This window comes from Leptidea sinapis, chromosome 21, assembly GCF_905404315.1.
Source record: "Leptidea sinapis chromosome 21, ilLepSina1.1, whole genome shotgun sequence".
In the NCBI taxonomy this organism is placed as follows: Eukaryota; Metazoa; Arthropoda; class Insecta; order Lepidoptera; family Pieridae; genus Leptidea; species Leptidea sinapis.
In genome coordinates this window covers 11931562-12075740 of record NC_066285.1, presented here as the reverse complement: position 1 = coordinate 12075740, position 144179 = coordinate 11931562, and the positions used below count along the sequence as shown (strand labels likewise).

The following is a 144179-nucleotide window of genomic DNA, read 5'->3' as shown; positions in this document are numbered from 1 at the left end:
TAGGTACCGAGTGACGGGAACTGATGTCTATCATTGGGTGATATGGGGTCCAATTCAGTAGTGTGCTTAATATGTAGAAATTTTTTAATATTAGCTATTGGTTAACAGACATGGAAAGCACTTATTAATTCATAACTACGTGTGGCATTAATGATGTTCAATGTTTGAGGTTAGAGATAAATATTCCAAATGAAATCTTCAACACCCACTTGCTTGTTAAAGTAAGTATAGAAGCATTTTTTTTTTCAATCAAATCCATCGTGCAGACTGTTACAAAGAGAGCGTAAAACGATAAGTATATACGTACACTATAAATTTGTACCTATTTGACCTCTTGAAATAATTTTGGAGAATATTTTATTATTTACAAGAATGCATTCAAATAGGTAATCCTTATCTATTATCCGGTTCTTATTTTGAATTGCTGCGATATAAAGAAGAAGTAGGTACACTGGTTTTTTGAAGTCCGAATAATTTTATATTCAACTAAGATACATCAACATTACAAGTTCATCACAAACTTTGTCAATATCTACAAGACAGATTGCTTGAAAATCATTTACAAGTGAAAAATACTACGAAGTAGTGGCATAGTCTTCAGTATGATTCGACAACTTTTTGTAAAGAAAACACTTATCGACATCAAAGTCGAAGGGTTTAAGAATCACAACCCTGGTGTCGATATTTGTGTCGCAGGGGAAAGACTGCGGTGTTCCCGCTATTATTTCTATACGACATAACAAAATTGATTGTTTTTCATCGCTGTCTACGGTTTCAATACGGGCACTGTAATCTGAATGCCTGTTATATAACTAATGGGTTTATCTTTACAATCTTTCCTTTTCTTTTATAATAATATATACGTTCTTCTTTGATAATATGAATATGAATTCTATGTAAGTAAAACAATTTTTGTTTAGAGCAGGTATTGACTTGGGTTTAGAGTTTTAAAGGAATATGGATATATATGTGGGTACTTTATTTAACAAATTTCCAGGTTTATTCTTTGAAGATTTCTGGTGTTTACGTAAAGTATACATACTGAAACATGGTCGAAAGAAGTTTGTTTCAGAATTATTAAATAATAACATTAAAACTAATAAAATGTAACGCCGATATGTGTTGCGAAACACTAAACTCAAACACAAGCCAAAAATAAGCATTCTGATAGAAATTAGCTGACTTCATGCCATTGACAAAAAATATCTGTAGACAGAGTTATTTTTTGTTTTGGGTAAGTTCGCTTCGGCTTCGGTAGCAGTTAGAGTCCAGGGCAGAAAAGAAGACTTACCCCATTATTCATAATAGTCTGCTAACTTAAAGCGTTGCTAATTCTCACTCTGTCTTCTTCTATTGACCTAAGTCAGAATGAGAAAAAACACTCCTTAGCGGCTGTTTTAAGTTAGCGGACCATTATGAATAAGGGGGTTAGTATTCTTAGTACTAAAATAAAAGGAGTATTCACTAACAAAAGTTAAGAGCTCGATAGCTTGATGCATCTTACACATAGAAAACGTGCTTCTTTGCCCTTTTAAAATTGTATGGTAATGTATTCCTCCTATCTATTCACGATAACACTTTTGACTTTGACATGTGATTGACATAACATTAGTGTTGACACAAAACTGACAAATTCAATGTTCGGATACCGTTGACACCAAATTTAAAATTACGAATATAATAGCGATGGTTATTTGAAACGAAATTTAGTTTGTTCACATTAAAAAAGTATTACAGAAAAAATATATATAAAGTCACCCACAAGAAACCATGTAAGGATTATCCGTGGGGACGAGATCGCTCTTAATTACTTACAATATGTATTGATTTCTTATACTAATTATATTAACACGAATAATTCCATTGAAAATTGTTTCATATATACTTTGCCTTTTTTGGTTTTTTCGCAATCCTTTCTAAGACGTTTGCTGGCAAGCTATTTAGTGTGTCTGGCAATAAATATTCCCATTTTCTGCCTACCATATGCATTGTTACATGTAGGTAATATGTATGTTTTTAGGTAGGACAGACTACGGAGGTGTCTTTGCAGTGACCATTTTATTAAAGCCTTAACGTTTAAGATCTCTTCCATTATCACAGAGATCTTTACCTTATCGTACACATTTACAATTCTGCAAATTTTGAACAAACCCATTTCATTATTATTATATATCTTTCTAATATGTTGCGGTACTACACTATATACTGTAGGATCGCAAACCACTAAATATGAGCCACACATACAGGAAGCCATATACAGAATTTTCTGGAATCGAAACTAGCGATGTGTGAAAAATGACATCGGAGTAGACGCGCGTGTCTTTTAATGACGTCGTCGATATCTCAGTGTTGCCTGGTGGGGGCGCCTCAACACCCCACTTTTTATTATTTCAACTTCACCTTTTATGTCAGAATGCGAGTTTTATAGCTCTTATGAATTTTTTCATACAATTAACTCTCACCCTCCCCTCGACCTGACAAGTACCGTTAAGTTTTTGTCACTCAATGACGTAATTTGTAGCACGCATAGCGTTTGAGCAATTCTTTGAATATTCAAATGGACTAATTGAGTCAATGACTGTTTAGTTATTAAAATGGATCTTTTAAATTATTAAAACAGCTTCAAGTGTTACTGGAGTGAAATTTCAAGTGGATATTATTTGAATACGTATTTTGGGAAGTGATGTTGCAGATACAATTGGACGTATTTCCAGAAAAACGTTCCAGACCACAATCATGTCGAAATTGAGTTCAGAACACAAAACTTGTGACGTGATTCTTAATAACGGACTGACAAAAAATGGCAGCCCTACTGTCACTCTTTAAATGACATCATGACTTAGTAGCCCAACCCACATGTATGGAATACACTAATAATTATTAAACTTTAAACACGATTTCCTTAAAATGTGATGCTTGTGGCTTGGAACTTTTGTCAAGAACTACATCCAATTATAAGAAGTATAGGACGTTTGAACTTAAGATAAATTAATCGCCAGGTCCATTAATATGGGACAAATAAAAATTATGCATACATAATATATAATATATATACTCACCTCTAATTCAAATTCCTGACATTTATAATAAGAAAATTTCATCCGTCGACATTTCAACTTATCACGTTTGAGGTTTTAAAAACTTCTATTAAACTGTTTAAATTGTAGGATTTAAGAATCAGTATAGTAAGGATTATTTATTAATCGTCACACAAATCGTCACACCGTATTTAAAAAAATATATATATTATAATTTGTTTAATTTTTTCTTGTAAGTTTTTCTTAATTTTTATGTAGTCTTTTTTCGTTTTTGTCTTAAACTTCAAAATTTGTCACAAACTATTGAACTGTTACTAGTATTCCTTTTAATTGGCGTATCAGTTCTGTTAATATATATAATACTAGTGGACCCGACAGACATTATCCTGTTACACACGTCCAGCTGTTAGGAGGAGTTCACTAACATACACATGAGCAGGAGAATTATATTATATGGACGGAATTGAGAATCTATACCAATCTCAAATTCACTGGAACACACAAGAATTATCATTTTTGAATCTAAACCATTCTCGTATCCACCTGAAGGTACACAGAAAGTTTCATTAAAAACGGTCCAGCCGTTTAGGAGGAGTTCAGTTACAACAGACGCACAAAAGAAATATACACTGGCCTTCAAAAGTAAGTATCACACTCTTAAAATTGGGATAACGTTTTAAGTACACAAGATATACTTTCGAAATAAAAAGGACTCCAAAGAGAATTTAATTTTGTACATAAAAACTTTATAGTCGGTAACCTTCTTTTAAGAATTGGCTGAAAAAAAACTTCAAAAACAAAACCATTCCTTTTTCAAAGTGGACGTTTCTGAATTACAATTTTACCATTCACATTTTTCTTTCTGTTTTAAATTTTTTTCAAGATCGATGGGTCTTGTTTTAAAAATTTATGCCAAAAAGCACATAACATTTATTTAACATGCCTCTTTCAGTTAAAGAATGTGCTAGGATCATGGCTTTTCTGGAACTAGGCATCAGTATGCGTCGCACTGCAAGAATGGTGGGTGTGACGGTACGAACGGTCCAGAAGGTAAAGGGAAGGTACGAAGAGACTGGACACCATCTGAGGAGATCTTGTAATGGCAGACCCAGGTGTACCAGTGCCCGAGAAGATCGTTATATTATTTCCACTGTGTTAAGAAATCGCCACCAAAATGCAGTTGAAGTCCAGCAACAGCTACTTCAGACCCGGAGGGACTACATTAGTGACAGTACAGTGAGAAGAAGACTTGCTGAAGCAAATTTGAAACCCCGAAGACCAGCGAGTGGCCCAAAACTCGAGAGACAGCATCGAGTAGCGAGACTGCCCGTGAACACATGCAGTGGGATGAAGATGAATGGTCAAGAATTTTGTTTGCAGATGAGTGTCGATTCTCCCTTTACACTTCTGATGGAAGGCGAAGTGTTTACAGGCGACCTGGTGAGCGATACCTTCAAGCCTGCATCTCAGAAAGAGTCCAATACGGTGGAGGCAGTGTACATGTATGGGCTGGCATATCTTCAGAAGGTCGCACAGAGCTAGTAGCCATAGAAAATGGCACCCTCACTGGGCAAAGATATGCTCAAGAGATTCTCAATGAGTATGCAGGGCCGTATTTAGCAAATATGGGTGATGGATCGATGCTGATGCATGATAATGCCCGGCCACACACGGCTCATATCGTACAAGAGTATATTCAGAAGGTCGGTATCAGCGTGATGGCTTGGCCATCAAGAAGTCCTGATCTCAACCTGATTGAACACGCCTGGGATGAGCTTGGGAGGCTAGTCAGAAATCGCAGACCACCACCTACTACCCTCAGGGCACTAAAGCAGGCCCTGGTAGAAGAATGGGAGAATCTTCCCCAACATTGGCTCCGAAACCTAGTGTTCAGTATGCCAAACCGGCTCGAAGCTGTAATCAGAGCTCGAGGAGGCAATACCAGTTATTAAAAATTAAAAAACATGTAATACATTTTAGTTTAATTTTTTCACACTAAACTAAAAATGTCTATTTTCATTGTTTTATCTTTTTTAAGTTAAAAATGTTACTAATGTATAATTTTAGTTTCTAATAATTAAAGCCTATAAAATTTGCAACAAAACGTTTTTAATTTTAAATCTCTAGCTTCTATAGTTAAGAAAAAAAAATAATTTGAAAAGTGTGATACTTACTTTTGCAGGCCATTGTATATATTAAGATAAGAATTAACAGTGAGCAGTACCACTCACAAGTCGTGTAGGTATGTGACTTCATAGCATATATCTATTCTAGTTTGTTCACAACGATGAGCATAAAAATATATCTGTCGTAAATAAGATAACAATAACGCATTTAACCATGCAGGAATAAAACCTAAAATGTTTAATTGGATAAAAAATTCAACTCATGAAAATTATACCAGTGGGCTTCTTTGCACAAAATTCCGGCTAGATTATGGATACCATAAAGGCGCCTATTTCTGCCCTGAAGCAGTAATGTGTAAATATTTTTGTGTTTCGGTCAAAAGGGCGCAGTAGCTAGTGAAATGACTGGGCAAACGATACCTACCATCTTATATCTCAAGGAGACGAGCGCAATTGTAGTGCCACTCAGAATTTTTGGGCTCTGCATTGTAATGGGCAGGGCGTCCCAATCACCATCAGCTGAACGTCCTGCTCGTCTTGTTTAGAGAATAAAAAAAGGAGAATAAAAATATACAAACAGTTTAAATGAATAATGTTACAACCATTATTTATTTAAAACATAAATTTAGCTACAATGTTATAACATGCGTTTTAATTCTTACAACAGTATTTATTTTCTTTTTGTGAAACTCTTGTTATTGATAAAATACGCAGATTAAAACAACTGGACCTATTTATAAATAAGTATTATTATAGACAATCAAAGTAAAACTTCCTATTACTCTAAGGTAACATTTTATTCTTCCCTTGATTACGATTGATAGCTTTAGCCCATAAAATCATCTAGAGTGGAACTAACAATGTTTCTCTTCCTTACATCTTCATTGAAGACATTAATGGTCCTTTAAATTTAAGAGTGTCACTTTTCCCTTTGTTCTCGTAATCTCGCCTTAAATTGACTCAAAAATCCTGTAAATAATTCAAGATGTCTTCTTTGTCGGTGACATAAATTTGTAAAGATTTAAAGTTAGTCTCGGGTTGCAGCAATTATGTTCTGATTTATTTTAAAACAAAGTTCAGCCCCGACTTCACCTGGGTAATGTATATCGATTTAAATATTATGTCGTTAATTATGAATCATTAATGATATTTCAGCGAAATCCTAATAAATTACAACTATTGGCTGATTATTAAATAAAGTATAGTCTAATGTTCATTGCTGATAACAAGGTTTCGATATGATCCATACAAAATTGACTAATCTATTTTGTTTATTATGGAAGACGAATGATAAGTGATCACCGCTGCCCACATTCTCCTGCAATACCAGAGGAATCACAAGAGCGTTGCCGGCCCTTTAAAAAGTGTACGCGTAAAAGACCGTACAAGGAAGCTCATTCCACAGCTTGGACGTATGAGGAAGAAAGTTCTTTGAAAACTAAACTGTGGAGGGACGCCACAAATCCAAATGGGGGGAAGATATCCTAATTTGAGGCGTGTAGTGCAAAGCTGGAATTCGGCGGCAGGTCAAACAGCTCTTCCAAACACTCCCCGAGATAAATGCGCTAGAAGACATACAATGAAGTGATGTCCCTATGCAACGTTAAGTTAACTAGCCGTTTAAGGGCACTGGGTATCCGACAATTCGAGCAGCTTCGCGTTGCATGCGGTCAAATGGTTTGAGCTGATATTGGGGTACGCCAGACCAGAGATGACAGCAATACGCCATACGTGGCCGGACCTGCACTTTGTTGAGCGCTTGAATGTGGGTATTTAGGCGAGGTTTTAACAGAAATCGAAGAGCGGTGATTTGGCAAATGGGGTTTTTAGTGGTAAACTTGCAAACTGGACTCTTTATAATATTATTATTTATATGTCTATAAAATTCGTTAATATTAGATGCATAATATACAGAAACAGTTTTAGGCGTGTCGCGGGTAAGGTAACGTTCTGAAACTTTCTTAAAAACAGTGATATCTTCCCTATTTGAACGATTGGTAAAAGGTATTATTATTTCTTTGAGTAGACATACTATACTTGTTTACATTTTTAGTATAACAGAGATAACTCGTTTTTGAAACAAAAACTTCTTCTTCAGTATCATCTCATTATATATATATATATATATATATATATATATATATATACTTTTCTTGGGATGGGTATAAAATTTTAAACTCGAGTCAGGTCACGTGACTTGATCAAAAATTTGAAAGACAGCTATTGAATTTATGAATTAAAGTTAATTTTCCTGAGAGATAAACTTTCTATTGTAAAATAAATGCTATAGTTCCGAAGTGTTAAATTTTTTATGTAATATAAATTGTCATTTGTTAGCGAAAGCGAAATTATTAAATACGTTGTCGTTTACTAATCTATATTATTATATACATGTAATAAGTACATTTGTTTAATTTAGATCAATGAAGACATTCGCTTATTATCCAGATAATGTCTGTGTGGAGAGAAATAGTAAAAGCAACGGTGCGTTCCCAAACAGAAGAAGATCTAGAAGAAATAGAGGTAGATTCGAAAATGAATATTTGTCTAAAGTCTATGCCAATGTAGAAATAAAATGATAGCAAATTTTTGTTGTATTTATGAATAATAGTGGAGACCTTAATAAGTGTGAAGAAAATAAATAATGAAAATTAATTAAAGCAGAATGAGTTCCAAAAGTGTCAATAATAAACAAAACAAAAAGATACTAGCCAAAAATAGTTTTGATATATGACCAAATTAGTTTGACACTGTACCTGCATCACTTATGTATACTAAAATAAAAACAAACACCCACCTAAAAGAATAATGTCGATAAAGCGTATTTGTCGATGATAAATGATAGTAGCGCCAACAAGCTGGTAATTGGGTGTCGTAGTGAAGTCTAGAGCTAAAAGCATACACGTGTAGCCGCCGATCGACGCAATCTGATAGGCCATTGTCTACACTTTATCACAACTTGTTGTCGACAATAAATCGTGCGTGTACCGGGTACCGTGGTGTCCGGTAAGCGATGTACGGAGCGCTATCGGGTGCTTGAAATATTGTAACGAAATGTCATTAGAAACCGCCGTTCGATGTTCTAAGATAAAAAGTATTTTTAATGGGATTAGTGAAGGTACAAACCGATAGCCCAGTGACGTTAAGTGTATACAACTATCTATATGAGTAACTGTATGTTCTGAGACGTGATAAAAACAAATTTAAATAGTATTTAGACTTTTTTGAATGACAATAAGGTACGAGACGAGCAAGACGTTCAGCTAATGGTAATTGATACATGATGATTATGAAAAACCCAAAGATTCTGAGCGGCACCACAATTGCCCTCGTCACCTTGAGACATGCGATGTTAAGTCTCATTTGCCCAGTAATTTCACAACTAGCCCTTCAGATTGAAACACAATGATGCTTCACGGCAAAAATTGGTGCCGTTATGGTACCCATAATCTAGTCGGCTTCCTGTGCAAGGAGCCTCCTGGAAAATATTACCCCAACAAGAGCCTTTCCCAAAATAACTAGAAACAATGGCTATATTTTTATTATTACGTTTTGTAAGCTAGATAAATAGCTATAGTGACTAATAAATATGAGCTAACAACCAACTAAAGTTTCGACAAATTTACCGTTTCAGAGTTAAGATGGAACAGACATACAGAATTTAAAAACAGTTTACGGTCATGTTTTTCATGTCCTTCAATCAACAATTGATAATCATTTAGTTAGAAGATACGGTTTTCTTATTATTATAGCAATACACAAATAAAATTTGAAAACAGAATTTTATGAACGATGTGGGACTCGAACCCATGACGTTTCGCGTTCCGTGCGAGTGCTCTTCCAACTGAGCTAATCGTTCAAGTGACGTATCGTCATAAAATCTTGTATGCTTTGTTCAACTCTCAGTTTGTGACTTCATCCAGGATCACCGTCACAGTTGATAACCTGCTCAACCCCAATATTTACGTTATGATGATAATGAAGCTATAATCTGAGACTTGAACAAAGCATACAATTTAGTTCATTTGGAAGAGCACTCGCACAGAACGCGAGAGGTCGTGGGTTCGAGTGCCACATTGTTCATAAAATTTTGTTTTCAAATTTTATTTGAGTGTTAATCCCAGAAGTTATCACTTTAAAAACATAACAAAATTATAATAGCAATATAATATAAAGATTTACAAGAGTGCGGTGACACCAATTACAGTGAGGGACGTCATATAGAGTCCGGAGGAACAACTGAGTAGCTCCCCCTCGTGCGATATTAAATATCTTCGGAACAGTTGTGAGGCAACGTTGGCAGCTTAGTTACGGACGAAGGACACTCAGTACATCCACTATTGTCCGGTTCCACTTATTTCTCCACTCTGCACGTTAATAGGGATATTTTGTTCAATTTTAACAATACACAGTCCAGTTGCAGTCTCGCTGAAATATATTGTTACTTGTTAAGGGGATATAAAGTTTTGTTGGTACAATTTGTCTATATTTGTAAATTATAAACGTGTCGCTTTGTATATTATAATAAACAGCTTTTTACTAAATGCATATTATAATGTATACATGCTACTCATGACATATATTTTTTTTTTGAAGTTTTGTCTCTTTGTCTGTTTGTACCGATTTTGACTTGACTTTCTCTGGTAGGTATATAGCGCGTGTTATATGGAATAAATATCGCACAGAACCTTGACCTATATGAATAAAGTGATTTTGATTTGATTTGATTAATTTATATAAGACTAGCTGATACCTGCGATAGCGTCCGCGTAGATGAAGGGTTTTTAAAATTAATAAGCAGGTTTGAATTGAAGGTTATCTCAAGTCCTATTCCAGTTCCGGTTCCCGTTTTTGCTCCCGTTCCCAACATATTATATGAATCTGATTTCAAGGAAGATTGCTATGGAAAATTAAAACTTCTATTGGTATAGTTATAGCTCATCGACGTGAAATTCAGTTTTTCACAAATCCCGGGGAAACCATGGATTTTTCTAGGATAAAATGTAGCCTATGTCCTTTTCCAAGCTCCAGTCTATCGCTGTACCGAATTACATTTATAATATTAAGTACGGCTCTACTGTCCTAATGTTGTACATGAAAGCGTGCGTCTGCGGGTTAGAAAGACGATGAAGTCTGCATCTCTATGTGGCAATTTTAAATAAGTAGACTCGATTCAAATTCAAAGTTTTACCCGGCACTGACAATCTCGTCGCATTGCTATTCAATACCTGAAGCATACAAGTCGTAACATCAATTAGTTATTCAAATATATTGATGGATGATGACCACCTGTCTGATTCAATGGACATCCTGGCCAGGACACGGAAACGGAAACGCACGCGACTACCATCTGCTCTGTACGACCTGTACATCCTCAATAAACCATACAAGTGTTTAATACTGTAATGCACCGCCATGGTTTCGGTCAACTTCACCACCGACCTGCTACGGTAATATTACACTTATTAATCAATTTGTTATTTTTTTTTTAATTAGGGAACATAAAGATATAGTTATTATAATGTTGCCCACTTGCATTACAGTCTAGCTTTAACTTAGACTACTAAGTAATTCTACTTTAACTTAAACTGCTAGATTGATTAAACTAAGAATGTGTCCATTAATACATTTTTAATGTCTCTATTAAGGGGATGTCACTTTGTTCATGTGCCTTTTATAATATCGCTATTTTTATATTGTATTTAACTAATTCACTAGCACTACACTAACTCAAAAGGTTTTGTTCGTTTTAGTCTTCTTACTATATCAGTGTTGTCAAAGAGCTGGATTGCCTCGACGTTCACGTGATGGTGAAGTCTATGTGGATGAGCTTCAGCATATTTTTGGATAACTTTGTCAACAAAATCAATTTGTTATGTTTTTAAAGTGATAACCCTCACTTCTGGGATTAATACAGAAATAAAATTTGAAAACAAAATTAATTAACAACACGGTTAGTTCAGTTGGAAGAGCACTCGAACGTAACGCGAGAGGTCGTGGGTTCGAGTCCCGCATCGTTCATAAAATTTTGTTTTCAAATTTTATTTGTGTATTACACTTATTCTTATGTTGAACCTAACCTTTTGTAGGTTCTGTCAATTAAATTTTAAATATATTATATTTTTTGGAGAATAAAAATGTGTGTTTGTATGTATTTGAATTTAAAGTCTCATGCTCGTTGGTCGTTGGTTGGTTTCAATAAATAAAAAAGAGATTTCTTCAATTTTTTTATGATCCGTCTAATAATACGACTTCAGATATCACTATATATTATAAATATACAGAAAAGTCCGCGATGGCATATGTCTATCTCTTAAGGATAATATACTATAAACCATTATGATACTTTACAATATTGGCAATTATTAAGCGGTAATGTAAAAGCTGTTTACACATATACGATATTAATCCTTATCATTTTATTACTACAAAATATTATGACATCATTCATTAATATAATAAATATATCATTTTGTTTCATTTAGACTACATAATATGGACTACATTATCCCCGATTTCTCGCATCATTTTTTTCTAATCTAATTTCTATCATCTGTCGGGTCTTCTAGTCTATAAAAGGTAATTAATTATTTAGTCTTGGTTCTTTGACAACGATCATCATCGATCCAACGAATTTTGAAATTAGAATATTTATCAAGATAAATATTCTTATTTCAAAATACGATTACGCAAATTCCTGTTTCGACGCATATTACAAGAATTCTTCAACGCATACATGATGATCAAACAACAAATATCATTCAACAATGAACAACGATATAATATTCGCGATCGTGATCCTGCTAAGTGATATGAACACAGTAATTCATCAGAAGGTGACGTAGCTGTTTTATTTCGTACGGAATGCTATTCAGACCCTCGTACAGATCCCAGTATGCAAAGGGCGGCGACACTTCTCTGCATGCTACCGGCGTTCCTCCACGAACAACTTCGAAAATTGACTTTCAATAGAACTTCTCGTTTCCACGTCAACTTTCTACTTTTATACGAAACAGCATTGAACAACTGTACAAGGTTTTATAACATTTTTAATAAAATCTCGTGAAAACAAGATTCGGATTTGTTTGTTTCGTTGTGTAAGAAATTGAAATGTAAATATTATTTATGTTCTTGTTTCGAATTCGGAACTGTATTGTGGGGACCTATGGATTGCTAGTCAGGTTATATTTAGAATTAAATACTTTTCATTATCCTAATTCAGATTTTTTGGTGAATCCGAGCGAATTCCTTAATTACATTGTTTGTAAACATAATCAATCGACTTTGCTACTTTTTTTTTAACAGCGGCTCCTTTCCACCGGATGCCAGCTAGATTATAAGTACCAAAAGAGCGCCTATTTCTACCTTGAAGCAGTTATGTGTAAGCATTACTGTGTTTTAGTCTGAAGAGCGTAATTAGTGAAATTAGTGGGCAAATGACTTAATATCTTATTTCTAAAGCTGAAGAATGCAGTTGCATTTTTGGGTTTTACAAAAATTTTGAGCGGCACTGCATTGTACTTGTACATTGTATCAGCTGAACGTCCTGCTCATCTATTTACTTATTTTCATTAATAAAAATATTATGATATAAATACGTAAATAAAAATTTATTTAAAAACCTTAAACATGGTTAGTTAGGCCCTTCTTACCATCAATGTAATAACCCTCATGTCATTTCTATATACTACCACCGCACTAAAAACAATTATATTTTAGAAATATTAATTAATATGTATTGCCTTAAAATTTGTGTATAAAATTATAATGAGATTTTTGGTTATTCAAAGAAGCTCTATATAATATGAATATTAAATGCACCAAATGTAATATTGCAAAAACTGTCATAAAACTTGTGGTTTAAAAAAAAAAAACAACAATATTTTATATTTAGCTACATCTAAGACCTTGCCTTATCTATTATATAAAAAATACACATAACCAATAAAAATGGTTTAATTTTCAGACTTAGACTTTACATTAATTTGACAAGAAAAGGAAGGATTGTTTGTAAAAATAATATTAGTAGATGCTCAACGATTATATCACTTATTCGTCATGAATATTCTTCACCTTGAGTCGGATTGGGGCGTCCACAATCAACCTATAAAAAGTTATTAAATCGATACGTTTCCTTAACCAGAAACCTTATAAAAAGTAACGTCTCACATACACAAGGGTAAATCAGGAAAGTACTCATTGTCACGTGCTCCTATTTCGTCTCAAGGTACGTTAGATGGGAAAACAGTAAATTCGTCGCGTGCCTCGTCGTGATTCGATTTACCTCGAGTACAGTCACACACTGAACTCCTGACGGGCCTCGTAAGTGCATTCACTGACGACCATTATTAATACTATGTCGTGTCCTCCTGAGATTTGAGTCATTTATTGTACACGTTTGACTTACTCTCCCTATAAAGTCGACGAATACTGATCGGACAATATCACGTGATGAAGGTGACGGGAGCAGTATGTTATGATTGGGATTGGAACGCGAAACTTAGGTGATTTTTGTTGAGATTTAGGTAATATTGTAACTGGTGTGTGCAGATGCTTGCACTTCTATAATTACACCCTAAAATTAGATATAATTTAAATAAATTAAAAAATTTTGTAATGTTTCAAAACAGCGTTTAAACAATGAATTTCAGAAATAACCTCGGAGTCGGTTTAAGACAATAACTTAACATTTTCAAAATTTTATTAGTTTTAGTTGATACGATGATGATTGAAAAATATTTGTGCCGACAATTGCCACATTCACACTCGTTTTGAATATACTTATTTACGTGCTGCTTATAAAATGCATTGTCAAATCGGTCAAACTCCAAAAAAAAACGATTGCAATTATAAGTTGTTTTATATATTATGTTATATACAAAATTATTGTGAAATTCGTCTCATCTTTTCTCAATCTTTCTTACGATCTCATAACCCTGAACTAGCAAGTCTTATATAACGACAAAGCTCTACAGCCCTTAACCAAGTGTAATCTTAGTTAATAGATGTTTAACGCCGCGTGTGATTCTTGGTTTGCCGTCGGAATTGTTTGTTGAATCGCTGGGGAAGAGTACAATTATGGTGCGACGCTCCACCGAACTGATTGATTGATTTGGTTCCAGTTTATATCCATCACCTTGACAGACACGACACAGTTACTTAGAAGAAAGAACAGTAAAAACCGAATACAACTGATCCTGTTTTAGTTTTATTGGGCTTTTTATTAACATTGGTTTAGGCTCTGGTAATTAATTTATATTTAGTAACTATTTCATATGATATGTAAGAGAGGTTGTCGAATATATTTTTATTTGATACCGGAGTATATTTTTGATAATATTGAGTTTTTATCGACGCTTACTATTGTTATCGACCTAAATTACCCTTAGGTGACTGTTTTTCATGCATGTTTTTGAATTATTTCTTAGCACATTTGTGCAGTGTATGCTGTGATATCTTGAAATGAGGAGCGAAACAAATGAGTGAAGATGATAATTTTTAAGCTTATTTAGGCTGTGTGTTTATTTGTGAAGTAGAAACTCCTTTAAATGTGAGAACGGTTTTAACATACATATTAGATGCAGTAACTTACAAATGGTCTAACTACAGTAGTACTTAGTGACCTTGGCCGGGTACTACTAATCTAGCACTTTTTAGGGTACCTATTGCACGGTATTTTTGGATTTAACCTAAATTTCTATTAAGTACTTCTACTGCTTATTTGGCAGCATTTGGCAGCACATTAAAACATTTGACAGTTTTGTAACAGCTTTAATAATTTAACATCTAAATATATACATTTTTTTTATGCGTCTGTTGTAACTGAACTCCTCCTAAAAGTCTGGACCGATTTTGATGACTTTTTTGTGTGTTCCATTGAATTTGAGATTGGTGTGTGTCCTCAGGTGGATTCGAGAATGGTTTAGATTCACAATTGAACTACCACCTAAACAGCTAGACCGATTATGATAATCTTTTTGTGTTGTCCAGTGAATTTGAGATTAGTTTAGATTCTCAATTCCGCCCATATAACATAATTCTCCTGCTCATGTTAGTGAACTCTTCCTAACGGCTGGACCGATTTTTCCAATTTAAGACGTGTGTACAGAACAATGTCTGTCGGGTGCACTAGTAATTCTATAAATTTCCTTTCTTAAATAGAAAATGCTAAAATGATAACATTTCATGTTTGGTATGGTTTGAGACTTTTTCTTCAGAGAGAGACAGAGAAATTTCTTTAGTTGGATCATCGTAATAATTCACGGCTAAACCTGGCCCGTGTAAGATGGTGACTCTATCAATGAGAACGTCATAGATTACTTCAGAAGCATGGATTCAGTATAAGTAGAAGTGTTTGTATCCGCGATCGATGAGAGGAGATCTCCCTGTGGATCAAAGAGCAAACCTCGGCAAAGCAATTTAACCAATTTAATATAATTCGCGCCCATTGACGGACCACTGTGCTCTTAATTTGAAAATAGACGACATTGTGCTGTCATTGTGGAAATATCTCCGCATCCTCATCACAAACCGTTGCGTTATCTTCATTGGTTGGATATCTGCTTTTCATTTTTGAAATTAGCTTATATTTACCAAGGGGAGGCTCCTTTGCACAAGATGCCGGATTATAGGTACCACAACGGTGCCTATTTCTGCCTGTGTAAGCATTATTGTGTTTCGGTCTGAAGGGCGCCGTAGCTAGAGTGAAATTACTGAGCAAATATCTTATGTCTCAAGGTGACGAGCGCAGTTGTACCGCCACTTAGAATTTTTGGCTTTTTTACGAATCCTGAGCGGCCCTACATAGTAATGGGTAGTGCGTATCAATTACCATCAGCTGAACATCCTGCTCGTCTCGGCTCGTATTGTCATAAAAAAATTCACTTCATACTTGAAGTCAGTTTTTATATTTCTAAATGGTTGACTCCACTCATTTTAAGTTATGAATTTGGATACCTCAACAAAGTTATCCTCTACAATGTTCGTTCATAATTTCCGTCCAGGAATTCTGTTGTATGCATTCCTACTTGACGTTCAGCAAAGGCTAGAATGTTTTGTGTCATATTTGGGTACATACTCGTTTTGGTGTTGTCATTTAAACTTAAAAATATATTAATGATTACTAAATGTCTATTTGGTTTGGAAGCATTCAATCGTACATTCATCGGGGTTCGAAATTCAATAAAAATTGGGTACATTTTCTATAAAAACAAAAAAGCTATGCGCAAAAACATGCAAATGTTTTTGGTTAGAAATAAAATTCATGCTCTGTTCCTATTTGAAGTACAGCAGTAAACTTTTCCATCATGCAGTTGTTATATTATCATACTGTTCATTAAAACAATCACGTTGTTGACGTCATTATTGACCATTTAAAAGAAAACATTGAAAATTAGTGCCCGAAAATTAGACTTGGCTTAATGGTCTTGTAACCAGGCCATAAAACCTTATAAAAAAAATAGTCTAAGGAAGACATTAATCGTCATAACTTACAGTTTAAATCGTAATTCTTTTAAATTAGTTGTTGACCATAATTCTTAGAATTTAATAAAAAGAAATATTGTGATAAATAATAAAGTTACCTTTTAAGAATTTTATTTTATTTAAATCTTAATTTATTTTTATTTTCAGTAATATTTATTTTTTTGTTTGAGAAGTTCTTTCAATTACTCATACCATAGTTTTTTTTGATAATAACGGACTTTCAGCTGATAGTAATTGATATGCCCTACCCATTTCAATGCAGTGAAAAACGCAAAAACTCTGCACTACAATTGCACTCGTCACCTTGAGACATAAGGCTCATTTGCCCAGTAATTTCACTCACTGCGGCGCCTTTCAGACCGAAATACAATATTGCTTACACATTACTGCTTTATGGCAGAAGTAGGTGACGTTGTTGTTTTTTTTATTTTTTTATCGAATAGGAGGACAAACGAGCGTACGGGTCACCTGTTGTTAAGTGATCACCGCCGCTCACACTCTCTTGCAACACCAGAGGAATCACAGGAGCGTTGCCGGCCTTTAAGGAAGGTGTACGCGCTTTTTTTGAAGGTACCCATGTCGTATCGTCCCGGAAACACCGCACAAGGAAGTTCATTCCACAGCTTTGTAGTACGTGGAAGAAAGCTCCTTGTAAACCGCACTGTGGAGGACCGCCACACATCCAGATGGTGAGGATGATATCCTAACTTGTGGCGTGTCATGCGAAGGTGGAATTCAGCGGCAGGAATTAGGTAAAACACCTCTTCGGAACATTCCCCGTGATAAATGCGGTAGAAGACACACAATGAAGCGACGTCTCTACGCAACGCCAAGTGATCCAGCCGTTCACAGAGTACTGGGTCCCCGACAATTCGAGCTGCTCTGCGTTGCACGCGGTCAAATGGATCTAGCTGATACTGGGGTGCGCCAGACCAGAGATGACAGCAATACTCCATGTGTGGCCGGACCTGCGCTTTGTACAGCGCTAGAATGTGGGCCGGCTTGAAGTATTGCGGTGCTCTATTAATGACGCCCAGTTTCTTTGAAGCCAATTTGGCTTTGCCCTCCAGATGGCCACGGAATTGGCAATCGCTCGAGATTTCGAGACCCAGTAATCCGATACTAGGCGAAACTTTTAGGGAAGTGTTGTCGAAGAGCGGTGATGCGACAAATGGGGTTTTTTTAGTGGTAAACGCGCAAACTTGAGTCTTCTGGGGGTTAAATTGGACAAGGTTCAATTTACCCCATTCCGCGACCTTCTCGACTCGATAGAAGACACAAGTTTCTCCCGGCACTGGTCGACGATTTCCCGAGAGAGACGTGCATGCCCCGTGTATACGGCATCACCAGTGCTGTCATCTGCATAGCAATGAATGTTGGAGGTGTGCAACATATTGATATGCAGAAGAAACAGCGTAGGAGATAGCACACAGCCTTGGGGCACTCCAGCATTCACGGGCTTCGGGTTCGAGCAATGTCCGTCGACAACGACCTGTATGCTGCGCCCAGTGAGGAAGCTGGAGGTCCACTTGCACAAGCTCTCGGGAAGCCCAAATGATGGAAGTTTAGAGAGGAGCGCCTTGTGCCATACACGATCAAAGGCCTTCGCTATATCCAGGCTAACTGCCAGGCCTTCCCCCTCGCTTTCAATAGCCGCAGCCCATCTATGTGTTAGGTATACCAGAAGATCACCTGTCGACCGACCATGGCGAAAGCCGTATTGTCGGTCGTTAATCAACTGGTGACCCTCTAGGTATACCAAGAGCTGACGGTTAATTATGCTCTCCATGATGAGAGCAGAGAGGTAAAAGCAATAGGCCTGTAGTTTGCCGGATCCGAACTGTCTCCTTTTTTTTGGATCGGATGGACAAGGGCTGACTTCCATTAGTCAGGGACTACGCCTTTGGAATAAGAGTGCCGGAATAAACGCGTTAGCACCGGCGTCAACTCAGGGGCACACGTTCTAAGCACGATTGGAGAAATGCCATCCGGCTCGCTCGACTTCCTCTACTCTCTTCCTCAACGAAAAAAGCTCTGACACCGCGGGATGGTCGGCGGTGTTTTTCCGTTGTCGTCAAGAGTCAAGAGAGTGGAAAGCTGCTCGCCGATTTTGATGACGTGTTTTGACTTTGCACGGGCGATTTGTCGCTTAAAAAATCTGGAAGCACGGTTGTATTTCCTCTTAAGAACTATGCAGTTCGGATCCTTTGTGCCCAGCGCCGCAACCCAAGTTCGATACGCCTGTTTTTTGCAGTCAGATGCTGCTTTAACTGACACATCGAACCAGGGCTGTGATCTGCCACCGATCGGTACTACAGAGCTTGTTATAAAAATATCCATGCCCTGTAGTATCACATCGGCTACTGCAACGGCGCAGGCACTAGGATCATCCGAAGGGAAACAAACCCTGCTCCAAGGGTAGGATGCAAAAAAGGAACGCATCCTATCCGAATCTGCTGACTTGTAGTGCCAAACGCGGCGGGTCGCTGGTGGTCTGCGACGTGGGCGTCGGATAGGCACTACACTCCTGACCAGGCAATGGTCGGACGTTCCGAGAGGGGCGTCGACAATGACCTGGTAACCATCGGGATGTGTAGTCAGCAGAAGATCTAATAAGGTACCCATATTCTAGCTGGCATCCTATGCAAAGGAGCCTCCCACTGGTAGATTTAAAGTAAGTAAGTAGGTGTTAAAGTGTATCCATTCAAAAAGAAAAATCAGTCAGTAGAAAATCTTTACTTTCAGACCTTTATGTAGTTTATACTATAAATACTTGGCAAGAAGCTTAAAGTCAACCAAAGTCATACAAGTTATGGTCTTATAAGAAACCACACACAGACACACTTGTCACACTAACGTGCTAAATAGCGTCTGCGGTGAGAACGTAAGAACACATAGTGGTAAGTGAAAAGTTACATTTATCGCAGTCGTTAAAATATTTACGACTGTTTACTAAAACCTATAAATTCTATACATTAAGATGCTTATTGTTAACATTGAGTCCTTTTTAAGGCCTGATTCACGAGTTTGATATACTTTTGTTTAAAGAAATAAACATTTTGACTATTGCTTCTCAATATATTCTTGACAATGTTCTATATAAGGACATTGAGGAATTTGCTAGAAACTGTGACGATCATAATGTTAACACGAAGAACAAACATAAACTTGTTATGCCTACTCCTCGGTTAAGTCGAGTTAGTAAGTATTTTATTATGCAATGTACAATCTATATGCTTTTACGAAATTTAAAACAATTGTTAAAAAACGTTTGTGTGGGAAAGGCTATTTATAACTTAAATGATTTTCTTAATGATACCACAGACTGGGAATGAAGCGAACACCCTCTGGCTCTTTAACTATAAATGTTAGTTGTTAAACGATATCACATTGTAATTCATATTTTTTATAAGTAAAAAGCCCGCTGAGTTTCTTGCGCCCGTTCTTCTCAGGTCTGAGACAGTCTATTTTGAATGGGTGGCAGTTTTTCTAAAGTGATTTTGAATCCTATTTTTAATAAAAATGTTTGAATTTGAACCCTTAAAGGGTAACAAACTCTTGTCCTACGTCGGGGTAAACTTATTGAAACGTTATGTCTACAATAAGTTTTCAAAGCTTAAATTTGAATAATTTAATGAATACCATTGCAAGCAATATAACATTTACCTTTATAGCATTTCCACGGATTTACAATAATATTATAAATGTAAAGAGTTATAGCGCGACAATAATTTGCCGTCATCTCTGTATCAATAAATTCAACCTGAAGCGGCTTTCAAGATATAATTTACATACAATGGGACGTGGGCCGCTCAAGCGAAAAGCGTATTTATAGAAGTATTTCCTGAAAACGAATTAAAATAAATTCGTGGGTGTTGTCAGGGCTTGCACATTTATTAAAATACTTCAATTAAGCGCAGCTTCATGCAGGTAATGGCCGGCCATAGACAAGGCGTCCAATGAGGGTTCGCGGCCATCTTGAATCAGGGGTCAAATTAAATTGACATGTGGTTTATGCAGACGTATTGTGTTTGGCGCGCAGCATTGTGTTGTCACCCCTAATTATACAGGTCTGCTGATAGTATGAGATTAGGCGTGGGTAATTAACGAAATGTGCGTTGCGGATTTAAATTACTATGAATTTTGTTGCGCCATTTCACATATTATAAATCCTATTGAATCCACCCTATGCAATAAATTATTTATCTACCAGTATCTAAATAAAGCGTTTCTTGACTCAAAGGCTTACAATTTTGTGGTAAATTGTGTAAAGTGAAAGTACTGGGTCAATAAAATCTTATGTGTCAAAGTGACGAGCACCATCGCAGTGCTTTCAAGAGTCTTGGGATTTTAAGAATCCTAAGCGGCAACACATTGCAATTGGTAAAGCGTATTACTTACTTGTTCGTCTCATTACTTGTTCTGAATTGAGTTTGTTGATTTACCCAACCACTTGTTTACTTGTAAGACAGATACCGAGTTGTGCTGTCTTGATTGCCTTTGATTATTTATGTTACCTATATGGAGGAAAGAAATAATAAAACCATTCTGCATACATTTACGCTATCTAGCCATACCATAGCCTGCAGTTACTATGGGCACCAAACAAACAGGCAGACATACCTTAATACGTACAGTTTTTACATCTATAACACGGAAACAAACATTAATTTTCATCAAAAAAAAAGTTTGCAATATCCGGTAAAGGAACCCGGGACCACTAGCTAGAAGTCACATATTAACCGCACTAAGCGTGGTTTTAAACCACCATTAAGAAATATGAAAAACACAACCTTAAAATATCTGGTAACATAATTATTTAATTTACTAAGGAATTTACTATGTAGGTAACTTGACAATTGTAAAAAGAGGTAGCTACGTCAATCAATTTTAATCATCAACTGTCAATAATATGCCTCTCATATTATCTGTTTCTAGCTTTAGCTATTTTAGTCATAATTCTGTGCATTAATCTTAAATAAATGTTTCTGTGTCTGGTTTGTCAATATTTATAATATAAGCTCGTACATGCATGCGTGGCAAAATAACTAATTCTCATTGGAATTGTACATGACTCAATAATTGACGCAATATTGGTAATATACTAAATACATTGTTTGTCGAAGACACACTCATAAATGTTTTATATTCATATAAATTTATAAATTTAAAACCATACATTTTAACATCTTGACTATATCAATTTATTGAAGCACTATCCGCGGCCAATATATCGTCACATAATATTAAACATGCAGAAATATAATCATTTTCATATTTAAGAAAACTCAGACTAAATTTAATAATTTAAAAATATTTCAAAGCTTACATGCAACTATTGCAATATTAAAATCTAAACGTGCCGCAGGCGAACTTTATTTAAGATCAGATTCACAGTTTAAATTATAAAACTCGCCCCGGCTCCCGGGGCTACAACAATATTACTGGGGAGATCTCCGAAGCGAACTCGTTAAATTATCGCATCTTAGTGAGGACGCCGAGCAAAAGTAGAGTCGAGACGCCTCGTCAGCGAACCGTACCAAGAGTTTAGCATAACGCTTTACACGCCAAATCCCTTCGACATAACACAGACGTTTACCCGTCTCCTCCTTGTAAAAGCCATTATTGAACCCTAATACGGTTTTTAAAAAATGGCCATCCTAAAACTAAATGTCCCAAGAAACCTCGTGAACAGGCACTTAATAGGATTGGGTGGAGATGGCGGAGTAATAAAGCGTGTTCAATAATGTATTTATAGAAGAGGTGTCGGCTCCACTCTGTTACATAGATCGAATTCAATTTATTCTTTGATATTACAATTAACTTCTTTGCGCAGCGGCTTTTAGTTGCAATTTGATTTACAGCAAAGTTGAAAATACGGGATTCTTTCTCTTATTCTGAATGTTAGAAGATATATAGCTTAAATCAGAGCGTTGTCGCAATATTTTTCAGAATCATTCACTAGGTAATCTTTCAATATATTTTAACGAAATGTTACTAACACAAATACCGGAAGGCTCCAGGTACCTCCTTTATGCTTATTAAAAAAAAGAGCTTGTGTCGAAAATATCGGTATTTACCAGTGGGAGGCTCCTTTGCACAGGATGCCGGCTAGATTATGGGTACCACAACGGGGCCTATTTCTGCCGTGAACTATTAATTAACTTTTTAGCTAATTTAGAACACATTAGTGTAAACATTATTGTGTTTCGGTCTGAAGGGCGCCGTAGCTAGAGAAATTACTGGGCAAATGAGATTTAACATCTTATATCGCAAGGTGACGACCTTGCAACTGTAGTGCCGCTCAGAACTTTTGGGTTTTTCAATAATCCTGAGCGGCACTGCATTATAATGAGCAAGGCGTATCAAATACCATCAGCTGAACGTCCTGCTCACCTCGCCACTTATTTTCATAAAAAAAATGTAGTTGATATGTAAAAAAGTAACAAAAACAAATAATCATAAATATATAAATATTAGTAAGGTTATGTCGGGGTAATGAATATTGTCAATGATATTTATCATAAAAAAAAAAACAAATAACGCAGTTTAAATAAAAACATTAATCTGTTATACCATTATCGAAGTCAATATAATCTGCATTAAGTTGAAAAGCATGATGTTCATGAATTGCAACAGCAAATTAACCGACACAATACCGTGTAGTCGGATTTACGTCCGACATCGACCGGTATCATTACTCTGATACCAAAATAAACGAATGTAGATAATGGACGGCGGGATCAATACAAAGTAATCGCAAGCAGATCCAATAAGCTCGACCAAAACAACGGGGGGCCGCTTCGGACTGATCGGAGGCTGCGTTCCGAACGCGGGGAACAATATGGCGGCATGCAAATAGCTCGGCCATTATCGCACCTGAGCAGCACGGGCCAGCCAGTAAACAAGATTACGAGAATCGAATGGCTAATTAGGGGAAAAGAAGCGGCCCTAGCAAGTTTGGCTATCTGCTCTCATCGCTGCTATATTTCACCATACTTAAGTCGCTTTTATTGTACCTACAGCTGCACCGTGCTTGGCTAAATAGGCTGGCTAAGGGTTATCTGCCAAAATTTACATTAAACGCTACAGTCGGCTTTAATTGCGTGAATAATATAATGACGAACACCGTACGGGAGGCTCAACGACTTAGACATGTTTGTAACGAGCCTAATTTATCCTCTCTGGGATTTTATTTTCGTCCTTTTACTGCATAATATGATAAACGCAATGCAAATAACAGTGTCACTATTAATACAATTATGTTTGGTGACAAACCAGATTTGCTCTTAATAGTGATTTTCATTATTATAACACTAAAAATAAGGGATTGCTTGTAACTAATTGTAGTAGGCTTCATACTATACATAATAGCTTAAAGGATAAATGTATATACTTTTATAATAAAGTCCCAGCCACTATTCAGGCATAATCTATAGATAAATTTAAATGTTTTATTACAAAATGGCTTTGTCGTAAATCCTACTAGTCCACAGCTGAATACCTAAGAGATTGGACAGCCTAGGACTAGATTATTAATAATGACAGTATATATTCTATATTTTGTTAAAAAGACCGCAAAAAACGATTGCTGAGTTTCTTGCCTCGTTTCTTCTCTCTCAGAGCGCCATTTATTCCCAAAGCGGTAGTAGTATCTAGTATATTAAAATTGACATCAAAAGAAATCTAAAGGAATCAAAATGAATTCCTTTTATGCCTTTTACAATATAGATTATTAAATTTAACTACTACCTACGTACTATGCTATTACTAACAAAGAAATCTTTTTTTATATGAGCTACAATTAGAACACATCATAATGATTGGGCTTGGGCTAATTCTACCATAAATTAATTACGACAGAGAGAAACAGAGAGTTTAATCCGTAAACATTTCTATGAAATTGGTGAATATGTACTAACTTGGTAATTAAACGGCACCGCTCACAGTCTAAGCATGTTGAAGAAGTAGACAACCAACCAAAGAGTAAATGGCTGTTTACAAGATAGTAAAGACAAAGCAACTATTTCGCCTATTTGACATTTCCATTTAAATTTAATTTCGAGTTCATTAGTCTTTACTCATAGGTATGACTTCCATAATATATTTACCAATATGAGAAGAATTATAGCATATAAATATTACAATATTACATTTTGTTTCACGTCTAAACAATGTTACATTAAGTTAAACCTATTTCTACTGAATGCGTCGTAAAATAAGCTTATTAGGGATCGCTGTAAGCCCAAGTTTTATGAGGCCCTGAATGACAACATAGTTACGCGGTAATTTAACTAAATTATATGTGATGCAGCCGGATAACATCATAGAAAAATGTGTTTAATCATCATTAATTTAACAATTAATTAATTGTTGACGTTTATTGATAATAAAATAAACATATTTACGAGCTGACATCGTTAATTTAATGTTATCTGTTTAATTGTACAAAATTTTCGTGACTGCAGGCGCGCCAGCAAAATGTGTTAAAAGCTGTCAAATAATGTGTTCAGACTTGATGTTAATTTACGAATATTTTATCGCTATCATAATGCATTATTAAAATGATATTAACCTTTGACATAAACATAATCTACTTTACCACTGTTTTGTAGTATTTTGCTTAAATTATTAGTATATTTTGAATTATTATTTATTATAGCAATCTACTTCTAACTAGTTAATTTACTCATAATATTCAATATTATATCAACCGACTTCTAGACAAAGGCGTCCTCTTCCTCTCTGCCAATATTCCTTATTATTTGCTTTTCTTTCGTTATTAACTATCTTGTCTTTCCGTCTCGTACCAGGTGTTTCTCTTTTTTGTACCTTACTCGAATGTCAAAGTGAAAGAAGCAGTAATTCAGCATCCGTATTATTAATATATAAAAAGGTGTCTGTATGGACAGGACCTCAAGGGGTACGTAAAAGAGGCAGACCTTATGTTAGATGATAAGACGAAATTATTCAGTCGGCTGGTAGTAATTAGTTCCACCTAGCACAAACCAGAGAAGACTGGCAATCCTTGGAGGAGGCTCTCATCTGTAGAGGGATTCTTGTAAATATAAACTTAAAGATAAAAAAAAAATACTTTAAGCACTAACAATCAGTTTTACAAAATATACTAACCCTAGCAATTAAAATTTGTAACTCTTTATTGCAAGAAATATAAGGCTTTTATATTTTTAATTTTATTATTATTAATATATATACCTATAAATTAAGTAGTTAAATATATACATATAATTCAATTGCGATGAAAATTAAAATAAGCTATTTAAGTAAGGACCTAAGAGCTTAAAATTGTAATCCACTATTTCATTTAGATGACATGACGCTTAATAGATTATACTGCAAAAAAATATCTAGCTTCAGTAAATAATCACTTGTAAAAATTTTCATTATTAGGACCAAATAGTAACCTGGCTATAGAACATATATTAACGAACTATTTAATCCATAGAATATTTATATAATCCGGGATATGATTTAAAGAGGCATGTCTGTGACGGTCCACGCAAACCATAATTTAATTACAACGGTGTAGCCTGTCACAGTGCCCACACAAAACCTATTTAATACAAGATTAATGAATTAGACGCAATGATAGGAAAAACATACTCGCCTTGTAAATTGGAACGATTAATATGATTATGATTAATTCTTACAATCTCCCGCTGGAATATAATGTTGAATAAGTCGTGTTTCGTTAGATTATATTATTATAGTTATTGAATTCCAACTTATATATTTTTTATTTATCAATCTTAGCTGTTGTTTTGTTTGTTCATATCAGAAAAACTAAAATGTTAATTGATGTTTACTTTATTATGGTATTTTAATATTAATTAGGTAATATATTATCATTTATTGATGTATGGCTAGGTAAATACATATATATTCGGTATTCAGCTTATAAGAAGTCTATTTTTATAAGTTGTAGATTAACGCGTGGCCTTGAGGGATCGGATGGAGGTTACCTCTGTTCACGCAAGATAGTTTCCATTCGGAAACAGAAGCGTATTACGAACATAATACAGTTTTCTTAAAAATGTTACAAAACTATATCATAGTAAATTGTAAAAAATTTGTGAAACTGTTTCGAAATGATAAAAATTATAAAGAAATGAAATTACTTCTCATATTCTGTACCTATAGAATTATTTTTTGTAAAAATATAAATGATTGCGAGCTATTTTGGCGATTTCTTGTTAAAGCAGCCTTAATACCTATTTGAGGAGGCTAAAAGCCTCCATTGGCCCATATGTAAACATGTAGATATATGTATTTGTATTGATGGCTGTTAGCCACGCTATAAAAATAAAAAATAAAATAAAAAATACCGTCAGTTCACAAAGGTAAGTGCGATCCCCATCAGCCTCGTACCAACATGACGATTTTGCGAATTCAAATGTATGTTTATACAACTCTCTAACGATGAAGAAAACAATCGAAAGTAAATCTACTTACACCTGGGAAGAAAATCAATTGTTGTGTGTGATGTTGGCCAACTTGCACTGTGCTGCCACGGGCTTGAAGCCAGGGTGTTTTCATGCGAAATAGGCATATAGTGGACGAAACGAAACAGTGGAATGTATAATTACTTAACAAGTTACAGTACTCTACAGTACTCCTTACAACGCAGTATCCTTATAACGCGTTTTTATATGACGCGACTTCAATCCGTCGTATAACTCGGGCATTCGACCATAAAACGCGGGGATCTTCTACATACATATTTCTGTACTGTCAAATTTATAATGATTTGTCCAGTTCATAAATAGCTTCGCGTACCTTTGCATCTGTATCAATTATTATTGTGTTATTACTAAATTAAATTATTTAAAATTGTTTTTTAAAAACTTTAATAAAATAGTAAGAGTAGGCAAACAATTGGAAATGCTTGTCATGAATTTTATTTAATTATTATTATTACGAATTACGAGGTCGTAAAAACGCATAATACAGGTGTATACCTGGGGGGTATCCCTATAGCGAGATTTGGTATAACGCGGAATACCAGTGACACGTTATAGGGATGATGTATATACATGTACTCTGTAGGGTACTTTATGTAAAAAATTTTTGTTTCATACAGAAAAAACAAGATATAAATAAATCTTAATAATAATAAAAGGCGTTTATGGACATATATAATATGTATTCTTACTTCAATATTACAAATTCATCGCTCGTAGATCCGTTACCAGAACGCGTTTTAATAGGAAATCCACGATTACCTATTTACCTACAATACAATTAGTCTTCATAAGTATGCATATAAGAAACAACAATACAATCGTATTGGGAGTATAAGTTTAAAAAACAAAAAATTGATGGAAGCCAGGAGTAATCACTTATCACAAAGTTATTTCTACGCTCTTTCGTTACAAGCACATAGGTATAAAAATATTAAGTAAATATTAATAAAAATATTTTTACACTGTGTATAAACTTTCATTTATTACAGTAGACTACGTTACTGTTATTATTCCAAACCCTTTTTAAAAAAAAAATTGAATTTAAATCATAAAAAAGGTTAATTCATTTTTATTTGATCAAGATAATATTTTAAAGCAGAGGATAAAGGGTGAGTCGTAAAAGACAAAAAAGAAAAACTTAACTTGCGATTGTTATTGTGACAAAGGCTTTATGAATCCCAGAGAATAGTTTATTTTCTTTAGTCGTCTGTTTCTGTTTTTTATTTGTTGATTGGACGTTTTATAGGACGGAGGTATTGAATAATAAGTTGAAAGTTTCAGTTACTTATATACATTAAGCTGCTTAGGTTATTAGCTCATATATTTCATCTGGGTGAAAAACTTTCGTCTGGGTGAACCGATTTTGATAATTCTTTTATTTATTTGAAAGCTGGTGCTTCCCGAGTGGTCCCATTGTAATTTGGTCCAGAGCTGACAGTGGAATCCATGAGAAAAACATAAAAGTCTTAAATTTTGCTATATTCAAAGATAGTTTGGTGAGACAAACTCTCACTAGTAACTAGAATAAGATTAATTGATTAGATTGTATAAAAATACGCAATTATTTTTGTACTTTTCAGTGCACATTATATATATTGTTTTGGAAAGTATATTCTTTCACTTATATTATTTGGTACCGTTGTATAATGCAGTTGTTCCAGTCTTTCTGAAGGACGTCTTCTCGAGTTAAATTAATTGCACCGCAACACAACATTAAATGATGCCACATTGTAAAATAATCGCTTTGAGAATATTTCTTCTATTTTCTGTAAAAAAAATGCTGAAAATTCATCTCCAGTGTTTTAAGAGCATGGCAAATATACTAACTGGCATATTTTCATTCCCTACGGTGATGACGTAGAATTGGGTAACTTCAACAGGCATAAAGCTGAATGGCTTGGGTTGTGCACAACTTCGACCTGTGTAAAAGTTTGAATTGGCGTAGGGTCGGTCCCAATGAGTTGAGTCGCCTACGCGGCTACCAGAAATGGATAGCCATATGCCGTCCATATTGAATCTTCTGCTGTCAATACATGCCTGTAGTTACCAGGACTTCGTGGACACTCCTCTTGGTACGACAGACAAATACAGGGTCGAGAGTGAGAGTCTATCCGACGACCACGTCCCAAGACCCCAGCGACCCGCCGTTGCGACGCGATAGTTGTGTTCGTTAAATATAATATTCCACTGATTGCAGTGGAATAAACAGTAATGAATGATAAGTATTAAATTTTAAAATAAATCATAAAAGTTTTTTTAATACATTTAAAAGCAACATTCTAACAGCTCGTTTGTCCTTCTCTACCACGAAATAAAATTGATGGAGCATTTGTCGCGCACATCATTCTGAACAGAACATACAGTTTAGAAGGATGTGGATACGAGATTTATAAGAGATAGAAATATTTGAGTGTATTTTATATATTTTAAGCTACAACAAAATATGGGACCAGTGGGAGGCTCCCTTGCACAGGATGCCGGCTAGATTATGGGTGGTACCCAACGGTGCCTATTTCTGCCGTGAAGCAGTAATGTGTAAGCATTATTGTGTTTCGATCTGAAGGGTGCCGTAACTAGTGAAATTACTGGGCAAATGAGACATAACATCTTATGTCTCAAGGTGACGGGCGCAGTTGTAGTGCCGCGTAGAGTTTTTGGGTTTTTCAAGAATTGGCACTGCATTATAAGGGGCTGGACGTATCAATTATTACCATCAACTGAACGTCCTGCTCGTCGCGCCCCTTATTATCATAAAAAAAATATTTTAAACAACATCATAAAAGGTACTTACAAGTTCGCAATTGTACAATGCTGATATCTTGTCAAAACAATGACGGTGACGAGTAAATCTCATTAATTTCTAAGAAAAAGCTTTCGGTGACCTGCGAATTCGAAAAGCCAAACAGTTTGTCTAGAAGCCAGAAAGTTCCTTAATTTCTTTGCCGAGATAAGAGGCGAAAGTTCACGCAGGAGCGGAGATTTATGACATGCCGGTCGTTCCTTTCACTAAATAATAAAAGGGCCCGGCCGCTGTAAAACGCGGTGAAGGCATAAAAGTTTTACGCCCATACAACCCGTTGGTGAGCGTGTATGGACGGAGTTGGGACGTTGTGTTCGACGCCAAATCTCTATAAAAGGTAATCAGTGTCGACGCCATAGGCCGTTTACTCATAAATTGTAAGCTACCGTGTGTTTATATTTACTTTTCTGGTACTCCCGGTTCAGTTAGATGCGTACAATACTGTTGTTGGATGTAATTTATGTTGTTCTATCAATTTATGATCAAAATTTAATAATTTTGACGTGTAATTTGGCCATAAAAACTGTACAATAAAAAATTTTTCGTTTCAATTTGGAACCTCTCATACTTTGATGATTTCTCGTTATCTTATCATTTAAAATATTAAATGATTACTTGGGACTTTAATGAGAGGAGCATTTGAGAGTCTGGTAGAGACTAGCTGTCATTCTTTTACCTGTTATTCAAACATAGATTGTGATGGTGATGATGATGGTTTGGTAGGATGCTAACTAGCAAGGATCAAAAAATGTATTTGCCATGTGCCATGGTCCCATGTATGTATCAAAACACTATTCTTGAGAAGGTGGTTAAGCCTGTTAACAACAACGAATTCCACTAAAATCAGTCCTGAAGACCAGATGCATTTACTCCCGTTTTTAAATGATTAGGATTTATGATTAGTTTAATAGAGTATGCTCTAAGCCCCATGATAATTTAGTAGCTCATATTGATCTTAAAACAATGTATAACATCGAAAATGAATAATATGCACATGGAGAAAGTGCATGTTGATGAATGATATAATAAATTGTTGAGTGGGAATAACTACGGGCTATCACTCATATGGGTGACTTACATATTATAATAAACCAATGAATAGATCATTATTATATTATTGCATTCATCAGAATAATGTCAGAATGTTCAGGGGACTATCAGAAAAGCAAAATATTAATCAAACAGATTTTCTGTAAAAATGTGAATGTATGTGCTACTGTAATCTCATTAAAAAGTGAAGTGGTTGTAAATGTTAACGAATAAGTGCCCAGTTAAATCGAAGTGTAATGAAGGTTCCATGGAGCTCAAAAAACAAAGCAAACAGTCAGAATATGAAGATAATTGTTACAATCATTGCTCTCAAAGCATGAAAAACCAAAATTTAATCAAGAGATAGGAATGCTGTATCGCAATAAGAAGGCTTAAGAAGATGAAGCAAATTAAGACGATTTCGTACGACGGATACTAGCTAGATATAAAATCCTGAGATAAGTCCAACCAGGTAAATCTCTACAAAGCGCAGGTACATATGGAGTAACAAACCCCAGTAACAAATGAACCATTTGACCGCGTCAACGCAGACCTTCTTTAATTTTCGGAGATTCAGTGCTCTATGAACGGCTAGATTACTTGGCGTTGCTTAGAGACGTTGCTTTATCGTAGGCTAGTGTTTCGATTAGTGTTCCGTTAGGTGCTAGAAGACCAGTTTAATCTGATTCCTGCTGCCAAATCCCACCTTCGTAAGATAAGCCGCAAACATGGATATCATCCACAACATCTGGATGTGTGGTGTTCCTCCACGGTGCGATTCTTAGAGAACTTCCATGCGCAGTGTTTCCAAGTAACTTGAAGAATGCGACACCAGAACCGCACAAAAGCGACCTGTACTCTCGTCTTAACAATATAAAATATAAGAATACTAAACAACTTAAAACGTTACAAGACTGAATAAAAAACGTCGATTGCTTACAAAAATATCGGCTTACAAAAAAGCCGTCTACTTCTTACGTATATTGTATTCAATAGGATTTAAGATCTGTTGAAATTCAAGCTTTGAAGCGTTTTTTACGATATCGACGGCTTTTATGTTACACGACTCGCTTCTGATACAACATAGCTAAATGTAATTGTGTTTTATACCAAAGATTTTTTTTTTTTTACTATTTACATTATTATTATATTATTATTTATTTTATTATTTACATTATTACAGGACGAGTTTTCACTTTATTGTTATATAGTAATTAGTCATTTTTTGAAGTTACACTTCTTTAGGCGCGTTATGGAAAAATGATGAGAGTGAAATTTTAAGATGCGCGTGCATCAATGTAACACAAAAGTAACAGGTTGAAGTTGGTTCCTTAAATTATTTCGCATATATCACAATTCTGACGCAAACGTCAGAATTGCGTCATTCGTTATTTTTTTTTGTTTCTTTGTCCATAATTAGGACACGCAAAGTGTTTAAGCCCATACAGCTGTATTCATTATTTAATAATTAATTGTCAAATTCATCTTTGCAAGATTTTTACAAAATTGTTCTTCCTAAAAACGTAGAATAGCACGAATAATATAATCATGGTAATGATTTTTGCTTCTTTAGGCCAAAGAAGTATAACTTCTTGCGTGCATACATAAGTACACACACATTTTTTTTACTTACTTGAATTCAATTAGTTAAATTAACTAACACATATAAGGCGCGTACGTCTTACTTTAGTTATTTTCATGGTATTATGTCCTATATTATTAAATACTAGCTGACCCAGCAAACGTTGTATTGCCGATATTAAAATCGCGATACAAAAGTATTATTGAAGTTGTATGTATTTTTTAATGCTAACTCATAATCAAACAAATTTAAAATAAAATGTCAAAAACATTAAAAAAAAAAATCGTGTGGACCACCCTTAACATTTAGGGGGGTGGAAAAATAGATGTTGTCCGATTCTCAGATCTACCCAAAATTTCATGAGAATCAGTCAAGCCGTATCGGAGGAGTTCAAAGTTTAACACCATGACATGAGTATTTTATATATTAGATTATAATGGGGCGATACAGCCGATATTAGTTCCATCTTTGTGCTGCAGAATAGAGCTATTCGCGTTATTTATAATCTAAGGAGTTATTAAGTGAAAAAATTATGCACCGCAGTTTCACTCGCCTAGATTCCGATCACGTGGTAGTGGAAAGTCTACCAACTCTATAGATTTATTACTTATTATCATAATAGTTTAATTTCACTTCGTGATTATTTTATTATTGCATTAATTTCTTTAGGTTCACATTTTATATTTTTTATATCATTAAAATGGAATATCCGGTTTTAATGATTAAAAAAGTATTTGACAGGTATTGATACGATATTTAATAAAATAGCATAAATATTTAATGAAATAAAGATTAATACAGTATGAATAATATGGTTTGATTACTGACGGCACTTATATATATATATATATATATATATATATATATATATATAAATTTTTAAAATGTAAAAAAGTAGTTATAGTGACATTACTACAGTAGTTGGACATATTATGGTGTCGTTGAATTTTTTTTTAGATATTGATACGTTCTGTAATACTGTAGAACCTTTTGTTTGTTCTATCATCAATAGTTTCCGCAGCGCATGCGATGACAGATTTTTTTTATGACAATTTTTTTACACCTTCAAAAACACAAATGTTTCCTCTTTATAATATTAGTTTAGATATCTCTAGGCTCACAATATGTTCTTGACGATATAACGTATGTACATTCGCACATTAGCGAATTTTCTAGATTGTTGTGCGATGTATGTGCTTTATAAAAGCATGATCCAAGAAAATATATAAATAAATATGTTACGACATTTCAAATAATTGTTAAGAAAAGTTTACGGTAAGATTATTATAAACATGTATGACTCTATTGATCAAATTATTTTATCTATTTGAGATAATATGAGTCTGTATAATTTAATCAATTCATAAAACCAGAAAATCTAAGGCTTATCTAGGTAAATATTAATTTCCATCCACTATTTGAAATCGAAATAATAAGGCTAATATTTAATTGGTAACAACATTGCGCAAAGTTCGACATCATTTTAATAGTGTTTCATCTATTTCAATAATCTAATTTAAAAAGAATAACATTCAAATAAACCTTCCTAAAATACAGACCACACAATGAAAAATAGAAATCATTCTGTGGAATTAAGCTCCTATCACTGATAATAACTTTACCTTTAGTAACTTCCTAATAATATTAAGATACTTTGATTTCAGTATACCTGAAAGTGAATACACACGTCATTTAAAAACATCTGCGTACTCCTCAGCAGAAATACATTTACGTGAAGAATAATGCATAAGAAATCCTTCAACATCACTCGCAGGTTGAGTTCGCTTCTCTTCATAAATTTCACAATATAAATTTAGTACAATTGTAAGTGGTATATTATGTAATAAAAGTCTCAAACGAAAAATAATAACCACTGAAGAGTAACTGTTTCTAATGAGACAAAAGGTAATTAATCAGGTTACAACTATACAATCTTCAATAAGGGTTTGAGTAAGTTTTTTTGATCACTTAAGGATTTATTTTAATGTGTGATATTCGCTTTAGCAGAACAAATTACCACAGTTAATTTCTACTACTCAACTTTAGATTCGAGTGCTGGAACGCCAAAATAACCCCCCTTATCGTGGGAGTCTACACCTGGTTCCGCCTTTACCAATACCTACTTCCACATTTACCCTATAAATTAAATTATTGCGAAACAAGTAGGTATATTTAAGTAAGTTGAAATAATTATAGAGACATGAGACATTCAATTCAAGGCAGTGAGATGAGATCGGGGCATCGTGTTTCATAGATCGTTTTGTGAGTGTTACAACTCACGTCATATTGCATCCTATACACAGTCTTGTATGAACTGCAAATGCCCATCAGAAGGCCCTGCATATTAAGTTCCCTTCAAAAAAGTAATTTTACAATCTACCACATCAATCAAGACCTCAAATTTAAATCATTTTTTCTAAAAAAAATACTGTTATTTAAAAGTAAGTGTCAATCAGAATTAAAGGTAACATCGAAAGATTGTGTAATTTATCATAAATAAAAAAAAAACTTGTTCAAAGGTCACGTGGATCAGATTGATCTGTTGTAACGAATGAGTGTGTTTCCATTGAACAACTTTTTTTCTCCGAGTCTTATTGAGCAAATTTATATTTTTATCATAAAACAGTAAAAGCAATATAGGTTGTAGGGGTAAAGATAAAAAAACATTATCTTGCAATTTTAGCTAAAATTGCATGAAATTTGATATTAACCTCCCCTATGCATTATGCAAATTCGAACGAGTATAGGTAATATAAGACTTTCTATGTTGATGAATGGATGGTGGACTATTGTTAGTAGATAATACTAACCACAAACCGATCTTAAAATAAACCGATTGTACTTCTTGATCATTTCCTATCCAACGGAATTTGTTGCTACTTCGCTATTTATTTAGCTTTAACTCTTTCGCTCGCTTCCTCTTTCTTTACGCGTACACCAAAACCGATATTGACGGCCGATGGCGGACAAAACACACCGGACGAGATACTCGGACTTAAATGTGCTTACACTGCAACAGTATAGCTATACTTGTGCCGACATTGGACGTTGCCAGTATTCTATAGTTGAATGTTTTGCGACGTGTTTTTAAATGGAGTAATTCGAAGAAATTTATCTTTTATAAAATTCATGCCGCAATTTAAGTCATGGACGTCAACGTCGACATCATCGGCGTGTGTTGGTTAATGAAATATCTATGTAAAGAGAATAGTTGAGTGAATGCCACCACATTTATACAGAAATAAAATAACAAACCACATGTTGTATTTGTGTGTTTTAATAAATATACATTTGCACTGAAGACGAAAATCCCAACAAGTTCAGACTCAACGGTTCATCGGCCGTTTCCAGGTGTCATTGGACGTTGACTGTCGTGTTGGTGCAGGCCTGTGTGAGGTTCTACCTATTTATCTTTATATTACAAGTGTTTGATTCGGCCGATGAGGAATTAGGTGTACGCGAGCCGTTTTGGCCCAGAAATCACTGAAATGACAATAAATGGTTTGTTACATTGATGTGCAGGGTTTTCAAAACTAAATGTAATTTAATAATTGGTTATTGAGAAATAAATAAAATTATGGGTGTTTGGTGTGCACTACATCCCTGGCTAGAGTATAGTTATAAACATAGTAATCTATCAAAAAAATTATGAATAGTTTAGAATTAGTGATATGGGTCTGTTAATTTTGGTTGGTGCTTGGTTTATCGAACATGTTTTATTTATATGTCTATACTAGGTTTTTTCCCGCGACTTGCGCGTGCAATAGTTAAACGTGAAACGCTAGAATAAATATTTATTTATTTCTTATCAAGTGCCTAAATACAAATTTTTATGGTGTTATCTTCGATAATGACGAACTTTCTTACAAACTTCCACCCCCTATTTCAACCCCGCCAAGCCTTTTATTCGCGATAAAAGGTAGCCTATGTCCTTTCCCGAGCTACATCTATACCTCTTCTCGAACAGTCTTCACTCGAACGGTTGGCTCAGTTGGAAAGAGCGCTCATGGTCATGGGTTCGGGGTCCCGCATCGTTCACAAAATTTTGTTTTTAGTTTTATTTGTATTATTAATCCCAGAAGTGAGAGTTATCACTTTAAAACATAACAAAATGTTTATGATATATTTAATTACTAAATGCTTAAGCATTAAAATATTACGTCGGAACGAAGGAAAGACAATGTTGAAAGTAAAGGAGAGTTGTTTAACAACAATGGAAAGACGCCCCTGCGGTGACAAACAACATTGGTTGATGCGCAACCTTTATGCACCGTCATGTTCTTACAATAGAGTTGTTTCGATTTTACTTATAATATTACGTTATAGGGCATTTCTTTTGTTTATCTCTGCATTTATTAACAAATATAAACATAATGCATTTGTTATAATTATAATAAGATTTCATTTAACAAAAACAACGGCAAGATAAACATATTTTTAGAACTTAAAAGGTACTAAATATTACGAGCAGAATTTTTGGAGTAGTGATTATCAAACTTGTTCTTGCGGTCCTGCCCCATCTACAATTTCATTAATAAGCTATACAAAATGATATGAAGTATTTTATGTTGCTAATATGTCCATAAGAGGCAAGATTTTTTAAACACATGTAATAATTTTAATACTTAAACGTACTACAAGATATTTACAGCATATTGAAGAGCACTTAACTTCTGTATTGCCGTTTTTTGGTAATTTAAAAGTAGCGGTAATATTGCACACATAATTAGTCTAATAATTAGAGAAGATACATAATATTCTATACCAGTGGGAGGCTCCTTTACAAAGGATGCCGGCTAGATTATGGGTACCACAACGGCGCCGATTTCTGCCGTAAAGCAGAAATGTGTAAGCATTACTGTGTTTCGGTCCGAAGGGCGCCGTAGCAATTGAAATGACTGGGCAAATGAGACTTGATATCTTATGTCCTAAGGTGATGAGCGCAGTTGTAGTGCCGCTCAGAATTTTTGGGTATTTCAAGATTCCTAAGCGACACTGCATTGTAACGGGTAGGGCGTATCAATTACCATCAGCTGAACGTCCTGCTCGTCTCAACCCTTATTTTCATAAAAAAAAAATATTTTATAACAACTACGTACTATATTTTTACTTTTCAGTCAAAACTCGGGCAAACATTCAGTTTTTTTGTAAATCCGATAATACTTCGCGTCGTTAATCCGTCTTTTTATTTAAATTTCTGTCTTCGTCAGCAATTCGATTAAGCTAAGAGGCTTAAATCACAACGAAATCAATCAGAAGGAAGCATAAAACAACACTCGTTGAAGATCTGTCATAGGCGTTGGGAGTAGATTAGTAAACACAATAGTAGTGAAGTTTGGGAGTAAATACAGAAGCAATCAAATTGAAAAGAATAGACAATACTCTCACAGAGCGCTAACTCGGGAGCTACTGGCGGTTGTAGGGGAACCATTTGTATGCGTAATGGAGGATCGAATTTCGTATTTGTCCGTGGAGTTGTTAACAGCACCTTCACGGTTGTTTACAAAGAAAATAAAACCCTTTGTGAGGGAGAGCCCGTAGACGATACAGAGGCCCCAACAGACCGCAAATATCAAAATAAATTTAATATGGATACCGCGCTTCGGGTGAGGGTTAATATACACAATTTACTTGCATAATTATGATGATGAACGGTTTACATTATTCGTACGTAAATGGTAAATTTGTTTTAATTAAAATAATTAGTTTTATAGTCGGTGGCTAGTACTCGATTTCTTAGTCCGATATAATTAGTAGAACATTAATAGTATTCGATTGCTGGCTAAAATTGATTTTTAATAATCTTATAATACTTTTTTTTGTTGGGATAAGTGTTGCCGATGCTTTTGGTGGATGTTTATGCTTTTTTTTAAAGTATAGGCCATTTTGTATCGACTTTTTTTATGGAAAAGGCGGACAAACAAGCGTACGGGTCACCTGGTGCTAAGTGATCACCACCGCCCACATACTCTTGCAACAAGGAATCACAGGAACGTTGCCGGCCTTTAAGGAAGGTGTAAGCGCTTTTTTTAAGTTACCAATGAAGTAACATCATTAATTTAAAAAAAGCAGGACTCAGTTTTGTTATAGGTCGATGAAAGTTTTGTAAATTGCAACACTGTTAGAAACCTATAATTTTATGAATGAATTAATATTTTAAATTGATTTACCAATTATTTTAGAAATCTATTAGAACCCTTAGTTTATTTGATATTATTATTTTTGTACGAGCATGGGGTTACATTTACAATTCATAAATATCTTAGTAATGCTAATCCGTTAGATATACATAAACACACGAAGCAAATATTATTTTGAAAGGTCATTTCGGGTTAGCCTACAAGCGATTTTATGAACAAGATACCGAGATTGGATGTGGATACGGAATGCCAAGTGTACTTCCAAGATAAAAACAAGACTGGCACGATGACGCTACATACCGAACAGTCGATGGAGCGTGAAGCAGAGTCACGCGCCGAGGATTTCGTGGCCACACGTTCCCGCCATACATTGCCATACATTATGAAGCTCTGTCGTCTGTGGCTCTACATAACAAGCTGGACTTTGTCAATACTGCACTGCATAGCTCATAAATATGATGAATACTTTACTTACCAGTAGTAGTAACACGCTGAACATTCTATTTTGTGAGTATTGATTGAAGCTGAGCCGTCACGCTTGCAATATGAATTAAATCAACTAAGGATCATAGGTATTATTTAAGCTTTCCAGTGTAATTCCAACATCATTATAAGTATATTATAGAGTGTAAACGTTACTTGTATGAATATAGAACAAAAAATTGTTCTATCGGGTTTAATTAACCTTACCTTCGTGAAGTTTTTACATCACTTAAAACACTTTGGTTTGACGATTTCTAAGTAATTAAAAAAAAAGTGTGATAGGAAAGCATTTAATTCAATTGATTTTAGCGTCTCTCCTGGAAAAAAAAATCATTCAATATCACTGTGAAGAGCGTAAGGAAGTACACTTAACAACACCAGTTCTATGTAAAAAATACCATTAAACAACTCATTAATATCTGCTTACGAGATCAGTTACATTTACACATACAAACGTTGTTTTATAAATTTTAATAAGTTTTTAGGTGATATTTATTTAAATGTGCTATGAGATATCATTTATACATAAACTAAAAACAGTTAATAGGTGACGATATATTATTATATACAAATATGAACGACATACTCGTGTAGTCATACTACTTTACTATCTACCAAGTACCAACTACAATAATTTAAAATGCATTTAAAATAATCTGATACGCTATAATCACCGGTAAATGCACACAAACTGAACATTCAAGACATAATTTGATTCAAATGACATTTTAAAATACAAACATTACAAAATATATAATATCATAGTATTATGTATATTATGTTGTATTCTGATGAGTCGCATGACCGGTAGCTCGCTTTATCTTTCTGTGGTTTTTTTTTATGAAAAAAAGGGTCGAGACGTACATTTCGTTCAGCTGATGGTACTTGATTACAATGCAGTACCGCTCAGGATTCTTGAAAACCCAAGAATTCTGAGTGGCTCTACAACTGCGCTCGTCACCTTGAGACATAAGATCTTAAGTCTCATTTGCCCAGTAATTTCACTTGCTACGGCGCCCTTCGGACCGCAACACAGTAATGCTTACAAATTACTGCTTCACGGCAGAAATAGGCGCCAATTGTTAAATCAAGATTGATTTCGGAAAATTATATTATTTGTTTATATGTCATAAATTGTTTGTTCCGCAGAAACGTGTTGTACACGTTTTCAAAGTTTTTAAAGTGCTATGTTACACTCCTTTGGGTCGAGTCGGCTGGAATCGACCTGAAGGAGTGAAGGAGGGAATAAAGGAGACACGCTCGGAGTTGTATTATCGCATAAAAATTTGATTATATCAAATTACTAGGAAATTTCTAAGTTCCGCAATGAATTACACCGTAAAAATACAATATACTTTGTCACAATTTGTTTATTACTTTGTCATAGAGTATAGTAATTGTAGATAGTTACTAGCTGACCCGACAAACGTTGTTTTGCCATATAAAGTATAATTCACGCGATAGTTTTATAAGTAATAAAATATTGCCTATATTTATAGCCTGTACATCATTTTGTTCTATTGTCAATCGTTTTTGCAGCGCACGCAAAAATAGGTTTTCGATTTTACACCTTGTGTTACAAAATAGCAATTTTACTACGGATCCCTAATTTTGAAAAAAAAAAACATAGCCTATAGCCTTCCTCGATAAATGGACTACCCAACACTGAAAGAATCATTCAAATCGGACCAGTAGTATCAGAGATCAGCGCGTTCAAACAAACAAACAAACACTGCAGCTTTATAATATTAGTATAGATTATAGGTTATAGTTCTGCCTTAACAATATATACGTACTAGAAAATTCAAACGTGACTAATGACTGTCACATGTCAATATATTTATGAAAATCTGATGTATGTGCACAGGAATATTAACTTGTTTAAGAGTAATAGCGATAGTCATAAGTTTAATACTAGGAATAAAGATAAGCTCGCTGTTACCATTACCAGGCTCCATAAAAGCCATAAAAGGCATTTATTTTCTCAAAATTGATTCCTTTAGAATCCTTCCTTTAGAAGAAGCGGCGCAAGAAACTCTTGCAGCATTCTTTTTTTGCGCTCTTTTCAATAAAAATATACAATATTGTACTGTCATTTCTATCGCTATAAAATAATCACAATCTAGTCCCAGGCTATCCGATCATAGGAGTTACGACAGAGCCATTTTTTTTATAAAACATTTAAATTTATGCCTGAGCAGTAGCTGTAAAGTTGAAAAATCATTTAAAGGGCAATGTGAGGCATTTATAACAAACTCCCAAGTGATATTCTTAATCTGCCAGTACACAAATTTAAAACTTAAATAGAAATTAAAAGAAAACTTTATAAAAAAGCTTACTATTAAATAACGGATTACTTAGATGATAAAAATGCTTGGGAATGAACTTGCTCTAACTCTGTTTTAATAAAACAAAATATTATAATTTGCTACAATATGCAACTCTTATTATATATTATTATAAGAAACCATAAATTGACGATTCAAAATTCTCACTTCAATGAATAAAGATATATTGACTTTGACTTTGACTAACGGAGTACAAAAAAAGGGTATGTGTATTACTGTACTCAATGTTTGTTATATTAGTATGACAATATTGCTATGTGATCATCAGTGTGATTATGAATTATATAAATTATGTGTCATAGATTGTATCTAGATATCGATCGATCTGTGACTGGCCAGTCGATCTTTGATTGATTGTCTGTCAAGATAGGAATGGGTACCGGGCTTGGAAATCGAAATAGTGGCATACCGAGAGCATTTGTCACCATACCTGATGTTTGAGAGCAAACACTACCTAGTTTTTTTTTTAATTTTAGATTTAAACTTAATAAATAAAAATACATCAGTGACTTGTCCATTGTGAAAAAGCTTGTTAAATAAGCATAAGTAATAATTATTGTTTGGATTCCCAACTAATAGTAATGTCTAAAATAAGATTTATAAATATAATATATAAAAAATTATAAATTGTAAACCATGTTTTTCACTATGGATTTTAAATACATCGGCACATAAAGAAATAATTATATAAATTATTTTTTTAATTTACTTATTAAGAATATCATACTGTGATGGAAAAAAAATTTACAAAAAAACAACCGCCTTCAAAAACACTATTCCAAAACAATAGATATAATGTGCACTTAAAAGTATAAAAATAATTGCGTATTTTTATACAATCTAATTAATTAATCTAATTCTAGTTACGATTATTGTTATTTTTGGGATCGGTGTCCTTCGACCACAACCCGCTCTCGCCTCTCGCCTCCTCACGACTCAAGCACATCTCACCTATACCTATGTATGTAGTAAAAAACCTATCTTGGATGACACCTACAAACCCTTAAAAATCAAACATAAATAAATTATTTTGTAAGTATGTCACAAAAATAGCACTTCAAAATATCTTAAATTGAAGTAATAATTTAAATAAAATCTCAAATGCTAAAATAATATGCAATTATATTTTACTTGCTCGTTTAATACTTGTTTAGTTATAATTTACTCATACAAGTTATATTACTTTATTTTAATAAAATACAAAAAAAAATCTATTATTAGTTTTTCTCAATTAGGCCATGACAGGCACTTTTGAATGTCAAACATTAATTAAAAAATATGATTACTCTAAATAATGTATAACCTGTATAGGGACTCGTCAAATAAAACAAATAATTAGAAACTAATTAGTTTTGTTCTTAGATTAAGGATTGGTCTCCGATGCGCTCTAACTAGATACCGCAGGCGTAGTCGCAAAGTGCGGTGACTAATACTACGCGCAAGTGGGCGTACTCGTGCCATTCTCGAACAATGTGTGACGTTGACATGCCACATGTTCTGTTAAACTTTGCGTTGTAAAACTTTGTATAAATAATACTACAAAAAATAAGAAAGAAACTGGGACCACATATCATCAGTAAGTAAGTATTTTGTATTTTATTCAATGTAAAATAACACGAAGCGTATGTCACAAAATTTGAAAGATGCCACGCACACAAGCATGTTATGATGGCCGTAATAAAAAAGCTATTGTTCTCAGGTAGTGCGGTATCTAGTTGTAGCGCAGCGGAGACCACTCCTCGATCTAAGGTTTTGTCTTTATTATCCTGTGGAGCATTCTTGTCTTTCGTGTGTTCCTCTTATTTGTTAAATGCTTTCTTGTGTCTACTGGTGTTGTGATACACAAGTTCACAGAGTAATAATTATCATATTTCTACTCATAAAAATGTTTCTATTTGGAAATATTTCCAGCTTGATATTCCTGTATATAAATATGCAAATGTCCCAGGTATCTCCCACGCAACAATAGCCTAAAGCTGTAGGGAATATGAAAATTAGGGAACGTTTATTAAAATATGCATAATATTCGTATCGTCATAAATGACGCGCTTGTCAAACTGTCGTATAAAATGTTAATAATTTATAAATGGGTCTCATATAATGCAATATAACGCTCACGAAATATGTAATAATATTATTATTAACAAGCTTATCACCGCATGTTTGCCTGCGTGCACTTTTAAATTGGGAAACCTGTGGTAAGAGTGTTAATGTGGTCGAGCGGGCCGATGGCTGGTCAATGCGTCATGCTCGTTAACGGGCGTTACTTGTGGTGGCTGGATGATAATTATTTGAAGTTATCTGTTGTTAAATTTAAAGTTATCTTATATTATAAATAGTAATCGCATATCTTTATCTATTTACAGAATGTGTTGATTGATATGTGAACCGTACTAAATGATTGTTTTGTTTTCTCTTAACAATATTTTGATTTATTACTTACTCGAGTCAGACTTTTGATCATTAGTTTTTATTTGATTCATTTTGTCAGTGATAGGACGAGTGCAAAGCACTCTTTTTTAAACAAAAAATATAAAAACATTTTTAATTAAACAATATATCGTAGAGATTTAAATGTAGTAGCTACAGATTTGTCTTGTGTTCACAGTTCTAGTGGGAGGCATCCTTTGCACAGGATGCCGGCTAGATGAAGTGAAGCAGTAGTGTGTACGCATTACTGTATTTTATTAAAAATCTGAAGGGCGCCGTAGCTAGTGAAATTACTGGGCAAATGAGACTTAACATATTATGTCTCAAGGTGACGAGTGCAGTTGTATTGCCGCTCAGAATTATTGGTTTTTCAAGAATCCCGAGCCGCACTGCATTGATATAGGCAGGGCGTATCAATTACCAGCAGCTGAACGTCCTGCTCGTCTCGTCCCTTAATGTCATAAAAAAAAGTTCCAGTCAACTAACTATTTAAGAAAATAACAATTTTAATTTGAAGAGATATATACATTAATCATGTGATTTTGGTTGGGAATCTTTACTTCCCCTCCTAATATTATAAATGTGATTGTAAGTTTGTTTGTTACGCTTTTACACCGGAGCTACTGAACCGATTCCTAAACTACAAAACCTATGAAATTTGGTACAGCGATGGACTAGAGCATGGAAAACGACATAGGCTATATTTTATCCCGGAAAAAGTCACGGTTCCCGTGGGATTTGCGAAAAACTTAAATTCACGTCGATGAGCTGGACAAATGTCCAGAGTCCACAAGCATCTTATAGTTGCCGTAATAAAAAAACTATTGTTATTAGTCAGTGCTGTATCTAGTTGGAGGGCAGCGGAGACCAATCCTTAATCTAAGATTTTAAAATTATATCATCCAGGATTCAAAGCCGTGGCGACTATTAAAAATAGTTTTTTTTACGTCAACAGCATTACTATAACATCAATGTTAGTTCCCACATCACAATGAAGATTACATTAAGAGCTCACAGTTATAAAACTGAATTAAGAATTCTTCTTGTTATGAAAAGTATTTTCTTGGCTTTATATAATACAAGGTCGGTGTTACTGAGCCGGGCACGTTTGTGACATTTGTTTTCCCTTACGTAAGAAAATGAAAAATCACAACAGTCAAGGTTGACGATACAATGAATTCAGAAATATTCATTCATTCAGAGATTAAACAGAAATGAATTAATAGTTGCTGCTGGTTGAATATGAATAAATGACAGTCGCTTTTTAGAACAGAAAGTATTAAAAGTATTTTCAGTTAGTAAATAAAATGTATTACAAAAACACTATTTATATATATTTGACGACCTGTATAGCCGAGTGGTTAGCGACCCTACCTACTAAGCTAGAGGTCCCAGGTTCGAATCCCGGTAGGTGCAAACATTTATATGAAGAATATGGATGTTTGCAATGAATGTTTTCCGAGTCATGGATGTATTTTTGGAAATGTATTTTTGTATGTTTAAGTATATCGTATTAAATATATCGTTGTCTTGCAACACACAGCACAGGCTATGCCTAATTTGGGGCAAGATAATTTGTGATAATGTGTCAATATTATTATTATATATTATACATCCCGAAGTTTTACGTTCACTCCTGATTGCATATTCCTAGGTGACTGATGTGTTAAATTTCCACAGTAAATAATTTAGAGATAAGAGATTATTATGCGCTTTAAGGTTTATACTCATTATTTTTTTTCCTCCGCCCACATTCTCTTGCAACACCAGAGGTGTCACAGGAGCATTGCTGGTTATTACATAGGAACATTATTCATTCGATAACCAAATCACGAATTTGGTGTTTATTTTGTTTCATAAGCTTCTTGTAGTACTTACAAAAGAAAAAACACAATTTAGTACTTTAAATAAAATTCAATTTTAAAGTTTAATTAATTAATATTGCCTGTAATATTATTTTGAAGTTAAATTAATTAATGTAATTCGGAACTCCAAACAACAATTACATCAATATTAGTTTATTAATAAATATAATATATTATTATTGTGAAGGTACTTTTTCTGCACAAAAAAGAAAAGTAATAAATAGAAAGATTAATGATAATTAGCTTTTTGAATTTAAATTACCAATTGATCTTACATAAGCGTTTGATATCTCATAAAATGTGATTTTATTCGTCTATCCGTGCCATACAACAGAGACAAGTTCTCATATTCAATTCCTCTTAAACTCTGATTAAAAAATGTGTTTATAATATACATATTTAACATACAATAACTTAAAATAAAATTAAAGTCACTGTTTCCAATATTTTTTTTATGAAAATACGGGACGAGACCAGCAGAACGTTCAGCTGATGGTAATTGATACGCCTGGCCCATTACAATGCAGTGCCACTCAGGATTCTTGAAAAGCCCGAAAATTGTGAGCGGAGCTACAGTTGAGACATAAGATGTTAAGTCTCATTTGCCCAGTAATTTCACTAGATACGGCACCCTTCAGACCGAAACACAGTAATGTTTACACATTACTACTTCACGGCAGAAATAGGCACCCTTGTGGTCCATAATCAAGCCGGCATCCTGTGCAAAGCAGCCTCCCACTGGTATGAAAATAATGTTTACACGGCACTAGAAAATGAATTTTATAAACGTTTACTTGTCGGTTTTTTTTCGTATAATGTTTGTAACTTTTACTGACTTTCAGCGAGACTTAACTGGCAGATAGCGCATGTTATAAAGTGCGTAGGCTAATTTTGTATGAAAATAATGATATTCCGTGCAAAAATTAGAAACAAACAAACAAAACACGATTTGATGGGTAGATTGCTACATAAGCAAAATGCATGCGAGCACAGTTGCGGGCAATAATATGCATAAAGGCATAATATACAAGATACTACTACCGCTTCGGAAACAAATATCGCTCTGAGACAGAAGAAGCGGCGCAAGAAACTCTCCCAGCATTCTTTTTTTGCGGTCTTTTTAATAAAATATACAATATTGTACTGTCATTGTTATTGCTATAAAATAATCAGAATCTAGTCCCATTCAGCTGTGGGGTAGCAGGATTAACGACAGAGCCATTTTGTAATAAAAAAAAAATTTATAGATAATGCCTGGACAGTGGCTGGGACTTTATTATAAAAGTGTAAGAGCTAGATATTATGTATCTTATGATGCCCACTAGAATTAGTTACGAGCAATCCCTTATTTCTATAAGTATTAACTTTAAATAACTCCCTAATCATTATATGATGTAGTTTAGATAGTATCTTGTAGAAGGTACATATAGGTGGTGTCAAGATCACGTCAGCGGTGTAGCATCGCTCAGTCACCATCGTAAAACGCAATCCCCCCGCTTCCCTCATCCCGCAGCTCATCCAACCCTCAACAGCTACCTTCCACCACGCATGCTCCAATTATAATCTCTTTAGAGATGTCCCATGTCGATAGTTCTCATCAAATATTATTTTCCAACCTGTGTTTTTACGATAAATCAGTTCAAACATCGTGAATTTATATTGCTTCAAATGTTTAGCTATCGGGTATTCTGATCAAATTTTCAATACGATGTTTAATTGTATTAGAAAATATGAATAAGTTGGTAGATGTTTTAGCTCGATATGTCGACAAAAGATAGGTCTGCATTATCCGGTGAGGAGCGATGCGCGCGCAATGGCGTCCCGAAGAGGGCATCAAAACGCCTGCGGAGGGCGTTGAGTCCGCGCGTGTCTTACCCTCAGTGTCACCGAGACACTCCGACGGTGAGAGGTACACTCGTAGTTCGGTAGCACGGTCACTGACCGATACTGAGACTACTCCATACCTCCCAGAACACCGCGCTTCGACGAGGATTTCCCTGGTACCAACCACCCTAAGTGCTCCTAACTATGTAAACTGTCGTGTTCAAATGTTTTTAGTTCGTGTTTGTGCTTCCCTCGTCCTATCACTTGTCGTACCAATGTTAGGAGCCTCACTGGCGTGTCGGCATGGCGTGAGTTTTGACCTAATAACTGACCTAATTTTTGCATCAATGAGTTCCGTATTAATTAATCGCATCTGTTAAATGATACGTAAACTGAATAATTACGTCATGGTTCAAGACATAACTTAATGAGATTCTGCAATGCTAATTATAAAATTTATCGAGTTTTGATAACTGAAGTATAACTAACTGAGGTAAACGATTTATGTATCCGAGGCAACAAATTTAATAGGTATTTTAATACGTTATAATTAAAATATTCAATTATTGTTTAATGAAATTTCATGAATTCAAAATTCAATTATTTTATTGTGAAAAACTGCTTCATTGACAAAAATTAGGTTCCAGGTAACTGTAGGTACATTATTATTGATTTCAATAGTCCACACGATGGATTAAATAATTAAAAAACAATATTAAATAAATTTTTACAAATGAATCTGTAAAACCAGGGATTTATCATTTTAATCGAAAATAAAAAAAGAAAATATTTAGTTTAAGTATAAAACAACAATTTTTAATTAATGTTTCTGTATTGACGTTTTTACCAAAATTACTTTTTAGCCGCTTTATTTATTATTTATTAGGGCAACTAACAAATTACACTCTACATGCTTAAACTTAAATATAGTAATATTATGAATAAGAGTTAATTCACTTATAAGCTATCACAACTTTCATATTTTTTAAAACGTTTTAAGGACAGGTACTTTGAACAATTTAAAAACTAAAGTCTATAAATATTTTAATATATAATTGAAAAATAAAAATAAAATATGAAAACAAGGTTTCTAAATCACTTGTGTAAATTATCGAGTATGAGACCCCAAAAATTTTAAGGTATTAAATATGTACATTTTCTGGGTCCTAATAATCAAATTGTGAATTTAACTAAATATGTCATTGACGGACTTAACTGCGTGATATTCTCAAGTCTTCCTTATTATTGTGGAGGTACCTACTTACCACGAGGTGACTCGAAGCTCGCAAGTCCTCCTTTCTAGGCTGTGTCCCAAATATATCTAAAAGATGACACTGGTAAGACTACACTATCTGTACGTCTGACCGTATGTCTGTCAGCGGGGTGTATCTCATAAACCGTTAAAAATACTACTCGGCTTAGTCGAGTTAGTAAGTCTTTTGTGGGGCGATGTATATATGCTTTTACAACAAGATCCCAGAAAATGTTCAATACAAAAGTATTACGTTATTCAAAAGAATTGTTAAAAAACGTTTGTGTGGTAAAGGTTACTATAACATAAATGACTTTCTTAATGATACCACAGATTGGGAATGGAGCGACGGCCCTCAGGCTATTAAATAATAAGTTTAATTGTACAATGTTACTTTGTTAATGTTACTTTAATTGTAAAACATATTTTTGATAATAAAAAAAGGCCGCTGAGTTAGTTGCGCCCATTCTTCTCAGGCCATTCATTCATTCATTTTGGAATGGGTGGTAGTTTTTTTGACTTTCAATAAGTGATTTCACATCCTATTTTGAATAAAAATATTTGAATTTGAATTTGAATAAAATTTAGACAGTGTGTATTACTATAGCCGCCAAAACAACAAATAAGTGATAAATTAAATTTTTTATAAAAAATAGTATTTAAAATCACTTATTCAACGTCAAAATGAAGAAGAACGGACGCAAAAAACTGCGGTATTCTTTTTTTTTAGTAAATTTTCTTTATAGTAAAATTGTTCAGTTAAAAAGCCTGAAGGTGGTCGCTCCATTCCCAATCTATGGTATCTAAAGAAAGATACATTTATGTGATAGTAACTTTTAGTTTATCTTTAAAATCCATGATGGATGATCCACAACAGCCAGTATGAAAATCATAAATATCTCTTTTTCTTCTCGCTTTTGCCCCGTTTTAATAATAGTCGATACGACTTTAAGGAAAGTAATCTGCCCACTACACCGTACCATACCATGAGGGTGTTATTAACGGAGCAGGCACATATAGTAACGGAACATATCATCATTTTTAAAAATACCGATTTTTAGCTTGCTTTCCGAATCACCCAATCCCATCTGAGCTATATTAGTCTTGTATATAGGCGAAATTTACCTTTGTTTTCTTATGTTATTGTAGCTGTTTCTCATTAAAACATGGATAAAACTAAATTTATTTAAATTGAAACCCAGCTAGATAGATTTATCGCCCCCGGAATCCTCTGTTTATACAAAATTTTATGAAAATCGTTGGAGCCGTTTCCGAGATTCAGATTATATATATATACATATATACAAGAATTGCTCGTTTGAAGATATAAGATTCACATGATTTAGACGCTCCGGGCATGCTACGTATCGGAATTGGTCGGTAACGCGACGGTCTAATTAGTGGGCTTGATCACAAACTTTTCAATACAGTGAATGTTTCCTTCCTTAACACAATCCTAATACTGTCATGGTGTTTATTCTCTATTTTTAATGTGAACCCAGTGAAAGTGATCCCTCTGGCCGTAGTGAAAACCCGTTTTCACAAGAACGCGTGCAGAATTACAGAACTTTAGACCTATTTAAATTGACACTAAATATTTACATCTGTAGCCCCTTAACGTTCTAAAAAAAATAGTTTTTCAATAGAACCAATCAGAAAATACGGCCTCATATTTTAACAAAAATCTGAAGCACTAATGAAGAAAAATCCCTAAATAATCTTTAGTGATTTTTATAGAAAAAAATTATGAGTTTTGTAGTCAAGTATTTTTTTAGGTCTTTAAACGCTTAAAAATTTTGTTAGCAAAGTGTTCATTGCACGACTCAAGTCTAGATTCCGATTTTTGAAGTGAAAACTTCTTAAGTTGCGCTTAGCGTTTTATTTTAAACTTCAACTTAACTTAAATTGAACCGTCACGCTCGGCTTTGTAACGCTCGGTAAGGGTAAAGTTGGCTTGAACTGGCTAAGTCAGCGCTAGCAGTAAGAGCAAAATTTACCAAAATAATTTATACACAATTTTTATTTCATATAGTGTGAGTATTATAACTTTATAAATACAGAACAGAAAATAGTATTATTTAATATTATTAACTTCGCCTTGATCTTAATTCTGTTGTCTGTTCTATGCTTAAGTGCTTAACACAACGCTGTTTCTTTTATAATAATTAAAGGTATATGTACAATAAATGCCAGTGGGCAGGGCACATAGTTCGTCGGACAGATTGCCGTTGGGGCAGTAAAGTCCTCAAATGGCGATCACGTACCGGAAGACGCAGTGTTGGTAGGCCCCCCACAAGATGGACCGACTATCTGGTCAAGTTCGCCGGAATACGTTGGATGAAGGCTGCGCAAGACCGGTCGTGGAAATCTTTGGGGGAGTCCTTTGTCCAGCAGTGGACTTCTTCCGGCTGATGATGGTGATGATGATACAATAGATATAGTCGAGTGTGAGTCGGACACATGAAGAGTTCCGTACTCTGTTACTGTTATTACTATGTATGAAACCTTATGTCAGCTGTTTTAAATTTTGCACTACACACTCTGTAAAAAATTCAGTTGTGTAACTTTTACAGCTTTTGAGATAAAAACTTCTGACAGACAGACCGACGGACTTATGACAGACAGGCAAAACGGACAACAGACTCTTAAAAAAGGTTTCATTAACCGTTGACACTTTCAGTAAACAATAGATACTATATACAATATAGGCTACTAAGTCTGTGGCATTTCTAAAACTAAAAACAAATTATAAAACAAATATGTGGTATTAAATATTTTTCACAAAATAACATTTTAATGTCAGCATAATTATCGTAAGAACGAAAAAACCACTTAATTTATATTTACTTTTGCATAAAATAAAAATATAACGTAATAAAAAAACCTGTGTCAGTTTCAGTCAGAGGGATTCGAACCCACGCTCGCTCTCGGAAACCATGCTTAAATCTGGTGCCTAAGACCTCTACTCCCCGTCCGGCTGTAATGCGACATGCGATAAATAAACGAAAACATTTGGGGCGATGCAAGAAATGTTTCACTTTATTCAGAGAAGACACTATTATTTAAACTTAGCACTAGTCTTATTATAATAGTAGATATTCAGTTCTAAAATAACATCTACAAAATTGTGAATACCAAAGCAATTGTAAATTTAGTAAAGAAATTTATATAATTATAAAATAAGTTATCAACTTTTATACAGTACGAAACCCTCGACCTCTCTGACACAATTCCAGCATTTTTTTTATTCTTTGAATTAGATTCTTCAGAACACTGTATCCACAGACAAATGTTTCTACATAATAAATAAAAAGTAGCGGCGCCATTTTGCGAGGAAACTTTATTCATAAAATCTGAGAGCAATTAGTGAACGTTTTGTAGGAAAAAACATTCTCATAGTCAGTGAGTCGTTTGAAAAACAACGAAGTAAGGATGCACGAACGGGTTGTTATGTTCAGATACAGAATAAAGATAATCTAATCACAGCTCCGCGTTCCTTTCCCAGCCGCAACACGTGCGCTTATTGTGGCTATAGATAGTGTTTTAAATAATTATTGCTAACTGGACCTTTGGATACGTTAAACAATATTTAAATTTCAGTATAATTTTGTAATCTTATTAATTGTATCTTCTTCTCCTCAGTCTGTCCACATTTAGTTCGAATCGCACTTCTTCGATTTAATATCTCGGGAACATAATATTATGTGCCCTATGTCCTTTATTGTATATACAAAAAAAAAATACAAAATCATTTATTTCGTACTTTACATGTACAAATTAACATTTTATACTGAATAGTAGAATTAACAGAAAATAAAGATATACAAGCGGCTAGTGACAAAAAGTTGATTACTAAAAGTTAACTAATCATATACAGAAATAAAGTAACAGTAATAACTATACAAGTATTAATTGTGTGTATATGTGTTGTGTGTATGAAAGTGTGTGTATTGTGTATATGTATTGTGTGTATTTTTTAGGATTGTTCCTTAAGAAGATTTTCAGTTTCCATATAGGATAGTTGTATTAAATATTTTGATAGAAGCTCTTTAGCCTTGAAGATGGAGTGTTCTTTAAATTTACATAGCTGGACCAGTTTATTATAAATCCGGGGGTACAAAAAGGTTGGAAAGCGACATGCAAATGCAGTTTTGACAGTAGTAACAGGCAATTTATCTGACAAAGCTTTTTAAAATGATCTGTTGGATAGTTATGGCGTAAAAGCCTTACACATATCTACTTAAATCTACAATATACATAACTAAAATTATAAATGAGTGTTACTACACCCTGTTATTATTATACGTATATTATACGTATTCTGACAAGAAAATATTAAATAAAATAACAGGCCGTTAGAAAAGGATATTAGTAAAATACTTGTACTATAATTGTATATATTCTTCCGTTAAACTTTATTAAGATAATAATTTTAAAAATATGTATCAACTTTATAGGTACAGACATTGCACAGCACTGCTAAAATACACTAACATAAGAAAAAAAACATTGAAGAAACATTTGTAATATTTGAAGTCTTATCCCCAGAGGTTTCATTTCATTTCATTCATTGAGTTACTCTGTCAGGACAATTTTTGTTAGCAATTATATTATTAATGTATAAATTTATTTAGTTGGCTAGGTGATGATAAACAGTCGCATTAATTCATACAACGGTCAATATCGTGACACTAATTTATTTATAATAATGCTAATACATCTCATAAAGGTGATAAATTAACACTTTTACATAAAAGCAGCCTCAAACGTCAGATTTGCGGTGTAAAATATAGATCAAAGTATTATTTAAGTATGGTTATAAGTTTCCGATTAAATTATAAGATTACACGAGTTGAGACTTCAAACAGAAAGTTAGGACTAGTTGAATTATTTGCTGCTTCCTGCAAGAAGCATTGCTCAGAAATAGTTTGTGCTTGCATTAAAATAATTTAGCAACATAACTTGACGCTCCGATGAAATATGACTAGGAATTCAGAAGCGGAGAAAACGTTATAAATTATGGTTGATTTATTGAAACAATTTGCATTTATATTTATAATGATTGTAATTCGAATATACCAACGAAGTGAAATGGAAAACATTTTAGTAAAGTAACAAATCACAATATTCTCTACCCCAAGAAACTATAACATTTACAGTTAGTAAACAATGATTTGAATTCACAAGTGATTTTCATTATTGTGTCAGTCAGTAAATTTATTAATCGAAAATATTATTTTGTTCAAGGAATTCACTTTATTGACATAAAATCAACAGATTGCTCGTCAACGTCAATCATTTAAAATACAATTTAAAAACATACTAATTTCACAAAAGTTTATACATATATATTTTAAAAATACTGCAATCTGGTTAAATAATAAAAGGTTGAACCATAAAATTTATAAAAGGAAGACTTCAAAGTATTCTACAAATATCTAATTATAAAAAGCGTGTTTATTATTAGATTTTTTCTTATAAGTATCGTTACTAATAAAATTAACATTACATATTGATATTAATTTCAGAATTACAACATCATTTATTATGGCTTAAGATTTATTGATAATACTTACAATTTTTTTAAAAATGGTCTAATTATGATGATCTCAAACACAATTAGAGTGTGTCTTCTAGTGAGAGATTCTGGTCCAAGATTGTTTTCGATATACATACTTCAAAGTGAGGTCAATATCTATTCACTCTTTGACCAAACATCGAAAAATTTTATTTTAATTGTTTAATTACGATTTTTTATCGATGTTTTTTTTTGTATTTGTGGTTTGACCACACTTACTGAAAAAGATCCCTTCTCTTATTTATGGCCTATTTCTTTTGCCGTTATTAATACATATTTGATATTGAAAACAGGATGAGGATCATGATTTTCGTTTCAGAACTTTATAACTAGAGAAGAAAATTAAAAATATATTTATTTATAAAATATATATTTATTTTATATTTCAATGGTTATTTTATTACAGTTTCTACATTTCATTTATATTTAAACTATAGATTATATTTTTTTAAATATGTGCTTAGAATGATATGGTGATAAAATATTACTGTATTTGCTTAACATTGATCGCATTTCATGGAGAATTTTGATACAGAACAGAGTCTTTAATAGTATATAGCGACAGTTGATTAAATGCATTTACGGTGATGTATACATTAACAGTTAAGATATGTATAAAGCCTCACTAAGCAAGCTCACATCAATGAGTAACAAAACGCATAATGTTCAGTTGTGATCGCAAACAAGAACCTGTTTCCGATACATTAACGGCAACTTGAACTCGGACCCTGTCGTCAATTAACTTCGACTTATTCCCGCAATTATATGCTCAAACTAAATTACTGGAAAATTCGATAGTAAATACCTTCACTAATACTTAACCGTGACACATGACGATGATTGCTCGACCAAGCTCACGTTCGTCTGTTGTTCACACGCTTTTCAATTATTTTAATCATTTTGTTTCGAGAACTCACGTTGTTAGGCATAATTACCGAATTAAGGCTTTACTGTAAACAGTATAATGGTATGAAATTAAAACAATTTCAAGTTAGCATCCGGATTTGACAATCTAATATCAGAGCTAAAGCCGTTCACGTTTATACTGAACTGAAATTCCATATATTCTGTTATTTTTTTTAATAATTGAGACTAAAATGCGCCGGGTTGTAGTAAAACTTAAAAAAAAATAAAACTTCAAAATTTAGTTCTTCTGGACGAAGCTATCCCGCTCAAAGTCACGCGTGGCGAGTGTAGGTACCTGCCATCACATTTGGCCTGGCACCGACTTCAGTAGTAGTTTTTTAAAATAGTATAACAGTAGTTTTTGTTTCCTTATAGTTTTGTTCCAATTTTTTTTATATATCTACTTAATTGCCGAAATTAATCTTTAAGTAAATAGTATGAAATTAAAAAACTAGAGGTTTATCAAATATAAGCGTTTTATATATAACGGTCATAATACAATGAATAAGGACCGTTAAGTGTGGTTTGAACGTTTCGGCCTTAGTTTGTGAATCCAACTTATTATCCAACATTGAGAGCGACCCTGGTGCGCCGGATGCGTGGGAGGACTGGTGGTATCCTGGAATTGATAGCAGCCGGACTAGGCCGCACTTATGTTAAAAATTGTACCATCTTATATAGTAGGGTGGGGTAAACGGCTATTATGTTGTTATATTAACTTATAATTATTTTAACTTATTTAGTAATACGGCTTTACTCTCGATTTATCGGTGTGGGTACAGACTAGTATCGGACCATTAGGAGTAAGTCCGCAGTAAGAGACGGGACGTTATCGCGAACCCACTACACTCACCCTGATGAAGGACCTCCGAATGGTCCGAAACTAGTCGGTACCTACTCGGACAAACCGTGAGTCATGTCTCACGAAACTTTTAATTATATAAATATTTTATTTAAAATTTTAATGAAACGAACATAATTTTATTTTATTTAATTATATTAGTAATAATATTGTCGGTGGTGATTACAAGTAAGACGAAACAGCCACCATTAATATTAATAACTGGTGCGTTAATTGAATAATATTTTGATGCGATTCTTAACGGACTTGCATCGCAACAATCGGCTGGTACGTAGTTTTCAGGTTGTTAGTTTTTTTTATGAAAATAAGGGACCAGACGAGCAGGACGTTCAGCATTGATACGATTCTTGAAAAACCCAAAAAATCTGAGCGGCACTACAGTCGCGGTCCTCAACTTGAGACATAAGATGTTAAGTCTCATTTGCCCAGTAATTTCACTAGCTACGGCTCCCTTCAGACCGAAACACAGTAATGTTTACACATTACTTCGCGGCAGAAATAGGCGCCGTTGTGGTACCCATAATCTAGCCAGCATTCTGTGCAAAAGAGTTTATATTATTGATACTAAATATAAAATATTTTTGTGTGTGTGTATACATAAGAAGCTGTTCAAGAACGAGTCGCACACGAAATTCTTTAGGTGTTCTTGTTTATAACTCTTTGTTATAGTGGCATTAGTAATAAACAAATTAAATTTGAAAACAAAATTTATGAACGATGCGGGTCTCGTACCCGTGACCTCTCGCGTTCCGTGCGAGCCCTCTTTCCATCTAAGCCAATTCGAGTGACGAATCGTTGATAAATCTTGTTTGTCTTGTTTAACTCTCAGGTTGTGGCTCCATCTACAGGATCAACTGAGCAGGTTATGTGTAACGGTAAAGTAATTAATCCCAGAAGTGAGGGTTATGGGTGTTCTAACTATTACAGTTTATGAGATATAGCGTGCTGTCAGACGGACGGTCGGTCAGCGGTGTCTAGTCTTGAGCAGAATAATAATACGCGCACGTTAGCTACCCTTCATGTAACCCACCAGTGGGAGGCTCCTTTGCACAGGATGCGGGCTAGATAATGTGGGCAAATATAGAGCGCAATTGCAGTGCCGCTCAGAATTTTTGGGTTTTTCAAGAATCCTGAGAAATGGGATTAATTACCTGCGTATCAATTACCATCAGCTGAACGTCCTGCTCGTCTCGTCCCTTATATTAATAAAAAAAACTAACCGATTGTCGCGATGCAAGTCCATTAAAAATCGCATCAAAATATTATTCAATTAACGCACCAGTTATTAATATTAATGACGGCTGTTTGTTTTGCATAATAATTTAAAGAACGAATTATAAAAGCCGCGGTCGAAATCAATTAAAATTAATGATGAATTGATTCGTGTTATTGTGAAGTGCGGTCGTTTAAGTGAAAATACCTGCACTATCACGTCGGCCCCCTTTGTTTTAATGTGGATGACGTCACGTGTCACTAATGAAACGTCACGCACACATTGTGTACCTTGGCTGGTCTAATGTCGTCAGCTAATGCGGCCGTGCTCGGACAAGAGGACAATTTCCGGACTCGCCCCAACCTTCCCGTCATTACTGGAAACAATTCCCATGCCATTATAATCATTATTACTTAATATTACCGCTTGCTACCTGCTGATTTACAAAGAGTTTACATTTAGAACGAGAAATTCCTTGTTGGTGTCGTCGATTGACTGGTTGGAACATGTTGTGTGTTGTTTACCTCATTTATTACATTTGTCATAACCATAATGTTAACACCGGGAACAGACGTAAACTTATAATGCCTACTACTCGGCTGATTCGAGTTAGTAAGTCTTTTGTGGGGCGATGTATATCCTTTTACAACAAGATCCCAGAAAATTTTCAAAACAAAAGTATAACGTTATTCAAAAGAATTGTTGAAAAAACGTTTGTGTGGTAAAGTTTACTACTATAACATAAATGACTTTTTTAATGATACCACAAATTGGGATTGAAGTGACCGCCCTCAGGCTATTAAATAATAAGTTTAATTGTACAATATTACTTTGTAAACATATTTTTTCGATGAAAAAAAAAGCCCGCTGAGATTGTTGTGAGAGACCTGAGAAGAATGAGGCATTCGTTTTGGAATGTAATTTTTGACTTACTATAACGTCACATCCTATTTTAAATAAAAATATTTGAATTTGTCCTAAGATTTTTGACCCGAGTGTTGTCGTATCCAACATAATAATATGTATCTGTGGTCTTCCTCCACAAATGCGAGTTTCAAGGAACTTTCCTTTTTCTTCACAACCAAACTATATTCGTTGCGGTGTATATCCAGATCGATACAACGATGGGTACCTTTACAAAAAGTCTATCAGTACACACCTTAAAGATTCGGCAACATTACTGAAACTAACTGTTGTCAAGCAAGAGCAGTTCCGACTCACCGTCAGATCACTTATTGTCATTCGAATTTCAAAAATAAACAGAGCACATATCAAAACTTACTCTCTTAATTCTTAGCTAAAGTTATTGCCTGTCTGCAATTCAAGTTTCAATGGCCAAAATGTAAAAAAAGTTTATAAATAGTAGTTAAAAAAACTAAAAAACACGCTATTTATAGAAAATCGAACTAAAAAATAGATGCAGATAAATTAACAAAAATCTCATTTTGCAATAATTTTATCAAATTAATGTATTATCCATCGGTCCTCGATAAATCTACGAAGTTTGAACGAAATCTGGCAGTTTAAAGTGGGTCAAAAGTCGCGCCCAAATGAGCTGATTACAAACAAACAAACATACATACAAAACTAATAAAAAGCATGTAAAAATAATCGTAATTATGCTATTTCACAATTGCACATTCAGCATTTCGATACATAAATATATCACTAAGACAATCAGTGAAGTAAATTATTTAATCAAAAGTTTCTTTCGACACGAAAAAAACAAAAAGGTCATCGTTGACAGATGCTAATGACAAATTAACCGCCATAAGTCGTTGAGACGTTCAAAAATAACGCTGAATACAAAAATGTTAAGCATTTTAATCTCTTTGAGTATTTTGCGAAGTCCGCGTTTGTTTTCAATAAGACTGGAAATAATCTGAGTCACAAGCGCCTCTCCAAACAATACCGTCTCACAGAAGCGGATGCTACCGCTCTGAGAGTGTTTGATCTCATCTTATAAAACTCTCCATATGTCAAATTAGCATATTTGTTTTTCATTCCGTCTTTTCTTTAATTTTATTTCTTTGGAAGCTCTTTTGTTATGTTTTATTCGTAGAATGTGTAGTGTGGATTTTAAAAATGAATTTGCATATTTCATTACATTGTTGTTCGGGTTGGAACATATATTTTACAATCTATCACTATGGTATTGTTTTTAGACCTGGCGAAATCTTATATCCTTAAATATGCAATTCTTGTTTATATATAATCTGAATCTCGGAAACGGCTCCAACCATTTTAATGTTTTTTTTTTAAGTTTCGGGTGCGAGAAAACGATCTAGGTTTCAATTTAAAAAAAATATCCTTGTTTTAGTGAGAAACTGCTACAATAACATTAGAATACAAAGGTAATCTTCGCCACTACATACAAGATTATAATAGCTCAGATGGGACATTGGGTGATCCGAAAAGCAGAAGACCCCGGTCAAATCCAGATGTCCTATTAGTTTTTTTTTTGTTCAAGTTTTGTACTTAAAAATCCGAACAAGGCTCGGTCGTCCAGATATTATAATATTAAATACGGCCAATTGGTGTAGTTGTAAAGTATTCAAAGTAAGATATAATTCGCACACGACCGCATGCAGCTCCCACGACAATTACATAAAACAAAGTGTGCAGCAAATCTCACTCACCAAAATGAAGCATAAAATGTTATAGCGGAGGCTCGGGAATGAGACGGGCGTGCGTAATTACCCGTCGAGAATGCGGCCCAGTCCTGTGGCTAGCCAACCTCTAACCGCTTCTAAACTAGGAATAAAGTGCTCATTCCGTGCCCTTAACTCCTTAATTACACTCAGAACTCATACGTCACATTGGCCTTCTACGACTTCTAACGGCTTAGAAGTTAGAACACTTGAGCTCCTCGCAAAAAAGTCGTGAGAAAATTGTTGTGAGCACTTCGTTTGTGTAACATGTTTTATATGTTTCAACTCGTGTTGAACTGTCAAATAGCATTGGTCGAGAAATAGCTTAGTCACGCTTACCTTTGTTTTATCTGAGGAACGTGTTGAATGAACAAAGAGTGTTGAAGTGGTCGAGACTCGGGTCCTGAGGGCATCTATTAGGCAGACACAAATCGTTTCCCACAGCCTGCGCTCGCTGCCTCAGGAATCAATATCTTTTATTTTACCGCGCTCTACATACTCACGAAACACACACAGTCATAGTCGCCATCCTTGCGGGAGGGACGGCCGTTAACACGTCGTACTGAGAACAAATACCAAAGAAATTACTCCAATTAATGAAATCTCATTCCCTCCGCACGTGTTTGTTCTGTTGTCACTTAAATCTCTTTAATTAAAATTGGATCTACGTCATATCGTGATATAACTTTTGAGACTTGGTAAGTCTATTTAATTTATGAGTTTTCATTCGACATCCATGTCTCGGCGAATGTCTGAGACAAGTCCTAATTTACTTTTAAACTCTCTTAATATGGCAAAGGAGCCGCAGATGTCACGAGAGAAAAACTTCATTGACGTTTTTATGTGAAATTCCAAACCTTTACGCCAATTAAAATAGTTGAACACAATTTTTTAACGGTGACACATGACGAAATTTATTTGGGTCGTGGTGATTAATTTGGGTTGGCTGAGAGCAAAGATGTTAAAGTTAATGTAAATAGTGGTTCAGCGGTTCTATTGGGCTTGCTTCTTGCGCCGGGAGCATGATTCTTAAATTGTAAACATTGCACTTGTTAATTGCTGCAACGTATTGTTCACCATTGTTTCAGAGTTGGCACAGCTTGCACTGTTTACGTACAATAATAAATGTAACTATTTTTAAAGTGGTGGAAATAACATTAAGTGTTTTAACCTTTATAATACAAATAGTGGAGCGAAATTATTAATTTGTTTTGTCTATTAAACATTTCACACAGTTAGTTACCTCGACGTTTTTAGTTTGAAAAACTAAGCAGTCCACATAACAAAATCTTTACTTTATGAACGGCGTATCGTTGCCCTGTCGGAATTTATTAGCAACCCTCCGGAATATAGGTAATGTACACGAACACACAATATAGTGAAATATGCAATGTATCCACCGGGATTTCCTTCTTATGTTTTTAATAGTGTTTTTCATTATTATAATACTAGAAATAATGTATTGCTTGTAACTAATTCTAGTAGTCTTCATAAGATACAAAATACTTTTAAGAGTAAATGCACTTTTATAATAGTAGTAGAAGTAACTAGTATAATAACTAGTAAATGCCTTTTTATGCCTTTAGTGAAATTCCGATTCTGACTAAATATATATTGTTTTTTTTTTTTTTTCAATTTATTGCTTCCCAAACATATAAGAATCGATACACTCTCATCCTTAAAAATAAAGTAAATACTGTTTCAACATACTCAATCGGTACTCCTTGACACTGTTTCTAACATTGAGCGTACATTCAAATTTATATTGATGTCAAATATCATTCACATGATTTGATTAAACAATGAAACTTGATATACGATGAAAATAAAAAAAGAATGACGCGACAGTCACATTAGTAATATGACGCCTGCGGGGCATAACCAATATCAGTAGCTCAACCATCAATATAATGCTGTGATACTATAATTACGAAACAGTTGAATTATACTACGGAGAATTAAAATTACTTAATATTTCATTTTGTATTGGAAAGGACTTTTTTTTATGGAAAAAGAGGACAAACGAGCGTACGGGTCATCTGGTGTTAAGTGATCTCCGCCGCCCACATTCTCTTGGAACACCAGAAGCATCACAGGAGCGTTGCCAGCCTTTAGAGAAGGTGTAGGTGCTTTTCTTGGAGGCCTTTGCCTTTTACTCGTGGCAGTTAGCAGGTTCGATTCCTTTCCACTATCTTTTATTTTCTACGTCTTGTAAGTACGACGTTGATCGTCGTTTTAAATTATAATATTAATTGGCGGCTTAAGATTAATTGGCATAGAGGATCAGTGATCAATTTCCGTGCCATGGAAAATCACAATACCAAATACCTCACCGATATGCAAGTGCAAAAAGGTTTCAAATAGTAATCAAAATAAGAGTTGTATAATATTTTTAAAATATTCAGTAATGTAAATCACTTTAGTGAAAATCAAGTTTGATAATTCTTTTACGATTTTTATTAGTAAAACGGTTAAAAAGTATATCTGGTATAATATATTCGAGAGAAAACATTTAATTTTATTTACTTTATTACGTTTTAAAGTGATAACCCTCACTTTAGGATTAGTACACAAATAAAATTTGAAAACAAAATATGATTTAAAAAAACATAGATGAAGCCACAACCTGAGAGTTGAACAAAGCATACAAGATTTTATGACGATACGTCACTCGAACGGCTAGCTCAGTTGGCAGAGCGTTGGCACGGAACGCCAGACGTCGTGAGTTTGAGTCCCGCTTCGTTCATAAAATTTCGTTTTCTAATTTTATTTGTGTAGACAAACAATATTACAAAAACAGATCTGTGAGTAGAGAAGATTATAAAAAATAGAGAGTAATAAATAATAATATTATAATAATAATAACTTCTTTATTTCGACCAACAATAAAGGCTGTTATTAAACACAAACCATAGACTTAGTAAACACTAAACACCGACCAGCAACTGAGTCGAAGCGATCAATTGAATTACACACATCATTAATAAAAGCTTAAAGCTCATTCCACAGTAGCGATGTAATACAGTGCGCCGTTGTGCATTGAAAGTTCAAGTGCAGCCCTTACGAAACGAGACGGGAATAAATCAGTCGATGGGAAAACGATTCACGTTATCTAGACCGATTCCTCATAGCCTTATAAGTATACTACTGTGTCTCTAGACTTAACTGTACTTACTGTTTCGTACTAGTAGTACGTTCATTTCTCCCACGTTAAATTCCTATCTTGCTCATTTTTTATTCCTGAAAGCCCTTGCCCTTGCTGTTGTTCCTGATTGAAATCAAAATTCTGAGTGGCATCGCAATTGCTCCCGTCACTTTGTTACTCGTGAAGTTTCATTAGCTCTATAATTTCACTTGCCTCCGCGGCCGCGTCCCTCAAACCGAAACACATAAATGTAGCACAACTGCTCATCACGGCAGGAAAAGGCACCCAGCTAGCCTTCATCCTATTCAATGGAGCCTCCAACTTGCTATCTGGTCAACTCTTAAGAATATCGGGATAAAATGTATAACGTACGGACAATTGATGTTGAGAAGATAAGATGTGAGGCGAAATAAACAAACAAACTGAAGCATTTATAATATACTTATAAGTCACGATATCGGTGTATTTATATATTATGGTATATTGTCTCGCTACAAACTAAAAGTGTAGAAGTCCTCGAGCGTTGAAATGGGGAGAGGCCGCCATCTTAGTTACGTCATAATGACATATCATCTAGCCAATTAAATATCACCAAGCAAAAGTACCAATGGCGACTACTCACTGACGTCACGCAAATATTAATGTGACAAAGTTGAAACTCGCTAAATCTTCGAGAATAATATAATTAGATCGGTGGTGGATCATTAATTTTAACGGTTTTAGTCGGCAGGTGGATTGTAAAACTGTGGCAAAGGGTTAATATATTAACAGCCAAATTCAAAATTAACAGTTGAAACGGGATATCCATGATTAAGACTTTTTTGTTTCGCAACATTATGATTAGGACACTGTTTCAATCGTCATGCTCACGGAGCGAATGGATCCGTTAGAGAGTAGTACTGGTAGCGTACTGGCAGATATATCCATCAGCATCACCGACGATCACTACTATGGCTATATTTATTATTTCTCATTGGTGTTTTAGTGGTGCAACATTCAAGCACTATTTTAAAGCTTACGTTTGCAGTTATTGTCGCAAAGTATACAAATGATTTAAAAATTATCAAATAATGCATTGTATTGTTAATTCATAAATACGCGCATTTTATTTAGGATGGATTTCATTTAGGATGCGTTATCTTTTATCGTCAAGTAGATAGATTTTTTCACAGTTATCGTTTATGTAGAGAGAAATATTCACTCCAAATCATTATTAATGTTAATAGTGCTCAAAACCATGATCGTTTTAAAAAGTGTGAGTTATAAAAATCATAATTTAACTATGATTTTTTACATTATAAACGTTAAAATTAAACTAAGAAAATGCAGGTTGCATAATATTTCAGTTTGAGTTTGTTGATAATTACAATCATCAGTTCTATAAGGAAACTAGTGATGGCACATCATCCAGGCTCAAGAATAAGTAAAGGAAGTCTTAAATCATCGAACAAATGCTATTCTATCTTTTTTTTTATGGAATAGGAGGACAAACGAGCGTACGGGTCACCTGGTGTTAAGTGATCACCGCCGCCCACATTCTCTTGGAACACCATAGGAATCACAAGAGCGTTGCCGGCCTTTAAGGAAGGAGTATGCGCTTTTTTTGAAGGTACCCATGTCGTATCGTCCTGGAAACACCGCACAAGGAAGCTCAATCCACAGCGTTGTAGTACGAGGAAGTACTTTAATTAATACTATCTCCATATTTTTTGTCATAATAGTTTTAATTAAAGTAACTTATACATTGTACGCTCTGGCATTTCATCAGGCGAAAAAAATTACGTTTAAAAACAAACTGGATAATTTATACCGTAACAACAAATAACAATATTTGAATATTTATATAATAATAACAATATTTGAATATTTTCCTCTACTTTCTTTGTGTAACTTTGTCACTTACTTAATTTCATAATTCCAGGGGTAGTAAAATTAGTTCCAAAAATAACAATTAATTTTGACTTTGGTGTTAGTTTTTATTTGATTTCTCCACACGTGTCAAAATTAAACGGGTTGCAGAAACAGTCATACGACAGGCATAGAATTCCCATTCTCATATGCTTAAAAGTTACTTTTTAATACGGAACCCAAAAAAAAAATCATTCTCAATACCAGCTTAGATGGCAACGAGACTAGCCATTGACTTCGTGAGACTGGCTTAGTCCAATATTAGATTTAAACAAATTAATTTATTTTAAAATCCATCATATGAAAATATACATAAATTTCAAAATTTTGATGAAATATATCCAACCTCAAACGCATTCTAACATGTGAAATATTTACAAGGCATAATAAAAGTATGATGTATATATGTAAATCTTATGTTTGCTTTTTCTCAAAGAAGCCCGTATGGAAAACTCTAAATCCTCTTATTTATTCCTATTCCTTATCCTTTAGGGATAATTCGGGACAGATTTAACATAATTCGCCCACAACTATTTCCATCGAGAGGACGCTTTGGGAAAATCAAATCTTGAAGGGTCGCGTATGTCGGGTTAAGTTAAAATAACAAACACGTGAAGGAAATCATTTTTTTAATGAATTCACGTATCCTATATCACGTAAACTATATTATTGAGGATCAAAATGAATTTAATTTACAACTAAATTTACAATTAAATATTTGATTTAATTATACGTAAAACACAAAACTACTTTTTTCAAGGATACAACTCTTAACTTTCAGCAAGTCATCTCTGCCAGTGAGAGGCTCCTTTGCACCGGAAGCCGGCTAGATTATGGGTGCCCATTTCTGCCGTGATGCAGTAATGTGTAAGCATTAGAAGTTTTGGTCTGAAGGGCGCCGTAGCTAGTGAAATAACTGTGCAAATGAGACTTGACAACTTATGTCTCAAGGTGACGACGCAGTTTTAGTTCCGCTTAGAATTTTTGGGTTTTTAAATAATCCTGAACGGCACCGTATTGTAAGGCAGGGCAAGGCGTATTAATTACCTATCAAATACATTTTAAATTTATTGATGATATATTGATGTTGCGGCTGTCCATAGACGGTTGCCTCACCACTCCACATTACGTCAGCCTCTTGCCTCTTTTATATAATAATATATAAATACAGTTTATTGTAGATAATATTATAAAGCTTAAAACTCAATTAAATATGTTTTCGTCTGAAGAGAGATTCTTGTATTATAATCTTTCTTTTTCTTCTCGTATTAATTCTTTATAATTTAATCATTCCAATAGTACGTTTTTATCACAATCGAATTTAAAAACTATTGAGTAGTTATATCTTAATTGAATATCAAACTGATTTTAAAATCAATTGCATCTTCATTCTTCAGAGCTTGCAGACATTAAAGTATTTTCAAAATTGAATTGAGCTGTTGCAAAATACTTAATATGGTATTATAGTTTATAAAACGGTCTAAACAACTAATTGTTAGTAATTACCGCTACCCATATTAATTATCAGATCTGATAAAATACAATAATATCGCCATAAGTTAAATACAAACTTTTCACTACTTCAGCGCCATTATTTCCTGAGTAATTGATGTTTTATGCGTGCTGAGTCACAACTCATAGCACAGCGACCAGTATTTTAATATAGTTCGAAAACAAATATACCTTACATAGAGGAAGGGTAATGAGAGCACGCCCGTTGCATTTGTCCTCAACAATGTATGAGGGTAATTGTTTGACATGCAAAGCGCTGAGATCAACCAACCGCCGCTCCTCTCGCCGAGGGAGCAAGCTGGTATTGATATACCGTCTGTATGCACCCTACTGTGTACACTGTATACCCAATAAGCTAAAGCAATGCATCAGCAATCAGTTTACTAGTTAACATAAACTATAAACCAGTTAACATAAGCCTAAACTTGAAATAACTTAAAAGCTTATAAAAATCCGTAATCCAGCAATCAACAGTTCAATACAACGGATTACCTTAAGCTCTGTAATTTTTATTAGATATTTCATGTTAGAGTTACAATAAACTTCCAGACAGATAGTTAAGTATACTCAAAACATAATTCTACACAAAAAAAGCACTTTGTTCACACTATACACAAAGCATGTTCTTTGAAATAAATTTAACCACATCATGTCATGCCGGTAACGGACAGCCGGGGCCTCTATTCATTCGGTTGCATCAATTCTATTACTTGCAATATGCCGGCTTGCGTCCATTTTTTGTCGATACTAATAACTCGACGAGCTTTCATGGCACCTCGGCGCGGGCGCAAAAAGTTTGAAAGCAGGAGTCTAGAGGGACCCGGTGGGTTCTAACAGGAACGTACGTCAGTCAAACGTGCAGCGCCACAAAGACTGGTTGCGTCGGACTTACGTTCTAACACATAAAATAAATTATTTCTTACAGCTGTCTTACGGTGACAAAGATGTTAGTTACGAGGATTTGAACTGTTAGTGAAGTTAGTTATGATAATGGACGTTAGTGTTATTGAAATGTAAGTGTTAGATGTTAGTGATGCTGGTCGGTCCGGCTAATATTTAGTAGTGAAGTGGACTGGTAATCAACAAAATGACGATGAAATCGCTGAAGTACAGCGAAAGGGAGGATATGATGGAAGGTTTTAGCCCCGTTCCACCTCCTTTGCCCCGGAGACAACCAGTGAGGAACATTTACGCGGAACCCTTCGTGGATCCGAGGTAAGTTTATTATTTGTTTACGCTCTGTTTATTTTTATTGCATTGTTAAGTTTTGTTATTTGTTTCTGTTTTGTTTTAATTTACATAAGTAGCCGGGTTTGGATAGGTATACGGCTTAGTAAATAAAATAATCTTTATGTTATGTGGAATGAGAAGATTATTAGTTACGTGATATGAAATAATTTCACGCATTCAAACTCAAGAGTAGGCAAATCCCAAATTCCTTAAACTTAAATTCCACTTTTATTAATAGTACTTATATTTGAATCATCAATCGGAGAAGATTAGCTATAATACCTAATGTAGAACGTAGAATGTGTCTACAAAACACTTATTAAAGCAACAAAGAAGTGAAATTTTCCAATTAGTATAAATACTATCTAGGTACTTATTTATTCATTCAGATAGTTAAATCAATAGCACATCTTTATACAATTATAATTTTAGTAAGTACATAGGTGATAAGACAATATGACATGCCTTTACAGGTGTAAACAGCATTCACAAGTGTGATAAGCAAAACATTATTGAACAACTTATTCATAATAAATTAAAGAAATAAAGAGAAAATACAACCAAAAATGACTTTATTACATTTCTATTAAAAAAAGAAAGAAGTATAAATATAACTCCAACGACATAATAATTAACTTTTAATATCTATATTATATAAATTGAATAATATATAATGCAATGCTGTGAATACATTTAATTCCAATGGAAACAGACATGAAACAAATAGCACTTGGAAAGTCCGAGAGAACTTCATTAACTCCGATCCTTTGTTAAAAATTAACAAATAAAGTCATCGTTGGTCGGCAGCGAATTTTAATATTTCCCGTGTTTCGAAATGTTTTATTCATAATTTGAGATACTTGAAAAGTTCCTGCGACGTCATAACGGAACGAGGAAAATTTTCATCCAATTGAATAGTTGGAATCAATTGTCGATACTTGTTTACCTTCGAACCCCAACTTTCTACCGTCTGCGCCCCTTGTAGGGACCACTCGATGCCTCATGAAAGTAATAATAAACCGCCCGAAGCCACTGAACATCCATTTCATATCGTGAGACTATATAAACACGCCGCGGAAACCCTGCAATACTCTAAGGACCACATAGCATTATTAAAATAAGGCCATATACGAAACTAATTCTGTTGCTCTTTACTCGGGTATCCTTTGGGGCTTTCCGGGCACATTCAATAAAATTTTCGGGCAAATTCCTTGCCAACAGATGTCGTAGAATATGTAAATGAAGTTAGGAAAAATCTTTACTCACATTTCTATATATTGGATACTTGTATTCTCGTATCTTGTAAGCGTATTTTGATTTATTAAGTTTACTGAGTTTAGTTTTCAGTTGCTTATTTTAGCTGTTGTTTATTGGTATTGTCTAATATAATTTTAAGCTTAGTTATTCGTATAGACAAGATTGACGACTAACGGATGTGCGGTACTTCTCCTTCTCGTTAATCATATTTTTATACTTGGCGCACGCTGTGACGACGGTAACCGACTCCGACGAGCAGTTTGTGCCATCTGTGTCGTCCCCAATTGTGCTGAGCTTAATTTCGACACATTCGAGGGAGAGTGACTAATAAAAGAAGAAATTACATAAAAAGTAATAGACCACAACTGTTTCAGTGAAAATTATAGATTATACTTTCTTGGTTGTCTTGTCACAAAATTATCTTTAAGAAATTTGTCTCTCAGCATTTTCATTGTTTTGTTTTTTAATTAACTAATCATTCATTATTTTGAAACGGCCAATGAAATGTATGTTTAGTAAACATAGAGGACGAAAGCTTAGTTGTGAGAAATAATATTTTATCATCAAAATCAAGAAATAGAACTTGCGTCCCGTTATACGAAAACTTTATATAGCTCAACAAAACAGGCTCATCGCGTTGTTAATAGCAGCAATTCGATATGGACGAGTGATGATCGATACCGGATACGTTTGACGCCGTATTCCTAATGTACAAGGAGTGAGTTCAACGTGTTAACAAGGTTCAAACACAAGCTTGGTATCGCATGTGACGGTTAGGTGCACGCAATTGTGACAGATAGTATCGGATAGCAGACCCCTTCTTAACCACATCGTCACGCTCTCAACTTCAGGAGCCACTACTGTGTCAAGTACCTCAAACAGTTATTTTTGAGCATTATATGTTTTTTACCTGACTAATTGGATAAGGTTATACGTTTCAGAAGTGGGATACCAGAAATACAATTTTTTTTTAGTATCAAATTCTAAAACTTACAACAGACACCGGATGCACATTTTTTGTACATTTTGGCAAATTGTCACAGCCTAGTGTTTTTAATACTGAAACAAAGCTGAAAATGAATACAGATAATTTATTAACTTCCATTTTTAATTAAAGTTGCTATTAAAGAACCTATTCGGAAATAAAAGGAACCATCGCGAGAAATGAAGATTCCCTCTAGGTCTGCTTCACGTCAAGAAGACCTAAAGCTTGTTCCTTATGGTCATTAAACAAGATGCTCTAAATCAGTCCCTACAGTTAAAGAATGTGGCTCGACCAACATTTTTTCTTTCCCGATACGCAGGTTGAATGTACAGAAACATCCTATTCATAGATAAAAAAATAATAATTAAAGAGCACTACAAACAAAATGACAACGCTGTAAATGTGCAACGTGGTCATCTTCCTGCGTCACTCATGGTTTGGTGGCTCTACTCTATTTTCCTCCTCCACTCTACTCTCTTTTCCTCCTCCAGTCTACTCTCCTTTCCTCCTTTACTCTCTTTTCCTTCTTTACTCTCTTTTCCTACTCCACTTTACTCTCTTTTCCTCCTCCACTCTACTCTCTTTTCCTCCTCCAGTCTACTCTCTTTTCCTTCTTTACTCTCTTTTCCTACTCCACTTTACTATCTTTTCCTCCTCCACTCTACTCTATTTTCCTCTTCCACTCTACTCTCTTTTCCTCCTCCTCTCCATGACGAGTAGAATTTCTTAATGGGCAAAACTACACAATATCTCTCCTACAGTTTTAAAAATATTCATAAACATTCATATTAGATCAGTTTTAGGGTAGCATTCAACATCCAAATTATATTCGTTATAAAGGTCCTGTCAAACAAAATCAATTTACAAGGCAATCAGTAATGAGTGTTACGCATGGATGAATTTCACCTTCATCTTCAAAGACGCGATCGAAATTCTAAGAGGTTTGATGTCAAATATTTGGTCACCCGGATGGAAGTTCAGCGAACCAAGTAATTATTTCTATATCGAACGGACAGACAAATTGTTAACATATCAATATGTGACACTGAAATTGAAGTGAAAACTTCTACACGCAAGCTGAACACTTTATTTTAGGAGTATCGAATGACACTAAACTATCATGCTCATCTATGTAACACCTTAGTCGACAATCAGACTAAACAGAGTATTTCATTAACAATACTATTTAATTATATCGTTAATGTTATATGGTATCTTACGAATATAAAAAAACAGTAATATATAATTTCTCTATATTTATTTATTTACTTTTTAAATATTTTCTTACAGGAACACATTGTTGTTTTTATTTTGTCAACACTGTATCCTTTAAGAAAGAGTTAAAATAACTACCTTAAACTAGTTCGTAATAAAATAATCAAGTAGTACAAATACAAATCAGTAATATAATCGTCCACATAACAACTAAAGTATTATAGATTCACATACAATATTAATTACAAAGTAGTTATGTTACGAAGAGCTATTTGTAGTTCACGAAAAAGTAAATAAGAATTCGTCAAAACATCAAATCAAAATCACTTTATTCACGTAGGTCCCGGAAATGACACTTATGAATGTCAAAAAATTGCTTTTCTTATTAAATTTACCGCCACTTCGTAAAGGGTTTGACTTTAATAAGAAAAAGGGGCAAGAAATTCATTTACACTTATATCGTTTCACAAATCTTTTCAATTACAATATATGCATACTGATAAAAATACATAAAATAATTCTCTAAATTCATATCAATATTAAATAATCACTAACTAGTACTACGTGAAAAAATAAATATTTTTTAATGAAAATAAGGGACGATACGAGCGGGTTGTTCAGTAGATGGAATTTTAATACGCCCTGCCCATTACAATACAATGCCGCTCAAGATTATTGAAAAGTTAGAGTAAAATATTAAATTCTCACCAACGAACTACATCTAAAAGTAAATAAGAGTACCTATCTATATGTACTCCACTAAAGAAGCTAATACACATACTTGAAAACAGAAGGAAATTGATTTTAAAGTCTTGAGATTGAATCACTTAGTGTATTTCCATTAAATATGGGGTCTTTACCGATATGGAACATACGAGTCTGTATTCTTTAAATCTTCGCCGCATCTCGCTACAGGAAATTCAATTAGCTTCCTAAGCTTTCATCTACGTTATTGACAATCATTTCATTAAATGGGGACTCGTGAATAAAATTATTAAATTATGGTATACACTTTGAGTTTACTATAATATTAAGGTGTGACACCGAATGTTATTTATGTATTATATTATATTAAGGTGACAATTTGAATTTTCACTCTTTTATGGGAACTTGATGAAAATAATACTATCTCTATTCTATAAAATGACTAACCTAAACTAACTGAAAATACAACTTACAAAACAAAAATATACGTCGTAGGAATGTTAAAACAAAATAATATGTGCAGTTATGAGTAAAATCAAAGGGCTTATATAATATTAATGAAAAGATTTATACATAAAAGTTTTAAGAATTCGATCGATATAACGATGATATCCGAATCACCAGTGGGAGGCTCTTTTGCATAGACTGCCGGCTAGATTATGGGTACCACCCCGTACACATTACTGCCGTGAAGCAGTAATGTGTAAGCATTATTGTGGTTCGTTGTGAAGGGCGCCGAAGATAGTGAAATTGCAGGGCAAATGAGACTTAACATCTTATGTCTCAAGGTGACGAGCGCGGTTGTAGACCCACTCAGAATATTTGGTATTTTCAATAAATCTGAGTGGCACTGCATTGTAATGAGCAGGGCATATCATTTACCATCAGTTGAACGTCCTGCTCGTCTCATCCCTTATTGTCTTAAAAAAAACACCAAATTTTACTGTGAGCCCCGTAAAACAGTTATAGTTTTTTTAATAAGTATACTAAGTAGTAAGTAATAATAATGGATTAATAACTTAAAACATTATTTTTTAAACTATTACTTCGTTTTAATATCAGATAATATGTGTAACTCCTTAAAATGAAATACGTGAGGACGAAATGCGTGACTTGGAAAGGATTACGTGTCATCAAAAATATAAACATGGATAAATGTAATGAGCAACATAATATGATGTTTTGAACAAAGGATAATCCAGGATTAGGATAACGATTCTACCGTCACAAAGTTCGACGTAAATCTTTCAAGTCGACATCGATCGACACGCTTGCATTCCCTTCTCATACATAGATAAAAAGTTCCATCGGTGACAGTTTTAAAAACTTATCTAGTAGGAAACAAACCACTTTTCGTTTGAATAATTTACTTGTAAGGTGAGGCTCTGAACACAATGGCACGACTCTAATAGTTTCCGTTTTGAATAAGAGATGCCTATTGTCTCTACTCGGTATTGATTGAGCCCGTTGTCTCAATGCCCTATAGGCTTATGTTCCGCTCAACAATATAATGAATTTTTTCATTGACTTTTCAAGTTATTACTAAACAAACGATGAATAAATGAACACTAAAAATATCATGAATTTTCTCAAAGTTGATTCTATTCGAATATTTTTGGAACAATACATCTTGCTTAGATAACTAATACGTCTATATAGAGTCTCTTGCTGTTAGACAATCGATAAAAACAGGCAGGAATATTTGTTTAGTGTGCGTGACAAGCTACGTCTTACACTCGCGATTTGTATGACACTTTGTGCTAGTTCTAAAGTCTATTTTTTCGTCCTTTTCACAGCTGCCATAGTCTATCTAGACGTATAAATGATCCAAGACATCTTATTACGATGTAATCTCATTGTGATCTACATTTTCAAATTCTCAAAGTTCAATGAACGTTTCCTTATTGAATTTCTAATTTTAGTATTTAATATTTCGTCACGCCAAGCCACAGATAAATCCTCGACGTTGACATAGACAATATCAGTAGAATCTGTGACAGCACGTTTACATTTCGTTTCAACTTCCAACCGATCAGTAGACGTTATCGACACTGGCTGTTTTAGCTTTTAACCCTTTTAAATAAACAAACCGTCGTCGTACCAACCGAATAAATACAAGGCCTGTTTGACACTGACACCTATAAATAACAGTAATGAATAGGCGGTCCGCATGACCGCAGTAATATGTAATGTCGACATATCCTATACAGAATGTATTTAAGTCCTTATTTAAATATTTATTATTCGGAAGTTTGTACACTGTCTCGTTTTCAAAGTCATAAATAACATATACAAACGTGTACTCAAATCTTCAATGTACACTTTGATTTAGATAATTTATTAACCATAATACGACGCTATAAATAATTTAATTCAGAATATCCCCTATATTTATAAAAATTATTGTCAGAACAAAGGTATTGCATTTATTCTTAAACGCTTTTTATTAGGTTCACCTGTATGTATACATATTTGTTTGTAACCGACTCATTTGTGCGCGATTTTGACCCACTTTTTAACGGCCAGATTTAGTTCAATCTTCGTAGATTTATCGAGGACCGATGACAATACGTTAATTTGATAAAATTATCCAGTTTTCAATTTGCAAATAAGTTTTTTGTTTATTTATATAACTTTAAATCAATCGTGTATAAGGCAGGAATTGATGTTAATTTTAAATTTCAAAAAATTTAAATTTTTTAGTACTATTTAATATGATATTTTTTAAGTAAATTATTCGTTTTTTAAATTTCAAAATGGCAGTAAAGATGAAGAAGCGATGTAGTTCAATGCTGCGTCACTACCGATATTGAACTGTACATATGCGGTGAGAGTTAGCCAAACATTAGACCACACAAGATGGCTCCATTTGTCCCAAGCCCGACTCCCCAAGAGATAACAAACGTGTAGGGCAGGCCGCGTTCCGTTCTCGGCAACACTTATATAAACACTTGACTTGCACCACAAACAAAGCTGCCCCTAACTCACTTTTTACCACGAAACGCCTTTTCTTTTAGTTACCCTTTAATACTTCGCAGTACGGCATACCTCGCGTGTCTACTACGTTTGTTTACGTCCGGAAATTCATGCATTTTACCACAATGTAGAGCTAAGCGGAGATACATACGTTACCAGAGGAATGTCTTTTTGGTTTAATTTACTGTCCTACGCTTACCGTATAAAATGAAAAGGTAGAATGAGATTCCGTGTCCACTTCTACATGGTAAGCAATAAAACGAATGTTTCAAAGCCACGTCAACACAATTTGGAAGAGAGAAATATTTCTAATAATGGTTTTGGTCTTGTCCAAGGTACACGTCATCGGGCGTTACTAACGAATGGCTCGCCCTACAGACCCTAAATGCCGAGCCGTAAGTATTAATGAGTCGACTACGAAGCTCTATATCTGCGAAGGTTGCCGATCATTACCATAACTAACTCCACTATGAACGTAATTAGAGACACCAATAACATATGGAACACTCGAGATGCATTAATCCATTTTGATTTGGAAGGGTTAACGCTCTGGGGCGAGCGTGCATTACACGTCTCCAACGCACGGGCATCTGTAATTACACTCATTTATTACAATATGCTCTCGTTATCTAAACATAATTCCTTTCCTTTTAAAAAATAAATGAAGAACAAGATATGTCTTAAAATTATTAATAGCTTCAAGTAATTATCATACAAATTTCTTTATACATTATTAGAATTGTCTGATATATCTCTTAATTAGTATACCGTAATATACCTTGTAGTTACTTCCTATACATTTAATACACTATGTTTGCAAGTCCCTTTTTTGTAAAGTTGATAATAATTTCATTTTTTTTTCATTCATAATAATATATCAGTTAAGCAAATAACTGTAATAATTTTCACTTTTCTAAATAATTTGTGGGAAAATGATTTTAATTATTAATTTAATTAATTCACTTTTGTTGTCAATATCAAACTAGATGACATACACTAGAGAATGTGGCCAATTAAATTTAAAATGTCAAATGAGTATTCAATCATATTATAATCTCACAAAAATATTCAATATGAGTGAATTATAAGTATGCATTGCATTCTATTGGCAAGTGCATTCAGCTGTTCAAGTCCGTAAGCCACTTACAGATGTTTTAATAATATTCCTTCTTATATCTTACAAATACAAAATACAAAAATCTTTATTCAAAAAAGGAACAATCACAAAAGGGTTTAACAATGGGCCCCGCTCTTGGTCAACGTGTATCGCGGGCTTCCTAAGCTTACTTAACAAACACGATTTTAGCGTTGAACTGTTGAGCGATTTGTAAATATCAAAATGAAAAATGGCAGCACATTTTAAGTGCAAATATTTAAAAGATATATATTATGACTCCTGCACAGGCTTTATTTATTTTCTTTATCTTTAAAAAAAAGATTTAAATCGCAAAAAAATCACAAAAATCGCATACGCGAAAGGGATAGCAAATATATAACACAAACAAATGTTTCTCGCTTACTCTCAATACCAATCTAATTTTTGTGTCTCTGTCACATTATTGTTCATCTTCTATCTACGCTATCACCGCTACCATATTTATGTTCTCCTGGTATCTATGTAGTAATATTTCGTGCGCATGACGTCAAAATATATTAAGGTGTACTCGGGTCATACATAAGACAATCTCTTCTTCAACTATGATTGCCTGGTACCAAAACATTGTATAAACTTGTGTTACGAATTTTCGATCAGGACATGTGTCATGACCCGAGTTTAACATTTTATACCCATCCCAAGAAAAGTGCTCAACGCCGCTAAAGAAGTTTTCACTTTCTAAAATTGAAATAACAGCAACATTAAATATTTTCTAAATAATGAAGAACAAATAGAATATCTTTTATAACTTGTTGTAGAACCTTTATAATTGGACTCGGATAATTTGAAACAACGGTTGTTTGTGTAAATATTAAATGTTAAGACGGAGCTGTAGCTATCCGAGTGGAAGGGAACCAATGACCCGATACCCTTATCATTTATTTGCTTCGGTCAACCGTAAAGCGAAGCTCGGAGCGCTGCATTGGTGCAAGTTTACTGGTCGCTTCGTCCGCCATTGCCACTTGAGAATAACGACTGTGAAATAATAGCTACCAACAATCGTTTTGTTTGCCTCGTGACCCCTTCAAGTGTTCGTTTTAATTAATATTTGCTCTGATTTCTACACAACATTTTAGAGTGTTAATTCAATCACGACAATAACAAACAAATTGACTTTTAAATTGCTTTCACAAAGAATGAGGGATGACATATTTGAAAATGCGCCATAAGAGCTCACAATAACAAGGCACGTTAAATTCGACATTTTGATTTATAATAAATTCACATAATATATTGCGGATTGTTAAATGGCACCGCGTAATAACGAAACCGAACCCAACCGTATTTAATTGATAAAATATTACGCATGGAATTGTCCTTTATACATTTCACGGCCCATGAATTGGATATGGGCGAAAAATGTAGATGAAGGAAAACTTCAATATAGTTTAATTCAAAGAAGGGATCGCGCAAATTCAGCGGGATTAATGTAATGGAGTGCAATGGTTCCATCACGCCCCGACCAGCAAACTACGAGTATTTATATAATGGGTACACTGCTTTATTTATTTCATGCCGCTTTTTAACAATAGCATATATATTATATTAACTCTTAAATCTTTTATAGTAATAACTTGTTTTTTTTTAATGAAAATAAGGGACGAGACGAGCAGGACGCTTCAGCTAATGATGATTGATACATTGCCCATTACAATGCAGTGCCGCTCAGGATTCTTGAAAAACCCCAAATATTCTGAGCTGCACTACAACTGTGCTCATCACTTTGAGATAATGTTATAATTGTGATTATTTTTTATACGAGTAGCATCGCCTAAAATGTTTATTCATACCAAATACTAGCATTATTCCCTTACATCATTTTTACGTCTAGAAAGACTATGACAGCTGTGAAAACGTCGAAAATAATAGACTTTAGAACTAACCTCTAGTTTGAGCAATTCACGCACACTAACACAAATCATAGAAATGGCTAGTGTTAGAATTAGCTTGTCACGTACACTAAACTAACATTCGTGGCCTGTTTTTATCGGTTGTCTAACAGCAAGAGACTGTACCTTTAAACATTCAAAAGAATAAACATCTTGAGTGAACTCTTTCCATTTAAAAATAATACGACGAAGATAGAATGTGATAACATTTTGAATCATGAGAAATATTTACAGTATGACTGGGAGTTAGAGGGAGGACAATATTGTTTGAAGCTAAGCGACGCCCGAAGCAGTGCGCGGCACGGGCCTTCCGTTTCTTTGTGCCGCTGTCGAAATAATATTGAGCTTTGGGTAAAATACGATCGACTAGAGGATACGTCTGCAAAACCATTTTTCCGCTTCGCTTAACAATGGCAGGACGCTTAGTTAAGACGCATTTCGCAGCGAACTGTATCGCGATAGTTATCTCTCAAGTACGCGCCCCATTCTGGGATTCAGGCCATTATTTTTTAGACATAGACATTATTTATTCAACATAATCACAAAATGATACAATTTTGGACTTAACTATGGAGTGTATAATCTATTATGCTGAATAGATCCCCTCATCCGCGTTCGTTGCAGTTATAAACTGTAAAACTGGTTTCCAGAAGGCCCGGACCCGTGAAACTCAGCTTAAATGACAATTATTACTATGCTTAGTATTAAAATTTAATACAAAACCATCTATTTAATATAAATTATCACTATAAGAGAAAAAGACAACAATATAAAACTACAATAATTTAACAATGTAGACCATTTATAATCTTAATTTTCACTGTTTCATCAAATCTGCCAATGAAATATTTACTAACACGTCGTTACCATTTCTTTCTGAAATGTTAAATATATATGTAAATCGAATCATAAAATATTCAAAGCTAAATATGCCACTAAATTTCATTCTAAAACTTAAATCATATCGACTTCACCTAGCGCCATTCTTACAGAATCTATTGCCGCGCTGAATTTGCATTCCTTCGCCATTACCATAATAATATCTTCAAACGACAAGTTCGTAATAAAAGGTTATCGCTATCGCATACGGGTCGCCTTTGCGTATGGAAATTTCGTAAGTATTATGGCCGACTTCAACTCACCTAGAGGTGCGGTCGCCATAGCGCTTCGCTAATGGAATATTGTTTACCGCAATCTACTCGGTGCGCATGAGCACAATTATTTACGTGTAGGTCCCAGCTCTCCGAACACGTAATTGGCCGTTTATTCTGTATCGCAGTTCGCAGCTATCGCCTCCATTCATTCTTGTGATAAAGCCTAAGGCGCAGTTAGATCACACTAGAGTAATTTTATGGCGTCTAAATTTACAGCGGATTCATTGATAAACTAGTCGAAATATACTGGATGTATAAATAACATCAGAAATGACTTAGTGTTGTGTATTCGGGATAATCTCTTAATGTAATTTTAAAACAGTTCATGGTGACGAGCGCCCTTGTAGTGCCGCTCAGAATTTTTGGGTTTTTCAAGAATCCTGAGCGCACTGTATTATAATGGGTAGAGCGTATCAATTACCATCAGCTGAACGTCCTGCTCGTCTCCCTTATTTTCATAAAAAAAAAAACATTTCACAAATAGAAAGCTTCCCTTAGAACAGACTACAAAATACAGATTTAGACGTGATTTCAGTTTTCTATCTTTGAAAGAGAGAATGTCCGTCGGTAAAATTTATGTTTTTAAAATTAAAAAAAAAGAAATAATAATAATTACGTACCTACATGACAATAAAAATAAAAATATGAATTGAAAAAGGCTAAATAAATGCGGAAAAAATATTTAAACTTCATTTAAAATATAATTTTATGAATGTTTGGGTGGGTTTACTGGTAGTAAAGTTTTAGTTTTAAGTGTCGATTCTCGACTCTGAACTGGGAGTTAGTTTATAAAAAATTATATATTTTTTGTTCAAGTTAAATTTTGTTTGAAATCTAAAAATTATACTATAATTAAAACCGACCTGAATACGACGCTTACCAAGCACTCGAAGGTAATTATTTATTAGTGCTTCCGTCGCGCGCTGGGTTTCCAGGAAAATTATATTTGTTAAATATAGCTGAGTGTGGCGTATCACCAGCCCTTCTCCATTCATGATTCAATTCCGATATTACCTCACCGTGCCTCGCGCCGGAAAGTAAAACAAACATGGTGTCATAAAAGTTATTATTAATAGTGGCGGGTTCAATGATTTCTACGTACACCTATTTTAATCCCGGCGTACATATGTACGAGTGAGATTGTACGAAATGCAAATTTATAGACGGCCATTACTGACGAGGTTTACATGACCCGTCGCACCAGCTGCCTCAAATGGAAATTAATGTCTTTTCATTTATTATTAATAATTTTACATTCATGCCAGTAATGTCTCTTATTATTATTTAATAATAGGCTTAGCATTCCGTCTTCGAAGACGATTATCGATTCCAATTAGGAAAGAAGTATTCAGATGTTTTATAATTAATTGAATGGGTGTGAACGAAGTTGAGCCGCTCCGCCTTACCACATACCTATCTTATAAGTATTTAAGTATAGTATTTTATAAATGCTTGAACTTTTATATAGCTTCTATACTAAATAGGTTAATCATTAATAAACTTTGTGTACAACAACTTTGCTTAGGCCCCGGGAAACCTTAATCTATCAAATGTAATTTTAGACCTGGGAAATGTAAATACCTGGGAAGGGTATAATAAAGTCCCAGCCACTGTTCAGGCATTACCTATATATAAGTTTAAATGTTTTATTAAAAAATGGCTCTGTCGTAAATCCTACTGGTCCACAGCTGAATATCTAAGTGATCCGACAGCCTGGCACTAGACTATGACTATTTTATAGCAATAGCAATGACAATGCTGGGAGAATTTCTTGCGCCGCTTCTTCTCTCTCAGAGCGCCATTTGTTTTCGAAGCGGTAGTAGTATCTGTAAAATGAAAATCATCAAGAATATCAAAAATGACATCAAAAAGAATTCTTAAGGAATCAATTTTGAGAAAATAAATGCCTTTTATGTCTTCTTATTTATGCCAATACAATATTGTATACTTGATTAAAAAGAGCGCAAAAAAAAATGCTGGGAGAGTTTTTTGCGTTGCTTGTTCTCTCTCAGAGCGCCATTTATTTTCGAAGCGGTAATAGTGTCTAGTATATTAGAAATGACATCAAAAAGAATTCTAAAGGAATTAATTTTGAGAAAATAAATGCCTTTTATGCTTTTATATAACACAAATATAGACTTTTATGTGATCGCATAACATTTATACCAATATCGATTTTTACTGGTGTTTACTCTAAATTTTTATGCTTATAATTGTATTTTACTTTATTTTTGAAGGAATTACAAGGATTCTTATCAACTAATTTACTTCATGACTTTGTAATATAAAAACCGTTTGAGGGAGGAAATTGTAAAAGCGGGGTGAAACCATTGTTACACATTTCGTTTTAAATTGCGGGGGTTTCTTTAAATTTACACCAGTGTTTGGCAATGAGGGAGCGGCTTCTTGGTCGTTACAGATAGAATCAATCGATTTACATGAATATATATTATTATCAAGGGTCGGTTTTGCAATGAATAAAACTTTCTGATAAGCTGACGGATAAAATAACTGTTAAATTAAAACATTCAATATTTGTGTATTGAATTTTTAATGTCAATACAGAGCATGAGACTTTGGATAATTTAATTACGTTGGCTTTTTTATGGAATAACAAATAAGCGTACAGGTATCACCATTCTTTCTGCCGTGAAGTAGTAATGTGTAAGCATTACTGTGTTTCGGTCTGAAGGGCGCCGTAGCTAGTGAAATTACTATGCAAATAAGACAACATCTTATGTCTCAAGGTGACAAGCGTAGTTGTAGTGCCGCTGAGAATATTTGGGTCTTTCAAGAATCGTAATGGGCAGGGCGTATCAATTACCATCAGCTGAACATCGTGCTCGTCTCGTCCCTTATTTTCATTAAAAAAAAGTCACCTGATGTTAAGTGATCATCGCCGCTCAAATTCTTCTGCAACACCAGGTAAAAGAACCGATCACAGATTACTGGATCCCCGACAATTCAAGCGGACTTCTGCTTTGCCCGCTAAAAAAATATGATTCAAGTTACATATTTAATTCATAAAACAAAACCAATACATCACCGCAAACCCACTGCATCAGGTTGTGTGACCTGATGAAGCACCTCCGAGTGGTCCGAAACAGATTCCACAGATTGGGAATGGAGCGACCACCTCAGGCTATTAAATAAGAAGTTTAATTGTACAATATAACTTATATTTTTTGATGGAAAATGCCCGCTGAGTTTGTTGCGCCCATTCTTCTCAGGTCTGAGGCATTCATTTTGGAATGGAAGGTTTTGACTTTCAATAAGAGGTCACATCATATTTTGAATAATTGAATTTGAATAAATAAAGTTATAATGTTTCACTAAAGTTTTATTAATTCGAACACAATAAATACACTTACAAATGCAACGTAATAATAATAATTGCACACATCATGGTTCAATATCTAATTACCCATCGAACAAATATGTTGCACGAAATAACATTGAATATGTTCATGTATGAAATAATTGACATAAAACAATGACTAAGTTCACTGGCGACACCGCGCTATAAATATCAATAAACACAAAACCCGACCACTGACCTATTATTAATGTTGTTCATTCAATTCATACTATAATTAGATTACAGATTTTGAATGTACCATTCATCACACCCACAAATACAGTTTTAACAAAAGACTATTCAATTCTACGATTACAGAAACTCTTATACACATATTGTTGCAACGTAATGTATACACACGCGATGTATGAACAAGATGTATGAACGCCGGTAAATAATGGAGATGTAAAAAAGCTCTCGTGTTGTATTTTGTTAACATTGGTTGAGTGTTCACTTTCTAAATTACATCTCAAATTTTAGAAAACTATTCTTAATATTTAGTATGGCTTAGAACAGAATCAACGGAATACACAGCTATATTAATAAGACTTAAAATAATTTGTGGTTATTCAGAAGTATTCAGTCGATACCGACTCGCATTTTATCGCTTTGTACAAAAATATTACTAAAAAACCTTTTATGAAACTATGATGCAAGTAAAATTATTTTCACAAAAACATATTCATATAAGAATAATAATTGAAAAAAAAAATGATTTACTTATTGATGAAATAAAAATATAATGTAATGCACCTCTACTCCGCGTCCGGCTGTATTGCGACATGCGATAGATTTAAAAAAATTGAGGCGATGTAATAAAAGTTTCACTTGAAAATATAATTTACCATCTTCATTTTTATTACTTGTTGTAACAGACTCAATTGTACTCGTAATACACTCTTTCAAAATGTCACAAGTCTAACTATAACAGTTTGTGAGATACATTGTGAGAACAGCAGGACGATTGGACAGACGCACAGAAAAAGACGCAGAGCCAAAATAATATATTGTCATTGGTTACAAGTAAAATTGTATTGATTTTATATGCAAAGGATATATGTTTCTATACAACTGCCTTTTCACTGGCAGAAAAACAGTTTTAGGCATTGTATCTCGATCCAGACATCAATAAACAAGTTCGATAATCGTATTATAATGACTAGGTACATAGCGCTCACCTCCGCAAACCTATATTTTAGATTGCTATGCAATAAAAGCATGTTTCTGTCCGGCCGATTCTCACACGACTGTTCGAGATAAATGGTCGAAGTAGTCGCTCCAAGGAGACGCGTTCTCACGGCCCGTGCCTGTGTTTTGCTCTTTTTGTATCATCTGGTTTCCGAGTTAGAGGTCGGCCAAACCGCTTCGGAGCTAGAAGTGACCGCTGCACGCGCGATCGTAAACATAAAAACTAAAAGACCGCTACGACTCGTTGACGCTTAACAAGTTCCATACCTGCTGTGTTAATGGCGAAGCACTGCAATGTTTTACAATCCCACAACTAATTCCTGACGTTTCCTACATTGAGAGAAAACCGTTAATTAATAAAATCTGTTAATCAAAGGCCACTTGTATTGCTAGCCTACGTAATACTTTGTAGACTTGAAAACATTTCATCTTGTAAAATAAGGACACTCGCGTTAATTAAAGCGTCTCTTCGCGCGCAACGGAACACCTCTTCTCATTATTTACTGCTTCATTAAGAGTTGCCTTCATGAGGAGCTGTCAAAATCTCACTAACTTTCCTGTCTGCGACTCAAAATATTTCGTCTGACAATGGCCACTATCGTCGAACTTAATTTGTCTTCTTTGACAATTCATTAACTCAAAAAACTAAATTTATCTATTAGGTCTTAGCGGTAAATTAAACACAGACTGTTTTATTACATAAAGTTAAACACGTGTTTAACACTAGTTTTATAAAAGTTATATTATAAATCTATGGACTTTCTGTCACTGACGTCTACTATGTACCATTGAACTGGCCGGCTGTCAAAGTGCTTTTGTTTCTGTTTGATATTCGCCATTTTTGGCGCTGTTGGCCATGTAGTGAAAGGCTGCGGAAATAAAACTAGTGATGACAACCTAGTGGTCAACATAGATGGTGGCTAACTATTTACGAAAAAAAATTGTGAACTTTATTACGTTGATTATTGAAGTATATATAACACGGAAAACGAACAAAATTAATTAATATGTAAAAATACTTCAGAGTATTGTACGTTCCTTCGTAGCCATTTGTATTATACGTCAAAATTAGTTCGGTGGTCGTTCGCGAGTGGCGCTTCAAATAGGCACAAAATATTTGCTGTCAAACATATCGAACAGCCTGTCCTGTGGTATTTATACAGGTTAGTGCTTTCTGTTGTTTAGCGTTCAACAATCTTTACACATTGCTTATATTTAAACACGAGTCGAAGCTTGTCTAAGTTGTGTCTAACGGATAGATCATATTCATATGGAAGATTATATGGTGACAGATAGATGACAGCTGACGAAAATTGCGTTCCTTTAATTGTTCCTGGACACATCAGTTTAGGTTATGCTTTAAACTTTTTAGTTAAACACAAGCTAAACACTCTTTTGTAATAGAAAAATATTAAGAAAATTTATTGAATTAGGCGTTACTTTCTCAAGTCTCGTGCCAGATTTTGGCGAGACAACAAGTCCTGAGGTTGCCTCGTCTAGAGGCGAAACACGTGTCGAATTGTTTTAAAAACAAATATTGGCGGAATTAACACTAAAGAAAACTTAATTCATTTGTAGAAAAATATTAACTCTATTTAAGACGTCGTTATTGTCACTGCTTAACAAAACACGTGCTTAAGCTATGTTTAAATTATTTTTTGTAGTAACACCGAAATATTATAGTTCTCGGAACACCTTAGTCCGAAATTAAACAGAATAACATACAGGCTGATTTCGCCATCTATACAAATCAGTGAATCTATCATTTCGACTGTTTCATATTGCAAACAGAGAAGCATATTGTAGTTAAATAGTTACTTTCGTAGAATGCGATTTGATGTAACAAAAACAAATTATCTTTATGATTATTATAATATGGCGCGGAAATGATGTTCTCCAACCAGTAATGACCCCGTCGGAAGGTAAGGTTGTAATAAAACACAAAAAGATAATAGACCTGCAGACTCTATAAAAATCAATTTAAAGTACAGTTACAAATGGGCGGAGTAATCTTTACACAGTTACGGTTATTTAAGTTATTTAGATATTGGGTTATTCAACAATCCTTACGACTACATGAAGAATTAAAAACATTTTTTGTCTTGAATAAACTTATTTTTAAGCAAAACACGTAACTAGTTTGAGCCACGTTAATGATATTTATTATTAAATTTGGGCAATCTTTTTTAAATTATATCATGTATTTGTTATAAAGGGTAAAGGTATAAAGTAAGGTAATCCCAACGAAGAGTTTTCCGACGGATTCAAATTCAAATATGGATGTAACATCACTTATTGAAAGTCAAAAAAACTACCACCCATTCCAAAATAAATACCTCGATGCCAAAATGGATGCTTCGAACAACAATTATCAAAGTCGTTCGAAGTAATAGGGAACGTCACTGAATCATTTCGTGACACACCATTTTAATAATGTGACAAACCAGTGGGAGGCTCCTTTTGCAAATGATGCCGGCTAGATAATGGGTACCATAACGGCGCCAATTTCTACCGTGAAGTAATAATTTGTAAGCATTACTGTGTTTCGGTCTGAAAGGCGCCGTAGCTAGTGAAATTACTGGGCAAATGAGACCTAACATCTTATGTCTCAAGGTGACGAGCGCAGGTATAGTGCTCAGAATATTTGGGGCTTATCAGAAATCCTGAGCGGCACTGCATTGTTATGGGCAGGGCGTATCGTAATATGGTAATCATCAGCTGAACGTCCTGCTCGTCTCGTCCCTTATTTTAATAAAACAAAACTTAAGCGATAGCTACGATAAAATAATATTTTATGTTGTGTAAATAAGTCTTGTCGTTACGTGGGACTGCGATTTATTACTAAATATAAATATATCTGTGATATCATTACTATTCCCACTACAAATTATGACCTTTGAATCCTCAATAGGTTTTTTATTTGCAAGTTTTTAAGTAGTGATTCACATAACGACTACGCCCGTTTCCAATTGTGATCTCAAAGCGAGATTAAATAAATTTGTTCATCTTAGCTCGCCCTCTCGAATATTGTTTAAAAGAAAATTACAATTTGAATGTACTCGAAACATCTTCAACTGAATCATGTTCTTGCTAAATTAACCAATTATTTATAATGTTCCGGATATTTTTTGTTTCAAACAAAAGTAATTATGTCAGGGAAGAGTCAGTTGGCAGCCGAGACGGCTCACACCATATGGTATGAATTTCTCTACAAGAATTGTCAGGGAATTTCGTTTAATTGATTAATGGGTTCTCGAGGCCGACCTGTTATATGCTTCGCTCGTCTTTTTTGTCGGAATCTCAGATAATGATACGTTTTAATTGAGATAAAAAATGACCATATGGCGCAGGCCGAGATTCTATTTGCAACAGTTGTTGGGACCACGAGGTATCCTAAATTTCTACCTGTCCTTCTATTAATAATCATAAGCGTGCATTGGTTTTCTAGTAAGGTAGGCACTGTGGATCTAACTAGTCGTAGTTGAGCTTTGGAATATGCAAAGATTGCTTACCGTAGGTATTTAGTATCTAGCGTAAAAAAAAATTATGAGTGAGTGTTAAATAGAAGTTTGGTTATAAAATAACGGAACCAAATTAGACTAAATTAACTTTAACTCTAGTGCTATATTTATTTAGGTTCATAAAGAGGTAGGCGCTGCCTAATTGCCTATATGATAAGCACGCTCCTGTTAATAATAATAGTAGAAATAAATATGGTATAATATTATGTTTGTTCAACGTTTATTAATAATCTTAAACTTGTATGTATTGTAAGTATCTAAATATAAAACCATTGTATAGATGATATATATTTGATGATGAAATCTCCAGGGTTTTACTTATAAGTAAAAACTAATGACCTTAACGACATGTTGAAAATGGGACATTACTTCAAACTGTTCTACATAAATTGCTGACTAATAGTGATCAGACATCTTGTGTATTTTATTCTTTTATATTGTGTCTTACGAGGTATTTACTTATCAAGCGGCTGTTTTGTTTCCCAAGCGATGCGATGGTTGGACAACATAACAGTCCAATTATTTTTACGTCAAGTCTCAGGGCTCGCTTGATAATTGGTGTTTAGTTCTGGCCAAAACTTTAATTACGTTTGGCCAATGGTGTTATTTTTAATAATAAGAGAGGATCCAGACTTCCCTAGTTTGATGGGACGGCTTGATTTTAGGTCAAATTCAAAATTCCGGCCCGGAATAAATTAATTAACTAGTGCCGATTTATGGAGATTAGTCGGCCTCAGATTTTTCATATTTATTAGTTATGCCCATTTCAAAGTATAAACACTTTTGTAAATGGTAGTTCAATTTAAATGAAAATAAGGGATGAGACGAGCAGGACTTTCAGCTGATGGTAATTGATACGATACCCATTACAATGCAGTGCCGCTCAGGATTCTTAAAAAACCCAAAAATTCTGAGCGTCATTACAATTGCAGTCGTCACCTTGAGACATAAGATGTTGTCTCATTTGCCCAGTAATTTCACTAGCTACGGCGCCCTTTAGACCGAAACATAGTAATGTTTACACATTACTGCTTCACTGCAGAAATAGGCGCCGTTGTGGTACCCATAATCTAGCCGGCTTCCTGTGCAAAGGAACCTACCACTTGCTCAATTAGAGCATCGTTATCATTTACTAAGGAAATTAAGATTTATTAACAATTTCTTCTTTTGTCAACAGGATTGCTGGTTCAGGCATGTCGAGCGGCATGGGAGGTGGTACTCTCGGTGGTCACTGCCAGCTTGCCAACCAGCCTCTGGTGATGCCCGTGTTCCCTCTGCGAGCCAGCCAGCCGAGCCCTGTGCCCGTGTACTCTCCCTCCCGGTTCCACATAGACAAACGCTGCCAGCACAGATGTACGTGGAAGTGTATGGCCATAGCCATGATATGTCTCTGCGTGATCCTGGCCGCAATGCTCGCCTATTTTATAGGTAAGTGATCTATAATCAAAATATGTCAGCAAATACTAGTTAAAGAAGATAAAACTTTGGGATTTCTTGAACTGTGTGAGGAGTGTTATGGCAGACAAAGATATTTTATTTGTCAACTAATATCGAACAAATATATTAAATTCGATCGGATTATGTTAAGATTTCAGGAGTTTTATTCTTTTGTTAAGCAAGAAGTTAGCCAGAAGAAACAGATAACGTTATGCATTTACTTAAAACTGATACAATAACATACAATATAACAATTCTGAATATCTAAGTGTACCAGGAATAGTGGTAGCATTTCCACGTTGAAAAGCTAGGCTGATCCGTTGACCCAAAGAACTGGCAGCTCGTTCAGCCTTCCTTCCAGGGTTTACAGTAGCGATACTAAAATAATATTAAAAACATATTATTTTAAGGATTTTTACATTCCTATATTCCCCATAAAATAGTTATAAACATAAAGTCGTAGTTATTTATTTAATATCTTATTCAGTATCTGTAATTATTTCACAATTTCTAAATGCCATTTATTTCCAAATCGGTGCTAGATATAGACAATAACTGAAAGTATTCAGGAATGATTCTATAATATAATAAACTTGTCTTTGACTTTGTTGTTTTCGGGCTTACAGCCAGCTATTATAAGTTTTGAACAATTATAAGCGCTATATTATATATATCGCTCTGTAATGAAATATTCATTTTAGACACATCAAAGTGATTAAGAGCTGAAATGAAAATTTGGAATTCTTCATTGACTTTATTACTCACAATTAATCCAATAAGGTTGACATAGAAAAACCTCAGTCTCCTAACATTTAAATTAAAATTGTGTACTTTAATCTCATTTTTTAATTCAATTTGATCGTGAAACCTAAAATATTTGATATTAAACAATATAATCCCTACTTATAATTTAAATGTGAATGTAAATTTGTTTGTTACGCTTTCACGCCTAAGCCACTGAGACGATTTTGATGAAATTTAGTACAGTGATGGAACTACAGGTACAGGTACAGGTACTTGGAAAAGGACATAGACTACCTTTTATGCGAATAAGAGGTTTGGAGGGGTTGATATAGGGGTGGAAGTTTGTCATTATCAATGACGACACCATAAAACTTTGTACGTAGACACTTGATAAGAAATAAATATTAAAAAAAAAGGTTTATAAAAATGTACTAACTACAGCAGTTTGTACGTGTTTAAAGTAAAAATATGAGTATTACAAGCGAACCAAGTCGCGAGTAAAAGCTAGTAATTATATACAATATATTGTAAAATAGTTAACTAAAAATAATGTTACATAATTGGGCTTAATGTTTCTAGTTAGGCATTAAATTGACCTTATGAGCGGAGCTCTTAATGTATGATTAATGGTCTCCGAAACAAAATGCATAAATAATAATATAAAAAATATATCATTGTTTAGTTAATCACAGCGGGTCGTCCGTCTCTTCGTTAAGCTTGTATTTTTATTTACTCGTTTGGAATGTAGATTAGATTGTTTCCAATATAAACATTTCCCAATGCATTAGCGCCCTGATGGTTTATTTATCGTTGGAGGATTATACGTGACTTCATTTCATTTCTATTTTATCCTTGCCGTAAATTTTTAATCATGTCCAGTTCCTTTAATGCAATTATAACCACATCTTTCTGATTTGTCCCTGAGTATTGCTCGCAGCGATATATTAACTGAACTAGGGACAGCTCTAATGTTTTCTGATTGGAAATCCAAAACGAAACTTTTATCTTGATTAAATTTCGTTGGAAATATTTCTCCGTGCTGAGATTAACGTAACATACAATATTGGGACCTCATTTCGAAGTTATTTTAAAAATAAATTGAAGAAACAGTTAAATTAACAGCTTTTTAGGTATCCGAACAAGTTTAACTGATGACAAGACACAATTCTTAAGTAATCAATGGCATTCGTCATTTCATCTGAATATAAAACCAATCACCAAAGATAATTCAAGATATCTTCGGGATGCAAATGAATTGATCAAATATTCATGTTGCAATGGAAATAGACTTTTGTTTAGATTTTAAAACGGTATTAGAGAGGATCATAAAAACAAAACAAACGTCAGAAGAAATATAAATGATGGGTTGAACGTAAGGCAACGCGGTGCGTGCCTCGGGCAGCGCTCCTGTGTTCGCGTTATAAATTATCTTACACTTCTGCGTCTCATATAATTTTACTACGAATATATCAGCCAGGCGCAATCACTGCTTACTCATCTTACTCAGAATAAATTAAATATTGTATATGTCATTTTTATCATGAACGATCTTGTACAATTTGACGGGCTTAAGGTGATTATAGCCAGATACCTTGAGACAATTCATGGGTGATTTATGACTGCCTAGTAGAAATTTTAAACACGAATAGTAAGACTTTTATATTAGTTATGTATAAATCATATTTATTTTTTATGATTCCATACAGCAAACAAAATGTAAAGAGCATAATATAAAAAAAAAACAGAATAGTTACACCAATTAAAAGGAATACTAATAATAGTTTAATAGTACTTCTGTGACAAATTTTTGTAGTTTAAGACATAAACGAAAATTACTGTATAAAAATTAAGAAAAACTTATAATGTGAAACCCACGAAATGCTGGCGAATCCTCGATAAAATATTGTCACCAGGGTCGTGTCGGGGTATGCTACTACTCCATGAGCCATTTTGTGTAGTTGTAGTATAGAAATATATATATGTATATATGGAAAACGTCATGAAGCTACATCATCGTCTATTAGATCACTGTTACTTTTTATCTGCATTCACATTTTGTTGGGACGTAGACCTAACAAATCTTTCAACATACAGAAATATAATTTTCACCGCACGAAATGAGAGCTAATAAATTTTAATTTGTCTCTGAACTCATCTCGACTACCTGTTACAGAACGTGTGGAAGAGCGCGAATGTTCATTCAGTTATTTTGGTTCGTCATTCAATCGAGCGCACACACTTTGTGATAAAACTCAACATCTAACCGCAGACATTTTTAAGAGGTCGCAAAAATAGCATCAAACAACTACCGCACACGTTTAGAGTGATAACTACCTTTGACCCAGATTCGAATGAAAAACATACCTTTACGTAACTTATTATAAAAGATAGAAGCGAGAAATAAATCTTTAACTGTTAAAGTTTTATATTGGAAATGAAATATATTGCTATCGAGCAACGCTGCCGATATTCATACAATATTTGTGCTGGTAGAAGAGGGCTATTTGCGCTATTCTTAACCTAGGTCCTAAATAATCATTAAGAGCAAAATATAAAAAATTAACATCTTGGCTGTTGTTTCAATTTAATTTAAATGGCACACAAGTGAATTTGCTAGAAACTGTGAAAGAATTGTTAAAATACGTTTGTGTGGTAATAGCATAAATGACTCTCTTAATGATAACACAGATTGGGAATGGAGTGACCGCTCTCAGGCTATAAAATAATATGTTTAATTGTACGATATTACTTTGTAACCATATTTTGTTATGAAAAAAAAGGCCGCTGAGTTTGTTGCGCCCGTTCTTCTCAGGCCTGAGGCATTCTTTTGGAATGGGTGGTAGTTTGTGATTTTATATTATATTTTGAATAAAAGTATTTGAATTTGAAAGTATAGATTAATTGATGTTTTATAAATGTATGTATAGGTTCATATATTATTTTAATACAAATTACATTTTTTATACATTTGCCCTATATAGGTATAGTGTGTAGTGTGTGTATTGCTATACCAATACGTAAGTACCTTATAGAGTCTAATCTTATATATAAAATTCTCGTGTCACAATGTTCGTTCCCGTACTCCTCCGAAACGGCTAGACCGATTCTCATGAAATTTTGTGAGCATATTGAGTAGGTCAATGAGAATCGGCCAACATCTATTTTTCATACCCCTAAATGTTAAGGGTGGTCCACACGAATTTTTTTTTTTTATTTTTTTGACATTTTTTTTAAATTTCTTTGATTATGAGTTAGCATTAAAAAATACATACAACTTCAAATTTTCACCCATCTACGATCAACAGTTACTTTTGTATCGCGATTTTAATATCGGCAATACAACGTTTGCTGGGTCAGCTAGTAACTATATAATAATGGTTTTTGAATGCTATAAATATATCAGGGAGCTAAACTTTATGTTTCATTGATGTTTCTTTTGTAATTTATATATCGTGTAGAAAAACAATATTTATATAATTAAGTACTAAAACATTTCTGTCAGTAACTTTATATAGGTGATTTATAAATTGGTTATACTAATGTCAAAAACTTACTACTGGCCGTGCCGTAAACTATCCGTGCACTTGACAGGGCGTAAACACATCCAATATCTTGGTAGCCAGTATTTGGACATAAATTAAGGACAATATAAAACAAATTCTAATTATGAAAAATGTCCAATTTACATATTGCTTTAATTTCCGATTTGTTTCAAAGGATATTAATAATATCATAAGATATAGTAGGCGTATTAGTTCTGTTATTATTTATATTACATTTCAATACGTTTACATAAACAAACATGATACGAAGAAGAATATTATATTATAAATTTTATTTACTCTCATAACTTTTTATAGCATATTCCGCATTTATGAGTCTTTCTTTTTGTCTTGTTCGAACAAATGAAATGAAATTTTCTTCTTCTGTTAGTTAACTTACATTTTCCTTATTAAACATATGCATATTATTAAAAGATAATATGATGAGATTATATTATCAAAAAGGATTAAGAACTGGTTTTTAAGATAGGAATATTTTAACTAATTTTATGAACGATGCGGGACTCGAACCCACGATTCCTGGCGTTCCGTGCCAGTGCTCTGCCAACTGAGCCAACCGTTCGAGTGACGTATCGTCATTAAATCTTGTATGCTCTGTTCAACTCTCAGATTGTGGCTTCATCTACAGGATCTACTTTACAGTAATTGATAAGCTGCTCAACCCCAATATTTGAAAATTAGGAAATTGACTTGAGATGTCGCTCTTGTAAAATCTAAACAATTTTTTGTGTTTTTAAAGTGATAACCGTCACTTCTAGGATTAAGACACAAATAAAATTTGAAAACAAAATTCTAGAAATACATTCATCGTTTGTTCATGGGAATGAAAACACGTCTCAATCAAAAGAAGTAACAAGTGAATTACGTTTTAATAGTAACTGATTAGCAATGTTTGTATTAATATTCTGCAAGAGTTGGATCGATATTGTTGCTTAATAAGGAAACGAAATCCCATATTTCTTTTAATTAAATAGGTACGTATTATCTACATTTCTCTGAGAGGCGATTTGTAACTAGGCAATATATCTCATAGCCAATGGTTATCGTATCGGATCTCACTTCGTTTAGATACCCATTAAATTATAGGAACAGTAGATAAGCGTAAGAACGAACCTCGCATACTGATATGGCGGCAACGACACTTAAAAACGGTACAGGTATTTCTAATTGAATGACTTATACGCCCTCATAGACTAAATCACAACATTTAGATTTCCAGTAGATATGCCACTATCTTGAGAGATATCAATATAGTTAAGAGAAGAAATAACGCAGACACATCTCACAACTATTCATTATTTATAACAAAATAACAGTTTCACGTAAATTTTGAACGTTGTGCTACTAAATATTGTGTTGTTCATTTAAAGATAGAAAGTATTCACGTAAAAGTAATAAGGTTTCATCAAAGTTTTGCTGAATAATTACCTGTTATAGTTACAACTTTGCCGCGGCTCGGGTAACGGAAGACTATAAAACTTCTGTCATTAAAGATAATTATGTTACAGTATGAAAATTTACAAGAACAAAGTTTTAATCAATTTGAAACTACAATCTATTAAAATTGTTCTCGTGGCTCAATTGACATCGATAAATCTTGGACTGGCGTTCCAATAATGATTCAGAAACACAATGAAATATTTGTTGAACATGTAGCTCCGGCTGAACAGTCAATAAAATTCTGTTTTGTATTTAAATCTGGCATTAATCCTGGCTGATGGTAGTTTTGCCGGTTTAATGAAAAAATGTGGACCATCTGTTGCACCCTTCAGTAAGTATAGGCGTGCTGAATGGGGCAAAAATGTAGTATCAACTTTATAATGTAATTGAATTTTTGTGAACCCCAAATGTTTTATTGAAGCACTCAGTAACTGTAGCTAAACTTTAACGCTGTCGATAACAACAATAACACATGGCATTGTTCTCTCTAGCTTTTATTACTTGAAGCCTTTACTTGTTTGGTATGTGAGTACCTACTCACTCCATTTAACTAAAGTTATGTGAATACAAAGCATTATTGATAATATTAATAAAACCGTTTTATTCCGTACTAAAAAATAATTGGCATTTGAAAAACCAAGAATGTTAAGTTATAAGCTATAAAATGTCTGAACTAAGGTTCAACGTGCCGATTTCCACTCTTGTCTGTATTGGGTAACTCTTCTCCAGTTAGGACGTGCTGTCAATTTTATTTAATCTTCCTTGTGTGCTGTCTTCCTCATTTTCTTTTACCATCTCTTGAGTACTGTTCTGTAACCCGTTCCCCACTTTATCTCGGATCATGTGCCCTGCCCATATCCACTTCTATTGGTGGATTCGTGTGAATATGTCGGTAATTTTCCTTAGGTCTGTGTTTTTTACCGTATCCTGCAATTTGTAACCGGCAATACTCCTCTCCATTGATCTCTGTGTTTCGGTAACTTCTCAATGCTTTGGTTAGGGTCCAAACCACAAAGCAAAATTAAGTCATGATAAATTTAAACTTATGTAAGTAATTGTTATGTGTTAAAATGTCATTTATCTTGGTAAACGTGATTCCTTCAGAATAAATGGTGCACTGAGGAAATAAACTCTACCAATATTCTTTTTTGCACTATTTTAATGATATTACGGCAGTAGTACATTACGCAAGTGCTATAGACAATTATAATCTAGTCCCAGGCTGCATCGTTGCTTAGATTATCTGCAGTTCAGTAACAAGCCTAACTGCAGAGCAATTTTTCAGTAAAACTTTTAAACTCAGGTTTTATATAAATTTATCCAAGATATGAGCCGTCTATCTCTTTAATATTGAAACAAGAGTCAGAAATATATATATAAAATAAGACGCCGTTATAATTCGTGAACTTTACACAGCACGAGTGTATGATGGTGGATTATTTTTGATACACTAGAGGGAATTCAACGTTCGCGCTTCATAAGATGTGGAACAAACAAGATCGCGACCCTTTGCAAACTTATATCATATTTGGTTGAAAGGGACAGCTCTACTGCTTTGTGAGAGTGATAGAGTGAGAGAGCCATACTGGGTGCACGGCGTTAAGATTTATCACGTGAGTAATGCCGAGCGAGAACATCGCACGACGGCGCACGGCGTCCTGTATCCCGAGGGACTCTATCAAACGAGTTTTGCTCCCCCATTGCACGATGCAATCTATGCTGAATCGTATTACAATAAATTGTATTAACTCGAAAAATAGCGCAGATAGCAAACACCGTCCATCTGCAAACAATCGTCGTGATCTCTATAGACGTATTCAATGACATCTACCCTCCATTTCCTTGTCGTCTGTAGCAGAAATTTATAGTATTTACGAGGGATCATCGAAAAGTCGCGACATACCACATCGCAATAAATCATTTTTGTGGGCGGAAATTGCGTCATTTACGCTCGTTTGTACGTACTTTGGTATTCTTCACGATGCGGCTTTTATTTAGATTTGTAATTAATTGAAATTCATGAAACGTTTCTCTTATATTTCTATGTTTATTAAATTTAAATTGGGATTCGTGTATAAAAAATCAAGACTTATATTATCGTGAGCTGAACAAATAATTCGTGCTCAATAAACGGTTACACTGAAAACATCTAAAACATCAAAATTAGGCGCATCAAAAATCGTCTATTCTCGTATTTTAAAATTACTAACATAGTCATCCTCACAAGCTGGATGTGCGATCCTCTAGGAACTTTCTGCCACACACACGTTTCGACACGACACGCCACAAGTAAGGTTATCATCCTCACCATCTGGATATGTGGTGGTCCTCCACAGTGCGGTATTCAAGGAGCTTTTTTCCACGTACTACAAAGCTGTGGAATGAACTTCCTTGTGCGGTGTTTCCGGGACGATACGCCTTGGGTACCTTCAAAAAAAGCGCGTACACCTTCCTTAAAGGCCGGCAACGCTCCTGTGATTCCTCTGGTGTTGCAAGAGATTGTGGGCGGCGGTGATCACTTAACAACAGGTGACCCGTACGCTCGTTTGTCCTCCTATTCCATAAAAAACAAAAAGTGGTTCCAAGCTTCCGTGTTTATTCCCCCTCTTCCATAAAAATACTTATTAAATAGCGATATTTAAACTGCTATTTTTTTTAAACTCGAAATATCAATCAAATTTATTAAGCAACTATAAAACACTTATCTGAATACAGCAGCAAGATTCAAAAATCAATAGAACTCGCCGCCCATGAATATAAATTACCAATTCAACGATAGATTGTAGAGATGATAAGACTTATTGTCGTTGACTATCGCCCTCTGGCTAGTTAAAAGTAAATTGCCCAATTCGGGACGCAAGCGGCCAAATGGCGTTAACGCATCGTGATTCTTATCTAATGAATATATGGGATACACCGACACTTGTCAAAAGCTCAATGATAACGTAATTACCCTAATATTGTCAAATCTTTAATCACATAAATCATGATCAGAAAAATTCCTTTTATTATTTTTAAGTACAACTCACTTATCCGCTATAAGCTGCTACGATAAAGAATAGAAAAATATAAAAGTTATCTGGTATCAAGTCTAAATCGAAAACAATAAAAAAAGATTACTGAATTAAAAAACGTGCCCACGTTAATGCTTGAAGTGCTTAAGCTAAGTTGGGGGCATGACAAATTGTCCAATTAAAATGCGTAACACGGCATTCGATAGTACAGATAATAGAGTATGTAGAAGAAACGGTTTAGTGAAACAGAACCACCTACGTGCTCGATAATTCAGCTCTGGGTACCAAAACCAATCGTTCCGTCACAGTTCCACGAAATGCGCTGCGCCATGCCTCGGTTAATTAAAACTCGACGGGACATCACGACACTTACCCTACTCATGCATACAGTTCTCAAACGTCACATTCTCAAAAGACATCGTATTGTATCTGATTTCGTAATCAGCGCCGTACCAGTCTTTACAAATATGATGTAACACAAATCAATTACTGTGATGGGCAATGTATCACTCTCTTAGATACAGAGACAAGAATTAACATTTGTGTTTTGTTTGTTGCAGCACTATCGTCAATTAAAACTAATATAGACAATTCTAATTGTATACTGGTACAAGATGTCAAAGCAGTTACGCATTCCCATGGGATTAGGGATACATTGTCAACTTCATCGCCATCTGATGGTAAGATTTTAAGTTTAAAATTTGCTTATTAAGTGCTATTGTGTGTTTAACAATCATTTATGCTTTTAGAATCAATATCCACCTCATCTTTAGGAGGCTGGTCAACGACTGCTGAAGCAGCAATAGAATCGGCTGTGATACCTCAACAAGCACAACAAGCAGCTCCACCTCCTTGGTCTCCAGCATTAGAGTTAAGAGAATTTAACCAACTACACAGTGCCATTATACCTGCCTTTCAATTCTGGAGCTCCGAATTTAGAAACAAGCAACCAGCATTTGTTAGTCTTAACTTCACAGTGCCATGGGGAGCTAACTTTGCCGTTTATGGCAGAAGAAATGTTGCCCCAAGCGTGACCCAATACGACTTTGTGGAATTTATTAGAGGTGGTCGAGTAGATCATAGACTTAGAAGAAAAAGGAGCACATTGTCGCGAGACATAACTGACCACAATTTCAACGACTGGGAATCATTATTTGCCTCACCAAAGTCAACATGGAATCACACTTTAAGTAAAAGATCTACCGATATGAGAGTGAACGTCAGTATATTGCAATATTTAGATACAGGAAGATGGTTCATATCCGTGTACAATGATGAACTGCAGCCTCATAATGTTGAAATGATGGTATCCGAAGCAGAAGGAGTGACAAACTCTTGTCCCGATGACTGTTCCGGTCACGGATCTTGTTATCTGGGAAAATGTGATTGTATGGATGGTTTTGAGGGTCACGATTGTTCCAAGAGTGAGTATTGATATATATTTATTTAAAAAATGTTCTTTCAGAATATAAACCACAGATTGACATAAAACCTTTTCTTATTTTAGGCGTATGCCCTGTTTTGTGTTCTGCGCATGGAGCTTACGCGGGCGGAATTTGTCATTGCTCGGAAGGTTGGAAAGGAGCTGAATGTGATGTGCCCGCTCATGACTGTGAGCCAGCCGATTGTTCAGGCCGAGGACAATGTATTGCGGGACAATGTCATTGTAAGCCTGGTTGGAAAGGGGAAAAATGTGATGAAGGTTCATATGATTTTGTATTGTACTTTTGAAAAAATTTCCCCACCTAAATCTTATAATAAATAGTAACGACTTATAAACATATTTGCAGTCTTTTTTGAATATTTAACTTTATTTTAGTTATGTTTACAGCTGTTATATTTGTAAAAGTAACTTCTGATACAGTAAACAATTTATATAATTAAATTATTTTGAAAGAGAGTGAAGAGGAGCAAATGAAGATATAGATATTATAGATAAAATTGAATCGTGACCCACCTTAATGTCATTTTCGTACAGTCATAATAATAAACAAGAAGTTCGAAATTCGCTTGAGACATTCCATCAATTGTCATACAATCTTTTTCATGCAAATATAAACCTATTTTTATGGTTTTAAAAGAATTCTCAGCAAAACGGGTCATGACTTAATTTTGTGGATGGTACATAGTTTAACATAGTTTAGCCCAAGAGGAAAAATATTGAGATGATGTCGCTTAAAAATGATGGATCGTCATATCAGATGAATATCAAATCATAAAGACTGCAGAAATTTAATGAGCTAATTTGGATGGAACTGTTGGGAATAGTCGAAATAACCGTATACATCAAATTGGGTTATATTAAAAATAATAGCCTATTTTGTAAACACGCGATTCTCTGTGGTACCTATTTTTATGGAAAAGGAGAACAAACGCGCGTACCTGTCAAATGATCACCGCCGCCCACATCTTGCAACACCAGAGGAATCACAGGAGTGTTGCCGGCCTTTAAGGAAGGTATACGCGCTTTTTTGAAGGTACCCGTGTCGTATCGTTCCGGAAACACCGCACAGGGAAGTTCATCGCACAGCTTTGTATTACGTGGAAGAAAGAATTGTACCAATTGTACCTAATTCCTTTGTTGTTGCTCTCTGCAGCTACATCTAATTATATCTATTAAGGTGAATTTGAAAGAAACTGTCATAACCATAATGTTAACACCAGGAACAGACATAAGCTTATAATGCCTACTACTCGATTAAGTCGAGTAAGTAAGTCTTTTTTGGGGCGATGTATATGCTTTAAAACAAGATCCCAGAAAATGTTCAAAGCAAAAGTAACGTTAAGTTACGCTATTCAATAGATTTGTTAAAAAACGTTTGTGTGGTAAAGGTTACAACAGAAATGACTTTCTTAATGATACCACATATTGAGAATGGAGCGACCGCCCTAAGGCTATTAAATAATAAGTTTAATAATTGTACAATTTTACTTTGTATACATATTTTTTTGATGAAAACAGAAAGCCCGCTGAGTTTGTTGCGCCTTTTCTTCTCAGGTCTGAGGAATTGGTCCATTTTGAATAAAAACATTTGAATTTGATTGATTTTATCCATTTGTAGAGGACTGCTTGGACCCCACATGCGGCGGCCATGGGTCGTGCGTGCGTGGACGCTGTGTGTGTCGCGCTGGTTGGCGTGGCGCCGCGTGCTCTGAACGTGACGCGCGGGTTCAGCGATGTCTGCCGGCCTGCTCGCAGCGAGGCGTGTACGATCTAGACGCGGGGAGATGCGTCTGTGATCCGCTTTACACTGGCGACGATTGTTCACAAGGTACAGCTTTACTAATATCATTGTAAATAATTTATTGAATTAGGTGTTATTTGTAGTGATGACCCTGCGAGATGAGTTTCCCTGCGTGATCAAATCAGAAATGAGGAGATCCGTAGGAGAACCAAAGTCACCGACATAGCCCAAATGATTGCGAAACTGAAGTGGCAGTGGGCAGGGCACATAGCTCGGCGGGCAGATGGCCGTTGGAGCAGTAAGGTCCTCGAAGCCACAAGGTGGAACCGACGATCTGGTCAAGACCGAAGTAAGTTAGATGAGATGAGAAGAGACCTTTGTCCAGCAGTGGACGTCTTCCGGCTGAAATGAAGAGGCGTTATTTTGCGGAAGTTATTCAAATGTGGTGAGCCTTCTTGAGTGTAAATTTAGCTAAGATTGTCTTCAATCAATTTGACACCTGTTCGCCTCTACACGAGGCATTCGCTTCTAGGCGAGGAGAGACATGTCTTGTGCCAGAATTTGGCGAGGCAACATATATTTGTTGTCGTTGCTAGCTTCTTGAAGGGCGTTAAGGATTTTTACTAGGGGATAAACTTGTTGGTTCGCATCATCAAACCGGCTGCGTAAAGTAAAGTATCATTGAATTCTCTCAACGATTTATTATTTTAGTAGGATAATTTCTTGACTTTGTTTTTTTTTTCTCAAAAATATGTTCAGTAATGATAAATTGGAACATCCTTTATTTCGGCCATTCTATCCCTCTATAATCCACTATCGTTTATTGACGGTACACTTAACGTAATCACCAACAGTCGTGTGCTCGCTGGAGTGCGGTCCCCACGGCGTGTGTGCGGAAGGCGTGTGTCGTTGTGATGACGGATGGACCGGAACTAGGTGCGACCAGCGACCCTGTGACACTCGCTGCCGGGAGCACGGACAGTGTAAGAACGGCACCTGTGTCTGTACTCAAGGATGGAATGGAAGACATTGCACGCTGCGTAAGTAATAATATATTTTATGTCAAGTAATAATTTGCGGAAATACATTCTATAATTCACGTGCGCCCCAAAGAGGATATAAATACTGCGTAATAAGAGGCGGGACTGCCTGAGTAAAAATTGAAATTTAGTTTAATATGAAACGTGCAGTCATTTGACATAAGTTGAAATTGTAGTAATTAAGGTATGGCGATTGGCTCCGAAGTATAATCCGGCTTAAGTTTGAAAGCGAAGAGTTGCGTAGAACGTAGTGCATTTCGGCTATCTCCGTTTTTTACAAGATTATAGCCGTCATCTGTCAATCTATCAATGCTCGTTTCATACAATCGAGTGAATCGCTTTTTTCTTAGAGAGTTTCACTAGGCTGGTGCGCCCGTTGGCCCGCCGGCCAAAGCACAGAGTAAGCTCTCATCAAGTCTTGCGACACCTTGGTTTTATCGACCTTCGGCTCGCAGGTTCCACCCGAGCGCTCTTTCAAACTGAGCCAATGGTCAAAGTAACGCATCGATCGTAAATATTGGTATGTCTTGTTCAATTCTCAGGTTGTTCAGGGGTGCGGGTTTGGGTACCGCATCGTTCATAAATTTTGATTACAAATTTAATTTGTATAATTAATCCCAGAAGTGAGTGAGTCACTTAAAAATAAGAAATTGAAAAAAGTAATAAAATGAAGATTTCTTTAAATATTCCTCGTGTGTAGTAATGCTTGTGAATTGTTATGTATAATAATTTTAATTAAAACACTTTTAGAGGATTAAAATAACTGTTTTTACATTAGATTAGATCTGCAGTCCCCCTGAAAATGAGGAAAGAGGAGAGAAAAAAAGGATCTGGAAAGGTCTTGAAACGTCGGGTTGACAAAAATAAAAATTTAACTTTTACGCAAAAAATACACGCGTTTTAATTCTTTAAAAGATCTTTATTTAACTGTGTAACACTTGCGTTAAAATCAAAGAAAATACTATATTGTATAATGCTTCTAACAAAACAGATAAATCACCTGGAAAACAGTTTATCTTCAATGACTATTGTAATGTTCAGCCGGCTGTCCCAATGGGTGTTCCCGTCACGGACAGTGTCTGCTCGAGGACGGCGTGTATCGATGCTCGTGCGCCGACGGCTGGGCCGGGACTGACTGTTCGATAGCCCTCGAGCTGTCGTGTAGCGACAATGAAGATAATGACGAAGGTATCGTATCAGTGACAACGGTCATTACCGGCATATAAAGTGGTACCAATGGTTTAATTCGACATATTCCGTTCTTATCAAAAAATATCAAACTGTTGCCTCATCAATATAAATTGATCTAAATGGAAAACAAGAAGTATTTAATTAAAATGTTGATGGTTTAAATTTAAGCACACTTAAGACTAAAGCCTGTTTTGCATTTTTTACCATAAAAGAAGTATACGAAATAAATGATTGATACCACTCACACCTGTAATAACTGACATCTGACAACGGAAATACAATTTTGAAGATGGCATGACTGACTGCTCGGATTCCGAGTGCTGCAGCCGCCCAGAATGTTCTGAGCACATCATGTGCTTGGCTTCCAACGATCCTGTGGAGGTACTGCTGCGGAAGCAACCACCTTCAGTGACCGCATCATTCTATCAACGCGTTAAGTTCCTCATTGAAGAGAACTCCGTACAAAGCTACGCCCACATGGATGAATATTCCGAAAGGTATGTTATCTTGAACGATAAAGAAACGATTCTTAATTGTAAAAATATCTAAAACAATTAATTTGAATAACTTAATCTTAGTAGGGTCGACAACGCACTTTACAATATATTGTAGATGTAGGATGAAATTTTAGTGTAAAATATATCCATACAAGTTAGTACCGATATCATATTAACATAAGTCTTTAGTAATAGCACCTAGACCATATCATCCCTTCCATTTTCCCTTACCTCTCCCTGGATTTGGTGTGGTTTATTTATTTATTATAAAAAAAAAAATATTAATTAATTTCTCATCTGGTGAAAGTTCTATGATTTTCCTTTATATTTTTTTATTTATTTCTTTGACATTAGTCCCAGCATGGATGAGTTTAAAAAAAATACGTTTTATTTTTATATTTTTGTTTTCACACCAGATCCGATGTGTTGTGTATTGTCTAATGTTTATCCTTTGTGTGTGTCTTACCTAACCTGTTTGTCTTAAAAATAAAAAAAGCGTACAATTGATAAGATTTACTTATTTATAATTAAAATTAACAGCGCTCCAATGCTTCTGAACAGTTTTGTTTGTCTTCCTGTTTAGATAATATTAACACAAGGAAGGCTCAATACAAAAGGCTCGAATTATGACAGAAACATTAAAGTTTAATTAACTCGCAGGATATTCGAATATCGACTTGCTAAATTTGTTAAACAAAAGATCGCAACGTGGTGGGTTTCTTTCATGATTGGAGCCAAATAGAAGTTCACTCAATGGAATTGGAAGAGTTGTTTCAAATACAAAAATAACAATAGTATACAGTCAAATCTCAAATAACATCGTACAAGACAAAACTGAGAATATAAAGTAGTAAACCCACCTCGCTTTATATGCAAAAGCGCCTCAAAAGTTTGTTTGCATTAAAACACAAACCGCTTCACTATTTTATTTGTGTTAAACAGTCTGGAAGGGTTATATTGCGTTCTGGCATTTGTTTCTTTACACATGAATTACGTAACACTTAACGGACATTCCTTTGCATCCAGCATGTATGATTACTTCGTGTTTCGATAGAAGTATTATCTTGGTGCAACCTTCGGTCAAACTAATGAGAGCTGTCACAGCTCGTGATACAGAATAGTGGTGGTGTTGTTCTAATGCAAACGGGCTTCTTTGAATACTTGTGACGAAATTAAATTGATTTAAATGAACAAGTGTTAAAACGCAAGGTAACCGGGGTAGACGAGCGCAGCGTCCGCCCGCCGGGGTGGGGTTGCACTGAGGGCTGTAGGTATTTGTGTAGTAATCTGTCCTGTCTTTCTGTGTCCCTGTGCCGCCGTGTGTCCGCCACTCCTAGCGAGTTCTGGAATTCCTTTACACCATGGTAAGTTTCAGTCAGCCCGCCCTCGCCCCTCAGTCAGTGTTCTATATCTGTTCACCTGTACCCTTTGTTGCTACTCCTGCATACTATATATTATATGTGTGATGCCAATGCCCGCCGCCTATTCGCTTACTGACAAGCGAAAGGCGAAACGCTTCTTATGTTTCGTTCACTCCTCTATGTTTTTGTTTTATTCTTTGTATGTGTATGTAACATCTGTATGTCTGTCTTGTATGTTGCGTGGCTGTGCCAAATCTCTTTTGTGACGTAAACCAACCGCGAATCGGTCTTAATCAATCGAGTTTGGTGCAGCCATAATAGTACTTTTGTATTGTTTATTGTTCTTGTCTGTCGTACTGTGCTTCTGTTATTATTTCACTTAAACAATGATATTTTTGAATAGGCAATAAGGAAGATCATTACGCTTTCACGCAACTTGTGTAACACATGTTAGGATGTACAAAATTAAGACGCGAAACGAATAATACTAATCGAGCAAAATTCAACGAACACGCAAATTAGCTTCAAATAAACTTCCCCTTTATGTGTTCCTTACCCTTTGTCTGCGTCTTTCATCTGTTAACCAACCTCCCCCTCACCCCCTAGCCCAGCTCTATGTGTTTAGATCCTCAACCTCGTAACTAACACAACTTTTAAATGTTATTCACATTTTAACAGCAACATGATATATTTATATCGTCTATTTGTACAATACAACTATTGCTTCGACAACACGAATCATTCGTCATTATTATTTGATTGTTTCGAAATTGGTGCAAAAACTTAGATTTTAATTTAAGTCTGGTAGCAATTGTTATCGTTAAATAAATTCATTTATGTGTTTTTAATTTTATACTTAGTCTTAGTAAAATATCAGTCATTCCATCAGTGTTTGAATTTCATTATTTAGAGTTAATAGTACTGAAATGTTTTACATTTGAAAGTTAACTTTCATAGCTTCATTAAACTTACATTTTTAAATAGTATGTTAATTACTTTCACGTAAATAATTCTAAACACATATCAGAGAGTCTATTTATAAAATATTTGATGAATAGTTTAGGTCATGCAAGGGTTAAAACTCGACTCAGTCACGCCATCAAATATGATCGATTACTATCGAAAGAGCAATGTATCAATTTTAAAACACATTTCATCGTACTACATTCGACTTTGTTATGTACAACGAAAGGCATTAGCTAGAAACATAATACGAACAACATGAGTTTGATACTAACTATGTTTTAAGTTATATTATATTGTTGTAACATAAATTGTAACTTTTATTTCAGTATTTTCAGGTTACTTAATATTTTATTAAAGTTTACACTGAGAAGAAGGATATATTACGGTAATGTTAGCTTTAATTGATTGAAATAATTAAGAGTAAATGAGATGTACATATCATGCTTTTAAATTATTTTGTTGCAGCATATTTTTGCACCAATTTCGAGTGTCACAATCCGGTATTACATACAACAAAACTCGTAAAAGTCACTTCGAAAAGTTACTATCATGGTCTATGTGGCAGCTGTTACATGCATAAAACCTACGTTCAGTCCTTTGTAAGTTTCAGTTTACATTTATAGTATGCTTTTTAGCGTACATTTATGAGAAAATATTATAATACTTTAGGTACTATGAATGTGGACTGAAATTTACGTGTACATTTAGCTGATCCTTAAAGAGAATGTGCATTGCTAAGAGAACTTCTTTTATTTTTCAATTTTATTTTCATACTTCACATTCACACAATGTTTAAAATAATATAGAACGCAATAGCACAGAATCCTTTTGATGATTTAAGACATCTATGAGACAATTCACAAGCAAATTAATGATATTAAGCTGTTTCTGTTAAAAATACCATAGGTAATATAATAAAATTGGACGAACATGTTGGAAAAATATTGAATCGGAAATAAAATTCGTATATCGTAGTAATAAAAAGGGGGAGCAGTGTTGCCAAAGCGTCGCGCTCTCTCGCACTTAATTAGGGACTTTATGGGATGACGTAGATGTGTCCCAGTGGTGATTACTGTTTTTCTAGTAATAATTTGACACTCTTACTATCATCATTTCAACCTTATACGACCAATAACAACTCAATTCACTCTTTGGAAATGATTCTGTCAAGCTTTTTAAAATCAGTACATCTATAGAAGTTATTTCAACCTCCCGAGTCTTAAAATTATTATTTTTTTGACTCCAAAAACATATTTCACATATCCTAATATACCAATGCAAAAATACAGTTATGTTAATAAATTATTGTTAAATTGTCCAATCGATGATTAATCTTACAACTATGGGAGTTACAACCATTTCGATGTTATTAAATGATAATTGAATATTAAACATAGAATATATTTGACCTATTAATCATTAATCTCTGGCCTGGCGCACCCCAGTATCAACTCCAACCATTTGACTGCGCCCAACGCAGAGCTGCTCGAATTGTCGGAGACCCAGTGCTCTGTGAACGGCTGGATCACTTGGTGTTGCGTATAGGAGACAGGCCACAAGTTACGATATCTTCCACATCATCTGGATGTGTGTCATCAGTGCGATTTTCAAGGAACTTTCTTCCACGTACAAACAAGCTGTGGAATGAGCTTCCTAACAGATGACCCTTAAGCTCGTTTGTCCTCTTCCATAAAAAAAAACTTTGATACGTCAGTTGACATTGACATTTAAAGAGATACAGTCATTGTAACTACTCTATGATTTTAAATAATGGCCATTGAGTTTGTTGTTATTTCTTGTCACGAGCTTTACTTTATACAGTTTAAAGTAGATTCAGTAGTTTTAGTTTAGTAAAGAAATCTTTATAATGACGATTCAAAAGCGCTTATTTTAAGCCTATTTCAAAAATGTTTCTTTTATTTTGACTTATTTTTGAGAACTATAATTTAACATTAAGTGACATTCATGAAACTACGACATAATTATGATAAGTATCCATTGACGAACAATAACTTGTTTATTGTTTTAGTTTTACTATTTTCACCAGTGGGAGGCTCCTTTGCATAGGATGCCGGCTAGATTATGGGTACCACAATAGCGCCTATTTCTACCGTGAAGCAATTATGTGTAAGCATTACTGTGTTTCGGTCTGAAGGGCGACGGAGCTAGTGAAATTACTGGGCAAATGAGACTTAACATCTCATGTCTCAAGGTGACGAGCGCAATTGTAGTGCCGCTACGAAATCTTGTTTTTCAAAAACAGTGAGCGGCACTGTATTGTAATGGGCAAGGCGTATCGGTTACCATCGACTGAACATCTTGATGGTCTCGTTCTTTATTTTCATAAAGAAGGCTCATTCTAAGACTTGGTTCTACGTGGAAGAATGTTCCTCGAAAACCGCACTATACGCCACACATCCAGATGGTGGGGAAGATGTCGTTATTTGTAGCGTATCTTTTTTTTATATGTGAGGGACAAACGTGCAAGAGGCTCACGGGATGGGGAGAGGTGAGGCAACCGCTCATGGACATCCGCAACATCAGGTGTGCCAAGAAATGCGTTGCCGGCCTTTAAGGTGGGAGTATGTTTTTTTCTTGAAGGTCCCTAAGTCGTATCTGTTCGGGAAAACCGCAGCCGGTAATTGATTCCACAAAGTGGCTGTGCGAGGCAAGTAATATCTAACGACCGAGCAGTTGTGGAATGCCAGACGTCTACGTGGTGCGGGAAGGTGGAATCGAAATCAGGTCAAACACATCTTTGGAACACTTTCCGTGATAAATGTGGTAGAAGACACACAATGAAGCAACTTCTCTATGCAACACCAAGTAATCGAGCCGTTCACAGAACACTGGATCCCCGACAATTTGAGCAGCTCTGCGTTGCACTGGAGCCAGACCAGAGATTATTGTCTAACATATCTTATATTTTCTATGTTTAATATTCTATTATCATATACCTCACAACTATGGTAGTTACATCCGTTTGGATGTTAGGATTAATCATCGATTTTACAATTAAACAATAATTTATGAAATTAACTGTATTTTTGCATTATTGTATGGATATTTCACTAAGCTTCAAACATTTCCTTGATATTTTTGTCTGGCAAACTGTTTGATTATGTATGTACCTCTGAATATTAAAAATAGTTGATATAATATAATATTATATTGTTATAGAAACGAATTAATCCTGCATAATATTCATCGTGATATTATTAAAATTATAACACATATTCAGTTCAATGAATTGCAATGCCGAATCGGACATATTACGCTCAATAATTCAGTTGCCAACTTTTTGATACTCCCAAAGTATTTCAGGTCAGTGAAGAACTATGTTACAATATTAAATTATATGAACATTCTGTTGCATAATTATATTGTTGAAGTTTTAATAGCTTAGCGTATCAATGGAGAGTACTACAGTTAAAAAAAGTAACGATTGAGTGCGACGTAAAATTTTATTATCTATGCTCTCGTGGTACTTCATATAACAATTTTTAGCTATATTTTAGTCATTTAATTACATAAAATTGGTGTGCTCTTTGATTTCATTTGATCATTGTGAGCTACATCTTTTCGGAGACTGATTTGAACGAAGATTTTCAATACATACGTTTCGACAGATTTATTACCAATATGTTATAATGGTTACAAGGCATATACCAGAATTCAAACAATTTTATTTATTTTATTTATTTTTATTTATTTATTTGTTTTCAACACTTACATCTAGCTTTACAGGATTATTCCTAATGCGCTAGTGTAACATTCATATTATAAAAATAAATTAACATTTAAAATGAGCATAAACTAAAAAATAACATACGACACCTTATCTAATTATATACACTTAATCTTATATTATAAAATTAATACTAAAGAACCTTATCTAATAATTATTATGCATAACTATCAAAACATATAGCCCAATCCTTGTGAATTCACTGAGAGTACAACAAAACAGGTCGATCCGCTCGGACACAATGTTGAGAGTTCCAAGTGCGCGCGCCAGCGGCGCCTTCTCGACCAGGTTGGTGCGCCCGCGTGGCAACGCCAGCAGTGACGGCCTGCGCCTGCGCCACACATACCGGTCCGGCACTCGAAGATAAACCTGCCCTAATACGTCCGCATTAAATAACTTGCCTCTTATAATTTTAAAAATATATAGAACAAGCGCTAATTCCCTTCTAGACCTTATCTCATTGTATCCGACCATACCCAAAACAAATAGTGTAGGGTACATTAATGGGTAAAATGGGTAAACCCCATAAAGCCTCATGTACAGGAATCTAACAAATTTGTTTTGCACCCGCTCCAACATAAGACTGTATTTAGCCTCATGTGGAGCCCAAATGACTGCGTTACTTTCTAGTTGACTCCTTACCAACGCGTTGTATAATGCTGTAATAGCACTTATGTTAGTGAAACCACTAACGGTACGAAGCAAGAAACCCAAATTTCTGTAAGCTTTCTTACAACAATGTATAATATGATCACGAAACGAAAGCTCAGTGTTAAACCTGACTCCTAAGTCTCTGACTTCTAAAACTCTCGACATTGGTATCCCCTCCATATTATAATTATAATAAATAGGGGCCCGTAATTTAGAGAAAGTGATGACTGAACATTTTGAGCTATTAAACTGTAATAGGTTGTCCTGGCTCCATGTCACCACTCTATCTATATCCTCTTGCAGCTTCACACAGTCATTTTCGGCATTCACAGTCAAAGAGAGCTTAAGGTCGTCCGCAAATAACAAGCATTTAGCATCCTGGACCACCTGCGGTAGATCGTTTATCATTAAAATAAACTGCAAGGGCCCTAGGTTGCTGCCCTGACTGACACCTGACCTTGTGAAATATGGTTCGGACTTTCGGCCTTTATATTCCACATATTGCTGCCTATCTCTCATATAACTCGCAAAAAAGTTAAGTAAATGTGGAGTGAACCCGACTGATGCTAACTTTTTGAGCAATACATCGTTATCGACTAAATCAAAGGCTTTTCGAAAATCAAAGTATGCTACATCAGCCTGTCCCCCACCGTCCACTGCTGGAACTATATGAGACATATATCCGAGAAGATTGCTGGTAGTGCTTCTCGAAGGCCTAAAGCCATGCTGAGACTCTGATAGTTGCGCACTAACTTGAGTATAAATACTACTATGAATGGCGGATTCTAATACTTTCTTCTAATAATTTGTTATTTTTTAAAGGGATAACCCTCACTTCTGGGATTAATTACACAAATTAAATTTGAAAAGAAAATTTAAGAACGTAATATTTGGGTTGAGCAGGTTATCAACTGTAAACTAGATCCAATAGATGAAGCCACTACCAACTTTAACTCTTACAACAAGACATAAAAGATTTATCAACGATACGTCACTCGAACGGTTGGCTCAGTGGAAGAGCGCTCGTACGGCATGCGGGGTCGCGGGTTCGAGTTCCGCATCGTTCACCAGTGTTACCAGAATTTTTTTTCCCGTTAATTGTGTGTGTCTGTTTTGACTTATCTTCGAAATATTTGACTGACAGATAGCTCTTGTTAAAAAGCGTACCTTTATTTTAGAATATGAATTAGGGCGCCGCGCAAAAAGGTTACGCGCACAAGTTAAAATATTTTTTTTATATTATTATTCAATATATTTCCAATCATCTAGTCATGTTTAATGATCAACAACGAAACTTTAGTCAAAATAATTATTCAAAATCTCCGCCCCACTGTGTAAGGCTAATCAAAATCTCCCGTTTTGAAGGTACCCAGGTCATATTTAATATTTTACATGGGTGTCTTGACAAAGCCACTGTAAACTAAACGACCAGCAAAGCTTGTGACCAGTAGTGTAGCAAGAAATAATAAAAATAAGTCTAATTTTTAATCTCTAAAATTGTAAACTCCTTTAAAAAATTGTAAACAGTTATGAAATATGGGACAGCTGCTTTCTGTTACAATGACTTATTTGAAATACATTGCTTGTGAATTGTCGTAATGGTTGTGCTGTGCGTTTGACTTGGACGCAATTTGACAACGTGTTGTGTGCAGCCGAGTGTCGGTGATGCGAGGACAGGTGGTGTCCCCGCAGGGTCTGGGCATCATCGGGATCAGGGTCTCCGTAGACAGAGAAGCCCGCTTTGGCTTCACGCTCACCAGGCAGGGCGGTTGGTACGTATTTATTTACTATTATTTATTATAATTAATGTAAAACTTTTTCTAGCTATAGTATTATTGATTGTTTCTCTCTCTCTCGCGATGAGTGCATTTAGGTCCCTCCATATATAATATGGGAATGCCCCTACTGGGCCCTTATTATGTAGGTATTTATTTCATTCTTATATTTTTACAAGCTATCGAGAAAGATGAAAATGGCTTTAAGCTGTTGAGTTAATTTATTGAGGTTTAAAATAATTTTATTTTACGTTATAATATTATGCATAAACTCATACTATATGACGAGTTCCTCTCTGTATATTTATACTACTCTGTATATATTTACTAATACTAATAAAATAATAAAAGTTTACCTTCATTGCTTGATAACGAAACATGGCCCATGAGTGTTTAACCTACATTATGATATTTATGTAGAAATTCCGAATTGCAAACTTAGAGAAGGTTTTTATTAAATTGAAAATTAAATAATCCAAGTTGCTAGTTAAATAACAAATACAAGAAGGGGTCCTTCGATAAGGAAGCAAAAATTGGTTGCAAAAAAGTCATTAAACTCCGTTTATTATATAGCCCCTTGTCATTCATTCCACTGGAGATCAGCGCTGGTTACGCTGGAAATTCAAAAGAAATCGTTGAAAAAGTTTGTGTGGTAAAGGTTACTATCATAATTGACTTTCTTAATGAAACCACAGATTGGGAATGGAACGACCGTCCTCAGGCTTTTTAAATTATAAATTTGATCGTTATAAAATTTTATAGAAAATAAAAGAAGCGCGCTCAGTTTCTTGCGTCTCTTTACTCTCAGCTGTGAGGTATTAATTTTGGAATGGGTGATAAGTTATTGACGTTCATTAAGTTATTTCATATCCAATTTTGAATAAAAATATTTGATATTTAATTTGAATGTTTCCAACAACGTTTAACCTCTCCAAACTTTCGTCTCACATCCTCATTCTATGGCCGAATACACCCTAATCTAATCTCGTATAATAAGAAAGTGTTTGTTAACAAATATAAAGTACTGGCTTTTACCCGCGACTTCGTGCGTGTACAATTCAAATTCAAATTCAAATATTTTTATTCAAAATAGGATTTAAAATCACTTATTGAACGTCAAAATATACCACCCATTCAAAAGAGACTGCCTCAGACCTGAGAAGAATGGGCGCAAGAAACTCAGCGGGCTTTTTTTTTAATATAAAATATGGATTACAATGTAATATCGTACAATAACCATTAATAATTAAAGAGCCTGAGGGTGTTCGCTTTATTCCCAGTCCGTGGTGTCATTAAGAATATCGTTTATGCTATAATAACCTTTCCCACACAAACGTTTTTTAACAATTCTTTTAAATTTCGTAACACATTTGTTTTGTACATAAGTATACAATAATTACTTTGCAATAAATACTACAAACTGATGTGGTTAATACATATTTTTTATAAGCTACCAACTATAGAACTTTCATCCCCCTTTTTCACCCCACACAGGTCAAAATTTAAAAAAACACTAGAACAAATAGTTATTTATTTCTTATGATATGCCTAAATACAAAGTTTCATGGTTTTATCTTCGATAATGACGAACTTTCATACAAACTTCCACCTCCTATTTCAACTCCGACAAGCCTATTGTTCGCGTTAAAAGGTAGCCTATGTCTTTTCCCATACTCTTGTCTATCTCTGTACTATTTTCATGAAAATCGGTTCAGTGGCTCAGGAGTTAGGCGTGAAAGCGTAACAAACAAACTTACATTCACATTAATAATATTAGTAGGGAAGTATTAAAACCTCAAGCTTATAATATTCAAGAATGTCTGAGTCATAATTATGGAACAGACATAAACTGATGATGCCTACTACTCGGCTAAGTCGAGTTAGTATGTCTTTTGTGGGGCGATGCATATGCTTTTACAACAAGATCCCAGAAAATGTTCAAAACAAAAGTATTTCGTTATTCAAAAGAATTGTTAAAAAACGTTTGTGTGGTAAAGGTTACTATAACATAAATGACTTTCTTAATGATACCACAGATTGGGAATGGAGTGACGGCCCTCAGGCTATTAAATAATAAGTTTAATTGTACAATATTACTTTGTTAACATATTAATTCAATGAAAAAAAAAGCCCGCTGAGTTTGTTGCGCCCATTCTTCTCAGGTCTGAGACATTCATTTTGGAATGGGTGGTAGTTTTTTTTGACTTTCAATAAGTGATGTCACATCACATTTTGAATAAAAATATTTGAATTTGAATAAGCAAGCTTTGAACGGGCTTTATAGCAAATATAATAAAGGTAGACAAGGAGTGCGAATGTAAAATAATTATTGAAGGGTAAGCGTTACGAAAGATTATTTGCTAATTAAAATATATTTACAAGCAGGTGAATAAAATGCGCGTGCCGCCACCTTATTTTTAGAAACAAGTCATAAAATGTTCAGTGCACCTTGTGAACTGGCTTACCTTTGTATATAAATACACCCAATACGCAGATATATATATATATATATACCTTTAATTTTACTTCTGTCCATAGAATAAAAAGAGTGATGTTTGTATGAAATTAACAAAATTCAAAATAGGTAAATAAGAAAACTGAATGATCTTAACGGGATTACCAGTGGGATGCTTCTTTGCAAACAATGCCGGCTATATTATGGGTAAATTTATTGAATTAGGCGTTACTTTGCGGAAATCCATAATTATACAAATGATTTAAGTTTTCTTTAGTGTTAATTCCGCCAATATTTACTAATATCCACGAGACAGCTCGTGCCAGATTTTGGCGAGACAACACGTCCTGAGGATGCCTCGTGTAGAGGCGAAACACTTGTCGAATTGTTTTTAAAAATAAATATTGGCGGAATTAACACTAAAGAAAACTTAAATCTTTGTATATATTATGGGTACCACAATTACGCCTATTACTGTGTTTCGGCCTAAATGGCGCCATAGCTAGTTAAATTACTGGGCAAATGAGACTTAACATCTTTTGTCTCAAAGTGACGAGTGCAGTTGTAGTGCCGCTCAGAATTTTTGGGTTTTTCAACAATCCTGAGCGGCACTGCATTGTAATGGGCATGGCGTATCATTTGCCATCAGCTCGTCCCTTAATGTCATAAAAAAACAATGCCTTGGAAAAGAAATTTGATGTCAAAATTATTGGCAATTGATGTGTCTAGACGTCTTTGTATTTTTTTATAATGATGAAATCTTAAACCTGCAGAAATATATTGTTAGCATCCGGCGAAGGCGATAACGAAACTTTTCAATGGTACAGTATACTTCAAAGTTTATTTCAAACCTAACTTAAATTTTCACCTGTATTGGACAGAATAATACATATTATACACCTTCGTTTATGACTTCTTATATTGTACTAATAACACACGCATAACATAATCATTATTCAAATTCAAATATTTTTATTCAAAATAGGATGTGACATCACTTATTGAAAGACAATAAAAAAAACTACGTTTAAAAAAACCGACTTCAAAAACTGAAAAATATCAAATAACTAATAATTTTATTTAATACACCTCTTATGCAAACCTGTACCTTTAATATTAATAAAATACTATTATTTATATGTGCTACCTATTGATTGATGCTCATAGAATGAAAACTACTGGGCCAAACTATGTAAAATTTTTATAGGACCAAATGGCATCTATTTCGCATCGAACAAAAGAAGGATTACGTAAATCGGCTCATAAATCTCAGAGTAATCAGTGTACATACAAAAAAAAAAATACCGATCGAATTGATAACCTCCTCCTTTTTGAAGTCGGTTAAAAACTACCACCCATTCCAAAATGAATGCCTCTGACCTGAGAAGAACGGGCGCAACAAACTCAGCGGGCTTATTTTTTTAAATGAAAAAATATGTCTAGAAAGTAATATTGTACAATTAAACTTATTGTTTAATAGCCTGAGGGTGGTCACTCCATTCCCATTCTGTGGTATCATTAAGAAAGTAATTTATGTTATAGTAATTTTTACCACACAAACACGTATTTTCTTCTACCAAGTGCATTAAGAGTATTTCTATGTTGTAGGATATATAGGTAATATAATACCTACAAAACACGACAATAGTGAAAACTTCAGGCGAGGTTAACAATACGCAATGCAACTATGCTCAGCGAGCGAAACTCTTTAGTCAACTTGAGTCGACTTTACCCAACGAACTTACATCCGCGAGCGTGAAGGCCTTTTTTATGAAAATTAGGGACGACACGAGCAGGACGTTTAGCTGAGATGATAGAGCTTTAGATGGTAATTGATACGCCCTGACCATTACAATGCAGTGCTGCTCAGAATTCTTGAAAAACTCAAAAACTCTGAGCGGCACTACAATTGCGTTCGTCAGCTTGAGACATAAGATGTTAAGTCTTATTTGCCCAGTAATTTCACTAGCTACGGCGCCCTTCACACCGAAACACAATAATACTCACACATTACTGATTCACGGCAGAAATTGGCGCCGTTGTGGTACCCATAATCTAGCCCTTATCCTGCGCAAAAGAGCTTCCCACTGGTAAAAAGTGTGGCCTAGTCTCTTTACCCAAAAAAAAAATTCTACGCGCCAACAAAAGATTTCACTTCAAATATCTTTTATAAAGTCTGTGTCATTTATTATTCGGACATAGGCATAAGGTGCTTTTTTCAAAGGTCTATCAAACAATGTAGACAATGATTAATTAGTGTTGTTCCAGGTTCCATTATTGGCTTGTGTCCAGAACTTGCCATGTTTATTAGACTCAGAACCTACCTAGGTTTGTTGTACGACACGATAGCACAGCTACGACCATATTACATTTGATGATTGATTGATGAACTTTAAATCAAACTCCTTTATTGAACAAATAAACGGCTTTAAATCATTTTGAATTTGTCAATAAATAAGAATTGCATATCTTTTTTTTCTTGTATAATAATACTACACAAATAAAATTTTAAAACAAAATTTTATGACCAATGACGGGACTTGAACCCGCGACCTCTCGCGTTCCGTGCGAGCACTCTTCCAACTGAACTAACCGTTCGAGTGACGTATTGTTAATAAAATCTTGAATGCTTTGTTCAATCCTCACCCAATTCGTTCATAAAAGAAGTCGGTTAATTAAGTAAAATTATGTTAAAATAGTTCTTAACATGTTTTTTTTTTTCAAATTTTATTTGTCTAATTAATCCTAGAAGTGAGGGTTATCACTATAAAAAATAACAAATAGTTTAATATAAAACTGCTAATTCGATGAATATAAAAACTTCAAATCAGATACTATTAACATAAGAATTTGTTATGTTCTTAAAGTGATAACCCTCACTTCTGGGACTAATACACAAATAAAATTTGAAAACAAAATTTTATGAACGATGCGAGACTCGAACCCGCGACCTCTCGCGTTCCCTGCGAGTGCTCTACCAACTGAGCCAACCGTTCGAGTGACGTATCATCATAAAATCTTGTATTATCACATAATACAAATTGCAACACAGACAGCCAAGTAAAATTTGCACAAATCAGATTGAATGTAAATCAAAGTTTATTGAGATTATGAATAATGCAAGCCCGTTTGTCAGATAAATCTAGAACAATGGAGAATCAATCGAACCAACAGACTAAAACGAGCCCATTGAAATAAAGTACATACCTCAATTACGTTCAATTCAAACCGAACACATAGTGAAGAGTTGAAGCGAACTAAGTGTACCTTTAATTGAATTCAGAAGAGTTGAATGAACCGTGGAAAAATCGATAGCAAACACGTTGTTTTCTTGAACTTACTACGAGCTTTATGATAAATAAGTATTGCAGAAGTTTAATTGAAAATGAAACTTGTGGTATTGATAGTGTAAATCACATTTGTTTCTCATGTCTGCTTAACTTACTTAGCTAATATTATTATTATTGTTTGAATAGTTATTGCCCGGTATGTTCTTCTCAATATAGTTTGCTTTTGTTAGTCTACAGTATGTATATATATGTGTTGTTATATATTTTACCAGTGGGAGGCTCATTTGCACAGGATCCGGGCTAGATTATGGGTACCACAACGCAGCCTATTTCTGCCGTGAAGCAGTAATGTATAAACATTATTGTGTTTCTTTCTGAAGGGCGCCGTAGCTAGTGGAATTACTGGTCACATGAGGCTTAACATCTTGTCTCAAGGTGACGAGCGCATTTGTAGTGCCGCTCAGCATATTTGGGTTTTTCAATAATGCTGAGTGTAAATAGTGTATCAATTAAAATCAGCTGAACGTCCTGCTCGTCTCATCCCTTATTTTTATAAAAAACAATGTAAAAAGCTGAGTTTTTGTTTTGTTTGATTGAATGTTTGAACGCGATGACCTGTCGACCTACCCATTGGATGAATAATTAGTTTTTGTACTTATTTGATATACAGATCCACAGCATTGGCTATCTTTGATGAGGCCATACCTCTTGAGAGGGTCTTAAATGTGAGCTTTAAATATTTATTTTTGTGAAGTCAAAAGAAAAGCGCTCCCCAACTGTTTTTTAGGGTTCCGTAGCGAAATGGCAAAAAACGGAACCCTTATAGATTCGTCATGTCTGTCTGTCTGTCTGTCTGTCCGTCCGTATGTCACAGCCACTTTTTTCCGAAACTATAAGAACTGTTGAAAGAAACTGTTGAAATTTGGTAAATAGATGTAGTCTGTGAACCGAATTAACATTTTCACACAAAAATAGGAAAAAAACAATAAATTTTGGGGGTTCTCCATAGTTCTTAGAACTGAAACTTAAGAATTTGTTTTCATTAAACCCATACGTGGATAGGTCTTCAAAAATGATATCGAGGTTCCCATTATCATTTTTTTTAAAGTGAACAGTTTTGCGCGAGAGACACTTCCAAAATGGTAAAATATACCCATTTCCCCCCGCGCTGTAACTTCTAAAATAAGAGAAAGATTAAACTAAAAAAAAATATAATGTGCATTACCATGCAAACTTCCACCGAGAATTGGTTTGAACGAGATCTAGTAAGTAGTTTTTTTTAATACGTCATAAATCGTAAACTGCAATTTTGCTGCTACGGAACCCTTCATGGGCATGTCTATTATTATTATGTAGGTACTTAAATAAGTCACAACAGGTATTTCATGATTTCTTTGTCATTATTATACGCGGTTGTAAACCATGGAGCTATGCATAACAAAGTTTTCATCACGAATACTGAAATAATAATATGAAATTTCATGTTGCTCATAAAAACATGTCTGTCTAGAAATTGGTATTTACAAGGGATTTATGGGATATTTAGTTTGTTTTGCCCCACGTCCCTAAACATTTACACTCATAAAAAGTTTGTATGAAAGGTCGGCAGTGAATGTTGAAACGAAATATTTCTGGAATTTGACTGTTAAATAAGAACGTAGTGATTTTAACTTAAATTCGTCATATTTTATCTTGAATGAATGAAATATTTGTATGAGAATGATTGGATGAAGAAACTTAATGAAATCCAAGAGATTTTGCATTCCAAAGACCAAAAACATCTATGGCACAAGAATGCTAAGTAGTATAATACCTACATTTTTAAACGACTTGCCACATAATCTACAAAATACATATAAAATGAATGGAAAATATACAGGCTTACTAAAAAAACATTTTTAGAACAACAACTATATTTATGTGAAGACTGTGTGAATTTTTTTTTAAGGTAGACATTAATATACCATTATTTAATTATTATAATATATATAACGCTGAAATCGCGAGTGACAACTTAGGTACCCAGATAAACCCTTTAGGGATTTTCGTGGTATTTAGATGTAGTTTTATTGTATGCTTTATTTTGAACAATAAATGGAATAAAAAGGGATTGCCTTTTGGATTGGATGCTCAGATTAACACGAAAAAGAAATACCACGCGAATAAAGTCGCGGGCGGCCATTAGCTTAAGTTTTATATTATATAGATAGCAATTAGTATTAATATATCGACAGCAATACATTATTATAGCATCATAAATGTAAATTATAACTTTATGGATATTTAAAATTAGCATTAAAAACGAACACGTCCCGTTACCTTATTAGGTTTAAACATTTGCTCAGTATGTGGTAGCTATTTTGTCTTTAATTCTTTTATCGAATATTTATTCGTTTTATCGAAAAATCTCTATTTTTTATTATATTATTATATATTAGTCAGTAAGTTTTTCTGACTATAAATATAATATGACATAGTGATTGCTCTGTAAAAGAGGAGCTGTTCGTGCTATATATATCAGCTTGGTTATAGACAGTCATTTAAAGAAAATTTTAAAGAAATAAATATTATAACTGTTCATTGTCAGTACATTAATGAAAATTAAACATACGTTCACAAAAATCGTCACCTTTTTGCTCTTAATAGTGATTTTCATTATTATAACACTAACATAAGGGATTGCTTGTAACATTCATTATAGCTTTAAACCCTTAAATGTATACACATTTATACTAAAGTCCCAGCCACTGTTCATTAATTATGTATAAATAAATTAAAATGTTTTATTAAGAAATGGCTCTGTCGTAAATCCTATTACTCCACAGTTGGAACAATATCTAAGTGATGGGACAGCCTGGGACTACACTATTATTATTTTATAGCAATAAGTATATAGTAATAGATAGTACAATATTGTATATTTTATTAAAACAATCGCAAAAAAAAAAAGAATGCTGGGAGAATATTTAGCGCCGCTCCATATCTAGTATCATAATGCCATTCGTTTCCGAAACGGTAGTAGTATCTAGTATATTAGAAATGACATCAAAAAGAATTCTAAAGGAATCAATTTTGAGAAAAAAAAATGCCTCTTATGCCTTTTAAGAATCAAAATTCAATAGGTGGAATCCTAAGAAAATTCAATAAGTCTTGCTGAAAGGTTTAGCGGAATCCTTAAATGGTTATAATTTCCTCGCGATTTGTCTATCATATGTAATAGAGGTAGACCTACCAGTCGGAATAAAATAATCCAGTAACCAGAGATCAAATAAACCAACTAAGTATAACTTTGTTGTACACATTGCTATAATCAAATTTCAATTATGTTAGCATCGTATTTAACTATTTAAAAAAATTAAAATTACTGCCATTACTGCCGGCGCTTATTTATGCCGTGAAGCAGCAATGTGTAAGCGTATAATGCATTACACATTACAATAATCATGTACTTGTAAGTACAAGCTAGTGAAATTACTAGGCAAATTAGACTTGAAATCTTATGTCTCAATGTGACAAGCGCAGTTGTAGTGCCGCTCAGGTTTTTCAAGAATCCTGAGTGGCACTGTATTCTAATGGGCAAGGCTTATCAAATACCATCAGCTGTCGTCTCGTCCCTCACTGTCATTAAAAAAAATTAAGGGGATTACCATACGTTATATTTGTACGCGTTAACTTGACGTGGCCATACCTTGTTTCTGAAAAAAATTCTCGATATGTGTTTGATATTGATTATTTAATATGAAAATAGAACATCAAATATTGATATAAAAGCTTTAACCTCAACGGCGTGGTGTAGGCGTTATTAGTTTTCAGTCATGGTTATTAGAAATTCTTTAGACGCTACACATAATCATATTACACGGAGCGGAAACTATCCATTATCTAACAACTGGACACGCTTTGATGCTATTTCAATATAGACTTTGCTTTCAATTAAAAGGTTTTGTGATGTGCGCGTGTGTTGGCAATATTTAAATGAAAAGTTTGGAGACCTGCCTCAAAAACAACAATTACAGTAGAGACTCAACTCGATAATCCGGATAGTTACACACATGATTTTTTTTTTATTATTAACTTCAGACAGGTAACCGTGTCCTCGTATCGAAATATATCACGGTGCTTATACAACAAACAATTTTATCATCATATATCAAAGAAAAAATACTTATTGTATACGTTTTTCAAAAAAACGTATTACGCATATTAGTCAAAATAGGACATACACCCTAAGATCGCTTTCACACTACCTCCGATCTGAATCGGATCCATAGATGAAAACACAGAACAGTTTATATCCTTTACCTATTCTGTGGGTGAAAACACGGTCCGAAGTAGTCGTAGATTCTATGGAAGTTTACGCACTAGATCCGGCTTCCGTCATTCGATTTTTTTCCGTTAACGAGATAAGATTAAGATATTTCTTATAATAACTATTGTTCTAAATAATAACTATTGTTCTACGACTATACCGGACCTTATTTTCACGGGTAAGTTACGAAAACAGGTCTCTTAATCATAAATTGTTTTTCATCAAAAACTACTTTGAATTGACACTGCAGTTTAATTAAATATAAAATAGTTTGTTCAATGCAATTTTTTTACCCCGATATATTACGATATATATTTTATTATTTTATTTTTATTTCATAGTTGATTCCAGGGCATTAATGCTTTCGCGTGACATGGCTCCGCGCCTTTTATGCGTCTATTTCATCTGGTAATTCCTACTATCCGTTTGTTAGTAAAAAACCGTGTGGTCTCGTGAGATACCAGATAGGAACTTCGTTCTTTATTATAAAAATATTAAGCTCAAGTTGTATTCGAGGTATAAAAAATTTTATTATTGATTCTCTTTATTATCGATAAAAATCAAAAATACTACTTTACAAAATTATCTTAACACCCTTATTTTATTTACAATGACTTATAAAGATACCATTTTTTGACGGGAGTGAAGCTAGATGAAGTTAGTAGGATTTTAGTTCTGCTTAAACATCTAACAATCGATATTTGAAGACACTAAATACTGTCCACTTTTCCAAAACTACCTTTTTCACAGGGGCGAAGCCGCGGGGTTCTAGTTTCGAATAACGCTACCAATAAATATCATTATATCGTATACGGAATTAACACTCCCGAAAACCTCGATAGTAATAACCAAGTTGATTTTATTGAAATGTCACTTCCGCCATCTTGGATCTCAAAAAGATGTCTGAATCGACAGTCATAAAAAGATATTATTTGAATATTAAAAACTAGTTTTGTATATCTATACATATCATTGAATAAGTATGACGTATTAGTAAATCTACACAATGGTACCGTAAAATAAAATTTACAAATCAAGAATAATACATAAAAAAATACATATAAATGTATTTTGTTACATCGATGTGTATTTCTACTTATTAATTAATTTTAACCCATTACTCTGGCAAAGCTTACTACAGGTTGTACTAGAGTTAACTTTCGCATAAATACAAACCTTTAATGCAACGCTCCTGAGATTCCTCTGGTGTTACATGACAGCGTGGCCGGAGATCACTTACCATACGGTGACACACAAATTATAATTCTAAAAAAGATAACAAAATTTTAAGTGCAATAATTGAGATACTTTGCGTGCTTTACAGTCTGCATGGTCACAGACAAAATTTAAATTTCATAAATATAAATTGTATATTTTACGAAGGTTCGACGTGCTGGTGAACGGGGGAGGTGCGGTTACACTGCAGTTCCAGAGATCGCCGTTCAAACCGCTGCGGAAGACGGTCTTCGTTCCTTGGAACCAGATCGTGGTACTACCACCAGTACAGATGGAGCTTAGTGACGAACATGTCAAAGTGCCAACACCAAGGTACGTAATAGTAACCCACCGTTACACCAAGTTGTAATAAGTATATTGTACTACTTTTATCATCATTCTTGTTGTATAAGATCTTCTCCAGTCTTAGCAATAGAGAAATCAAACTATAAAGGAGTAAACAATTTTAGGTCGAAGTACGTTGCATAACCTAATAAGTACTTATTATACAAATGTTACAGATTACACTTTAATTTTACACTCACTGCAAATAACTTAATTTACTAAATGTACGATGTTTATTGTATAATACTAATTATTAACATCTTTTTATTGTTAATTGTAATAATAATAACATTGGAAAACGGTTTTGCAGTGATATTAAATTTTATATTGATATTATTTTGAAGTAAAAGCTTCTTAACCTGCGTTTAACGACTTTTTGGAGGGAAAAAGTAAGGGTATAGGTTCGCGTAACGGTTGACCGCGAAATGCTGGTCTCGCATTTGACTTTTTTTCGAATCACTTTTACACAAATTATCTTGCCCCAAACTAGGCAAAGCCTGTTCTATGTGTACAAGACAACGATATATTTAATACAATATACTGATTTAAACACACATAAATATGTATAAACATCCATGACTCGGAAACAAACATCCATATTCATCATACAAATGCTTGTCATAATACAAACCTATCGGGATTTGAACCCGGGACCTGAAGCTCATGTTTGATAATTAGAAAATAGAAAAAAAATACTTAAAACTAAAAGTACACCTTTCTTATTTTAGTAACCATACGCTTAGAATATCAGCTTTTTAATATGATGATAATAATGCGAGAATTGTTTCTTTTATATTGTATGAAACTTGTTGAAAGTGAAAATGTATGAAGTCTGTTTGTAGTATATAAATTGTCTCCTGTCTCTGAAATGCTTGCACTCCTGAAACGTAGGTGACAAGTTCAGTAATATCCTTATCACTGATGAAAAAGTTTCCACAAACGAATAGCATTACAACGAACAAAATGACAAAGTGTCATAGCTTCTAAGAAATTTAACATTTTTTATTCCATCTGTTAAATAGATTATTCTATTGCAGCTGATATAGCTTGCCGTCTGTTAAATTCTATAAATAATAATAATAATTAAATGTATTGCCTTCAAGTAAATTTAAGTATACAAAATCAACCTATTATAAACATACAACCTTTCAAAATCGGAAAGTGCCCTTTGATCAGATTAGATCTTTCATATACACCACAATCGAAAGGTCCGTAAGGCACACTACGTTCTGACCAAGTTCTGACTTTCATTTTGTTTATAAGATAGTTAATTTTACATGGTCTTATTGCTTGTTACAATTAGTTTTCTTATATATTATTCTCTCATCATCCTAATTATGAGTAATCTATTAATACACGTAAAATAATACGCATTGACAATCCGCTGCGCGTTCGCCAAAATGGCGCCGATCTATAGCATACCGCTCTTGCAGATCATGGAAGGTTAGGACAAAGAAGAGTAGGCTCAGCTTATGCTGCTTGAAATAATTATTTCATGCAGCGCTGGTGTCCAGCCATCCCCATCTCCCTAAGGAGTTTGGTGGGATACATAGTAAAGAGAGGGCAAACTTATAACTATTACAATTCAGATAAAGAAATCAAAACTTTTTTTAATGTATCAATATTTAATATCTCTGTATTTATGAGAGTATTTGTGAGAGTGAGTTTGTGCCAATGTGTCAATTTAAATGTAATACTAGAGTCTGTATCGGCGACATTTTTTAAAGTTAATTATCTTTTAGAGCCCCTCCTCGGTTGGACTGGTCCCCAATGCCTCAGTGGTGGGAGTCTACCACCCCTCCCTGCAGCGTCCACGACCACGAACGCCTGCGACCAGAAGTGGTCGCCATGCCAACATTGGCTGCACCTGCGTCGTCGTCTCCCACTACCACCACGGTCATATATCCTGAAGCACAGGTTAGTTATTTCATCAAGCTATACAAATAATATTATCTTATACATTGTCTCCCGAGCTTTATTTTTAAATTTTTCGACACATCTTCGGACTAAAAAAAATTCGCCTTACGTAACGAAGCTGCCACCGAAATGCTTTCGCAATCATTTGGGCTATGTCGGTGACTTTGGTTCTCCTACGGACCTCCACATTTCTGTTTCGATGAAATGCAATTTTATTTGCAAGAAACATTGTACTTAAGATGTTAACATAATATTATTGATAATCAAATAAGTTTCGTCAATTGACATGCAAAATATGTTATAAAATTGTCCAAATACCAACACACTACTGTTATACTGACATATCGGATTTCACAATTCTATCATTAATATTTATAACAGTATAAGACTAAGACTTATTTAATATAAAACATAAATAATTTAATAATTCATTTAGTACCTATGTATAACTAGTTGAGAAAATGAGATAGTTGGTTGAAGTCACTTGAGTGTTCCTTGGAATTTGTTGAGTATCATTAAACCTCGTTCAAAACGGTGGGAGGCTTCTTTGCACAGGTTATCGGCTTGATTGTGGGTACCACAAGTTCGCCTTTTTCTGAGGTGAAGCAGTATTGTGTAAGCATTATTGTGTTTCGGTCTGAAGGGCGCTGTAACTAGTAAAATTACTGGGCAAATGAGACTTAACATCTTGTCTCAGGGTGACGAGCGAAATTGTAGTGCCACTAAGAATTTTTGAGTTTTTCAAGAATCCTGAGCGGCACTGCATTGTAATAGGCAGGGCGTATTATTGTTATAAAAAACGTTTTTTTATATATATCTACCAGAGCGCTACTGTTAATAATGTTGTTTTGAGCTCTCTGAAGGCTACTTATACTATTAAATAAAAAGTAATATATCTAATTGTGTTATTTCTAGATCATAAGTGAATCGATCGGCATACCGGGCTCATCAGTGAAGTTAACATACCGCTCCTCCCAGTCAGCTGGCTATCTCTCGTGCGTCCACATTCAGCTCACACGGAAGATAGTTCCCGCTGCCTTGACCAGGGTCCACGTCAGGGTGGAGATCGAAGGTTCTCTACACACGCATTCGTATGAAGCCGACCCAGACTTACAACACGTGTTTGCTTGGAATAAGAGGAATGTTTACAAGCAAAAGGTGCGTAATATGTTTTTTTTTAACGCTGGAAAATCCTCATGGATACCCGACAAGCGCGGGGAGGCGGTGTCGGGTTATGCCGGACTCTTACCGGCTACAAACCAGCGGTGTTCCTCCTTACCGTCTTCCGGCGGAGCTGCGGGAACGCTTTTGCACACTTCCGCTGCTCCGCCGGCGGACCCATCTTGTGGGGCGCCCACCTGTGGCGCCACTCACCATTCAACCTGTAACACGGGACACGCCAGCCGTCTCGGTGGTCTCCTCCAAATGGGTGGAAGAGTTAACTTTAATCTACTTCGCTTAACTTATATTCAGCCTAGATAGACAGGAATTGATTTTAAACTTATAGTATCAAAGACATTATTAAAAACTAACTCATTTAATATAATTTAGTTCGGTCAATTTAACAGCCATTGAAAACTAAACCATACCGTCCACTCAAATTGTAAACCTTTACGAATTGCTCAATGTATAATATTTCTGCTGTAAAGCAGTAATGTGTAAGCTTTACTCTGTTTCGGTTTGAAGGGCGCCGTAGCTAGAGAAATTACTGGGCAAGTGGGACTTGCTAACTTATGTCTCAAGGTAACTTTTGGGAATTTTTGAGTTTTTCAATAATCTTGAGCGGCGCTGCATTGTAATGGGCAAGGCATATCTATTACCAACAGCTGAACATCCTGCTCGTCTCGTCCCTTAATATCATAAAAAAAATTGATAGGAATTAATTCTTAATTAATATTATCAAAAAAACTAGCTCTTTAAATATAATTTCTTACGGCTCATTTGACAACCATTGAAAATTAAACCATATTGTCCATTAAAATTGTAAACCTTTACGATTTGTTCAATGTTAGAAAGTGATATGTATCGATCAAAAATGTTAACTGTGATATAGGTAATACTATTTTTATTTCAGTTATATCTCATGTAGTTTAGAGTATAATATACTAGCAATGCCCCGCGGTTTCACTCGCGTTGATACCGATCTCGTGGTAGTGGAGAGTCTACTAAGTCTGACTATAGATTTATTTTTGTAAAAATAAATTTTATTTCACTTAGATATTATTTATTTATTACATTAACTTCTTAAGATTGACATTTTTAAATTCGTGATATCTTATGAAGGGGATGTCCGATTTTATTAAGTTTGATTATTATTGGCACTTTAACCAAAAATCTAAAAAGTAGTTATAGTGGCACAACTACAGTAGTTAGACATATGGTATCACGGACTTTTTTTTAGATATTGATACGTTCTATAATACTGTACAACATTTTTTTGTTCTATCATCAATAGTTTCCGCAGCGCACGCGATGACAGATTTTTTATGACTAACTTCTTCACACCTATGTTTATATTATAGCATTTTAATTAGGGATCCCTATTTTTTTATATTTAATATATCCTATGTTACTAACTAAAGAAGCAGCTTTCTAATGGTGAAATAATTTTTGAAATTGGTCCAGTAGTTTTTATGTGTAAACATTATAAACATACATACAAAAACACAAATATTTCCTCTTTATAATATTATATTATTAGTTTAGATTAATAGAAAATAATCAGATTATTTTCTACAAACAAACTACGTGCATACATTCAATGTACGTAGAATAGCCATGACAAGATCTTAATGACAATTTGCAGTTAGTGCATCAGAAACATTAAATTGTAATTCCGATACCATTGGCAGGTTTACGGCCAGGCCCAAGCTAAGATCTCGATAGGATACGAATATACAACGTGCGCTGCAATAGTATGGGAGACGCAAACTGCAACTCTCTCTGGCTTTGACGTTGATATATCTGATATCGGTGGCTGGGGCCTCGATATACATCACCATTATAACTTCTATGAGGGCATACTGCAGAAAGGTGACGGCGCTCTACTGCATTTGAAACAATATCCTAGGACTGTGCAGGTATGTTACTACATTTGGTGTTATTTAACAATCTAAAATAATATGTATAACAATTTAAAAGATAATTATAGAACAAGACAGATCAAATCATATTGGATACAATAAGTTATTAAAATTACGTACTGAAAATATACCTACAAACAGTTAATACAGTAATTAAACACAGTTTTCATTTATATTATATTTGTGTACTGTATTATGATTATCTTATTAGTATATGGTAATTTTTTTTCTCACTGATCGCGCTCCCTTAGCCTCAAAATAAATATTCTCAGCGCGCTTAGAGAAGTTTTCAATTCTATAATTGTATGACCTAGTATAAATACGAATAAAGAAGTGATAACATTTTAAGCAATTTATTAATGTAACAGATTTTAATATGTAACTGTAATAATGTTTAAAAATCTATATTAAAAGATATTAAGTTTTGAGCTCGCTTATTGAGTGGAAGGATAACTTTTTCAAAATTTTACTGTATATGGGACAAAAAGAGGGAAATTAAAAGTATAAATAATAATAAAATGAAGTATTAAGTGGATTACAGCTCAAAATTAATTTTGATTTTTTTGAGTTTGAAGTTGAATTTAAACGAAGAAATACACTAACTACATCAGGATTAGCAGTAAGTAATCATCCTCCTGCCGCCCACTTGAAGCATCGTACCAAACATAAAAATCCCAAATGCACTTTCTTGCGTGATGTTTATAACCATTATAACAGATAATTATAAGATAGTTACCTTAAAAAAGATCACGCGTACCTCGCTCAAAGTCTGACAACGTTTCTATGATTGCTTTGGTGCATTAGCGGCGTTAAAAGCATTGGCGTTAGTGGTCACCTACCAGCATGCTGGTGTCTCCTCACATCCCATAACAAATTATATTTATACTTACTGTTTTTGTTTTATATTTACATTTATATTTTTAGGTCGTTATGGGTACAGGCCTTCAGAGAAATTTAGAATGCCCAGATCACTGTAATGGAAAGGCCGCCGATTCTCGACTCCTTACCCCAACAGCATTGACCTCAGGACCAGATGGCTCCCTGTATGTCGGTGACTTTAACCTTGTACGCCGCATTACGCCCGAAGGAATTGTCACGACTGTGCTTCGTTTAGAGTAAGTATATGCAATCAGACAATATTCTTTTTTATTTATAAATAAAAAACCCTGAATTTATGAGATTATCCTAAAATACAAATACTAATTTGTTAATATTACTATACATACTTCAGGTTAAGGAAATGTCTTAAAATACATTAAATTCTTTCAGAACCACGCAAGTCGCTTATCAATATTACATCTGCATATCACCCGCTGATGGTTACTTGTACATATCAGATACAGAAAAGCATCAAGTTAGACGAGTAATTGTATTGGATAAAGTTCGTGACCCAGCTTCTAATTCTGAACCAGTGGTAGGAAGCGGAGATCGATGTGTACCCGGGGATGAATCCAACTGCGGTGACGAAGGACCTGCAATTAAAGCCAAATTGGCCCACCCCAAAGGTATGTTAAGGGATAATTACCATGTGGATGTTATTTTTAAAAATATTTATTTTATCTACACTTCTAACAATATATATTATTAATGCTGTTAAATAAATGCTTAGTAAAATAAACGATAATTAAATCATTTTAAAATATTATGAAGAAATTTTATTTTATAGGTCTCGCTATTGCTGCAGATAGAACCATGTATATCGCAGATGGAACAAATATTCGAGCTGTCGATCCGAGTGGCATTATTCACACATTGGTCGGTCATCACGGACACCACAATCATTGGTCCCCAGTTCCTTGTCGGGGTGCAATAGCTCCGTACGAGGCACAACTACAATGGCCTACTGGCGTAGCCTTATCCCCTCTTGATGGCTCCTTATACTTTATTGACGACAGGGTTATATTGAAACTCACAGTTGATATGAAAATCAAAGTAGTCGCTGGTCAACCATCACATTGTCGATTAGGAAGCGACGGTAAACCTATAACTAAAGTTAATAAGACTTCAGAGTTTAGAGAAGATTCAAATCTAGGTACTATATTAGCAATATCTTTTGCACCAAGTGGTATACTGTACATTGCTGAATCTGATTCCAAGAAAACGAATACAATTAAAACTATTGATCCTTCTGGTAAAATTATGCATTTTGCTGGAAAACTACAAGAAAATTTTAAAGAGCTGAGTTGTGAATGTAACTCGTCCTTATCAGCAACTGTTACACCTTCTAACTCGAGAGAGGAAGCTGGATGTCCTTGCAAACTTAGCGTAGCAATTGGAGACGAACCACCAACTAATACAGAAACTTTACTGTCATCCAACGCAAAATTCCAAACTATTTCAGCCCTTACAGTAACTCCTGATGGTGTTCTCAATGTTGTTGATCAAGGTAAATGTTTGGACATAAGAAAATGAAAATCTTTTTTTTTTATTTTTATTACTAAATAATGATATTAATTTTTGCTCTTGATTACAGGTTCTCTTCACATATTAGCCCTTAAGCATTATTTGCCAACTCACGATGAAAATGGTGAATTTAGAATTCCATATCCCCCTACATCTGAAGTCTATGTATTCAATCGTTACGGTCAGCATATTACTACTAAGGATCTTACTTCTGGCAAAACAAGATATTCATTCTTGTATTCCAAAAATACTAGTTTTGGGAAATTATCCACTGTTACTGATGCATCTGGTAATAAAATACAACTACTTCGAGACTACAGCAATATTGTAAGCTCCATAGAAAATACACAGGATCACAAACTTGAACTGAAGATATCGGGTATCGGTTATTTGACAAGAATATCTGAGAAAGGCTCAGCGGAACTAGAATTTGATTATGATGCAAATTCAGGATTATTAAACAGTCGTACAGGGGTATGTATATCTTCGTTGAATATTTAGATATACATTGTGTATTTACGAAGGTTATTTCTATACCATCTTACAAGCTTTATATCTCTTATGTTCTTTACAGGCTGGCGACACCGTTATTTACGATTATGACGAAATTGGTCGTGTAACAAAAATTATAATGCCATCTGGTGAACAGGTCCATATCACATCTGGATTAGCTAAAAATTATGGGCTTGCTGTAACTGTCTCAAATCCTAGCAGTAATATACCGGTGGGTGTAGCAAAGAAGTGCGAATATGTTCTTCATGGACAATCCTTCAAACAAATAACAATTAATAATGGAAAACAGATCACAGAAGGCAGAATGTATACGAACAACACATTAATTCTTGATACAGCTTGGTCAGGAAAGTTTGCAAGTACAGCTGCAGCAAAGCATCCTTTACTTGAAGCAGCTTTGCCAATAGAAGCAGAAATGCTTCGCATGTGGTCACATCAAACGACTACCTTTGGAGATGAATTAATTAATAACATGTATTCATTGTATACCTTAGTAGGCGATGTCAGAAATCCTCAACAAACACTTAATCGAGAAATATGGGTTAATGATTCCAGAGTACTAATTATCGAATTTGATCAATTTAAAAGTAGAGAAACATTCTTCAACTCTGATAGGAATCCTCTCTTTACAATTGCGTATGACGTAGCCGGACTTCCCTTGTCATTTTCTCCACATGGTGCTGGGGTACCTCTGAATATTTCATACGATCGATTCTACCGAATCAATGGCTGGAAATGGGGTGTAACTGAAGAATCTTATAGCTATGACCCTCACGGCATGCTGTCTGAAATAACCAGTCCACAAGACGGAACCAAATTTATTTATTACAATGAAGGCAATCAAGTTTCAAAAATATCATTAGCTAGTCAAAGAAGTTACACTTACAAATATGACAAGGATGGCGGTCTAACGCACGTTATTTTGCCATCAGGGACAAATCATTCCTTTAGCGTTCAACCCTCAATAGGTTTTCTAAGAGTAACATACACGCCTCCAGGATCGTCGAAAAAGTATTTACAACATTACTCTCACACTGGTGAATTACTACAAACAGTGTTTCCGGGAGACGGCGCTAGGATTATTTATCGTTATTTCACAACTAATAAGGTATCCGAAGTAGTTCATGGCGATGGTCAAACTCAAATACACTATTCAGAAAACAGTGGCCTACCTTCCGAAATATTGCATGTAGATCGAGAAGTTGACTATCGGTGGGAATCTACTTATGCCGGTGGACTATTGATAGAAGAAAGACTTGATTATGGAGCTAAAACTGGACTGAGTAATGCGAAAATAATATACGAATACGATAATAACTACAGAACTACTTCAGTCCAAGGCCGCATCGGTGGGCAGACACTAATACCTTATCACATTGTCTATAACAGTAAAACTGGTGCACCTGAAGTATTGGGTCAATTTACAGTATCAAAGCAGAAATGGAATGAGACTTCAGTTTATGATGGAATTGCAATGTTTTCACGAACTGTAAACGACCAGTTTCTAGAAAAGGAAATCACGGTTAACATTCACAGGATGGAAGTATTTAGAATGGAATTCTTTTACGACAGGCACGGTAGAATACAACAAACTAGAACACATACACGTAACGTTGGAGTAAATACGTATACTAATGTTAAAAATTATACATGGGATTGTGATGGTCAGTTAACTGCTGTTAACGCCCAAGAACCGTGGGGATTCAGATATGATGACAATGGTAATATGTTGTCGTTGACATATCGAGGAAATACCATTCCAATGGAATATAACGATATGGATCGAATTATTAAATTCGGTGAAGGAGTGTATAAATACGATAGTAGAGGACTAGTGTGGCAGAACGCAAGAGAAGAAAAGTTTCAATATAACTCCAAAGGGCTTCTTACACGTGCTACTAAACGAGGAAGATTTGATGTTCGCTATTTCTATGATCACCTTGATCGGTAGGTATCGAAAGTTTACAAACAAATTTTGATAATTCTGTTTATTATGCGGGTCATTAATGAAAGTAATTTTTCAGGTTATCCACTAGAAAAGATAATTTTGGAAATGTTACACAATTCTTCTACACAAATAAAGCCAAACCACATGAAGTTAGCCATATTTATTCTCCAAGGGAAAACAGATTTATTACATTGGTGTACGACGACCGTGGACATATTATTTACATGCAGGTAAAGCAATAAATCTATGAGCAAAATGACATTTGAAATAATCTTTCGACTCAATTTATCTAAATTTATATTAATCGCTGTTTTATTAATTTTAGGTTGCACGTCACAAATACTACATTGCGACAGACCAGTGTGGAACGCCAGTCATGGTCTTCAATCAATATGGAGAAGGAATAAGAGAGATCATGAGATCTCCCTACGGACACATAGTATACGACTCTAATCCATATCTCTACCTCCCAGTAGACTATTGTGGAGGATTATTGGATCAAGTGACGTCACTTCTTCATATGTCGAATGGAAAGGTATATGATCCGCTGATAGGACAGTGGATGTCACCGTTGTGGGAGAGCTTAGTAGAGAGGATACATGACCCCACGCGATTCCATCTGTACAGATTCAATGGCAACGATCCCATCAATGTCAGACCACAAAATAAAAAACCAACAGGTAACATTTTGTTTCCCTACATTCTTCACTTTTGTATTATATCTACATTTAACCCAAGAAATCTTTCACTTTTGAAGTAATAATATTAGAAAAAAGAAAGAATAAATTAATGTGTTACATCTGTAAAATTATAGTGTATCAAACCATAAATTGTGCAATCCATTATGTTAGTATGTAAGTTACTTTAATGGTTTATTTTGGTCTTCATTTAACAAGATTGTATTTGTTTCAGATCATTTATCGTGGCTCGACCTTCTAGGCTACGATACAAAGAGTTTAGCCCCGCAACTTTATCCGGACGAGTTACCAGGTGGCTCAGTACTTCCTAAAATTCCACGAGGTCGTCCGCTATGGGGTATGGCCCCAGACTCCAGCGGGCCAGGACTGCCTTATGCTATGTCACTTTTACCCAGTGTTACTATTGAATCCGGCTTCCTCTCGCACATGTCAAATAAGAGAATCGCAGATTTCAGAAGTCTGTCAATTCCAACGATGTCTGCCCTCAAAGCAGACTCTCTCGACTTGACCCCGAAGAGAATTGGTTCCGATTCTGAACCACCATTTGGTAGAGGCATTCTAGTCTCAAGAAACTCACGAGGACGAGCCGTTGTGACCACAGTACCGTCAGCCAACGCCATATACCGCGACGTGTACACGTCCGTCTTCAATCGATCTCACTTACTCCCATTCTCCTTCGTCGTCCACGGTGACCAACAGGACGTTTTCTATTTTGTCAAAGAGGAGACGTGGCGGGCGGCCGATGACAAACAACAATTAAAACGTATGCAAGGCAAATTAAATGTCACTTTCCATGAAGTCGCTGAAGGTGGGAGATCTTACGCAGATGTCAAGATTCACGGACAAACGAGTATCGTTAACCTTCGATACGGCACCAGTGCTGAAAGAGAGAGACAGAGACTCTTACATCACGCGAAGGTAACGGCTATTCGTAAAGCGTGGCACCGGGAACGTGAAATTCTTCGAGCGGGGATGGGTGGTTCTATGGAATGGTCAGCTGCAGAGTTGGAAGAAATACAAAAGGCGGGTTCAGCTGCCGGCTATGAAGGCGAATACGTGCATGACGTAGCGCGGTACCCTGAGCTGGCAGAAGATCCCTACAACATACGCTTCGTGAAGAAGAGGTCCGACCGAGCTGAAAGAAGAAGGCGAAAGCGCGAAGACTGTCGAGCCCCGTGGTGGCTAGCCTGGGATGACCTCTGCTAGTAACCTGCGCCATCCAAATGCCAAATTAATTGAATGTCAAATATATGTGTAGTGAGAGTGTAAACGGTGATGGAAGATTGCGTGTGTTTTTAAATATATTTTGTAAATAGTATCTATTAATTGTTAATTGTTGATGTATGTATGGTAGTCGCGAATCCCTATCGCTGTGTAAATATTAAATTTTATTTGCAGGGAGAGAATGGACCTTTTGAGAGGACTGATATTAAATAAATGTAATGTATTGTATGTATAAATAAGATCTATGTGAATAATATAATATAAATTATTTATACTATTTATCGGTAAAAGCTTCGATCGTGTCCAATGTTCTTATAAATTTAGATGAAGACTATTTGAAAGATTAATAAAAGGCATACTTTTTTAACCAAATGAACGTTTAGTCTTATTTATGTTCCCGAGAAACATACTCATTACAAATTCATTCATTGCTTTATAGTTTGGTAAATATATAAATTAAATTGATAGGAACGGGATTCACCATGATTGCACTTAATTAAGATCATCATTCAAATATTAACTAGATGTTCAAGATTATTTATCATGACATTATGTTGTAGGGTACAAAGTAAATAAGAAAATATTTAATTTGCATTCCAAACGCAGCTGCTATGGAATGAGACAAAGAGAAAAATAAACTGATATAAGTTTGCTGTAAAACAAGCACATCAACGCACTCATGCACGCTCACTCACGCATACACGAATACTCACACATGCACGAATACTCTCACAAAAACACTAACACACGTACTTATGCAATAAGTTTTTTTTTTTTAAATATAAATAGAGAGTTATGAATCAAATAAAGACAACAATGGCACATTGCCCATGAGACATAATAGCGGTCTTTAAATAGAAACACAGCATTGATTTTGTAAAAACATGTTTAATTCATACTCGCAACGTCTCTCTCCGAACAATGTACACATTTTAAATTACAATAATATCAATTTTATATACAACCATCAACACGTTCACTCTTAATAATATATCATACAATCGTAAAGCGCCAACACGCATATAAAACAACATTTAACACATATCTACAACACTCAACGATACAGTGTACTTAAACATGGAAAACTTTATACAACTTGACTGTCATACATTAAAGATAATATTATATACACATTATTTGCTAAGTTATTATATACATTCGGATATATTTCGGAGTTATATCACTAAAATTCCACTACACATTGAGCTATGTCAATAAAGAATGAGATCAACAATTCGCACACTCGTGTGACCACGTTACACGTATCGTACATACAACAATGTCTAAACAGCTATTCGTATAAACTCCCTGTTTGACGTGCACGTGACAGCGTCATTCACCACTTAATCTAAATATAATTATTAGGTATATTACGAAAATAATCATTAAAACAATACCCCTACCTCCATCGCCAAATTATTATCACAACCCGAATATTACAATCTTACTTGTAAAACCCTATGGATTAGTTTTTCTATTATTATAATTATCCTTACTGGATTTTTGCAGAAATAATTGTAAGTTAACAATTTTTTTTTTAAAGTTACGAAATGTGGTCAGTCTTTGAATAGCTGCATATTTAAGAAGATCAAACCTTTTTTAGTGATTTAAGCTATATATAACTGCCGTAATAAGGGGTATTAAAACGCGAAGGTGTGATAATGGTATGAGTGTTTTAATACCTAATTATCAACAGTTCCATACAAGACTATCTACACCCATAATATGAATCCTCTATAAAAGATTCTGAAACAGTTAGCTGACTGCAAACATTAAAAAAGCCAGTCCTACTAACTATTACATCATCCAAACGAGTGTTGTAATATTGTATTGAATTTCAATACAACACTCGTTTGGATGAGGTAATGGTTATTAGGACATTGGGTGTTTTAATGTTGTTTTTAGTTGTGTTTTGGAATCTTTAATACAGGATTTAAAGCATGGGTGTAGATAAACAATTTTACCGTGATATTCATTCAGTTATATTGAATTTGATTTGAATTGCCTTACAATTATTTCCAGTAAAATTACAATAGTACTGAAATTAAGCCGTAAGTAGTTTTGTAGTAATTGACGCCAATAATAAAAATCGATAGTATGTTTATATCTTTACTAGTCAGATTGTAATAATCCGATTTTGTAAACAATCCTGCGACATATATAGTATATAATTGAAGTAGAAAACAGTAAAATATTGTCTAACATATTAACATTTTATATGCACCAAATATTAAATTAATAATCGATATTTTCAACCACATTAGTAATTATAGGTCGCCATAGGGACATTATTAGAAATTCAAATTGATAATGTGAACAATTAAAAAATTTGAACAAAATATAGAATTATTGGAACGTTGTTTAACATTTAAAAAATTTCTGATTATTTTATTAATATTTAAAATACATTTTTACTCATAGCTGTTGACACATCACAAACAATCATACATAAGTAACAACTTTTGCCATAAAATATAATTCAATTTATAATTATTGTGCGTAATAATCTACAAAAGTTTATTTGCAAACTCTTTTATCTATGAGGTTTTATTGACATTTATTAAAAACTACATACTGCAAAAAGGACACAAGACAAGATACTAAACTTGGATCATTATAAATTTTATACGTCTAGATAGACTATGACAACTGTGAAAACGTCGAAAATAATTGTATTTAGAACTAACCTCTATTTCGAACAATTCACGCACACTAACACACAGTGTCATACAAATCGCGAGTGTAAGACATAGCTTGTCACGCACACTAAACTAATATTCCTGGCCTGTTTTTATCTAACTAACAGCAAGAGACTCTATCTAGACACATAAATTATAAAAGATAATAAAGTAATTTTGGCGAAAGAGAGTCGTCGTCAAATTTGGCGTACCATACAGTTACTATGTCGTTGTATCTCTGCAAAGTATCAGAACCTCAGGATAATTATAAACTGTTATTAAAACGCCGTAAGCTTTATTAACCCTGGCAGGCTTAAGTGGAGTACTGTAGCGCTGAATTTTATATCAGACCCAATACTAAATTAGACTCCTAAAAGGTCTTATTTCTGCATGACTCAGGATCGAGAGAGGAACATTATTGAAAAACGGATACCATGCAAGAAACGGGAATTGAATAAGATAATTTATGTTTTTTTAAGTGATAATACACAAATAAAATTTGAAAAGCAAAATTTACTAACGATGTGGGACTCAAACAAAGCATACAAGATTTTATGACAATACGTCACTCGAATGGTTGGCTCAGTTGAAAGAGCACTCGCACGGAACGCGGAACGTCGTGGGTTCGAGTCCCATATCGTTCATAAAATTTTGTTTTCAAATTTTATTTGTGTATTAATCCTAGAAGTAAGGGTTATCACATTAAAAACATAATTAATAAATTGTTTAGATTTACAAGTGCGACATTTCAAGTCAATTTCCTAATATGCAAATATTGGGGTTGAGCAGGTTATCAACTGAACAGTAGATCCTGTAGATGAAGCCAGAACCCGAGAGTTGAACAAAGCAAACAAGATTTTATGACGATACGTCAATCGATTAGTTGGCTCAGTTAGCAGAGCACTCGCACGGAACGAGAGAGGTCGTGGGTTTAAGTCCCGCATCATTCATAAACTTTTGTTTTCAGATTTTATTTGTGAATAAGATACCCATGAAGACCATAGGAAGATTCGAAAGTCCCGTCTGTCTATTGAGACGGGGCGAGTTTGGTGATATTAGACTTATTATAAGTAAAAAATGCAGGAAGGGTTATTTTTTTACGTAGGTCAAGAATACCAAAGTAAATATAAGAGAGCTTGTGTTAAAGAATTTGACAAGGTAGTTTACATTAGGAGGAAGACATATTGAAGACAAGCATTATAAATTATAATGTGATGATCAATTATATTCTGAAATGGTAACTGATACTAAAGTAGTCCTGTTGGATTCCGAGATATGATATTGATATGACGTCGAGATGACGTGTGTCGGAAAATGTTTTATTATAATTAGCGTAATCCTTCTAGGAATGAAGGATTGGTCTCCGCTGCGCTCCAACTAGACACCGTACTACCTAAGAACAATATATTTTTTTAGCATGGCAACTTTATACTGTAGTGTTTATTGGCAATTTTTAAAAATGCTTGTGTGCGTGGCTTCTTGACACTCAATGGCATCTTACACATTTTGTAACTTATTTACGCTTCGTGTTATTTTACATTGAAATTAATAAAATACAAAACACTTACTGATGATATGTGATCCCAGTGTCTTTCTTATTTCATGAAGTTTTACAACGCAACCCGGCATTTCAGTTTCAATTATTAGCAAAATTTAACAGAATATCTGGCACGTTAACGTCACACATTGTTAGAGACAGTCTCGAGTACGCTCACTTGGGCGTAGTATTAGCTGCCGCACTTTTCGACTACACCTGCGGTATCAACTTCGAGCGAAGTGAATACCAATCCTTAACCTAAGCCTTACAGCTTTATTTTAAGAACGCTGTAAGCGCACCCATTTTGACAACGCTTGTAAGTAGATAAACAAAATGGCGGACACGTAACCTGACATTACAATGAGAAGGCAACGCTTATAAGAGAAATAGAAATTAAATCACAGAAGAATAGCTCCATATTCAAATTCATTCACACACCTTCACATACGAGTCGAATTTGTTCCTCATATAAAAATTACAAACGAGTTGTACTTAACCACGATTTTATAAAAACACCAATCGATTCGTCCTATTACTAATACTGATTTAAATTTATGATTGTGATTCCGTTAACATTACCAATTTAATTACGTAAATCCTAAAATTACTTTTAACACACAGTAGGTACATACACATAGGTACTTAAGTACAATAATTAAAATGTTTTAAATGCGATGCTATAACATTATTACGTATAGATGTCATTGTACCAATTAATGTCAGTTTGTTTAAGTTTTAGCTACATGCCTCTTTGTATATCTTATATTCACAATAATAGTCTGTCTGCTTCTATTTTTGTATGTACATAGTCTTTTTTTATGCCAATAAGGAACGAGACCAGCGGGAAGTTCAACTAAAGGTAAGTGATACGCTCTGCCTACTACAATGAAGTGCCGCTAAGGATTCTTACAAAACCCAAGAACTCTGAGTGGCAATACAATTGCGCTTGTCACGCTGAGACAAGATGTTAAGTCTCATTTGTACAGTAATTTCACTAGCTCGGCGCCCGTTAGACCGAAACACAGTAATTCTTACACATTACTGCTTCACGGCAGAAATAGGCATGCACATAGTCTGATTTAAAAGTACTTTTAATCCCGTAAATTTGAAGTTCCCTAGAAAGTGTTACATAAATATATTCTAAGAGGACATTGTGAAAAACTACATTCAAATACAAATTACTTTTTAAAGTAGGTAATGGTACCTACTGCAGAGACTGGTATTAAAAAAGGAAAAATAACCATCTCTTAAATGAACAGCCATTGCATCAGTCACTTAAATAGCAATTTGAAGCAATTAGGCCTTACAATTGAACGTTAAGACATCTATCTGCTGTCTTCCACTCTCCAATTAATATAATAAGACTTAATGAAAAAGTGACAAAACGTAATAGAATTAATTGAATGTATTAAAGTTATTTGTAAAGCCATACGTCTCCAACAACTCCTGTTAGTGTCATAAATATACAACTATTTAAAAGCACAATATAATAATGTGACTTATAAAATAAGGATTCAAACAAGATTATTAAGAATTATATATAAATAAAGTATATTATATTTCCGTCTATACAATGTCAAAGTTAGTTTATACACAAAAATTGTTGTCATAATATAAAAATATAGATAAAATTATTTGCAAGTTTCGGTTAGGCAGTGGGAAATATACACTTAATTACGATATTTAAAAGGACGTCAGTCTTATTTGGCGCCAAAATTTAAATCTTACGTATGTTGACAGAAGCCGTGGGTTAAGGGGCTACATGATACAGATCAGCTATGGTGCTATAGTACAGACTAGCGAAACTCTAAGAAAAAAGCGATTCACTCGATTGTATAAAACGTGCAGTCATTGATTGATTGATAGATGACGGCTATAATACTTCGGCTTCAGCAATGTTCGCGGATGCGAGGGTGGACGGCTTCCATGCCATCCAACGCAAAAGAACCGCGTCATTGTTAAACCATTGATAGTCATTACGATGCGCCGATTATAAAGGCATTTATGCGGCTTCATGTGCCTGTTTAGTTATAATTATTATACTAACATAATTTATTAATGTCATTTTACTTACAATTATTATGGATTTTTTTTCTGAAATAAATTATTATTATTATCTTGTAAAAAACGGAGATAGCCGAAATTCACTACGTTTTAAACCACTGTCCGCTTTCAAACTTAGCAGGATTATACTTCGTCGACAAACGTCATACTGTAATTACAACTATTTCAAACTTATGTCAAATCACTGCATGTTTCATACTAAACTAAATATCAATTTCTACTTAGGCTGTCCCACCTCTTATTGGGTAGCTATGTTATGATGTAAGCACCGTATAACATTTTGCTTGTTAGCTGTGTCTTTGAGGTAATTATAATATTTTGCTATTCACAATAAAACATACTTTGGTGACGTCATTGAGCTATATATTAACGCTACATATTCTGCTATTAGGACACTGGAATACTACAATGGAAAGTATGTGACAATTTACCTTACCTTAATACATAGATCTGAACATATCCATCTAATCAAAAATTGGTAGAACTATAGATTATCTGATGAAAATTTCAAACAAAAATCAATTCACAAAATGATTTTGTTTGAAAAATGCATTATAAACTTTCAGTCCGAAGTTTTACTTTTAACTTGATCTGACTTTGTTAATTCTTTCTTGAAGAAAATTTCATGGACGTGTTTCTTTATTACATTGTTTCTGCAGCTTTCAATTTAAGAATCAAAATAATAATAAACATTTGCAAAAAAACGAGCAGCGAAATCTTTTCTGTATAACTATGGAATTTTTTTAACAAAAGAGGCTTTATATGCTTCCAATTAATTTAAAAAATATATAAAAACAATATAAACTACTTTCAAGTAAATTATTTACCTATTTCCAATTTTGAAAATTTATAAGCTATTTAAATATTATATTCTATTCGAATCGAGCGTTTGCTCGATCGATTTTGTATTTAAATAATGTGCTATAAACAAATAAATATTATTTATTGTAATTTTTATGAATTAGTGTTTATGTAAAATTGTTTAAATTTATTTTTCGTGACACATTTTATTACACTCGGCCCCACAGAACATCCGAAAGCTTAAAATTGCTACTACGACCGAATGGGAGCGTATTCTCCAAGAACTAATAAAACCTCGTCAAAAGCACGCCACGAAGAATTGCATTATTGTAATTGCCACAATCGATATATTCTGATACGACTATTTAATAAACAAAGGAGAATGTCAATTGAAGCTACTTTTTTTTCTTGTCTGAATGAGTAATATCCCAAATTCAAAATAAAAGAAATTAAGTTCGAGTTAATTACCAAACAACACTGTTTTTACACCAGTAATTAATATTTATATTATTTTTTGCATGAAATTCCTTTCACAAGGTTAATACTAAATGTACAGTACTAGAATGAATCCCTTGCCCGTTTTTTTGGCAAATGAGTTTATATTATGTTTGAAAAAATGCATTCTACAATGCGCTGCTAATATAAATTAAGATTATTATTTTATTATGACTTATCAAAAAATTTACCAGATTCAATTTATTAAAAACAACAGAATCTAAATGTGGAACATATTTTAATGAACAGAAATGTCATAGAAAATTGTACGACAGTGGATCTAATAAGAGATACACTCCTAAAATGAAGCAATTTGTCTATTTGGCCTAAGTGATCCACCACGCGGTGGAAATGGTTCAAAGTGTACAAAAACAAACATAAAATAAATTGGTCTAGCCATATAGTCATCCACGCTATTGGCACTTGAACCACAGCCATTTATTATCACCTATTTCCTCTATATATAATATCTATTTCGATATAATAATATCTATTTCGATCCCGAGTGAATAAAAGAGACAAACATATGAATAGGTGATGCTCTACTGTTGCTCCCACTACTAGCGACGTTTCTCTATTCTAGTTTTTCGCAACGACAAGAGAGACAAGAGCTATTAAAGACCTCGACACACAAGCGACACACAGCGATCATTTTAGACTACAGTGCGCGCAATCGCCCGAAAAAGCTGTGATGTTTCCCCAAATGTACATAAAATGTTCGGCACTTTCGTTTTGACTATTTATTTTAAAATACAATAGTATAAATTATATCTGCTTATCTGATTCTGTGACACGTTATTCCTCATCCAATGGTTGAGTCCAAGAGATGAAACTCCCCAACTCTCACAACCGGTGACATTGACACCTGACAATCTGTCCAGTGTCAATGTGCACAGACTACACTCTTCTACTAACGGAACCAAACTCGTGTTTAGCTGCTCGCCGACTCGTTTTCTAGTTTCTGTTTGGATTCGCTACTTGTATATCACCTTAGGCGGGACAAGCTCTGGAAGAGATTCAAGAATCCTCTCTTGTTGCAGATTCTGAATATGAAGCTGCTCATTTTCTATATGCGGTGATAAACATAACAAATTGGGATATTACAGCTTGAGAGATTTTTTATTCGCGTTCGGTGGTGATTATGCAAGGTCCTGTTAAGATTGCGAAAAATGAAAAAAACACGAAATCCAAAAAAAGACGAAATCTCCGACGACAAATCAACAACGCTAGATCCGACTAGTCTGTATAACAGAAATATAAACAAGGAAAGAGAGAGCAGACTCTTAATACATGAATGG

The 144179-nt window shown here is 34.5% G+C and overlaps 1 protein-coding gene across 4 annotated transcripts; it reads left to right on the top strand.

Moving 5' to 3' along the window:
* Positions 1-47659: 47659 nt before the first annotated feature.
* LOC126970610 (teneurin-a) lies at positions 47660-135682 on the top strand. Of its 4 annotated transcripts, none has more exons than XM_050816624.1 (25): positions 47660-47809; positions 67586-67875; positions 75364-75423; positions 88472-88722; positions 98053-98172; positions 98242-98916; positions 99000-99194; positions 100555-100764; positions 101532-101717; positions 102759-102905; positions 103198-103405; positions 104743-104769; positions 111784-111903; positions 123344-123508; positions 125263-125437; positions 126353-126595; positions 128290-128517; positions 129445-129635; positions 129790-130025; positions 130187-130906; positions 130994-131397; positions 131498-133383; positions 133461-133614; positions 133710-134064; positions 134297-135682. In XM_050816624.1, exons 2-25 carry the CDS (start codon positions 67748-67750, stop codon positions 135286-135288), a joined length of 8076 nt encoding a protein of 2691 aa, XP_050672581.1. In that variant the 5' UTR covers positions 47660-47809; positions 67586-67747; the 3' UTR covers positions 135289-135682. The 4 variants fall into 4 exon arrangements, with proteins under 4 accessions (XP_050672581.1, XP_050672583.1, XP_050672582.1 ...); XM_050816626.1 differs by having other exon boundaries at positions 47660-47839; XM_050816625.1 differs by having other exon boundaries at positions 47660-47941.
* The last annotated feature ends 8497 nt before the right edge of the window (positions 135683-144179 follow it).

What these genes read in the sequence shown, in the direction of transcription:
- LOC126970610 (XM_050816624.1), top strand. Translation starts at nt 67,748, where the DNA reads ATGACGATGAAATCGCTGAAGTACAGCGAAAGGGAGGATATGATGGAA. An exon ending in AGGGGAAAAATGTGATGAAG is followed by an intron (nt 99,195 to 100,554) that starts GTTCATATGATT and finishes ATCCATTTGTAG; the next exon opens with AGGACTGCTTGGACCCCACA. An exon ending in TCTCAATGTTGTTGATCAAG is followed by an intron (nt 130,907 to 130,993) that starts GTAAATGTTTGG and finishes TCTTGATTACAG; the next exon opens with GTTCTCTTCACATATTAGCC.